This window comes from Mauremys reevesii, linkage group 1 (genome assembly GCF_016161935.1).
Source record: "Mauremys reevesii isolate NIE-2019 linkage group 1, ASM1616193v1, whole genome shotgun sequence".
Taxonomy (NCBI): Eukaryota; Metazoa; Chordata; order Testudines; family Geoemydidae; genus Mauremys; species Mauremys reevesii.
Genome location: NC_052623.1, coordinates 265,639,484 through 265,761,379, shown reverse-complemented (window position 1 = coordinate 265,761,379; position 121,896 = coordinate 265,639,484). Strand labels below are relative to the sequence as shown.

At 48.1% G+C, this 121,896-nt stretch overlaps 2 protein-coding genes across 14 annotated transcripts; both read right to left on the bottom strand.

The window, feature by feature from the left end:
- Positions 1-20,265: 20,265 nt before the first annotated feature.
- On the bottom strand, positions 20,266-47,926 carry TOM1 (target of myb1 membrane trafficking protein). The gene is made up of 15 exons (XM_039502286.1): positions 47,773-47,926; positions 36,719-36,803; positions 34,758-34,836; positions 33,842-33,991; positions 33,366-33,500; positions 32,856-33,002; positions 31,724-31,840; positions 31,058-31,191; positions 30,167-30,200; positions 29,400-29,508; positions 28,832-28,952; positions 24,524-24,599; positions 22,171-22,230; positions 21,590-21,629; positions 20,266-21,493 (listed from the first exon to the last, which is right to left on the bottom strand). Exons 1-15 carry the CDS (start codon positions 47,822-47,824, stop codon positions 21,354-21,356), a joined length of 1,479 nt encoding a protein of 492 aa, XP_039358220.1. The 5' UTR covers positions 47,825-47,926; the 3' UTR covers positions 20,266-21,353.
- A 4,300-nt stretch (positions 47,927-52,226) lies between these two features.
- Positions 52,227-86,940, bottom strand: HMGXB4 (HMG-box containing 4). Of its 13 annotated transcripts, none has more exons than XM_039499402.1 (11): positions 86,534-86,940; positions 65,802-65,907; positions 65,000-65,148; positions 63,698-63,776; positions 61,398-62,389; positions 59,878-59,959; positions 59,281-59,345; positions 58,882-58,987; positions 58,167-58,336; positions 57,304-57,426; positions 52,227-54,059 (listed from the first exon to the last, which is right to left on the bottom strand). In XM_039499402.1, the coding sequence occupies exons 2-11, from the start codon at positions 65,830-65,832 to the stop codon at positions 53,991-53,993; spliced, it is 1,866 nt and encodes a 621-aa protein (XP_039355336.1). In that variant the 5' UTR covers positions 65,833-65,907; positions 86,534-86,940; the 3' UTR covers positions 52,227-53,990. The 13 variants fall into 13 exon arrangements, with proteins under 13 accessions (XP_039355336.1, XP_039355301.1, XP_039355312.1 ...); XM_039499367.1 differs by lacking the exon at positions 86,534-86,940 and adding an exon at positions 71,943-71,994; XM_039499378.1 differs by lacking the exon at positions 86,534-86,940 and adding an exon at positions 71,943-71,992 and having other exon boundaries at positions 52,227-54,686.
- Between the last annotated feature and the right edge of the window lie 34,956 nt (positions 86,941-121,896).

Below are 121,896 nucleotides of genomic sequence, written 5' to 3'. Positions count from 1 at the left end.
ACAAATCTGTCACCACCTGCCTTCCCTACCCTCTTGACCAGGGGTTCTCAACCTTTTTCTTTCTGAGTCACCCCCATCCCAACATCCTATTAAAACTCTATGGCCCACCTGTGTCACAACAGCTGTAAGTCTGCATATAAAAGCCAGGTCCAGTGTTAAGGGGTAGCAAGCAGGGCACTTGCCCCATGCCACAGGCACCCCCCATGAAGCTACACTACTTAGGGCAGAAACCCACCACTTGGGGCTGAAGCCGAAGCCTAAGCCCCAGTGAGTCTAATGCTGGTAGGGTGACCAGATGCCCCAATTTTATAGGGACAGTCCTGACTTTGGGGTCTTTTTCTTTTATAGGTCCTATTACCCCCCACCCCATCTCGATTTTTCACATTTGCTGTCTGGTCACCCTAAATTCTGCCCCTGCTTGATGGACCCCCTGAAATCTGCTTGCAGCCCCCAAGGGGGCCCCAGACCTTCTATTCCTGGCTCTATTACTGCCCTGCTGGGTGACTTGACAAATCACTTCACTGCTCCCCGTGCCTCGGTTTCCCCATCTGAGAAATGAGAATGATACCACCCTTGTTTGTAAAGCACTTTGAGATTCATGGTAGAGAAGCACACAGAATTATTATTACTGGGTTCAGTGCTGTATAAATGCATAGTAAATGCAGTCTGTGCCCTTGAGGCAAAGGAAGTCTTATTTTAGACATGGGAACTGAGGCACAACAAGATTAAGTGACTTGCCTAAGGCCACTGAGGAAGTGTGTGGTAGAGGCCAGAAATTTTATTTTACTTGTGTATTAAAAATATTTGCCCATGGGCAAGCAGACAGGAGTCATGTAGCCAGGCTGAGTTCATATCTGTAAAGTGCTTTGTTGATTAAATACTAATAACTAATTAACAATAATCGCGCCTCGGATTAACCTCATATTACTACAGACTAGAAAGGCAGAAAGCCATCAAGAACATACTATATTATTCAGTGATCAGCCAGAGGAAGATCTCAGAGATCTTTGAATTTGCCCCAGCTTCCCCCAAAAGACTTACTAGAGTGTCTCACTGTTAAACAGAGTTTAAGGCCTAAAAATTCCAGGGACAGCAGCGCTTAGATACTGCACTTATTGGTGCTACAGATAAATCTAAGATACAGTTGCCTCCATTCTCTGGATGGCAAAACTCTCTCACCATGTTCTCCAGCATCACACAATGATCACTGTCTACTATACTCTCAACAACTCCCACACTAGCATCAACTTCCTGGACACCACAAATCAGCTTCAACAATGGAACCCTACAGACAACCATATATTAGAAACCCACAGATCACTACACCTACCTTTATGGATCCCATAACCACCCCCAACACACCAAGAAATCAGTTATCTACAGCCAGACACTTACATACCATAGAACAGGCTTTGAGGAGAAAGTCCAGGATATATACCTTAATAAAAACTACCTTCAAACAAGGACATTCTGCCAGAGAAGTAGATTGCATCATAGAATGGGCCACCCAATTACCCTGAGAGAACCTGCTTCAATACAGAAATAAAATCCCCTCTGACCAAACACCCCTGGTTGTCAGATACTACCCTACACTGGAACCCACACAGGGTATCAAACAACTACAACCCATACTCGATGGGAACCCCATTCTGAAACGACAGCCCCATAACCCTCACTTCTAGCCTTCAAACACCCCTCCAACCTTTTGAAGCTCATAATCAGAAGCAAGCTCCCCACAAACCAAGACACACCAACTCAAACCAGCACCAGAACAATACATGCAATACCTGCCACTGCTACAATGACCAACACCCACCACAACACACCTTTCAAGATCCATGGATTCTACACATGCCTATCACAACATGTGGTGTACCTCAGCCAGTGCATCAAATGCCCCAAGAACAAATGTGGGTGATGAAAATTACTGAACTTTCAAATGAACTCATGCAGAAAAATGATAAGACAAAACCATCCTATCACTTGTGGGTAAACACTTTCCACAAAACCATCTCTATATCTCACCAGCAGTCCTCATCCTCGAAGGAAACCTGCACAACACTTTCAAAAGATGAGCCCGGGAGTGTAAATTTATAACTCTGCTAGACACTAAAAATCATGGACTGAACAAACACAGTGGATTTATAGCTTATTACAATAATCTGTAATCTACTAACCCCCCTTTTTGTCCTATGACTGCAGAGGTATTAACGGGCCACTATCTTAAATGGTCCCTTATGACGTGTGCTAACTACGTATGCTAAACTATCTGTACCAATGCTAATTGGGGACTGGAGGGAGTGACTCAGGTGGAAAGAATAATAGACATAAATATAACTAGTTCAGCTGAGCAATGACTAAGAGGAGGGCATGACAATAGCTTATAATTACTTGATGGTTGTTAATTCCAATTATTTAAATTCTTATTTGGGGTGGTGGATAGACTACAAACAATAGGAGAAGATTAAGAAAAGGAAAATTGAGACCAATAGGGGGAAAAAAATCCTGGGCATTGAGTGTGTCAGTGAGGCTGTGGAATAGTTTCCAAAGGAAAGCCCTCTTGCTTGGGACTTGTAAAGCTAGTCTAGATCAAGCACTAGAAAATGCTCTGTAGGGAACGGCCCTGCACTAGCAGGGGATGGACTGACTAATCTAACAAGGGGTTCCATTATGATACTACTGGAATAGCAAGAGTGCAGTGTAAGCTGTGAATAGTTGACTCCTCTCCCTGGACCCTCATCAGTGCAAGACCCAGCACAGTTCTATACCAGTTGGAGCTGAGGCAGAGGTCTTGGAAAGACAGCGCTACCAGGATATGTGTGCTCACAAACGTGAAGTAAAGGTGACAGGTGGTTCTAGAAGCAAAAGCAGTCCTTGGAATCGGAGCCTCTGGAATGTGTGAGAGCTGGAGCTGCTACTCTTAGAAGGCCCTGGCTTTATTTACTTGGACTGGGATTGTCACAGGGGCCTAAGGGATGTTCAAATCCTGTTGAATTGAGATAGCACTTTACTCCCCTTGTTCCCTTATACATAAAGGCTGGGAGTTTCATAGTGCCTCTCTTAAAGTCTAGCTCAGGTTCTCAAACTGGGGGTTGGGACCCCTCAGGGGGTCAGGAGGTTATTACATGGGAGGGGGTCACGAGCTGTCAGCCTCTACCCCAAACCCCACTTTGCCTCCAGCATTTATAATGGTGTTAAATATATATCTATAAATATAGAAGTGTTTAATTTATGGGGGGGGGGGTCACATTCAGAGGCTTGTGATGTGAAAGCGGTCACCAGTACAAAAGTTTGAGAACCACTGCTCTAGCTGCCTCACAATCTTTACAAACTTGACCTGAAGAAGAGCTCTGTGCTGCTCGAAAGTTTGTTTCGGTCACCAGCAGAAGTTGGTCCAATAACAGATATTACCTCCCCCACCTTGTCTCTCCAATCTCCTGGGATTGACATGTCTACAGCATCCCCACAAGTTTTTACAAACACAGATAGATATTCCATGTGGATAGTACCCAAGAAAAGGAGCTCACCCCAACACACTGCCAAACAGTATCCTCCTCCTCAAGTCACCTCATACCCCAATCAAAGCTTCCCTGCTGGGATAGCCTGGGAAAACAAACAGGTCTTGTAGATGCAAATCTGGGTTCTTTTAGATCAAGGCTGGGAAATGAGTTGCAGAGTCAAAGATCATTCCCTGGGACAGCCCTGCCATCAGAAGGTTATCTACCAGTAAAAGCAGCAAAGAGTTCTGTGGCACTTTATACACTAACAGATGTATTGGAGCATGAGCTTTCGGGGGTGAATACTCACTTCGTCAGATGCATGTCTCTAACTTGCATCTACTAGTGTCTCCATACCAAACCCCAGGCCTAAAACTGGATTGACTTTGGTCTCAGAAATCTTAAGAGACTCTTAATATAGCCAGAATTGCTTCCCAACACTTCTCTCAATAAAATTTCCCTCTTCCCCTTCCTGAAAAAAGAAAAAAAAGGGGTGGGGGGGAAAGAGAGTCAAGATGGGCAGCCTCACCAATCATCAACATATGTCAAGAGAGATTTTACTCTTAGCACCTTGCCCTCTCCCAATCTCCAATAATAGGCCAGCTGTGAGAAGTCATCACAACTTACCCCAATGTCTGTACCACCCCCCCAAATCTCCATGCTGGACAAAATTCTAGTTGGAATAAGGGCAAAAAGCATGGAGCATGACCACCTACTCTTAAAAGTGGGGCTTTCATAATCTCAAACAAGATGTCCAAAAACCAGCACCATGAATATCCAATGTCAGAAAAGCTGGTGGGTGTGGAGAGCTCAAGGGTAGAATCTCTAACTTGCATTTACAACTAAGAGAAATCTCTGTATCTGAAATACCACCCGATTCTGTGCCTACTGGAAAGAACCAAAGGCAGAGCGAGGTAATGCACCCCTTGCTATTGAACAGGCCTGATGGATCCCTACACAAAAGCAGGAGCTCTACCCTCAAAGAAAGAATTTCTTTAGCTGTGACTAGCATTAACATGGACTTCCAGACCTTTAGATACTAACAGCCTGATTTTCAAAGGTGCTGAACACCAGCAGCTCCTGTTGATTTCCATGGGCTTTGTGAGGGCTCAGCACTTCTAAAAATCAGGCCATAATGAGCTGGACTGTCAAGCAGAGACAGAAGGAACTTTAAAGAGCTGGAGAGAAAGAGGAGAGACACAGAAAGAGCAACCCTTCAGAAATGGAGCAGAAGAGGGATTACTCCCAAAGACACCAGTGTAGGAAGAACTTTTTGACTGAAATAAACAGATCCTCTCCCTCTCTTTTCTGGCTCTGTGACTCTGAATAACCTAGGAGTCAGAAAAAGGAAGTGAATCCAATCAGATGCTCGCAGAGAGAAGCAGAATCAGAAGTTGCCTCCTGTTTACAAGATTTTGTAAAGCAAAGGACAGATGGTAAAGAGGAAGTGCTGGGATGGGAATGCAGGGCCCCTTGCTCCTTACCCCAGATTTCCTAAGTCAGAGCAGTATAATACCCAGGTGTCTAATGGACAGGCTATGGTGCAAGGATTTTTTTTTGAAGTACCCTCAAAGTCCAAAGGTCCTTTGTAGTACCTTCAAAGTCTTCCTCCTACCAACCTCCACTCAAAAGCAATGTCTACAGATGTCAGCCCGTGGTCTGCGGAGACTCCCTCATGGGGCTGCTACTATTCTAGGCAGATCATTCCAACCTGACATGGCACAGATTAGCTTTTCCTCACAATATTTCAGCCATCATTGGTGAAGCTTCAGCAGGGGGATACATGGCTAAGCAACAAGTGCTCTTTCCCAGTAGCTCAGAACAGTCACTTAACCCAGAATTCTATTTCAGCAGACAGTCTAGAGCTGTGATTCAGGCATCTGCTGAATGAACAACCTACAACCAAAAAGGGACCAACTTGGAAAAGGTGAAAAAAAACCAACAAAAACCAAAGACATGCAGGTTATCAAAACTCAACTGGGATTTAGGCTGAGGCATATCCCCTTTTCATAGGTTACCCAAATGATTGCAATCGTAGTCTTACCTTTTTCAATCCAAAGAGACCAAATACTTCACCTGCACAGTGTTTGGTCAGAAGCTAGTGCCTCCTGCGAAAGGTGGTCATGATCGAATTTTTGTCTTGTTCTTTTATCAGGAATAGCGAGGGCCTATTGGAATTTATTTTTGGTGGAAGGAGTTATGTTGATCATCCAATCCTCCATCCATTCCTGCAATCTGTGAAGCACTTAGTAGATGGGCCTGTCTTTCCTCCCAGTTACAATAGGGGCTTCCAACCCCCATTTTTTTGCTAGAGTACCCCCTTGTGGTCAATTGGCCTGTGTGCTCCTTGAATCTTCTTGGACCAAGCCTCAGTGCAGTTACAATCCTCTCCCATTTTCGGTATATTTTCCTCACTCTTCCTTTTCAGTGTCTTTTCTCCCTTCCTGTTATACTTTTGGCTTTCCCTCTCTGCCTCTCCCCTACAATTTTCCCATTCTGCCTTCCTCCTTTTACAGCTAGGCCACTGTAGTTCATATGATCTTCTATGCACACAGCTCACCGATATCCCTCATTTTAATTCGAAAGTCCCCTACACTCCACACAGATTTGGTGCTCCCATCACTTATTTACATCAGAAATAAACCATCCTGGAGCTGAGGCTATGGATAGCATCACTGACATTAAAGGAACTGAAACCATAGCAGCTTCTGTTTCCTTCAGGAGTAATATTGTAAATAACCCAGTGCAGAAATTCACTACAAGTACTGACACACACCTGCCCCCTAGAGGCTTGGTAGTGTGCAGGTCTGCTTGGAGCAAGTCCCTTAGGCACTCAGAGCAATAGACCCTTTGGGCTGTAGCCCTCAGTGGGTTCAGAAGAAAGATAAAGGGTTGCTTTACTAGGGCTCCCAGAAACCAGGTAGGTACCCTAGGCACAACTGCTTTAAAGTTGCTTACAAAAGGGAATAAGACATCACACACAGCAGGTGCCCCCCATAGCTCCTAGGGTCAGTCAAGTCCAGGGCTATGAAAATAAGGCTCCTCACATAGAGTGCCAGGGATTCTTGCCCCAGGCCACCCATTTGACAGCACTCATGGACTGGCTAGCAAATCCCTTGGCCAGAGTCCAGTCCTTTTGTCCAGCACCTGTTAGTCTCCTTCAGGCCCATCCACACAGCTCCTTGTTTGCAGACAGCTCCCAGTTACTGTCATGACTAGTGCTAATAAGGTTGCCAGGCATCTGGTTTTTGACTGGAACGCCCAGTCAAAAAGGGACCCTGGCGGTTCTTAACAGCCTGGTTGGCAATGACCAAAGTCTGGTTGGCAGTGCTGCAGGTCTAAGGGACTAGCCTCCCTCCTGGGCCAGGTACCCTCTGACCTCTGGTTTGGGGGCAGTAGCAGCTGTTAGGATTGCCAGCTATTCAGTTTTCAACCAGAACTTCCAGTTGAAAAGGGAAACTGGCAGCATATCGTCAGCACAGCTGACTGGATGCTAGAAGTCCAGTTACCTGCACTAACCAGCTTCTGCCACCAGGGGGTGGGAGGAGGAGCAGCTGCTGCTGCTGCAGCCGCCTGGGGGAGCTGTTCTGCTTAGCAGCTGCTTCTTTTCCTGCCCCCCAGCCTGATGGAGAGAACTTGGAGGTACCAGTGCCATCTTGGGGGGGTTGGGGGAGAGTGTCACCTGTCTGCCCCACCTACCCTGATTTCCCCAGCCCCTCACTCCAAGGACCCCTCCCACCCTCTGTGCCCAAATTTCCCCACTCCAGCCCCTTGCTCCAGGGACACCCCCCCCCCCGCACTCTGCTGTGCCCTGATTTCCTCACACCAGCCCCTCACTCTGGGGACTGCCCCCTGCCATGTCCTGCTGTGCCCTGATTGGGCAAGAAGGTGGGCTTTGTGTCAGCTCCTCCCATCCCAGCTCTGCAGGTGACATGCGAGTCCCGGGGGATGGGGGAAAATGAGTGAGCAACAGGTGGGGAGGGGGAGAAAAAAACAGGTGGGGCAGAGGGCAGGGCCTCAGAGGAAAAAGTGGGGCAAGGGGTGTTCGGTTTTCAGGGATTAGAAAGTTGGCAACCCTAGCAGCTGGTGACTTTTTAAGCTGGACGAGCACAAGTCCGTGGGGCGGGATGTGCTGCATCCGATGGTGCTAAAGGAGTTGGCGGATGTGATTGCAGAGCCATTGGCCATTATCTTTGAAAACTCATGGCGATCAGGGAAGGTCCCAGATGACTGGAAAAAGGCTAATGTAGTGCCCATCGTTACAAAAGGGAAGGAGGAGGATCTGGGGAACTACAGGCCAGTAAGCTGCACCTCAGCTTAGAAAAATCATGGAGCAGGTCCTCAAGGAATCAATTCTGAAGCACTTAGAGGAAAGTGATCAGGAATAGTCAGCATGGATTCACCAAGGGCAAGTCATGCCTGACTAACCTAATTGCCTTCTATGACGAGATAACTGGCTCTGTGGATGAGGGGAAAGTAGTGGACGTGTTATTCCTTGACTTTAGCAAAGCTTTTGATATGGTCTCCCACAATATTATTGCTGGCAAGTTAAAGAAGTATGGGCTGGATGAATGGACTATAAGGTGGATAGAAAGCTGGCTAGATTGTCGGGCTCAATGGGTAGTGATCAATGGCTCCATGTCTAGTTGGCAGCCGGTATCAAGTGGAGTGCCCCAAGGGTCGGTCCTGGGGCCGGTTTTGTTCAATATCTTCATTAATGATCTGGAGGATGGTGTGGACTGCACCCTCAGCAAGTTTTCAGATAAGACTAAACTGGGAGGAGTGGTAGATATGCTGGAGCATAGGGATAGGATACAGAGGGACCTAGAGAAATTAGAGGATTGGGCCAAAAGAAATCTGATGAGGTTCAACAAGGACAAGTGCAGAGTCCTGCACTTAGAACAGAAGAATCCCATGCACTGCTACAGACTAGGGACCGAATGGCTAGGCAGCAGTTCTGCAGAAAAGGACCTAGGGGTTACAGTGGACGAGAAGCTGGATATGAGTCGACAGTGTGCCCTTGTTGCCAAGAAGGCTAATGGCATTTTGGGCTGTATAAGTAGGGGCATTGCCAGCAGAACGAGGGATGTGATCATTCCCCTCTATTCAACATTGAGGAGGCCTCATCTGGAGTACTGTGTCCAGTTTTGGACCCCACACTACAAGAAGGATGTGGAAAAATTGGAAAGAGTCCAGCGGAGGGCAACAAAAATGATTAGGGGGCTGAAGCACATGACTTATGAGGAGAGGCCAAGGGAAACTGGAATTGTTTAGTTTGCAGAAGAGAAGAATGAGGGGGGATTTGATAGCTGCTTTCAACTACCTGAAGGGGGGTTCCAAAGAGGATGGCTCTAGACTGTTCTCAGTGGTAGCAGATAACAGAACAAGGACTAATGGTCTCAAGTTGCAGTGGAGGTGGTTTAGGTTGGATATTAGGAAAAACTTTCACTAGGAGGGTGGTGAAACACTGGCATGAGTTACCTAGGGAGGTGGTGGAATCTCCTTCCTTAGAGGTTTTTAAGGCCTGGCTTGACAAAGCCCTGGCTGGGATGATTTAGTTGGGGATTGGTCCTGCTTTGAGCAGGGAGTTGGACTAGATGACCTCCTGAGGTCCCTTCCAACCCTGATATTCTATGATTTTTGGAAGGTGAGGCACATATCACACAGTCTCACAAGTTCCAATATAGGTCCTCCTCTTTGCAGTCCTGGCTCAGGGTCTCTGCTCTGCTAGGCCAGGATGACTGCAGCCTCTTGTGCAATTTATGCCCTGGTGCCTTGGGCCCCTCAGATGTGCAGGGAGCACCCTGCAGCCCTGCTGTCAGAACTGGCCTTAACTGCTGCAATTCTGCCCCAGCTTCACCAAGCCATTGTTACCACAGCAACACCCTCATAAGCTGACTCCAGGGTGTGGTAAGTTGCCATGGTAACAAGTCAGCTTCCTGAGGCACTATTCTCTGTATCCTGATTTGAGCTTGCACACACACAAATGTAGCTTTGGGGAATTAGCTTCTGAATTCTTTGGTTAGGCTGGGCCTCACTTTCTTAGGCTGATGAGCCATCGCTGTTGGAAAGTGGAATTATGGCGCCTGGCTGGATGTTGCCCTGTGCCCAATGAGGAGCCAGGAGGTTAATTACAGTATGTGTGTCCCATGTTCTGGGCCTTTGTCACACATTGTGTCCCACACTCGTGCCTTGGCAGGTGGAGAGGTACATCTCCATTTCCCTTGGCTGGTGGTAATATACAGCTTTTCTTCTAGCCTTGTTGCCTGTTACCATAGCAAGGCAGCCACCTGTGCTTCCGGGAGCAGCACCGTGTAGCACCTGCTGCAGGATACGAGGTTGAGAGCAGGGGATTCCCAGGTACTGGAAAAAGGTCTATAGGCTGGATACTCTCCCAGAAAAGACTCTGCCCACTGGCACACTCTGCAGGTTGGCAATGGGTACTACAGAAATAAAAATTCTCTTCTCTTCTGCCTTGTACTGTCACTTGGATCTTATCTGGTTAATAGCAATGAAGCTCCCCAGCGAATAAATGGATATAGTCGGTGGAAGCAAGTAAAATATGAAAAATGAACAATTCTGCTAATGTAGTTTATCCTTCTAACTTAATACAGTTTTTACTAAATCAACAAGCAGCATGGTTTGCTCCCACAGAGGTTAATACCTTGGGTCAACAAGGTCATAGGTTAAATCCAAGACTATTGAAAACACAAGGTAAATTCCCATTCAAATGACACATGGCACAAACTTGCAATGTGAATAGTCTAGAAGGAATTCAAGTTCAGTTGTTAATTTATACAAGTTGAACTTTAACTCTTGGGGGAATTCTGCACAACTGTGCATGTGCAGAATTTATGTCCCCTGCAGATTTCTTTGCTTTTCTGCAGAAAAATGACTCTGAAAGGGCAGCCACAAGAGCTGTCATATGACCCTTTCCAACAGTATGTTTTGGGTGCCCAGGGCAGCTTGCAGAAAGGTAAATCACTGTGGGGCAGGAAGCAGAGCTGGGAAAAACCCTGCTGATGGCTCCTACCCTGCACCAGGCTCAGCAGCTAGTCCGGGCTGGGGAGGATGGGACTTCCCCTGAACAGCATCCGGGGCTGGGTCAGACCCACCCCCAGAATTCCCCCTTCCCCCCCGGTTCCTGCACCACAGCTGCAGGGGGAGGAATCCCTGTACAGGGAGCTGCTCCCCCATCTGCCCAACCCCCATGCATCCAGACCCCCTCATACCCAGACCCTCCCGCCAAGCCTCATCCTGCACCTGGACCACCCTGACGAGCCACCCACACACAGATCTCCACCCAGCCAAGCCCCACTTCCCCAGCATCTGGACCCCCCGCTAAGCCTCCCACATCCAGACCCCCATGCCAAGCTCTATCCCCTCTACACATAGACCCCCTCCTGCTGAGCCCCAACCACCTTCACCTGGACCCCCATGCAGAGTCCCATTACCATCGCACCCAGAACCCCCCAACAAGCCTCTGTGCATCCAGATCCCCTCTTCACCCAGATCCCCCACTGAGCTGCCTGCACCCAGATTGCCCCACAGAACCTTCTCAACCCACACCTGGATCACCCCACATTAAGTCCCTCCACACTTGGATCCTGCCTTGCTGAGCCTGCCTGCCCACACCTAATACACCTGGCATGGAGGAGCAGGGCCCTGGGGTGTTTCACAGTCCTTGCACTGTGTCAGGATTGGATGCAGCCTTACCATTGAGTCCATGTCCTGGCTGTGTGGGGGGAGCTGCACAGTGATTTCCCACTTCTGTGCAGCCAGTGACCTATGCTCCCCAATGCCATGCTCAAGCCTCCACATTTATTTGTCAAATAAAATTTATAGACTTTTGCAGAATTTTAAAATAGTGTGTGCAGAATTTTAATTTTTTGGGGGGCAGAATGCCCTCAGGAGTAAAGCTGGACGTTATACAATATATAAGCCAACAAGGTGTGTAAGAGCTCACCAGTAAAATGTCAGCCTTTTACAAGGCATCAAGTATTTAACACAGGATACTGCCTTGGAGGAAATCAGAACTGATTTTAATTTCACATCAGAAAACAATGTCCCTTATTTTTCCAAAGTGAGCATGTTGCAGAGAAGTATACCCCATCCCCCTTTGGGGTGGGGAGAAGGGCAGTATAGCCCCACAGCTGAGTGTGACCACCCTTACTCTCAGGGCAGAACTCTCAGGAGCCAGAGTCAATACAGCTGCCTTCCCTCACAGGGCTGGGTGTCCCAATGGCTAGTGGGGGATGGGCCACCACATGGGGTGTGGTGGGCAGAGTAGGGGAACCAGGCTTTCCCTACTCCACCAGGTCCCTGTCCAGGGCCCTATCAGCAGTGAGTGTACTTACCACCAGATCAGCAGGGATCCAACCAAAACATGCTGATTTAGTTCCTGGTCCTACAACTGGATCAAGGGCTAGTCCCTCTGGGCTACTTCCTACCCTGTCTTCTGGCAGCGTGGTCTCTGTTTCTCCAGGGTGTCCAGCCTGTGAAGCTCCAGACAGTTCTGACATCTCCTGGGTGTCCACAGGTAGGTGAATGTCTATCCAGATCTCAGCAGGCTTGGCCTTTGCAGACTTGGGCTCCAGCAGCCCCCAGGCAGGAGGGAGCGAGCGAGCGAGCAAGCAAGCCTGCCTGCAGCATGCATGGATTCCCCCCTCTTTAGTGGTAGTCAGCCCTCACTGAGCTGGGTTGCTCCCTTTTATACTGTCTGTCACTCCAGTTAGAGCATGCCCAACAGGGGCAAGGGGGCATGGCTTCCTCTGCCCAAAGTATGGGATTAACCTCTCCTTGTCTAGTGCAGGACAAGCACACCCCATCACAAAGCACTTGTAGGAAAATATTTGGATGGCAAATCACCTGAATGCCATATTGAACTGAGATAGGAGCATGCATGGAAAGGGTTACCTTTGAATACATTCTCAAGACTACAGTGCAGTCACTGGGGAATTAGGATGCATTTTAGTTAAGAGTCCTTAAAATCCAAAGAGTTTTAGGCTTTTTTTCATCCTCAGATACAAAATGGCCCTCATTTTTCATGCTTCTAGGAGTGTTATATTTGATATTTTAACAGCCACACACATACAAATGAGAATAAAATTCTTGTGAACATAATGCAGAATAGTATGTGCTTTATAGCGTAACTCTCTACAGACATAGGCCAAATTCAGATCTGGTGTAAATATGTTATGGCCATTTACAGCCTGGCTAAATAGTGCCCAGACAGTACAATTTGGTCAAAAGATCAGTGTAAGTAAATTCTATAGTAGTCACCCTAGGACTCTGTGTAAGAGTTTATGGTAGGAGTGTAATACATGGAATATAGTAAAATTTTGTACTCAGTTTTCATAAGGTTGCACAGCTTGGTAACCAGGTCTTTGGCAACTAAAACCCTGAAAGATTTTCAGACTGATTTTAGACAGCATGTTTTGAGCACAGTAGCTTGCTGCTAACCTGACCTCTAGTGGTCACCATGTTTTACAAAATAATCAAGTTACTTGGGGAAAGAAAGCAAAAAAGAAAAAAAGAAAAAAAAAGAAAGCTCAATATTAGAAAATGCAAGTGTATGGTTTATTTTTAATTAATTTAAATGTGGTCTAATTTTGTCTTTTTTATAGCCATAATGTTGAAATCATGCATTTTAAGTTGTTTTATGGGTAACCTCACAATTTTGGGGAGGAATCTGAAAAAAACCCAGACCTTGTACAGTTCCATCTGAATTCAGAGGTATTTCTGGATCAGCGGAGTAAAGCAACATTTCACACTAGCCTAGGAGCATTTTCTCTGTCTACCTTTTACTTTGGGGAACACAACGATACTTATACAAGTTATTCAGCACTGTGGGGGAAAAAAAACCCCCAAACACATGATAAAATCTACTACCCATTCATTCTTTAAGTCACAAATTAAACCAACATTGATCTGCACTGGTGGTTTAATTTTTGAGCCTAAACAGAACACTGTTTAGACCAGAGGTGGGCAAACTACGGTCCACGGGGCCACATCCGGCCTGTGGGACCGTCCTGCCCAGCCCCCAAGCTCCTGGCCCGGGAGGCTAGCTCCTGGCCCCTCCCCTGCTGTCTGCCCTCCCCCGCAGCCTCAGTTCGCTTGCTCTGCCGCCGGCGCAATGCTTTGGGCTGCGGGGCTGTGAACTCCTGGGGCAGTGCAACTGCAGAGCCCGGCCTGACCCAGTGCTCTGTGCTGCACGGTGCCGTCGTCGTGGTGGCCCAGCTCCAGCCGGGTGGCGCGGCTGTAGCACCGCCAGCCACCGGTGCTCCAGGCAGCGCGGTAAGGGGGCATGGAGCAGGGAGTGTTGGATAGAGGACAGAGGAGTTTGGGGTGGTGGTCAGGGGGTGTGGATAGGGGTCAGGGAGGTTGGGGGGAACAGGGGGTTGAATGGGGGCAGGGGTCCCAGAAGGAGGGGGGGTTGGATGGGGCTGCAGGGGGCAGTCCGGAGAAGGGGTGGTTGGATGGGGCGGGGTCCCGGGGAGGGCCATCAGGAATGAGAGGAGGGGTGGGATGGGGTAGCGGGGGTCTGGGGGCCGTCAGGGGCCAGGGGGGTTGGATGGGGCAGGAGTCCTGGGGGGGTAAGATGGGAGGTGGGGGCTGGGCCACAACCCCCTCCCCTAACCGGCCCTCCATACAATTTACGAAACCCGATGCGGCCCTCAGGCCAAAATGTTTGCCCACCCCTAGTTTAGACAGAACCAAAACTTTGAGGGACTTGCCTGACTCAGGGGGTTGGTAACATGATGCAGAACCTTTCACTTATAGGTCATTGCTTCCAACAGACTCCAGCTTTACAGTGCTAATACATTATTACTAGGGCTGTCGATTAATCGCACTTAACTCATGCGATTAAAAATGAATCACGATTAATCGCAGTTTTAATTGCACTATTAAACAATAGAATACCAATTGAAATTTATTAATTATTTTTGGATTTTTTTCTACATTTTAAAATATATTGATTTCAATTACAACACAGAATACAAAGTGTACAGTGCTCACTTTATATTTATTTTTTATTACAAATATTTGCATTGTAAAAACGATAAACAAAAGAAATGGTATTTTTCAATTCACCTCATACAAGTACTGTAGTGCAATCTGTTTATTGTGAAAGTGCAACTTACAAATGTAGATTTTTTTTGTTACATAACAGCACTCAAAAACAAACAATGTAAAACTATAGAGCCTACAAGTCCACTCAGTCCTACTTCTTATTCAGCCAATCACTAAGGCAGACAGGTTTGTTTACGCATATGGGAGATAATGCTGCCGGCTTCTTATTTAGAATGTCAGCTGAAAGTGAGAACAGGCGTTTGGCATGGCACTTTTGTAGCTGGCATTGCAAGGTATTTATGTGCCAGATATGCTAAACACTTGTATGCCGCTTCATGCTTTGGCTACCATTCCAGAGGACATGCTTCCATGCTGATGACGCTCGTTAAAAAATAATGCATTAATTAAATTTTGACTGAACTCCTTGGGGGAGAATGGTATGTCTCCAGCTCTGTTTTATCCACATTCTGCCATGTATTTCATATTATAGCTGTCTCGGATGATGACCCAGCAGATGATGTTCGTTTTAAGAAGGTACCAATGTGAGATTTCTAAAGATAGCTACAGCACTCAACCCAAGGTTTAAGAATCTGAAGTGCCTTCCAAAATATGAAAGGGATGAGGTGTAGAGCATGCTCAGAAGTCTTAAAAGAGCAACCCTCCAATGCAGAAACTACAGGACCCAAACCACAAAAAAAGAAAATCGACCTTCTGCTGGTGGTATCTGACTCAGATGATGAAAGTGAACATGCATTGGTCTGCAGTGCTTTGGATCATTATCAAGCAGAACCCGTCATCAGCATGGACGCATGTCCTCTGGAATGATGGTTGAAGATGAAGGGACATATGAATCTTTAGCGCATCTGGCACGTAAATATCTTGCAATGCCGACTACAACAGTGCAATGCAAACGTCTGTTCTCAATTTCAGGTGACATTGTAAACAAGAAGCAGGCAACATTATCTCCTGCAAATGTAAACTAACTGGTTTGTCTGAGTGACTGGCTGAACAAGTAGGACTGAGTGGACTTGTAGGCTCTAGAGTTTCAATTTTGAATGAAGTTATGTTTTGTACAGAATTCTACATTTGTAAGGTCAACTTTCATGATAAAGAGACTGATCAACAGTACTTGTATGAGGTGAATTGAAAAATACTATTTATTTTGTTTTTTACAATGCAAACACTTGTAATAAAAAATAAATGTAAAGTGAGCACTGTGCACTTTATCAGAGGGGTAACCATGTTAGTCTGTATTCACAAAAACAACGAGGAGTTTGGTGGCACCTTAAAGACTAACAGATTTATTTGGGCATAAGCTTTCATGGGTAAAAAACCCACTTCTTCAGATGCATCTGTACACTTTGTATTCTGTGTTGTAATTAAAATCAATATATTTGAAAATGTAGAAAACATCCAAAAATATTTAAATAAATGGTATTCTATTATTATTTAACAGTGCGATTAATCACAATTATTTTTTTTTAATTAACAGCCCTAATTATTACCACCTGTTGGGCTTTGTTAAATTAGAAAGATAGCATTCAGCCCAGTTCCCAGTGGACAGGTGTCTTCATAAAAAAATCGCTGCTCGAATTTTACAATTGTGGTAGTCTCAACAGAGAGACCAGGAACGAACAGGCCAAAGGTGGGACCTGCAGCTCAGACTTAAGGCACGTTGGTAGGGTAGTGTGAACCTTGCACCACTTCTGCCAGGATGGCACATATTCTTTGGACAAATAAAACATCTTAACTCTTCAGGGCTAACAGTTGATGCCTGGGCTCTGTGGCCCCTCCCTCAATTGAGGGGGCTGGGCCTTGTGTTGCTTTAGTGGCTGGACTCTACTCACCGTTTTCAGTCATCTGATAGCCTGGCACCTTTCAAAAGCTCTACGTTCACAGCAGAAAGTATTCTGAAGAAGAAACTCTTCTTAACCCGATCAGCTGGTGAGCACCAGGACAGCAAGGAGACACAGAGCCCTGCATAAGGGCCAATTCTACCTATAGTATTCTGGGTCTGCAGCTTCTGGGTCTGTATCTCCCAGGGCGTCCAAATTCTTTTATTCTGGCCTTCTATCTTGCAGGCTCTGGCTATTCTTGGTAGGGAGCTCAGATAGAGTGCCGATCTTTGATCGTTTCTGGCAAGGGTACAGGTGCCTTTCCATTATACTGCCTTCTTCAGTCAGTCAGTCCTGGATGGGGGCAGCAAGGGCCTGCAGATGCTCCGTCCCAGATTCTGAGCTGCATCTCTCAGGAAGTACAGCTTGGTGGTTGGTGAAAGTAGCTTTACGCCACCTCTGCACTTCTGGAATTCTGGGCCCAGCCCCTTCTGACAGACTGGACAAACTTTACGGAATTAAGATAAACCTTACTGAATTAGGGTTAATACCTTTGAAGTCCATTGTGTTAAAAATGCAATTGTGTATGTGTTATTGTGGCATTGTACGTACCTTCTCTAGGGGCAGGGATGCTAGTGTACGCCTCTGTTGTCAGCCCTTTGAAGCCACCCTCCCCAGAGACAGACACATGCACTAGGTCAAACTGAATTCTCCAGGGACCAAGAGACACAAAAAGGGGTTTTGGACAAACAGCCTAGTTTTAAACTGGCTCAGGGCCTTCTTTCTGATCCAGCAAACAGGACCCCTGGTCTACGGAGGGCCCCAATCCTTAGGGTAGGGTTGGAAGGACTGGGTCTACTGAGGCCCCATAAGATTATGTGCATGCTTTGAGCTGCTGCTGTGATGAGCTTGTGATCACAAAGGAAACCACATGGATGGGGTATTGAAGGCCTGCTCCTGCCAGAGTCCGGGTGATCACTGGTAAGCTTATTAACATGCATGCAGGTTCTTTTATTGTTTTTAATGTTTTTGCTGCAGTGCTTTTTACTGTAAGATAAAGTAGGAAGTTCTGTGTGGGTTACATAACTGTGGCAACTACACCTGTTAATCGTCTCTAAAGAGAAAGCAAGCAGGTATCCATGGGCAGCCTGCCTCTGCTGGGAATAACATAGTGAAGGCAGGGAACTGTGCAGCCTGGAAACACCCGGTCAGAAGGGAGGGAGATGCAGGCCTCATCCCAAGAGAGGCAACAGCTGGAGAGCTGGAAGCATGACACGGGTGCCCTTGCTGGACCACAATGGGGAAATACAGGTGCTGTTGCCCTGAATTTGTGACATCCCCTGTGTATGTTAGAGCAATCCATGGGGTTGCTCTATCAGCCCAGAATAACAGAGTGTGGAGTACTCCAGCCACACCCGTGCCTCCTTTTCTTACCCCTACACCAGGGGTTGCATGGGGAGGGGAGGGCAGTATTCATGGTTAAGTTGGCTTTGAGGCTTTTTGATGGTGGCTGAGGTGTCATAAAAGGGGCTTCAGCAGAGGCTAGAATTAGGGCTCTTCTAACAACTTAATCCCTGCAAGAAACAGCGTCCTCCCGTTTTAGTTGTTGCCCCTCAAGCCTGGGTTCAGTCCCAAAGGGAGAACGCTTGAGCAAACCACGAGCATGTGAAAATGGGTCCTAACAGAAATCTGCCCTTAAACTGCCTTTTCTTCAACAATCACTACCTGCAACCCCCGCGGCCACCCCTTTTCCAGCTTCCCCCAGAGCCTCCTGCTGAGGTTGCTGAGCATCAGCCTGCTAAATCCAGGGTTGTGAGTTCAATCCTTGAGGAGGCCACTTAGGGATCTGGGGCAAAAATTGGTCCTGCTAGTGAAGGCAGGGGGCTGGACTCGATGACCTATCAAGGTCCCTTCCAGTTCTAGGAGATTGGTATATCTCCAATTATTACCACTGTTCCCCACAGCTCCTTGGGTTTGCACATGCCAGCTGTGGCTCCACAAAGTCACAAGAGCTCTTCGTCAGCCTGCTCCTGGCAACGGCCAAGATGGCCATCCATCAGACCAGGAGGAGGAGGTTTGATGTCGCAGTACTCTGCGACTGAGGGGCCTGTTTCTGCTCCCTTGATGGTTCACATATCTGGGCGGAGTTCCTCTGGGTGGCGCCCACCGGTTCCTTGGACTCCTTTGAAGAGTTGTGGGCACAGAATGCTCTGCTCAGTGTCCCCTATGGGATCCCTGGTTCTGACCCTGTGACCTGCACTCCCATCCTTGTTTTTGCATTTGATTCCCCTAGAATCAGTTGCTTTCTGGGCTCTGTGGCTCCTTCCCCTCAGTTGAGGCGTAGGCCTTTAGTCTTGGGGGGACTTTGACCGGCTCTTCCTGGGATTCAATAGGCACCCATAAGCCCTCTAGTAATAAGCATAATGGAGACACAAAGCACTTAGATATCGCTTTTCAACACCAACCGAATACTTTACAAACCGTACCTGATGAACCCTTACAGTGCCCTAGGTACATAATGTACATTTTTGTGATGTGGACACCTGTCCCACTCAGGGACTTGACTGAGACACCCAAAATCATTACACCCAGAGGGAGTTAGTAATGACAAATAAACTTCCTCCTTGCTTCCGGACATCAGTAAGGCACCAAACTAAGACATCATCAGGTAACCGGGAGAACTGGGACAGAAGGTGATTGGCAGTTCCTTCCCACCCTCTGCTGGGCCCACCTGTGCTCCAAGGGACGGTAACTTGTCAGAGATGAAAGTGCATTGAGAGAATGGAAGGCTGGATCTGTTGCACAACCTGAACCTTTCTGTCTAATCCCACTCTACAGCAGCTGGAGGTGGAGTTCCCACCCACGGTCCTTTACTCCTTCTTCCTCCAAAATCACTCGCACGTCACCATTGCAGCTGCGGGCACTGGAATGAGGCATCCTGCTTCATAGGCTTAAGGGACAACCCAGTTGGGATGCTCCCATCATCTTGGAAAGCTAGAGAGGCTACGTAATAGACCCTAAGCCCAGCTGCTCTGCAAAGGGGGAGGGTAGCTTGAACTGCCACCCGACTTGTTCCAGCACAGGTACATACAAGCACATACCAGCTCTGCTCACACAGCTCTGCTCCCAGCTCTTGTACTCTCTGTCCCTGAGGTGTGCAGTTGAGGCTCCAGGTTAGTGGAGAAAGGCTTTCAGGTTCAAACACCTTCCACTGATCTAACCCTTTCCGACAGAGTGGGACAAAAGGAAAGTGTCCAGTTTATTTAGTTGCCCTTTAAGTGACCCCCAGCCCTGCGCTGCTTCCAAGCGAACCAGTCGTCTAGCAGCTTGCAGTGTGCGGCACAAGAGGGAACACCCATCCCCAGCACTTCAGCAGAGTTTTATTTAGTGGAAATCTTTAAATGAACGAAGAGCAGATCCATCAGCAGCTACCAGATGGAGACGGGAGGAGTTAGCTCCTGCTGACACTTCCCACAGGTTCAAGACATTGATCAGGGTGATCACAATAAGACGGATCAGATGGTGCCTGCTCTCAGCAGCCATGGCCTCCCCGCTCCCCTCCCACCCCGAGCCGGTGCCCGCTCTCAGCAGCCATGGCCCCCAGTTCCTCTCTCACCCTGAGCCGGTGCCTGCTCTCAGCAGCCATGGCCCCCCCACTGCCCTCCCACCCCGAGCCGGTGCCCGCTCTCAGCAGCCATGGCCCCCCGCTTCCCTCCCACCCCGAGCCGGTGCCCGCTCCTGCTCTCAGCAGCCATGGCCCCCCGCTTCCCTCCCACCATGAGCCAGTGCCCACTCCTGCTTTCAGCAGCCTGGCTCCCCAGGTTTCTCCGCCCACAAATGCGCCAGCACACACTCTCCAAGGGGGTGAGGACGTTGCTTGTTTAATGTGCGATACAAAAGGCAAGTCTCCCAGTTTACATGGAATAATCAGCATGAGCCCTGGGCCTAGCACGCTCCTCCCCTGCCACGTCTGCACAGGGCCGCATGCACTGTTTGTTTAAAGTGTTCTCCCCTTTCTCTCAGAGACACTCTCCTCTCCCCCCTCCCCCCAATCCACAGCAGGAACAAGGGGAGCCTTAGTTGGACATCATGGGGGGAGTTAAGTCAGGGGGAGGGGGAGGACAGGGACTAAAGGAGATCAAAGAATCAAAGCAATTCACCTCAAAGCATTTGCTGAAGGCACATTCGCCCCTTTGCCCCCCTTTCCAGAGCTGGATTGCACGCACCCCTCCACCCTCGGATTTGGTACCGTTTGCAGCCCAATCCCCATCTCCAGCCATGAGATTCGGTACCTGGACTACCTATGACAAAAATCACATCGCCCCTGGGTGGGGTTCTGGGGCCACAAGGGGCGTGTTGCATATATGTGCTTGTGCGATAGGGAAACGAATACTAGAGGCCTCCCTGCTGTCAGTGCTCTCCCCATAAGAATCACTCCCCACCCCTGCACCTTCCACTGCAGCAGAGGATGGGCAGCGCTCAGCTTTGAGAGCAGCATGGAGGGAGGGGACCCACTCTGGAGAGCAGCCTAGAACAGAGCGCCCCAGCTGGACGTGGGAGAGACAGCCCGTCAAAGGGAGCAGCCGAGCAGGAAAGACCCCAGACCCAGACAGCTCCCGGTTCTCAGGAGGGGTTACAGTGATTTCACTGGAAAGAAGGGTGGGGAGAGCCCTCCGCTTGCCCCCATCACAATAAGATACCCCAGGGCCCCCAGACTCATCTGGCGACATCTCCAGCAGCTTCACCAGCACCCTTCACAGGCCTACTCCGTGATGTCCCCAAAACACAGCAATGATTAACTTAACCCCAAAGCAGCCTAAAATTGGTAAGGGGGGGGAGCAGTGAGAGGAGAGCAATGGGGGTGTAGAGCCCTTCCTCTCCCAGCCCCTGGCAGGAATGGAGCACCACAGTGTGTCCGCTTGCTCCACAGCACACCAGTCCATAGGGCTCATAAGGCAAACATAGTGTCATCTTCCTTCTCCTGCTTCCGGTGTGGACTGGAGGCGGCAGGTGGCCCTGCTCGGGGGCTGGGGAGCGCGGGCAGCTGGTCCGCCACCTTCGCTCGCTCTTCCAGGAACTTGTCGAACTCTGGGGTGGGAAGAGAGAGTTAGAGACGAGGAGGGGGAGGAGGGAGCTGGCTCTGAGAAGGGTTCAGGAGGAAGGAGAGGGGCTGGTGGCTCTTACCTTCGCTGGTGACGCCCTTTGCCTCTTCCGTCTCTTCCCCCTGGGAAAGGAGAAAAAAGGCACATTGGGAAGCAGGCCTGCGCACCCCAGGTGGACATAGTCAGGAGAGCCTTGGTGTCCCCTCCCAGCAGTGTGCCGGGGGCACACTGCACAGCCTTTCCCGGTCCTGTTACCCACCCTCTCCCCTCAGTCAGGAAGTCCTGCTCCAAGGCCCTGGCTGACTTCACCGGGCCAAAGCACACATGTCGAGCTAAGCACGTGCCTCAGTGTTCACAGGATCAGGCTCTAGGAGGTGGTTGGGCACAGTGGCAATCAGGAGAGGTGGGGAGGAGGATGGCAGTGTGGAATGAAAGAGCAGGGGAAGGTCAGTGGGGTGCGTTCTGAGGAAGGGAACATGAGTGAAACCCTTGCCCACATCGACCAGGCCCGCACTGCCACCTGCAAGAGCCTTGGACAGTCATCGCCAACACACAGGGAATTTTGAGCCTTTCCAGGGGCCAAAGGGGAGACACAGTTCATTGCCAGCCCTGAGCAGCAAGTGAAATGCCAAAGGAACCGCCCCTGTTCTGCCCCTCACTTACCACATCAGTGGAGAGCCACTGCTCAATATCCTCCATGAAGCCGGCCTGGGGGACTGGGATCTGGAGAGGAAGGAAGAGAGAGGAATGAAGCAGAGAAAGAAGGATGTTTCTCCAACCTATCCCAGCAGAAACTCTCCCCCTCCCACAAGGTTCAGAGCCCAGCCCCTTGGTGCACTGGCCAATCCCACCACAGCTCTCCCAGACAACATTTTATGTCTTCTCCCTACCCACTGACCTGTCTTCTAGCACGCAGGCCTTTCTGAGGGAGCTGGAGGTTTGAGACTGGTGCCGGGGCACTGGCCCCGACCTATCCCCTTTACAGGGCTCATTCCCCTCTCCAGCACGGCTCGGTCTAGAAGGGCAGCACTGGCTCAAACTCAGCCAGGCTGCTATGTCCATAGCGGTACTTTCCTGGATACCCCTTGCTATCGCTGCAGATTCTGACCCAAAGAGCCTGAGATTTTATCTCCCGTCTGACGCCGTTCCACAGCGTGTGACATCACAGCCCACCGCACTGCAGACAAGGGGACTGCCGCAGGTTTGGCTTCACATCCTTGCTGTAGGGTCAGATATGAGGAAGAGGTGAGCCTGGCAAGGAGGAAGGCCCAGGCCTAACTGTGGCTCGCTGTGGTACATGATGTACCAAGCCAAGCTGTGGAAATGCGTACAGGAGGGGAAACTCCTCAACAGTTAAAGTGGAGATATTTGACTGCTGCCTCCCCCACAGAAGTGGCTCTTTCAGATGTGCTTTTGCCATTGGCCAATTCCACTATGGAAGGGGAGAGGGGCCCTTCTTGCGGCTGGAGGTAACTAGTCACCCAACACCAGCCCAAAGCCTCAGATCCTTATCCCAAGAGCAAGCCCCAGGACCAGCTGAGAGAGAAGCAACAGCAGCAGCGGGTTCACCGAGTAGAAACAGGAGGTGGTCATTTGGAGGCCATTGTCCCTTCGTTTCCCAAATTCATGGAAACCTCCACAAGGAACAGCAAAGCCAAGCACAGCGGCATCCTTCTCTTCCCAAGAACAGGTTCCTTCAAACCAGTCCCCAGCCTCTGGACAGATACTGCCGCAGCCCCCCTGGTGTCAAGATGAAGCTCCTTGGGGAGGAGCCATCAGGTAGTTACCACGGTTGGCTGCGATTATGGAGGTTTCAATCTGTCCTGAGTGGGATCCCCAAGGCCAGAGAGAGTAGAGATTTATACAAGCAAACTGGACAGCGTGTGGGGACTCCCCAGACCAGAGGTTTCTATGGGCTAGGCCCTGCTAGGAAGCCTGAAGCCTCAGCCTGAAAGGAGAAGTCCTGGGAGTGTATTGCTGCCCCAGGGACTGAACCTGAGACCTCTGGGTCTAAAAGCACAAGCACAAGCCCTGCTGCTTGAGCTAAAGGAGCAGGCTCAGTAGCTTCAAGGCAGTAGCAGCCTCAAACCAAATGACACGGTCCAGCCACTAGAGGGGGACAACACCACACACTGGGTTAATGTGCACTCCCCAGTCCTGAGAATCAGAGGTCAGCAGCTGTTCAAATCCCAGTGCTCATCATGATGCCCTTTCTTAGGCTGACAGAGATGGAACACCGGACCGGCACACCTATCCAGACCTGGCCCTTTAGCTCAAGCTATAGATGCTCATGCTTTTTGGATCCACAGGTCCTGGGTTCAATCCCTACAGACTTCTCCTGGGGCATGATTACACCAGGTGAGGAGGCACAGCCTCTGGCTTCTTTCCTCTTAGTCTCTACTACCTGCCCAGACCAGGGTCCCCTTCATGAACGCTGGGGTTTGGCCAGGCTCCTCATAGCTCAGCCATTCTCCCATTGCCTGCTGTGCGTGCCCAGACGCTGTGCCAGTTTCACACCCTAGCCCGGCAGCCCCGGCTCTCTTTGCTCTCTGCTGGCTACGCGCCTCCTCACCATTCCTTGCTGCACCATCCAGTTAGTTAGTGGGGCTTCATCAGTGGAAGTGCTAGGTTCCATCTGGTTAAGAGAGAGTCTGCACTGAGAGCTGCTTCCAAGGCGGGAGGTTGAGGAGAGGATGGGAGCAGAGCAAGTCAACCCCTGACCTTCTAGAACTCCAGAAAAGTGGGGAGGGGGAGTCTACAGGACAAAGAAGGAGTCCACCCGGCTTGGGGGCTTGGAGGAGGGGATATGGAGCCTCACACCACTCCAGGACCAAATCCAATCCGACCCCAGGTTAGCAACGCCTGGAAATTACCACCATCATACTGTTTAAGGATTGGCTTGCATGAAATACCTTGGGAGGCTCTGCCCTAATGGACCTCATTGATTGGCACTCCTGTTGGGCAGGGATGATGCGCCCATTACTGGTGGGGTGTGGAAAGCCCCACGGCCACTTACCGCTCCTGTGCTCTGCTGCCGGGCATCTAGGGCTCCAGCCAGCCCTTTGTTTGCTTGGGGGTCTTCGTACTTTACCCTGAAAGAGAGTAGCAGGTAAACATGAACGCATAGAAGCGGCAGGAATATGCAAGGGGGCAAGCTGTGGAGGACTGGTCTCCTAGCGGAATTCATACATATAAATATTCAGGGCTGCTGACCACACCACAGCTTGCTTGCTGCAACCCTTAAGATCTCCCTGAGAGATTTAGAAGATCTCAGATGTGTATAAACCCTGGCTTGTTAGAAACACTACAGGTCCAACCCAAACACTGCAGCAAGATTGTGAGGTACCACAAGAAGGTACTGGGACATTACTGTGTGATGGCTGTGCCACCATCTTGGCCAACACCAAGGATGAAACCAGGGACCTCCAGAGTTAGAAGCTAGAGCTGGAGCTGAAGAGCCAGCCCGAGATCTGGAACAGACTGACATCCTCTCTGGACTGGGCACAGAGGGGAACACAATGCACACCGACCAGTGGGTTACAATGGCTGTACAAGGGCCCACAGCCAAACAAAAACCTTCACCGACACAAGCACACTTCACCCACCTCACCCCTCCCCACGCAAACACGTCCCCTAAAAAGACCCCACCCATCACACCCTCACTGAACCCACTGGCGGCTGAGATTCCACAGCCTGTGTAATGCATCATGTCAGACCCGATGAGCAGAACGGTCCCTTCTGGCCTTAACACCTATGAATGTCCAAATACAATGACCTCTCCACACACAAACACATTTCACCCGAGATCTCTCTCTCTCTCTCTCGCTCACAGACACATACCACCTATCTGCCTCCTCCTCTATGTTGCTCTCTCTCAAGCTGCTTGCAGTCCCCATCGGATCAGTGCAGGCCAGGGACACTAGCTCCTATGCCAGGAGAATGCAGCTACCTTGGATGACCTCCCAGCGCTGGATGCCTGCGAACTGGGGCGCTCCTGTCATTTAGCCGCTCTCATTGGAGGGCAGGGGCTTGGGCCACTTGCGCTCAAACTTTTCGAAGAAGTTCTTGTCGGTGAAGGGCCCGCTGTGGACGATGGCGTTGAGGATGAAGTAGAGCGCCGCCACCATGCCACTGATGAGGAAGAAGGGCAGGAAGGGCTTGAGGTGCTTCCAGAACTGCTGCACCCAGGTACTCATGAGTCACGGGGCTGGGGGAGATGCCCCGGCCCCGTTGCTGGGATCTCCTGCAGAGGCGCCCTGGTCCGACAGCAGCGGGGGAGCAGCTCAGCACAGAGAGAGGGAGATGCAGGGCTGGTGGCATAGGAAGCCTGAGTCAGCGAGTGCAGAGGCTGGCTGGCAGGAGAGCAAGCGCAGGAGCGGCGAGGGCCGGCTGAAGGGGGTGGCAAGGAATAAATAGAAGATGCCTCGTTTTTGGAACGATCACAAGTCCCTGTCCCTGAAGGATCGGGTTATGCTGGCGAGGGTACGCTTCCATTCCTGCCCAGCCCCTAGACGGCCGCCCAGCACAGTGGGGGAAGGGAGCGCACTGAGCACGCGCCAAGAGGTCAGGTTTCATTACAAAATCAGGTGCTGTTGGCTACGATGCTCCTGCCCCATCCTGCCTCTGTCCATGCAGCTCCACTGCATCCCAGCTCTCAGCAGATGGCCCATCGAAGGCACCCTGCCCACAGCACATCATGTGTACAACCTGTGCACCCTTGTCCTCACATGGTTGCTTTCAGGTTATAGCCCAACCACTGCTTGGCACAAGTGACAGGGATTCAGATCCCAGGGTTAAACCTGTCAGTGCTAAGCGCCGTGCCAGGTACGTCCAGGAAACATCCAGGGACCCAGCTGAGTTTGCATGGGTGTCTGTATTCAAGCACAGCCCCCACAGTAACACGCGTCCCAGCAGCAGCAGAGAGAGCTAGTTACCAAGCCGAATTGCTTCCTGGATAGACCCAGGAACCAGGCTTTCTGTGACAGAACTGCACATTTTCATGTCCACTTGCTAAGCTCTGCAGGTGGAACTGGCTTAGCAGAAGAGGCCGTTGGTGTTTGGACTCCAGTCCAGTCAGCACTGGCCACCAGTAGAAACAGGCAGGGAGTTGAACCGAACCCGAAAACCGGTTCAAAGAAGTGTTTTGAGTGAACTGCAACGAACCCTGACCTGAAACCCGCTCAGTCACATTGAACCCGAACTGGAATTGAAACCCAAAAACCAAAACCTGGTAACTGGTTCAAAATAACAGGTTCAATAATCAGAGGGAGCATTGGGGAGGGGAATGGGGGAGAAGGGTACTGAGCAAGGGTTTGTCTTGGCTGCACTCTTAAAGGGAGGGGGAGAGACTACACTTCCCAGGAAGCCATAGGAAGAGATCAGCCGAGAGGGAGGATGGGGAGAGAGAGTTGGGATTGGTAGTTCTCTTGGCTGTTGTGCCCAGGTAGAGGACTGCCCATGGAAGGGAACTACAACTCCCAAAACACCTCCCTCCCCTCTCTGTCTTCTCCTTCTTCCTTCTTGTTCTTGCTACAGGAGGCAGTGTAGATAGGGCATTTTCTGGGCTGACATTCAGTTTGTCACCTCAGCGGTGAAATAAGACCGAGTTCTGGAGGATGTTGTACTAGTGCGTGCAAATAACTTCTTTAAAAAAAATCAATCATTTTTCTACAGAGAAAGAAATATGTATCATTGTATTCTTTTGCTAGGCGCTACAAAGCCAACATAAGAGTGCGTGACCTTAATCCGCAGGAATGTATTTGAATCGGTTCAAACAGGTTCAATGTGGTTGAACCGGTTACTGAATCATCATTCTAAGTTGGTGCCTGAACTGGAGCCAAACTGGACCAGGGGTGCCAGAATCGCGGCAGGGGCCATGCCCCTCCCCCCCTTTTTACCATCTGTAAGGATGAACGAGGGAGGAGGGTGGAGAGGAACGAGGGGGGGCAGGGTCTTGGAGGGAAGAGGTGGTGCAAGGGCGGGGCCTTGGGAAGAAGGGGCAGGTCCTTGAGGGTGGCATGGGGGCGGCGTCATGGTTCAGGCACCTGAGGCCTCCCACTTTTAGGGTGCTTCCGCCACGCCTGAACTGGAGAGTTAGGAAATATTGATGAACATGAACCAGAAACGAACCAGAATTTTTAACGGTTTGACTCCCTGGAAACAGGACACCAGGCTAGATGGATCAAGGCTCTAAACCTGTACAGCAGGGTGTGAGATTCCACAGAGTATTGCCCACCTAGTGGGGTGATTTGTATTCCCAACCCAGAGCTCTGCTCCTCATCAGCAACACTCCTATATCGACCAGCTCCACTCAAGGGGTTAATAAACTCCACCTCACTTGGCTAAAGCTGCTAAGAATCAATCAGCTAAAGCTGTAAGTTATATTCCCAGAAGCCGTGTGAGAGGCAGACTGGGCAGGGGAAGGATCAATCCCAAAGACAACCTGGGTCTGTTGCAAGGAACACAGGATGGTACAATGCGCTCCTGTGGGTTAAGGCCTGGGAGCTCATGGTTTTAAAACTTGAAGCACAGGCACCAGAACCAAGATGAACCAAAGAGCGTGGCTCTTTGTCCCCCTCTAGTGGCTAGTCCGAGACAGACACTGAGACACAGAAGCTGGGCTCTTTAGCTGAAGTTGCAATAGTGTACCTAGTGCTTACACAGCGCTTTTCATCAGCAGATCTCAAAGCACTTGACAAAGGAGGGCAGTGAAATCATCCCTTCCTCTTTTACAGCTGGGGAAACTGAGGCACAGAAAGGGGAAGTGACTTATCCAAGGCCATCAAGCAGGCCAGTGGCAGAGCTAGGAATAAAACCCAAGTCTCCTGAGTCCCAGTCCAATACTCTATCTATTAGGTCACATTGCCACCCACTAAGTGCTCATGGTTTGGGATCTAGAGGTCCCAAGTTCAATCCCCATTGCTGCCAGCCCACCCAGGGCATTGTGTTACACAAAAATTCGGACAGCACCAAGGAGGCACAACCACTCCAGTCCTATATATCCATCCCTTATTGCCCAGCCCAGCAACCCTCTCTGTGACCAAAAGGCAAGTGACATACAGACAGTCCTTCTCCCATCCCCGGGCAGGGCGTAGCAAAGACCTTAGGGGAAACAGCTAAGAGCAAAGTGATGAGAGCAGAAACCCTGCCCCACAATAGTACATGGAAAGAGCTAGCTCCCTCCTCAGCCTCAGGACTCTCAGGAATGATTAGCAGCTGGGAACCCAGGACCCCCAGCTCAGGTGATCCTTCTCCTCCCCGTACCCTGCAATCAAACACCCTCAGAGAACACGAAGGGGAGCAGAAAACAGGTGCCGCCACTCACTCTTTGCGCTGCTCAGCCAGCGAGCTGCCCCGTGTCAATGCGAACATGTCAAACTCTTCCTCCAGTTTGCCGGAGCTGTTTAGGGACTGCAGCCCTGCACTGACGCTGCCGGAGCCCAGATCTGCGGGGGCAACAGGGGGGCAAGGTATATACACAGCACAAGGGAAACACCACAAGACAGAGAGTGGGGGCTTGTGCAGCTGGTTTGAAAGCCTGACGCTAATTAAAAGAGGTCCAACGTCTGCTTCGGGGCCCCCTTCCTCTCCTTCTGGGCAGTGGCTGCAGGGGAAAATCCATCTCTATGGCTATTCAGTGGATGCATTGGCAGTTCAGACAAGGACCCCTCAAGAGCACCAGGTTCACCAGCTTATTGCATTGATTCCCGGGCAATGCCCCTTTAAGACAGCGAGGACAAGGTGAGTCACACCCTAATAATTACAAACAATGCATCTGATTTCCCTCACGCCTCCTGTCTCCAGAGCACTGTACAAACATTAGCCAATTGATGACCCCGCGGCCCTCCCTGAGGAGCTCCACACCCAGGAGGGGTCACTGCTTGGATACTTACTTATTCCAGCCAGCTGAGAGGAGAGGCTGTTGGCAGCTTCAGGCGGCTTGTCTATCAGAGGAGCACTGGGCCCCGTATTGATCCAACTGTTTTCCACCTCAATTGGGACCTTCGGGGAAAGAGGAGAGTTATTTTCTACTCCTGCAGCCTGGGTTTAGCCCTCACTGATCCCTGCCCATTCCGCTTACCACATGCATCTGAGAGGGAGGCCCTCCTCAGCAAGAGAGGTAGGCCACAGGGCCTCCTCACTGCTCCTTGCAGGGAGTGGGCTCTGAATGGTGTCAAAGCAAATTTTCCCTAGATCAACATCCTCCCGTCTCTCCTAGATGCCAGCAGGTCAGGTGCTAGCTCAGAGGCCATAACAGTGCTGATACTGGCGCGTCTTATCCTTTTCTATCTGGGGACCTGCCCCTTGCTGAGCAATACATGACGAGTGCGGTGGTTGCTACCCCGACACCCGTCTGCCGTCGGTCCAGGGGTCACAACCTCCAGGTTGAGAGACCACACTGGATACCCACATCACTGCCCGCTCTCGATGAGACGTTGGGATTGGGAATGAAACGTTCTCCCACATGCCAGTGCAGGCCAAGCCAATGCAGCAGACCAGCTGGGTTTCAGAGCAGTGCTTACAGCTTGTGAGGAAGGCACAGCAATTCTCCCTCCACCCAACCCAAAACAGCAGGGCGTGGAGGATGCAAACCAGACTTCAGTACATTCCTATCTGCAAGATGCCCAGAAACCTGCATGGGAAGGGAGTTCAGAGTTACCTTAATGGGCTGGCCAGCCCGGAGCCGCTCGAACCTGCAAGGGAGGGGTGAAATGAGACGACTTTCTATGGCAAGAGCTTTCATGGCTGCCAAGCATTTCAAGTAATTATTCACCCTGATCCTTCTGGCTTAACCCCTCACCCCAAGGGCTGGCTCGGCCTGCCCCATCACACCTGGAGGAAGGAGGGACCCCCGTTTGGGGCCGGAGTCTGACCCAAGGTAACAGACCCTGGAGGAAATCCAAAGGGGGCGTGTCCTGGGGGATGGCACAGGGAAGTGTCTAATGCCCCCCTGGAAGTATTCCCACCCCAGTTGACCCAGGAGTAGCTTTTTTTTTTTTTTTCCCCTGCTGGGAGGGGGGGGGGGAATCCCCTTGCTTCCTCCCAGGATTCATTCAATTCTCCTACTAGAATTACAGGAGGGGCTGGTGGAATGTCGGAGTGCGGCCAATGCCTCTGCACATGTTAGAGATCTGGGTATCTACCCTCTCTGTTCTGCTCAGCAGCCTCGTGACTTGGGGGCCTGCTCTGAAGCCTTCCTATGTAGCCTGAAGGCAGCTCCTTCCTCCTGTCTGCCCCTTCAGGGCTGGGCTGCAGAGATCTCTTTATGTCTCATCAATAACTACACAAAGGCCGGCATCAGAAAGGGCCAGAGATGAACCAGCACGAGTTGGAGCAGAGAGACCCTGCATTTTCTTGAGTAGAGGGAAGATGGTGGACCCGAGTTGATAGGCCTTGCCGGTTACATTCACGGAAAGACGGAGACAGTACATGGGGCAGAATGGGAGCTGCCATGGGAGAACGAGCCGGTGGCTTGTTCCTTGGGAAAGAGCTGGGCTGCTGTGTGAGAGGCAGGGAGGGAGAGGACGATGGTGCGGGGCTTCAGGGGTACCGTTCGTAGCGCAGGAACACGTTGTTAAGGTTGTCGTTGACGATGAGCAGCTCCTCCGTTAGCTGTTCGTGGAGGATGCGGGGGATCAGCTCCAGCACACGCTGCTGCATTGCTTTACACGTTCGGTTCAGTTCCTGCCCACGGTAAGAAGAAGGCACCACAACGATCAGGCCAAGGACACGGGGTAGCCTGAGAGTTCCCAGCGTTGGGGGGTCTGGGTTTAATAGTCAAAGACTAATGAAAGCCAAGCCCATGGATACTAGCGTGAGGGGCTCTTACGGTTACTGGCCTGGTTGGGTCTCCCAGCTGGGGAAAGCTAAACCTGGGCTCCTGGATAAGTAGAAACACTCATTTTCCCAGTCAGAAATAGACAGTCAACCCCCTTGGGAGACTATTCCGTGGCCTAACAGCTCCCACTGGTGGGCAACTTTTCCTTACAGTTCAGACTAAATTTTCCCCTTTCTTAATTTCATTCTGTCACTCCTCACTATACTCCATGAGAGCCCACCCTAAATAATTCTCTCTGTAACATGCCCAGCCCCCTCGCAGCTAAGTGCAATTTCTCTCCCTGCAGGGCACGAACATCACTGAGTTCGCTGAGCCATCACTTCGCCGAGCTCTCCGTATTTCTCTCTCCTCCCCTGACATCTGCTGGACATTCCTTACCTGAAGGAGTTCAAGGTCAGAGGGCTCAGCCTGTCCAGGCACCAGCTCTGTCAGCATCTCGGACATCACCTTCACGTTCCCGTTCACCACTTCCAGCTCGCTGCGCAGCTTCCCAATCTGCCAAGGCAAGAGGAAAGTGCTGACCAGGATCTGACTGCCCACAGCCTGGGCTAAGGAAGGCTACAGGGTTAAGGGCTAAGAGAACTGCTACTGCTGCAGACTCGACTCTGACTCTTTGGTTACAGTCTCAGGAGCTCTACCAGCTGGGAATTTTCTAGGCCCTCTAGTTACCATCTCACGGGGCTCCATTTGCTGGAGATAGAACTCAGGCCACCACCAATACCTTCCACCAGGCCGTGTTCCTGCATTTTATGGGTTGGCACAAGCTGCTATTATGATCCAGGTCCCCCTTCACAGCCACTCAGAGAGTCTCACTTGCAAAATGAACAGCGCAGGAGAACAAAATAAACCTCAGTCTGAGCCTGTGCTGAGTGCCAGAGGCAGCTAATGAGCCTCAGAAGAGTAGTTCGTTCACCTCCCATTAGTGCAAGGGCACTAAGTCCGCTAGAAGCTGGAGAATTCCTTCCTTCTAGGGAAAGGGGGTGAGAATCTGATGTCATGTTGAGTCCGTGGGAGTGTGGAGGGAGCAGGGACAGGGAAAGGGGTGGAATCACTGGCTTCCAGACACTTCCTCCCCGGGCCAGAGCTGACAGCCAGGAGAGTCATTCATACACGTGGAGGAAAATCAGCTGGGAGTGGGGCAAAGAGAGATGAAAATGAGGTACTGGTTGAGCAAACTGTTGCCATGATGAGACGTTGAGGAAATGGAAGCCAGGAACCTGTTCTTGTAAAATCTGTGTGTCTCAGCACCACTCCTCATCTGCATGGTTGTGCATCAGCAGACTCCATCTCCATTCTATGCTCATCCTGGGTGGATTGCTTTGGGATGTCACTGCTCTGTGTTGGTGACATCATGGCTTGGCACCAGGGAGTGACTGAGTCCCTAGGGCGTTCTAGAGTGGCAGCACTGTCCGGAGGAAGAGGGAGCCTAGGGGCAGCAGTGATGAAACAAAGAGCTTCAAAGCGAGGGGAAGTGGCAGCAGCAGCAACACTGGGCCTGCGTTCTGCTTACCTGCTCTGGTGTGGGTGTGATGGGGGTGTCGCTGGAGGCACCTGGCCCCCCTGGCAAGGAGACAGGGTGCAGGATGGAGTCTACTCCCTGAGGGGAGTCGCCAGCAGGCGAGTTCTGTTCGGACGGAGAGTCGGAGCCATACACAGTCTAGAGAGAGAGAAAACCAAGCACAGTGCAAGAGAGAGAGGAATCAGACAGCTCACAGGCGAGAGGACACAGCCACTAAGGAATGTTTATACCAACTCACTGTCTGTTTCCGACAGCTCTGTCTGCTTCTCCTTGCCATACCTTCCACAGCCCCTGTGTGCCCCTCACCACTCCACTCCCATGGCTTGTGGGCTCCGGGCACAGCCCCTTCCCACCCCCACAGGGCCCCACAAGTAGGCTGCAATCAGAGACTCTTACTCCTAAGGTGAGCTCTGTGGGGTGGCTGCAGTCACAGCCCCATGCCCCAGCCCCGCCCCCATATGGCAGCAGCCATATCCCCTCCCCTCAGAGGCCCCCGCTTACCCTCTGTGGTGTGTGGATGGGTGACAGCATATCCAGATCAGTCATGGGGAACTCCAGGCCTTTCCTCCTCAGGTCTTCGTAGACAGCTACGACGCCTGTCAGGTCTGGTGAGCTGCGGAATGCGTCTGCCCAGGACTGGGGAGAGAAGCAGACGCGCATCCCATGACCAGTTAAAGCATGCACCCTTCTACACAAGCACCTAAGGAAAACATAACCCAGGTCGGGGCCTATGCTCTGGAGATGAGTGCTTGGCACTGCCATGCCAGAGATCCACATCCCATTCTCGGCTCCAGGGGCTGGAAGTGCTGCGGGGGTAAGGCCTGGTGTCCTAGAAGCTGTTATTCAGCACAGCATTGTGGGATAGCCTGGTTCCTCGCTCCCCTACTGACCAGCATCTTGCCAAGTGCTTTGGAGGGAGGAGAGAGAGGGGCCCTGCCAGCACTCAGACTTGCCGACTCCTTCCATCCCTCACTTACCTGTATGAGAGTCAGCACCTTGTCGTGCACTATGGTGGGTGGGTTGTTCTTGGGGAGGATGATTCTCACCAGGACGCTTTCCACAAAATCTTGGCTGGCCACGAGAACGTGGAAGCGGTGGCCACAGTTTTTAACGCATGTCTCCAGAACCTGCGGAGTCACAGGGGTTAGGTTAGAGGCCCCTCCATCCTGACCGGTTTGCCTCGCTCCTCCAACCAGAGGGATTTGAGTCCCCACCTTTCAGTCTGAAGGGAGGGGTTAGCGCTTCCACGACATGGCCTCCAGGTGTCTGGAGATGGAATGTCCATAGGGTAGAGGTGTGAGAAATGGCAGGGAGGTGGCGGGGGGAGGGAGGGACCCTTCAGCCTGGTGGGATCCTCATAACTGCTGGCTAGCTCAGCTTCCTAGCTGAAGAGTGTGGAGTGGCTTTACCTGAGCCGATTCGGGATCAGCTGGCACACAGGGCTCTAAAAGGGAAACCCCACATGATGGTATCCCTCATCGCACTTGAAGTAAAGCCTATCAGATTTGCCACATGCCCGTGTGTTGGGAGCCCTGGCTCATACAGGAACCCCAGCCTTCCCTACACAGACAGCAGGAATCACATGGTGCCACTCACTCTGCAGCTCCCAAGATGCAAGCGTCCCTGCTGTACCATTCTCTTGACTCCACATCCCAGACTCCCTTTACAGTGCCATCCCACACCTTAGTTCAAGCCTCCTTGTCCCCACTCCCCGACCGTGAATACCACTCCCCTAGACAACTCCATATCCTCCGTCTTATTTGGTTCCAACCATGACCAATGGAGCTGTACTGTGGTAACCCCTGGAGATGGCAAGGGCCAGAGGCAGAGCAACCCAAGGACCTAGCCTCACAGCAGGGTTCATGGAGCTGAGAAAGGGATCACACCACTCACTGTCAAAGCCAGCATGACCTCATGGAAGTTCTTATTTCCTACGATCCTCTTCTTTATGGCTCGGAAGGCATCTTTGGGCCTGGAGAAAGATTACACAGAGGGCTGGACTGGCTGAAGATACACAAAACAACATGGCTGACAGTTTCCAGGGACTTGCAGCGAGGGTTGCAATCAGCTGACGATTTGCCCCCAGGCTTTTGGGGTGGCCCAAAGCAACAACAAGTGAGTTGGCTCCCTGTGGTGGCTCTGCCTTGGGAGTAGTCATCAACACTAGCAAGTTCCATTTCCTGGAACCACGGGCACTTGTGCTGACACCATCGACAATCCACTGTGTGCAGTACGAGGCAGAAAGAGCGAGAAAGAGCAGACAAAAGGAGCTGCACTAGGAATGTGTCATTCCTGGATTCACCAGCTGGGACTGAGCAAAATCCTGTGCCAGAAGGGGGAAGTTCCACTTCTACCCAGAAATGTTATCCCGAAACCTTAGGAAACGGGCCACTGATGGAACGAACTTCCAGCTGCAATGCAGGGAAGATGCAGTGGCAGTGTCATTTCGGAGGGGGAAGAGAGACAAGCGGTAACTGAGCTGGTGCCTTTCAAACTTTCTCGGTCAGGATGAAAGCGCTGTGGCACAAGTGCACTGTAATACTGCATGAGGACAGGGTGATGGACTGACGTACGCTGGCAGAGCCTACCGAGACTGGAGTCAAGGCTGTAATAGCAGCTGGTGCCGAAGGGTCGGAATAAAGTGCATTGGCAGGGCTGTGGGGGAGTCTCCCAGGATGGGAGTAAAAGGGTGTGCTGCAGATCAGAACTGAGGTGCATTGGCTGAGCTGTCTGGGCCCAGAGCTGGAACAGCAAGGGGACTGCAGGTTAGGCCTCAGGGAGAACAGACCAGGGAGTGTGTGTGAGTGAGTCAAGTATCAGAGGGGTAGCCGTGTTAGTCTGGATCTGTAAAAAGCGACAGAGTCCTGTGGCACCTTATAGACTAACAGAAGTATTGGAGCATGAGCTTTTGTGGGTGAATACCCACTTCATCCCATGCATCTGACCAAGTGGGTATTCACCCACAAAAGCTTATGCTCCAATACTTCTGTTAGTCTATAAGATGCCACAGGACTCTTTGTCGCTGTGTGCAGTGAGGACACCAGGACTGGGACAGAAGAGGTACTGCAGGTCGCTGCTGAGATGCGCTGGCAAAGATGGGTGATTCAGAGAATAAAAAGCTTTGTAACTGGAGACTGGGCCATCCTAGGAGCTCTCACTCCAGTCCCACTCTGCTGTGGGCGGGACAGAGGAAGCAGTGAAGCCCCCGTTTTGGATTTCATGTAGCATCATTCCCATTACATACTGTTCTTAACATCTCTGCAGCCAGAGGGAATGGCCCCTTTGGAGCTCACCAGCAAACCCACTGCGGGTTATTTATAGGGTCCCGAGTTAACATGTCTGGCATTCCCCGGATTTCTGAATGTCTTGCCTCAGGGCTGCTCAGGGGGAGGGGACCTTGGACCTCCCACCCCCTTGCATGGGTCTGACTTACTGTGTGTGAAAATACCTGAGAGCATAACTCCCAGGGATAGAAACAGAGGGCTATAAAGAAGGAATACAACAGAATAAAAGAATTTCAAACTTCGCTGCATCAGAGGGGATGAGAACTGGCTTGAATGGGGTGAAAGTGGGGAACCTGATGGCCCATTTGATAAACTGATCCCCATGCTGGAATTCTGGGGCATAACGAATGAGGCCTTTGGCAGCTGACATTAGCTGGGCTGCCCCTCTAAATCCCTCTACCAAAGCCCAGGGGTGTCCAGTGACCCAGCTTTTTAATCCTACCAACCCATGCTGCCAGGAGATCTGACTGTACAGGGTGTGTGTCTGTGTCTTTTTGGAGGCGCATACACAGCCGACTCTGGGGTTGCATCATGTACACGCACACCGCTTAGTGGGGCCAGCTCCCTTACCCTTCCTCCGTCTCGTTAATGATGTCACAAATCTCCATGTTGAGGGCCCAGTTCTCGCTCTGGAGGGATCCATCGGTAGCTTTCTCTGGGGAAAGGAGAAACAGGACAAGGATAATAAGAATGGCCCTGGTTTGCCTCTGACTATTGCTCAGTAGTCAACTGTGAGGAGTGCGGACACCCAGGAGTGAAAAGCTGCTCTCAAATGGTGGTGGGAGCCAGGCTGCCAAAACGATGCCCCTCCAGGAATCTTAACCAAAAGGAATGTGGCCAGAATAACCCTGTAAAATCCCAACCCAGCCTGGTGAAGGGAGACTGCTGCCCAGTAGGTGGCACTATTGCAAATAGCAATGTTTTTGCTCCAAGTCAGCGTTGCCCCTCCACTTTGTTCACTACCTCGCTGAGCTTCACACTAGGCGGTATCAAGGGCTTGGCTACACTGGAGAGTTGCAGCGCTAGTAGTGGCTTTACAGCGCTGCAACTCACTCACCGTCCACACTTGCAAGGCACATCCAGCGCTGTATCTCCCTGGCTACAGCGCTGGCTGTACTCCACGTCTGCCTGGGGAATAACGACTGCAGCTCTGGTGCTGCAGTGCCAGTGTAAACAGTGATTAATCTTACTACGCTGTAACTGACCTCCAGAATTTTCCCATAATGCTTTTAACTAAAGAACTCTCTTTGTTTTGTTATGATGCCTCTCTGTGTTTTGTTGTGAACTCGGGGCTCCCAGAGCTGCTTATCTAAAAAACAAACACAGCTCCTGTTTGCTGTGAATGAGGCAGGCAGGGGGATGAATGTCCACAGCTAGTGTTTGCTTGAGGAGAGAAACAGCACGGCGGAGGGAGGGGAGGGATGGGGGGAAGGGAGTCCATCGGAGCAGCTGCTTATCTGGTCTGCAGGCTATTTGCATTTAAGAGTGAATGAGGGGTCAGGGAAGTGGTCAGAATTTGCAAGGCAGGGAGCTGACACAGTGTCGGCTCCAAAAATCCACTCTCTCTCTCTCCCCCACACTCCCTGTCATACTCCACCCCACCCCCCTCTTTTGAAAAGCACGTTGCAGCCACTTGAACACTGGGATAGCTGCCCATAATGCACCACTCCCAACACCGCTGCAAATGCTGCAAATGTGGCCACACTGCAGCGCTGGTAGCTGTCAGTGTGGCCACACTCCAGCGCTTTCCCTACACAGCTGTACGAAGACAGCTTTAACTCTCAGCACTGCACACTGCAAGTGTAGCCAAACCCTTAGGGGAAGAGGCTCAGATGGGAAGGCATGGCCAGTGAACTCCAAAATACAGTGACACCGTACTGGGAACACTGCTTGTTCATTTTGAAGCTGCTGCACATCCAGCAAGGGGTAGGGTGACCAGACAGCAAGTGTGAAAAATCGGGGGGGAGGGGGGTGTAATAGGAGCCTATATAAGAAAAAGCCTCAAATATCGGGACTGTCCCTATAAAATCGGAACATCTGGTCACCCTAGCAAGGGGAGTAACACCACGCTGGGCCAGATCCTTCTCTCAATTACTCTGGTTTAACTCTTGCTGTAAGTGAGAGCAGAATCACGGCCCTTGTTTTTATGTAGGCCCGACAAAAAACAAAAGCTGCTTAGTTTTTAAGTTTCTCTTCCTATGAGACCAAAACATCTGGCCCTTTAGAATGTGAGGAGCATGAAGGGAAGTGGGTTCCAGCACCACGTTGGGGCAATTTCAGGCCCACTCTGACTATGACTCCTTTAACTAGGAGTTCCTGAATTTGCCATGATGTTATTCATGGCTAAATCCTGAGCAACAAGCTGCTATTACTCAGAGTTACCAGTGCCTCCACCCTGTAATCAGTCAAGCCTCAGTCCCACCCTGCACCCATTGGTGAGAGGACTCGATAGGCTAGGAACACTGCCAGCCTGCAGAGGGAAAATAAGCACTAACCAGGCAGCTGGGACTCTCTATATAGCGAAATTGAGGGATGGGCATGGGGAGACAAGTAAACACAATATAACTGACGGGCATGCACACACACAGAAGTGCTAGGGACCAGAGAGGATCCTTCCCAACCCCCCCTCCCATCTTTCAGAAGAGCTCAGGGACAGAGTTTCAAATGCTCAGCAGTCACAAGCTGGGCCTGGTTTTTCAAAAGAGCTCAGCCCCATTTAGGCACCTAATTAAAGGCCAGATATTCAAAAGTGCTGAGCACTCAGCATTGTGAGCTCTCCGAAATATTGGGCCCTTTGAATCATGTGGATTCCCCTCTCCCTCCCCTTCAGAAACGGCCCTCTGCAGATCTGTCTTCTCTCCCCATTTCTGACCCAACCATTCTACTATCTTCGGAGCAACAGCTAAAGGTCTTGCTGAAGACTGTAATCCCTTACAATGCATCCCTCCCTACTGCTGGCATTGGAAAGGGGGCAGGGACAAGAAAGAGAAGGTAGGATTAGAGAAGGTCTTTGCTTATCTGAAGCTACTCCTAGATTAAAAAAAAAAAATCCCTGCATTTCCAGATATGATGCCACTAATGCAGGAGTGGGCACACACTCTGCAATGCAGCCCATGGCTACCTTCATTGTGTATATGGCTGTGCATCCCCCAGAGATTACAAATATAGGCAGGCGATTGCCCAGCATAATCTGAACAGGAGTGCAGCTGCAATCTGCTCCATTTAATGCAGCCCTGGAGCACCTGGAAAGGTCTGGCTAGTCTGGTTCCTCCTGCCCCACTGCTATACCCTGAAGGCTCCGAGGCAGATCAGGCGACCCTTTGCTACTTCAAGAATTAATTTAAAAAATGCTGGTCTTTGAGATATCCCCTTTGCCCCCTTCCCCAGTACTCCAGTGGGTACATCCTACCCATTATAAACCTCAGCACAAAATCCAAGACAGCTGCATACTCTGCCACACTGCCTACCAGTCCACCTGAATCGAAGGGCACAAGTAACACCACGCGCACTCTACTGAAAAGGGCGTGTACACAAGCACACCATTCTCCCCCCTCACCAAAAAAACCCAATCACACATTGATGGAGAAAGGGGCCACCTCCCTTGGCACAGGAGGAAGGGCGACCAGATGTTCTATTTTTAAAGGGGCAGTCCCATTTTTGGGGACTTTTTCTTATATAGGCGCCTATTACCCCCCATCCCCTGTCCCGTTTTTTCACAGTTGCTATCTGCTAACCCTAACAGGAGGAGAGGCAGCAGTGGATGGTGCTGCTGGACAATCTTCAGCAGCAGGAGAAACTGGAGGGTGGGGGTGGAAAGAAAGCTGCTCACAATCATCCTGGCTTCCTTTGGATGCAAGAGTCCCTCAACCCTCCTCCCCCCAACCCTGAACAGCTTCTGCAGGCACCTTTCCCCCACTTTCCTAGCCTGATTTCACACAGTGAGCTGTATCACCCCCATGCAAAGAGATCCTTTCAAGGTCTGGAAGGGTATTTACTTTTCAGAAAGGAATGCAAACAAGCCACACAAACTCCTCTGGCTGGCTGTTCCCCTACCCGAAAGAGAGGATTCCAAATAGGTGACATATGTACACAAATGGCCACAACAGAATGCACCAATGGCTCACTAACTCAGGCATCCTATCTGACTGTGGCCAATGACAGGTGGCGCACCTGCTAAAAATGCAGTGCACACACTCAAAAAATCAGAGTAGAGAGCAGTATTTGGGTTAGGGTTGCCTAGTGTCCGGTTTTTGACTGGAAGGCCCGGTTGAAAAGGGAACCTGGCGGCTCCGGTCAGTTAAAAATCCAGTTGGTGGGGCTGGCAGATTCCCTACCTGGTTCTGCACACATCCCGGAAGCAGCAACATGTCCCTCGGCTCCTAGATGCAGGGATGGCTAGGGAGGCTATGCACGCTGCCCCCGCCCAGAGCGCCAGCTCCGCAGCTCCTGTTGGCCAGGAACTGTGGCCAACAGGAGCAGTGGGGGCAGCGCCTATGAGCGGAGGCAGTGTGCATCACGCAGAGCCGCCTGGCCCCTCTACCTAGGAGGCGAGGGACATGTCACAGCTTCTGGAGAGCCCCCTAAGGTAAAGTGTCACCGAGAGCCCAATTCCTGCACCCGCTCCCAAACCCCAATCTTCTGCCCCAGCTCGGAGCCCCCTCCAGAATTCAAACTCCATCACGGAGCCCACCCCCACTCCCTTCCACCCCAACCCCCTGCCTCAGCCCGGAGTCCCCTCTCACATCCTGATTTCTGGCCCCACCCCGGAGCCTGCACCCCCAATCGGAGACCTCACCCCCTCCCGAACCCCAACGCCCTGCCCCGGCCTGGTGAAAATGAGCAAGTGAGTGAGGGTGTGGGAGACCAAGTGACAGAGAGACTGGGGGGATGGAGTGAGTGGGGGGACGACCTTGGAGAGGGGGCGGGGCCTCAGGGCAGGGCAAGGGTAAGGGTGTTCGTTTTTTTGGGATTAGAAAGTTGTCAACCCTAATTCAGGTGCATGGAAAAATATGAGTATGATTGTGAAACAGATCCAAAAACAAAGCACCAGGAACAACCCTATACAGTGTAGGGGCTGGACTAGTTGATCTAACAGGCCTTTTCTGTCTCTAACTTCTATTATCCCATGATGGACTCTTTTAAAACACCTGTTCTCAGCACTGCACATCCAGGCTGCTCCTTGAGACAGCTGGAGTTATTTCCCTTCTCATCCTTCTGGCTCCTATGCAGTAATGGACTGTCTGAGCTCAATAAGAGACTATGGAGTTTTCTCCAAGACAGGAAATCCTCGACTTTACTGCTTTATTGAAGCTTTGGGGGAGAACAAAGTCTGTTTGTTGATCCAGGGCTGGCTCCAGGTTTCCTGCCGCCCCAAGCGGCACGAAAGAAAAAAGCAGCTGCGGCAGCGTGATCGCGCCGCTCCACTCTTCAGCAGCAATTCGGTGGCGGGTCCTTCGCTCCAAGAGGGAGTGAGGGACCCGCTGCCAAATTGCTGCCGAAGACCCGGCCAAAGGTATTGGCCGCCCCAAGCATTTGCTTCTTTAGCTGGTGCCTGGAGCCGGCCCTGTGTTGATCACATGAAGGATCAGAAAGCAGGGCCCTGTTTCATGAGCTGAAATTAGGACATGAGCTGTCTGCACCTCATGAAATCTGACACCTGTGAGCCGGAGTACTGCACAGAACAGTGATAGATTCCTAAGGCAGGAGGCCCAAGAGCCTGAATCTGATTGGCCACTCAACATTCCAAATTGCAGGGGTCATCAGAGAACATCCTATGGCATTCCCAAGAGCCGGAATCTGATGGGCAATAGCACATTCCAAGCTGACTGCATGTCTGCCCCATAGAAACTTCCGAGCCATTTTATTGTGGCAGTTAAGTCTAGCTCCAGATGTTGGGGTTTGTCTTTACCCACTGAACCTTGTGGAACCATATTGCTCTATGGGCTGGTCAAGTTAATCCAGGGTGCCAGGAATTCTGGCATGCTTCAAACCCAAATCATCTACTCTTTGCCCTCAAACAGCAGCTCCAATGCCCAGGCATATATGAGCCAAGAACTGAATCTCATTTTCCTTTTGCCAGCCCTTTAAAATGTTCCTGCTTATTGTGGCTAAGTTATCAAAGCTATTTGTGTTCTAAAGATGGGAGGCAATTCCAGACCTGGCATAAGTAGTACAGTGGAGGTGCACCCGCTCATTCCAAGACTGAATTTGACCTAGGCACTTTATTAATTTGCCAGTCTCTCTCCTCTTCCTTCCCAATCCTGCTGGGGAGAGCATGGTGCTAGATTTGTGATCTCATACAACCATTCCTGTGGCAGCAAAATGTCATGTGGCAAACAAGTCAGAGTACTGGAGAAACTAGAGACAGAAGAGATCAATAAGCCTCCAAGACCTCTGTCTCCTTCCTCCCTCTCTTCAGAATTGAAGAACCTCTCACAAGCCAGCCAGCCAGGACCCAGGAACTCCTCTCCTCACCTCAAAGGCTCCCCAGTAACAACTCAGAGTCTATAATCCCCTCCAGAGCCTCCTCCAATTCATCCTTATGCCTTTTGCCAACATTCCCTATAGTGCTTTGTTCAGTCTAGTTTTAAATGGTTCTGCAAAGTGCTGAGCACTCACAACTCCCACTGACTTCAATTTGAGTGGAGGGTGCTCAGCATTTCATGGGATCATGACCATGGAGATCCAGCAGGTGACATCAGAGACAATGCACCCTCCGTCCGAGTTCTCCCTGACTTCCTGTCCAACTCAGAATCCTGTACAAAATCTCCCTATCAAGACCTGTGCTCTCCCCTCCTGTTAAGAAACCTATGGAATGTGGTACAAGCTCAGGAAAGGCTCCACAATTCAAACTCTATCTGCATTCTTCCCTCAAAGGGAAGGGTTTCCACTTTAGAGAGAGGGGAGGGAGTGCGGTTCAATACCATGTCCAGGCTGAGGATCCACAGAGACACGCTGCTCCAAGCCTGTGGGCAGCTAGGCCTTTACACTTCTCTCCATGCTCCCCTTCCATCAGGCAGCATGGTTTCCTAAGCTGTACTCAGGGGCGGCTCTAGGGATTTTGCCGCCCCAAGCATGGGAGGCAGGCTGCCTCCGGCGGTTTGCCTGTGGAGGGTCCGCCAAAGCCGCAGGACCAGCGGACCCTCCGCAGGCAAGCCGCCAAGGGCAGCCTACCTGCTGCCCCCCCGCGGCTTGCCGCCCCAAGCATGTGCTTGGCGTGCTGGGGCCTGGAGCCGCCCCTGGCTGTACTGCAAATACCTGTTCTGTGCTGGGCTCTTCCATGGGGTGCAGGCCCTGAAGAGGTGTTAACACTTATCTGAGCATTAGCTTTCAGGTACCTGTGTGGTTCTGAGGGGGGCTGCTCTCCAATTCTCTCATCTCTCACCCCCTGAAAGTGCAAGCCCCAAGCCCATGGAGCTGGGATGGAGGGACCTCTAGGAGGTGGGGTGGCTTCACTTCTCTCCTTTCAATGCTTGGAGGGAGCATTTTTCTGGTGTATTATATTTTATTCACCTCTGTACATCACAACAGAGGGCCCCATATCTCCCTGGCCGTTGCCACCCGCTCCCCTCTCTAAAATAAGCTCTTCCTAGTTCTCATCTTTCTTAAATGCTACACTCCTCTATGCCTCCCCACAGGAAGTGGCAGACCTCTCTCCCCAAGCTTCCTCCACCCCCTGGTACAACCAAGCTCTGTTTGTTCTGCATTGTGTTGCAATTTTCTCTAAACTCCAGGTGTCAAGGTCTGGGAGTGTGAGGTATGGGTGATTCCCTGCCCTTTTCTCTAGGGTCTCTGGGGCCTTGTTACACATGGAGAGCTTCCTTGTACTGTTGTGTTTCTCAGGGATTTTCTTGTAGCTCTTAGGGATCACAGAAACCCTCACGTGCAGAAAATCCACAAACTCTGCAGACGGAGTGTTTTTCTGTGGATTGGGAGGTTTCTTTCCTTGGTTAAAGCTCTTATTTTAAAAGGAAGTTTCTGGCCCCCTGGACTGGGAAGGGCCTTCAGGGTATAACAACGTGATAGAGCCTGATCTTGTGGTTAAATCCCAGGATTGGGAGTCAAGAACTGGAGAAACTATTCCTGGCCTGCAACTGACTTACTGCGCAAGTCACCAAGGTTCTCTGACCCTCAGTTTCCCCCAATGAAAAATAACAGGGATATACTGTAAAGTACTGAGATCCTCAGATGGAAGGCACCACAGAAGTGCAAAGTATTTTTATTACTGTGTTCAGTGTTTTTCATTGCAAAGTGTTTTATAGGCTTTACAAACTGGACACCGAGTTGCTTCACTCCCCTAGTCATTTCAGCTGTTGCATTATTATCCTTCTGAGTCTGCAGACTGCCTGAAATAGTAGCACTATTCTGGTCTAGTGCTCAAGACTCATGGGTTCTATACCCAACTTAGCCATTGTCCAGCTGCATGACACTGGGCAAGTCATTGTCTTATGTCTCAGGTTTACTGGTCTGTAAAATGAGGATAATAGCAGGGCTTTGGAGTCGAGCCCGGAGCAGCTCCAGAGCAGTGGAGCTGCAGGTTTTTGCCTGGAGCTAGAGCGGAGCCGGAGCACAGCTCCAAAGCCCTGGATAATAGAACATCACAGGGGCATTGTGAGGCAGTGCTCAAAGGGAAAGAACGTGTTCCCAGTTATAGATGCCAGCTCTTTCCCCATCACCTTTGTAAAACGGTGACCCTCTCCATGCTGGCTTCTTCATCACTGGCTACAACACTCTCACCCCTTTGGGCTCTCCTCACCCCTACGTCTCAAGTACTGCAGACACGAGGCTCTCCTCTGCCATGTCCCCCTCCATCAACAGCCCTGGATACTCTGGCCTCCTCCCTTTGCTGCTGACTTGTTGCCTGGAAACCCCCACTACATCAGAAACAGGAACCCAGGAGAAGTTGGTCATCATCTGGTTACCATTTCAACCAGAACACGAGGCAGGGAAAGAAGTGGAGGCCTGTAGTGTCTAAGGGTGGGTACAGGCAAACCTTACCAAATGTAACATGCAGGATCCATTCACTTCAGGAACCAAGGGTCACTTATTCTAGAGGGGTCCAGGAAAATGCTCCTCCAGAAAATAATTGACAATGCATCTGCCTGCATCTGTCTGTTACAGATTACATGGAATCATCGTAGAAGCGACCCCTTCCCCCACACTGCTGTACCACATACTGTGGACCTGGCTGCTGCCCTCCACTCCAGAGTGTGCCACACTTCAGTAGTGCTCTATTTATATATAGTTTGCACAGTGTTTTGGGCTCTTTGGAATGAACAGCATTTATAGCAACATAAATATGGGACAAATGTTTCAAGATGAAAGACCACAGCACCCTGTCTTTGTGCCTGATGCTAGCTAGCAACATGGGTGTGTGCATGTGTAAATTCCACAACAGACACTCCATTGCACATGCTTCTCTTCCTGAAGAGAGGATGAGAGAACAAGCATATGACAGATGTTAGTCACATTGCTTAAAGCACTACTGGAAGGTGTTCAGATACCACACTGATGAGTGCACCGTAAGAACCCAAACAGAATGGAATGTCATGGGAAATCCAATGGATGATTTTGATAGGCATCAGGGAGAGGGTTTTAGTATGTGTGTGGCTTGTGTGTGTGTGTGTGGGTGGGTGGGTGGGGGGCAGGGAAAAGAAGCGAGAAAAAGATATCCACTCCTTTGCTTTTCAGCTAAGCAAATTTCCCGCCCTCCTCTCCTATGACACCCTGTAGACCCAGCTCTGTGAGAGAGGAAGGGCCAGTTAGGGTGGAAGGAACTAGAAGGCCCCATGGGTGAGAGGAATGTAGGTCTCTGCATGACAGAGGCTTGGTGGTGGTGACGGTTGCCACAGGGATTCCTGTGGTGAATATGTGCTTAAACTGCCCGTCATCAGTATCACAGGTTCAATTAGTGAGTGACTTCTTCAGGCTGTCAAAGAAAGTCTGCAGAAGGTTACGAAGTCTGAAACAAAACATTTTTGAACTGACAGGCAAACAAGGAAAGGACCAGAAACCAAAGACAGGCCTAATTCCCAGGGACACAAGGTTTCCCTGAAATTTTTTTTTTTTAAAATATTACACCACGCAAGCAGGCAGAGTCTGTATACACATTTTTTAAGGAAACTTTGTTAAATGCTTCTTTAAAACTTACGGTGTATCCCTCCCTGCTTTTTTTCCTTGGTCCTTTCTTGTACTTTCTCTCAATTTTCCAATTTCTTGTTCTATCTTTAGTTTCTTATCTTTATATTAGTTTCCTCTCTTTCTTTAGTTAAGCTCAACCAAAAGACTAAGAAGAATGCTGTTCTTCCTAGATTTGCAAGGTCTTGGATTGGACCCTATTCATTCTGAAATTCTTAGAGGTGATGTATGTCTTTGATATCCTGCCTTCCTAAAAACTTGATAGGGCAGGGAATGTGTATTCATTGGGGGGTAAATCCATGGTGCCACAGAAAAGGCCCCAATCCTACAAAAAAACCCAGCTAATCACTAACTCAATTAGTAGAAATCAATACTGTACTAAAACATAATGTGTTTACACTGAATGAGCCTATTCTTCAGCTAGGGAAGATGCCCTAATTAAGAGAGCTCAGTTAAACAGATTAGCAAATACAAACAAAACTTCCTTGTTAGAAATTCCACAGATTTTGCCAAAGCTTCCCGCAGATTTCTATCAATACTGATTACGGGTCTTGTGTGGCAGGGGTGAGAATGATAACTCCATGAGGAGATGGAGGGGAGGTAGGGTGACCAGACAGCAAGTGTGAAAAATCGGGGAGGGGAGAATGGAAGGGAAGAAATAGGAGTATATATAAGAAAAAGACCCAAAAATCGGGACATCTGGTCACCCTAGTGCAAGGAGCCAAGTAAGGAATTAGCCCACAGTGGGGCCAGGTGCATGTAGTTATTACAGGGCCATAAACTTAGAGAAGCATGCACAACCCTTACCCTATTGAGCTGGCTGTGAAGCTGCCATGAGCATGTGTCCTCCCCCCGCAAACTAGCAGGGGCACCACCCCAGGAATTGAACGGGTGAGGGGGGGGGCTTCAAGGGCAGGGAGCAGACATTACAGCTCCCCTCCCGACAACGGGCACCCATGGGCTGTTGCCCAGGTTCCCTTCCGCTACAGACACCTACCCCCCCCCATACCGAAGCGGGGGCGCCCGACTCCGGTGAGCTCCTTCTAGGCCCCACCCAGCACCGCCCACCAGGCAGGCAGCGAGAAGCACCAGGTTTGTTATTGTAGGGTCGCCTGGCCGGCCAGCGGGAGGCCCCACCGAAGCGTGACGCTAGAGACTCGCTCCCAGCCCCTCGCAGGAGCCCTGGCTCTCGCCACCGGGGCCCTTTAAATAAGAAAAATTCCAAGACCCCCGCGCACGGGGATTGGCTGGAAGGAAAACACCGGGGCCCGCCTCCCCGCCCACTTCCTATTGGTCGCTTGTCCAGTCAAACAAATCAGCCTCGCCTCCTTATTGGCCGGAGCCGTGTCAATCCCGCCTTGAGGCCATACGATCCGCCCGGCCGCTCGCGCCTACCAGTGCCCAGCCGCTGTCGCGGCTTCCCAGGGGAGGGGGCTGGGTTGGCGGCGGAGTCCGAGCGGTGGGGCGAAGGGGGCTGAGGGACTCACCGATGCGCTGCCCCACGGGGGAGCTGAAGGGGCTGCCCAGGAGAAACTCCATCGCCGCCGCCGCCGCACTGCCCGGGAATCAGCTGACAGCGCGGGCACCCGTCACGTGACCCCATCTCCCCCCCTCACTCGGGACGGGGTGTGTCTCGCAGCCCCGCCCACGCGTGACGAAAGCAAGCGACGTTCTGTTTTCGAGGGCGTGGCCGCGGGGGGGGGGGCGGGCTGAGTGAGGGGAGGGCCTGTAGCGCTAGCCTCCACAGTGACGTCACACAGCCATGCCCGTGACCTCACATTATGACGTCACAGAGCATGTCATTGTGCTGCAAGGTCACAAGGGGGCTGCAGGCGAAGGTCCGCATCGTGGCCCGCTCCTCCCGTGTCCCAGCCCCCCACCTGTCCCTCTGCCCCCCCCTTATCTGCCCCAGTCCTTCTACTGACCCACCCACATGACCTGTCCTTCCTCAGACCTGAGCGCCATCTACCCCCGAGACCTGATCCTTCACCCCCACCCACAAAAACCTCACTCCCCCATTCTCCCTGCATCCAAAGGAGTAGACTAGGCATCTGTCCCCATCTCTGTGTGGTATACGGATTAAACTACGCAACAGTCTCCTATGCAAGGGATGCACTTACTCTCTCCCCCATGTTTCTGCAGCCAGACAAGGGCTCTCGCTCATTTTCCAGATAAGGCATAATATGGGGCAACAATGAACCCAAGGCCATGTTATCACATTACAATGCCCCCAAAGAATTCAGGTTCCTGCAAAAGTAAATTGCCTATTAAATTCATGGCTGGCATATTACCCCTGCCTGGGGTATCTCAGTGCTGTCCACCCCCTGCCTAAGCAGGTGCTCTCTTGAGTGAACAAAAATCCTCTCCTACATCTTGACCTGATATGCTGATTGTTTTTCATCTCAGAAATTCTCCTCGCTTCAGGCAATGGGGAATATGGTCTGGTGGTTTGAGCAGTATGGGAGTCAGGAGTTATGGGTGCTAGTGTGAGCTTTGCCACTGACTGTCCATTTAATCTTGGTCAGATCAGTTCAAGTCTGCCCCCTGGATTTTCCTATCTACCAAATGGAATAGTCCCCACGTTTGCCTAATATTTTGAAATCTGAAGATGAAAGGGGTGCTGGTAGAGGAAAATAGAGTTCTGTCAGCATATTAAAGGGTTAACCTGCACCAACCTACAACTAAAGGCTTCCAGGAAAAGTTTTTAAGTGGTACAGTTAAATATTTTCAAATTGTGTTTACTTTCATAAGTTTGGGGACTTCAGTGACTCCACAATCGCACAAAGGCCTGATCTACATAAAAGGTATACTGGTTTATCTACAGGTCTAATTTTATACTGAGTCAGTGAAACTGGTGCAACTTTGTGTGTGGACTCTATCAGATTAAACCTGGTGTATAGCATTTTGGCTTGCCAATAAATTTACAAATGCACGCTAAACCAATATAACCAGTTGAAACCTATACAAGGGAGTTCACATAGAAAAGCTGCACCAGTTTAACTGAACTGATTTAAATTAAACCAGTGCAATTTGTGTGGATACATAGATCTAAGGCTGATTTTGCCTCTGGGAGTATCAGTGTGGGAAGAAGGGAAAAGGGTGTGAATTCCCTAACAGGAATTGATCCACCCCTAATGACCTAAAATGGAACATTTCAGGCAAGAGGGCCTAGTCTTCCTACTGAGTCCAGCACACTGGTGGTACTCAACCAAAAAATAAGACTTTAATAGATTTACCAATCAAAATACCAGCCTCATTTGTTATTCCTGAAAATGAGGGCACTGGATACTAAAGAATATGTCTCTCTAGTAATTATTCTATACAAGGGAACCATTTGAAAGTCACCAATAAGTATTTTTGGACCAAATCCATCCATTAAATGGCTCAGCATCAAAAAACCTTTTTGGACAGTAATCAAATACAATTTATTGTTTTAACAGAGGCTGTTCCTCCAAAAGCCTGAATGTACTGATTTATTGATCTATGCACATTATGAACTCATGATAGCACCCTGTGTATGTGTCATATCTATTTTTAAAACAGACCTAGTAGTTTGGGTTCTACCGCCTCTGAATCAAGCCAGGTTTATTACTTCTGTGGGCTCTGGTGACATGGGAGAAGGCTGCTGAAGAGTGACAGACGGAACTGCTTCTTTTGCTATGGGGCTTGTGCTGGGGAGTTTAGGACCCCTGTCTCTACATGAGAGGTCTTTTAAACTAGCTAACCCCAGCTCCAAAGTTTACATTTGCCGTGTTGTGAGTGCAAGCGGCAGGCTAGAATGTAGCCTGCAGCACTTAACATACGCAGAATAGTTCTAAGTGCTTCATCTTTTAGTTTTACTGTTTGTTTCTGTTTTATGCATGATAGTAGGAAGAACTGACAACCACCTTCAGTACGTAAGTCTTTTTCCACCAACGTATTAAATAGTTCTCTTAATGTGGTTTTCCTGGAATGTTGAAATATGTGAGGGTTATGTACTTTAAAATTCATCTAATCAACTTGTGTTGAAATACAAAATACAATTTGGCGTGGTGAAGTGTCATATTCTGCAACATCATCATGGGTTGAGACATCTCAACACACAAGTTCTGAGGCTGCAACTGGCCCATGAATTTCTCAACTCCTGAAAACAGAATTTTTGAAGATCCTACTATTCCTGTAACTACTGGTTTACCATACTGATCCTGAACCACCAGTACTATTTTGCTTGCAACACATGAATTGAGCTGCAGGGAAGGTCACAGGGCCAGGAACATGGCTCAATAGTGGGACCTTTGCAATGCTAGATGACAGCTCTCAGGCATGTCTCTCATGGATGCCTCTAAGAAGTATGGAGAAGGGTTCTAAATTATCAGTAATCTTCAAGAGATGTATCAAGCAGATTGTACTGTTAGAAAGGTGTTGGAACACACTGCCCCTAGAACAGGAGAGGCTAATAAAACAGACTACTATGCACTATTTAGTAATACCAAACCAGGGGTAAGCAACCTTTCAGAAGTACTGTGCTGAGTCTTCATTTATTCACTCTAATTTAAGGTTTCGCGTGCCAGTAATACATTTTAACGTTTTTAGGTCTCTCTCTCTAAGTCTATAAAGTAAAGTAAACAAGTTTTTAAAAATGTTTAAGAAGCTTCATTTAAAATTAAATTAAAATGCAGATCTTACCAGTTTAGTGCAGGGGTTCTTAACCTGGGGTGCAGGCACCCCCTGGGGCAGGGTCGGTGCAAGGATATTTTGCGCCCTAGGCGAAACTTCCACCTTGCGCTCCCACCCCACACATCGGTTCATTGAGGGGAAAATCCCAACGAGCCTTTATAGACCCCAGGGCCCAGCCGTGCCCAGGGGCTACTCTCCAGACCAGGTTCTCCCCACTCCACCCCCTAAACTCCCCTGGAGTGCACAGCCCCCCCGCAAGCCCTCCCCTCCCCACCCCACCCTGGTGGCCCCTGCCCCAAGTCCTGGTGGCCCCTTTGCCAGGCTTGGGCTGCTGCAGCAGCTCAGCAGGGAGGAGCCGCCTTCCGGAGGCACTGGAGAGCCAGAGCAACCCGCTTGCAGCAGTGGCGAGCCCCAGCCATGGAAGAGCCAGTGTGGTGCAGGGCACCGTGCCGCTAAGGGGAGAAGCCGCGCCCCCCCACCCAGTCTGTGGTCCGGCATCCCCCCCGGGGGCTTCTGCAGGCTGCAGTGGATGTATGTGGGTGCCAGCCCCCATGTGCCCCCCGGATCCCTCCTTGCTAGGGTTACCATATTTCAACAATCAAAAGAGAGGAGAGCCCTGCCTTAGCCCCACCCCCATCCACTCCCTCCCACTTCCCACCCCAACTGCTCCTGTCAGAACCCTCAACCCCACCCCCACTTATCCCTCCTGGGACCCCTGCCTGTCCCGACTGCCCCAACCCTTATCCACACCCCCACCCCCAGACAGACCCCTGGGACTCGCACGCCCCATCCAACCACTCCCCGCCCCCTGACAGGACCCCCAGAACTCCTGACCCCTCCAACCCTCTCCCTGATTGCCCCCCGGGACTCCCCTTACCATGCCCATGCCGGTCAGACGCTGGCTCCATGTGGAGGCAAAACACACTGCCGGGCTGCTGCACACACAGACTGCTGAGGCAGCGGGGGGTGGGGGAGTGGCAGCTCACACTTCCGGGAGCCGCAGAACCCGAGCATGGTGAGGGGGGAGCCGCGGGGACACGCCTGCCGCCAGTCTGAGGTCCCGGCCGCCAGCCCTGCTCAGCCTCCTGCCAGCCTGCGGTTCTGTTCACTCAGCGGGCTGAGCGGGGCTGGCGGCCAGGACCCGGCTGCCAGCTGCATGCCAGCAAAATCAGCTCGTGTGCCAAGTGCCGTAGGTTGCCGACCCCTGTACTAAACACTAGTAGCCAGCGTTATTGGGGAAAAGATGCAGAGCACGTTATACATACAAAATAATGACACAAACACCAAATGTTAAAAAAATTATATGTAAGTACAGTACAAAAAAGTTTCTTTATACAACTGTAATGCAATCTGGACCAAATGGCAAGAAAAATAACAAAAATATAAAAACTGTTAGGTCTCAGTCCAAAGTTTTCCCTCTAGTACCAAATACCACAAGATACAGATTATACAAATGTTTACAAATTTTAAATAAAAATACAATACATTAGGGTTTGTGTGTGTGGTTGGTTTTTAAACTCTTCAAGAGTTTATCGTTATACAGATGGCAAAGCTATAGCTAACTGATCCCCTTCCGTTCCTTAGATAGAGATCTGACTACAGGCCTGTCGCATCTTACGTGCATTTAACATGCGCGATTTCAGCTTTACGCAGTCGACAAAAACAAGAGAGAAAAATAACAATTTAAATACTGTTTCTGTAGTGCGGGCGATTCCACCCACCATTCAACTCAATGTAATTTTGACTATATGCAGTTTTCACTTTACGCGCTAACAGCGGAATGGAACCCTCGCGTAAGATGAGACTCGCCTGTATATATCATTCACTACAGTGCTCTCCATTGTGGACAGTTGGAAACACAGGCAGGTGTTTTATGCCATTTCTTAGAATAGAGGCTTTGGTGAGGGTCCAGAAGCCCACTGTGATCTCTCTGCCCACCCCCACCTCCCTCAAATGCTGCTTGGGATTAGCCACATATTTTTGAGAGGTGTATACCTAGGTCTGAGGCCTGGGCCCAAATCTTCTATATGCTCTATAAGAGCCTTCTGTTTCACCCACCAACCCAGCCCTACTGACTGACCAACAAAGCAGAACTGAACTGGGAAGAGAGGAAGCCCTGCAAGACAACATTTACCATGTATGTGCAGCTGGGGATTACACAGTAGAGAGACTGGGTGGAAGCTTCCCTCCACACATCTGAGGATTTGCTTAATCATGACAGATTTAGAGCTCAGCCATACTGAGGTACAGCTCACTTCCAGCTGCCATGGAAAAGAGAGAATCCAGAATTCAAAACAGAAGCGCCCTTCTTCTGCTACTTTAAAACCTATAAATGATAAGGGATGGGGAGGCTGGGCCCAGAATAAATGGGTCTCCATTTCAGCTTCCACCCAACATCCCTGGACACACTGTTCTTCACAAGGGCTTACCACCCTGTTGTCGCTATTCCCTTTTGCAAAGTCTATGCAGGCTACAACAGTAGCAGCTAATTCCTGTAGGGTGGGGGGTGAGCACAGCTGATTCATATTTTCCACACACGATTGGTGGAGGGAAGGCTTTTTTGTTTTTAAATTATATATATACACACACATATATATACAGAAATATACAGGATAAATTAAAATCCATTACAGATATTGGTAAAAGTTAAATACACCACGCATACACACGCATACCTACATGAGAATCAAATGCTTTCCTGCAGCTCACTTTGGAGAAGAAGGAGCTCAGCTGGGATCTGTCCACTCAACCCATGTTCCGCTCAGCAAGAACCTCTTCAATCTTTAACAACCATTAAATAAAATCTAATAAGCACTGTCTCTAGATAATTCAGCAGCACCAGGAGGGTTCCATAAATCTTTTTCAATACTGCTGGTGAAAGGGATGATGGGATCAACGCTCTTAGAAACAAAGTCCTCTACCCACAAAACAGGTACAGATGGGCAAAGGCAGTGCAAGTTTCTCCTACATATTGCCCTCTCCTTCCCACCAGGGTGGTACAGCCCTGATCTGGAGAAATTAAGAGGGTGGTTCATTCTCCTCAGTCCATTCAATCTTTGGCCCTCTTCTGAGGTTGGCATCTAGTGATGATGATGATGATGATGTAGGTGCAAGTCCACTAGAAGAGAACAGATTATTCACCATCTCCACAACTATTTTAACACAAGCTACCAGCCAGTCAGCAGACAGTAACACCAATGACCTGGGGGTTGGAAGAAATGACCTAGAGGTCAAAGCCTTTATCTTCCATCAGCCATCCAGTCCTCCCGCAAAGCAGTGCATTTCAATAGAAGTTAGAAACAGGGCTGGTGATGAGTCCAGCACTATTGCTTGGTCCAAAACAAACAAGCCTGTGCACCTGTCCATCAACAGATAGTCTGTGCTCGGGCCAATTCCCCAAAAAGGCTTCTTTGAATTTAAGGCTGATATATCAAAAGTTTTATGACTCAACCACGCAAAAACCTTCTGACTGGAGAATACATTGAGTAGGTCTCTCCCACCAACAGGAAAGGATTCGCTCAGCTTACGTCACAACTTTTCATAAAATTAATAAAAGTAAAATAGTTACAATCCTATGTATATACTATACAGATATAAAACTTTAAAACCCTACACACGGAGCCCTTAGAGAGTGCCGATATAGCGCCTATGTACACAAGTCAGTAACGTGGAAGCAGGTACATCCCAGGGTCCTTTCTTGTCAGAGTCCAGGCATGATGTAGGCGATGTTGTCTAGTGTGTTTGACTGGAAAGAGAACATTTAATATTTTTAAAAAGAATCCGTTATGATCCCAAATCCTACAGAAACAATGCTTCAGTGTAACAGAGCTGTGGGATGTGGAGATATCCATCTTGTCAGACAATTTTCTACAGGGTGGGATCAACCCCATTCTCTTGGAAGTTACCAGTATTGTTAGCTAACCTTCGGCGTTTTGGAAATAAAAGGAGACCTAGCTGAAAGATAGCCTCAGGCACTGAGAGCACAGTGGGGGCGCCTGGAGGTAAGGGAAACACTCATAGTGCCTTATAGTGCTTCCTCATCTCACCTGGCCAGTGCTAAGAGCAGTGTAGATGAATTGGGAAGCAATCAATTCATACCCAGTCCACATCCACCTGAGGGAAGCTCAGTGAGGAAGGACCCAACCCAGGGTGATGGAAGTAATAGGGGAATCCAGGAGAAATGCCCTGTGTACAGAAACTCATGAAAAACTCTGCTAGAATTTGTTATGTGAAAGTGTGAAAAAGGGAAAATATCTCAGAAGTGAGGTGAGAGTGAAAGAAAGTTTGTCTGGGCTCCTGGATTTTCTTTGCAAATGCTATTGGCAGCCTAAAGGACATTGTTGTGGTCCCCAGTATCTCAGCAAACATGTTCCAGGGACTCCACCTGTAGGTCTATGACTGCAGCACACCAGTAATCCCAGAGGTGTGGCTGGCTACCCAAAAGAAGCCTCAGATTAGAGTTGTGCGAATAATGGATTTTTCAGTTCTCTGGCAATTCCGGTAAAAAAAATTGAAAAGAAACTTATTTGGGATGGACCCAAAACAAGCTTTTTTGGCATTTTTAGCATATTGAAAAAATTTCATTTTCGGTCAAACAAAACGCTTCATTCAATCCAAAACAAAATGCTTCATTTCAAATGTCAATCATTTTTTAATGTTTGGGATTCTTTTTTTAAATATAAAATTGAAGGATATTTGGAAAAAAGTCAATTCAAACTGAAAAATCAAAGCATTTAGTTTTGAAAATGTCAAAATGAAACATTTTGCCACCTTCTGATTTAAAAAAAAAAAGAATAATTCAATAAATGTGCAGATTGTTTTAGTGTTGCCAAATCTGCATCCTTTGCTGAAAAAGTTTTGGCTGATAAATTTCAGGTAGCAATATCTTCGATACACACTCCTCTTAATGCTTGAAGGAGGAGGAACTGGAATCTTGGCAGTCTCTTGATCGGTTCTATAATTTAGCAGTGCCACCTACTGACTGAAGAAATAAACAGCACCTTACATGACACACAAGCCCTGCCAACTCTAGTTTACCGTGAAGAAAGCAAGTTTACTTATGTGGACAACTGTCTAGCTAGGAAACTAGCCTGGAACTACCAAACTAATTGCACTTGTGACCAGGTCTGAGCTCACATCTCCAGAAGTGAAAGATTAGTGCCTTAACCTACCTACAGCTCCCTAGTTCTTAACAGAAATAAAAAGAGGTTCCAGTTTCCAGGCCTATCGATGATGTGATGAGGGAGTGCCAGTGCTCAGAATGCTTTTGGCAAAAGGGAGAGACTGAAGTGTAGGCTGCATTGTCCAATAGTTATATAGCCATAGCTTGAACTGGCAGCACCTGGCTGACATACTAGGGAATGTGCCCAGAAGCTGCCACATCTTTTTTTGTTTTTTTGTTAGAGACCCCTTTCTGTGATGAATCAATGTCTGGGCCACCCCCTCAACCAAGATCATTCAAATCATGCCCTGGAACATTTGCCTTATCTCCCATTTTCTTCCTAAATATTTTTTTCCCTCTTCCTTGTCAGATTTGCTTTTCATCTAGTGTTTTCTGTGTACTTTACTGGGCATGTTTTCTCTTTTTGATTCCAGTTTTTGCCCTCTCTCTCTTTTTCTCTGCCTTAGTCTTCTCCCCTGCTTGGTGCTGTGACTTCTGTCTCTCTCTCTGCTTTCATGTTGTCACTTTGAGTTTGCCACCGTACTACACTGATGCTGCAAGCTGCCCGCTGCCAAATGAGGGTTCACTATGAAGGGTTGTTTAGGAATGAAGGAGAAAATATGTAGCTGTGAACCCAACAGCTGTAAGGAACAGACCACATGCCTCCCTTGCCTGGAGGAGTTTACGGACATCTTTTGAGGTGGCCACCCCCCATACAGGGAATCCTGGTCTTAAGAGTTAACTGCAGGTTACTGGAATGATGTTTACACAATTACAGAAAAACTGAGTGTGTGTATATATACCAGTTGGAGAGGGCTTTTAATTCTTATGCAAACTTGGAGCTTATTAAGACATCTGCCATGCACACAGTTGTTTTATTTTGCTCCAGATTTACTGTTTTAGTCACTGAGAAACAGGAACTGCAAAGTACTGCAATAAATGGAATAAAGGTTAAGTTCTCTTGAACGGTTAGCATCTTTCACTGAAAATCTAGCGCACAATATTCTACAGCAGATATTATCAGTGAATTCCCCACATATAAATCCTTCCCATAGTAACAGTGCACTAGCAGAACTATTTATCCATCTGTGTAGCAGTAGACGCTCACCAATGTCACAAAGACACGCTAGTCAGGACTCCAGCTCTCTTTCCATGGAGACTAATAGGTCTAGAACTGAAATAAGAACCACAAGAAACTCACCAGAACTTGCTTAGGGCAGCCATTCAGCTCAGGTAGTTGTGTGGTCAGGCATGCTAAAGGGCCCAGGGCACAGATAATAGAATCTAGAAGTACTGACAAACTTCCTGATACAGCCACCATCCCCTGGAAGTAAGGAAGGAGAAAGTAATTGAATGGGTATAAGTAGTGGAGACTGCAATTCCATCACCACAAAAATCTACCACAAGTTCTCTCTTGGGCTAATCCACCAACCCCACTTCTCTATCTATTGTTTGTATCATAACAAAGCCATGTGAGACACTTCATACACATATATCACTGATTCAAAGAGTTTATAACAGGATCTCAATAGGCAATGTACAAATACAGGAAAAGGGTGGGAAACAACAGAAAACAAAGGCAGAGTACTGGAGCGAGTGTGTCTTATTAGGTTCACAATTTTTATGATTTAAAAAATAATAATTTTTTATAATCTATTGCAATAATACTTATTTAAATCCCAACCCGAATCCAGAAATAGGAAGCATAGTGAAGAATATTGCTTCTCTGGGTTCAAGGCGCTAAGACTGTAGCTAGGCTTGCCCTAAGGTAACATAATGTTTGGAGTGGGGAATTACTTTTCCACATCTTACTGTGAAGGAAGAGCTTTTCATCTTTACAATGGCAGGAGCTACCCCCCTGTACAAAAATCCCAACTGGGACACTGGGGAAAAGCAGTTCAAATGTTTGTTTTATTGGTGATAAAGCATGCAGCGCGCAGGACAGTGGGAATGAGACTATACTGTTACCCATTAAACCCAATGCAGTTTAGAGTCCACATTACACACATGCTATGTTGGGATTACACGTGAGATTCCCTGATTTGGTACTGGCTCTGTACACACCTCTGTCTCTTGCAGCCGGTGTCCAATGAGGCTCAGAGATTCACCCAGTAACTGTAGATGTGCAGCTACATCAATGGGATCTGTATCAGGGGCTTTGGCTGGTGAGGAGGATAACACCATAGTGCTGGAGGGGGACTTCTTATGAGGTGAAAGCATACCTGCGGGGGAAGCTTAAAACAGATGGGTAAAAAAAAAAAAAAAAAATCTTGTTATGTCCTCTTTCTTACTTCTTTACCGACAAGTCTGTTTGGACTGTAAGCTCTTTGGGGTTGGGGTCTCTCTCATACTTACACAAAGCACCAATCCCACTTCTTGACACTGTATTAATAACTAATATTAATATAGAAGTGGTGGGAGATTCTCTCATTAAACAGATGCTAAACTAACCATACCCTTTGTTTTTGCTAACTTCAGCCTCTAGCACGTACCCAAACTTCTCTCCTGTTCCTTCTTGCTTTATATACTCCATCATCAATGTGCTGTATGAATGGTACCATCTTTATAGCTTAAGGCTCAACAGGATGCCCCTTTGAAACCTACTAACACCATTCCTCAGTCCTCTAGTGGGATCATTTTTGAGTAAGAGAATAATCAGACACTAAACTCATGGGGAAGGAGGAGGGAAAGAGCAGAAGGTGCTCGCTCTATTCCCTAATGCACACGTAATACTCTCCGCTTTCCCTAAAGACTTGAATAAACAGGGTGTGGCTATTACCTTTCACTTTTGGGGCACCCTCTGATGAGGATGCCTTCCTCTTCACTGTTGTGGCCTCTGCTTTATTCTGCTTATGCTGCAGATATTGAGCTTTCTGCTTCCAAACCTACACAGAAAGAAAAGCAGGAAACAAACCATTAGGCAAATAATTTGGGAGATGGGGTGACTTCATGGATAGTTGACTGGCTATACAATTCTTACAAGCAGAAACCAGACATTTTTGTTACTATGGGGCTGAGAGCACCCAATTCCCTTATTGCAGGGGATTGCACATTTATTTGCCATACTGTAACACCCAGTGGCCCTACACCGCAAAAGCAATGCTGGCCGCATGAGAGGATCCAGGCAGATAATTTAGATAATTTATTCTACAAAAAATATATCCATGGGCATACGTACCAGTTTATCCTTTTCAGGCAGCTGCTTCCACACTTCTGCCAGTTTTTTGCTCAACTCCCCAAAATCTAGGTGGAAAAGGGGAGGTAACAATAAAAGGGGAAAGGTTAATAAGAAAATCAAATATAAAAATCAACCAAGAGAAGGCAGTGGAAAGTCTGTATAAATACTGAGAGTTCAGGAAACTGGCCCATGCATATGCTGTTAGTGAAGAGCCTGTACCGCTCTTGAACTACCCATGCTTGGAGACGATTTCCTATAGTCTCAACCTAAAAGGAACAGGTGGATGATGGGCACATGCACCTGCACTGAGGAACATGTGTATATGGGAGGCTGCACAACATACTATCGGAAACAGTTTCGCAGTAAAAGGAAGTTATCCAAATTCACAGTTGGATTGAAACACCATGATATTAGATCATGGGAGCCTCTCCTTTCCACTTTGCTGCCTCTTATTTAAAGCATCCTGGCAGACTCTTTGCACTCCAGCACCAATAGTGGATGTTGGGACAAAACAAGGATTTGCCCTGGTAACCAATCTGACTGGACTATCCCAGTGACAGCTGTATATGAACAGAAGAAGCTAGGTTATTCTCTTACCTATCCCTGGATGCTCAGCCACAATGGTCACTCGATATTCCTTACAGAACACTTGGTAGGCAGACATGTTCTTCTTCTTTGGCTAATCACAAGGAGAAAAGAAAACATGGAAGATTTTTAATTATACTGAGATCTATTTAAATTTAAGGATAATCTGTGTTACTCCTGCAAGATCTCTGCCAATGTATTTCATTCCTGACCTGAGGCAACCCCTGCTATTCTGGTTCAGGATCAACATCCAGTTCTGCTGATATACCTCAATTTTGACATGCAGCACCACTTCTTATTCCATTCCTAGAGCAATGTCTACCACATGAGCGAGGGGTGCAATTCCCCTGCTAGAGTACACATACTTGCGCTAGCCATCATTGGGTTAGTGTGAGTATAAATAGTAGCATGGCCTTGGTAGCACAGATAGCAGCAGCGGAGGCACAGCTGAACTGCGCCAAGCTCGTGGTGTAGATGACGCCTAGGACATCATATAGATCTTTCAATTCAACTCAATCCTGACAAATACTTCCCTCTTATTCCAGTCCTAGGATTTCTATGAGAGTAAGACACTAGCAGTACATCAACTGTGGTGGCAGAGGTAGTTGCCAATCTGTGCTCAGAGAAATCCTGCATGTAATCTTAGAGCCTATTTTACTGAGTGAGGGTGGTTATGGGCTGGTTCACTTGGGTTATTCCTGCTTAATTCTTGACACAATCCAGCTCACTCTATGTCCAGTCTGTCATCTTTCCCATCTGTATAATGCAAGATGACATTGCTCTAATTACTGCCACAGCACACATACTGTGTCAAAAGTTTTCCCCACTTGCAGTTTTATAAATTAGCCATGGACACCTGATGTTCTAGATTCTCAGCATAGGATGGAACTGGGAATGTGGTCCCTCTACAAGATTAATAGCTTTTTTTTCCTTTCATTTAGGAGATAATGGACAAATACTTCAACTTCAGCACAGAGTTGTTTTCCCTTGCCATATTTTACCAAATCAGTGGCCACTCTAGTCCAGTAGCCTGCCTGAGAGTAGCCAGAATCAGATGCTTCAGAAAAAGGTGTGAGAAATCGCAAAATGGGCAATTATGATATAACTTGTTAAAAGAAGTTTCTTACTTCTCCTTTTAGATAAAGTTAGAGGATGGTTTATGCCCTGAAGCATGGTTGTGTATATCGCATGAGAACTGATGTTCCGCAAAAATGTTTCAACAGTGAAACAATTAATGTTGATACTTAATTTTTCTTCTTTAGGTTTCAGGGTTAACAACCATTTGACATGGACAGGATGACTCATGCCTCTAAGACTTACTGTTTCAGTTTTTACTTGATTCACATTTTGAAGATTATTTTCATAAGAATGAGAGCTAGAAATATTTTTTTTTTAAACAAAAGCTCAGGTTCTGGAACAATGGCAATGGTTCTGTGGCCAAAATACAGGGTGTCTTATCCAGTATTACCCAATGTCACAGACTCTTAGACATCACAATTTCTGCTACCTATTTATCTGCTACTGCTCTTTACCTTTTCTTTATCCTTTTCTGCTTTCTCAGCTTTTTCCTTCTCCTTCTCTTCTTTTTTCTTTTTCTTCTCACTTTGTCCATCTGTGTGGAAAACAGGAGGTGGGGGGGGAGGCACAGGAAGGACAAATGGAGTGCTGGGTGGAGGGGGTGGCGGTGGTGTCACCATAACTTCTGCTACTGCTACAGAGGCAGAGAGTCCAGAACTCTTCTTAGACTTGGAGTGCTTCTTCTCCTTGTGTTTCTCCTTGTCCTTTTTTTTCTTGCTTTTCTTTGACTTCTTCTTCTTCTTGATCTCCCGGTAGGAGTCATCTATCACCAGCTCTCCGGCCTCCAGCTCCCCACCAGATGATGAACCTGATTCCAAGGGTGGCTCCATACTTGAAAGGTCATATTCACTCCCATGACCTTCTGAGAACAGAGAGGTGTCAGGGCCAAATCCCTCCGGGACTGGCAGTGGATGTGAGTCTGGCAGTGGCTTGTGCTTCTTCCGAGCTGATTTCAGGAAGCTTTGAAGCTCATGACCCAGGAGGAAAGAGCCTTGTTCATCTCGACCTGATTTTTTGGAGGATTTTTTTGCTGCTGTTGGTGGTGAAGAGTATGGGAATGACTCCTCGTCTACTGTGCTGCCCCCCTTCTCTTTAGGTGAAAGGATGAGCTTCATCTTCAAGCCATCAGGCTCACGCAGGGTCAGTGTCTCTGTGTTTACATAGAGCGGCTTCATCTTTTTGGATTTGTGGAAGCTGCCATCATCCAGTGACAGCTCTCCACTGCTACCACTCAGTTTCTTCTTATGGTGCTCCTTCTTGCTCTCTGAATAGCCAGTGGCAGCAAAGGAAGAGAAGGATGATTTTTCAGATGTCTTTTTTGAGGGCTTGGAGCCCGTGGCAAGAGGTGAGGTGATAGCCTTAAGAAGATCCATGGCTGTGTCAGAAGAGGTTGGGCTTGAGACTGTTTTTTTCTTCTTCTTTGATGGCAACTCCAAAGGTGAAAGGTCTGAAAAAGACCAAAATAAATCAAACTGAGGGGAGACTGTATGTGACATATCTCCTCCTATGCCGCCTTGAAGAAGAGGGGTTCAGAGTCCCCCAGTATTCCTGGTGCTCACGGCTAAATAGTCACCTTTCTGGCTTAGAGAAGTCCTCTGAATCTTGTTGCAAAAGAAGACTGGCACTAGGCTGGTCACAAGAAACAAGGCTACAGAGAAACAGAAGCTGTGGGCTTCTGGTTAGTTACGAGTATGAACTTTAGGATAATTCTGTGTTCATATTAAACTCAGAGAGCCTGGTTTGACATCCATGACATGAATATACTGTGACTGAAAATTCAGAGGAGCCAGTATTATCTTGAGTATTATTAATATTGTTATTATTTATTATTGTACTATGGTAGCACCAAGGAGCACCAGTCCAGGACCAGGATCCCATTGTGCTAGACACTGCATAACCAGAACAAAAAGAAAGTCCCTGTCCCAAAGAGCTTACGATCTAAGAAAATCCATAGCTTGATCTTTCAGAGAGAAAAAACAAGCACAAAGGCCACATAGAGAGATGTGCAGTATTGCCAGCTTCGAGAGATCAAAAATCATGAGTCGGACCTCCAAAAATCATGAGATTGGCCCCCAAATCACGAGATTTAAAAAAAAAAAAGATTATACTGAGTTTTTAGGTCAGTCTCTTGATTTTTGCACTCCTCCCCATCCCCAGAGTGTGTTCATGTGACAATTAGTGTTGCCCACTCTCCCACATGTACTGGATAAGAGGATTTTGGCCCCTGCTGCAGGAACTCTCATCCCCACATCTGCTCGTCTCCTGCCCAGCAATTAATCCTGTCCTCCAGTCCCCATCAACACCCCATCACTTCAGCCCTCTTACCCCATGTAACACCGTACTCAGTTCACCCTCCCAGCACTCACCCCATCTGCTCAGAGCCAACCATCAATACAGACCGACCCCCATCGCATCAGGCCCCAAACTCCTCACTTCAGCTCACTCGCAGCCCCCAGGCCATAGTTAGCCCTCTCAGTCTCACCTCTGCTCCCAGTCAGCAGCTGCTGCTCTCCAGCCGCCCAGCTCTGAAGGCAGCACCACCGTCAGCAGAGCCCACCCCATTTCCCTTTGGGTCAGTACCCCTACAGTTACAACACTGTGAAATTTCAGATTTAAATATCTGAAATAATGAAATTTACAATTTTTAAAATCCTACGACCGTGAAATTGACCAAAATGGACAGTAAATTTAGTAGGGCCCTACCGATCAGCCTTCCTGCCCCATAGCATCAATCCTGAATGCTTCCTATCCTCACCTCCGTAGAAGAACTCATCAGAGGAATGCTTCCTCTTCTTCTTATGAGATTCTGTCCCCAAGAAGAAGAGGTCGCTGTCCTGGAATCAGAGAAGAAATGGAGCTGAAAAACCAGTAGGAAACAAAAACAAATTCATACTGGCTCTTGATACAGATAATTCTGGAAGCCACTCATGTCACTAAATACATCAGTGGTGGGCAACCTACGGGCCTGTCAGGGTAATCTGCTGGCGGGCCACAAGACAGTTTGTTTACACTGACCGTCCACAGGCATGGCCACCTGCAGCTCCCAGTGGCCATGGTTCACCATTCCGGGCCAATGGGAGCTGCGGGAAGGGCCGCAGGTTGCTCACCACTGAAATACATTCTCTGTGTATTGACCATTCTGAAGTTTGAAAATGAAGTTTGGGAATTCCATTTGAGTAGTGGAAAATAAAAAAAAAGAGTGGAAAACAATTTTTTTCACACTAGCAAAGATCTTAACCCTCCCAATCTTAAATTAGTCAGCTTTGGACTGGCAAAAGACAGCAGAAATTTCAGCTCAAAGTGGTTACTATGAGGTTTCAGTATTAACACCTCTAGGTGATAACTAGGGCAGTTCACACCTCTCAGCGCTACCATTTCAGGCTGCCTGCAGAATCAGGAGGACAACAGTGCATCACTTTATATTCTGTTCATATTCTGTAGATTATCTATGCAACCATAAGGTCTAGAATTTTGTTTTTTTATATGAAAGTTTACGATTCCTGCTCTCCCATGCCTCTGAGGGCTGTGGGAGGATCTCCCCACTCATCCATGCTGAGGCCACAAATCACAGATAATAACTGGGCCTGACTACCTCTCAGAATTAATCAATACCACTTTTTGAAGGACTGCATGCTGCCAATGAGTGATGTGACGCACTTCCTCTGCTTTCCATAGTCTGTCATTGGCCATTTTTACAAAAGGAAAACAGCAAATTCACCCACACCAATCCCACCAGAAGATTTTAAGTCAGCATTTCTCAAATTGGGTTCCGTGGGCCCCGCTGATCAACTCCTCCCTCTCCCTCCCAGCGCCTCCTGCATGCCGGGGAACAACTGTTCCCCAGCGTGCAGGAGGTGCTGGGAGGGAGGGGGAGGAGCAGGGATGGGGCGCACGGGGGGGAGGGGGCAGAGACAGGGAAGAGGAGGGGCAGGGGCGGAGTGGGGGTGGGGCCCGGGGCTAAATGAGGGTTTGGGGGGTCTGCGAAAATTTTTTAATCAAAATGGGGGTCCTCAGGTTGCTAAAGTTTGAGAACCGCAGTTTTAAGTGCATTTCTCACCTTCAACCTTTTCTTTGAGGTTTTTCTGACCTGAGCTGCTATTTCCTCCTCTTCCCGCAGCAGATCCTTGTAAGAGCGTTTTTTCTCTCGCTGGGTTCTACCTGCTGCCAGCCCCACGTCATCAATGCTTCGGTCACCCTCTAAGCATTCTAGCATTTGTGAGTGTGGTGAGAAAGGGAAGGATTGAGATACCCAATTAAGGAACAATGGAAGCAAATTCATTCCGCATAAAATGCAACACAATCACAGAGGTCAAAGTTGAAGCAGACCGATGTACAAAAAACAAAAACAAAAAAAGAATACTGGGGACTAGGAATTAGTGTGCTGTGCTGCCCCAACTGCAGGGAAAAGGCTCAGTGCCGTACAGTACCCTACAAGAGATCAAGGTTCAATTCCTAGTCTTGGTTTCTCCAGAGACAGGAGCTGGGGATGCTGCTGAGACTAAAACCAGAGTCTAGAGATTACTATGTTGTTGTGAAGGAGATTTAAATTCTATTCCCATTCCTGTTCTATGGAGTTGACAGGGACAATAAATGCTGCAAGGGCAGAGTTCAGTAATGAAGGTGTTCGCAGTCTGAAATGCCACCTGTGAAACCCATTTTCTAGTCCCAGTATCTCACTTCCTGACACCACGAGAGACTTGGAATGCTGCAGAAACCCAGCCTGATGCCCTAAGTCTTCGCATTCTGTACTGCCATGCAGGAGACCGGCTTCCTTTCCCACTCTCTCAACTCCACGGGCTTGCAGGGGCTGCAGAGGGTACCCTTTTTGAACACCCTCTCAGATTATGAAGCAGTCATACCTTCTTTTTTCTTGGAGTCATCATAAGCCATGGCGGTCCTGCAGGAGCCTGAGAATGTGTTGCCACGTCTGGGCTCCTTCCCCCGTTCCCGTCTACAGGACAAGGTCTAAGAAACAGAGAATGAGAATAACCCTCCCATAAAGTGGAATTATAATGGAGAAAAGGGAACTTCCCATTGGGAACTGAATGGAGACTCACAGGAAGAAAGTGGCAGAGGGAAAGCAAGGAAGTGTGCCTCCTTGTCTGCTCATGCTCACACTTAAGGGATGGGACGACTGGTAGAGAAAGATCAAACTTCAGGGTAGTTTGCTTTAGCTGATTCATATGTTAAAAGTTTGGAGGGGTCGCTTAATTTTACACGGAGATAACAAGGATCTCCTCTTCCTCGTGAAACCTCAAATTGGTAACATCATGTCATTTATTTCAATAAAATGTAAAATGAGTGATCAAATGGCTTGTTTTAGCTTCCATGTTGACACAAACAATTAAAAACAGAGTTGGTGTTATGATCCTTTCTTGTCAGCATTGTTGCAGAGTGGGGTCTTTGGAGACAAATGCTAAACCCCTGAATCTTGGATGAAGAATTTGGGGTGGAGAGAGAGAAGACCCCAGCTGGATACCAGTCCTGTGCAATGTCCAATGACCTTAGATCTACTACATTAATTGGAGATTTTGGGGCAGAGGTGTGCATCTTTTCTGAAATTCTTGCAGTCCCCCACCCTGCTACTTTAGCAATTCTGATGGCCAATTTGGGAGATGGGAGAGGAAGTAGAAGTAAAAAAGCACTCCCTTTTCCTAGGCATTCTGCAGCACTCCCAGCCTCTGGTAGCTCAGGAAGTTCCATGTCTCTCCTGATTGAGTCAGTCTATCTTAGGAATCCTTGTGCAGGTAAGAGGTTGCACCTTTTGTCATTGTGGAATAGGTGGATTCAGATTATCTCACAGAAAATAACTTGTGTTCTTCAGTCAGAGACCAGCTTCTTGGCAGAAGTGCAACTTTTAAAACCAAGTAATCCTTCCAGGGATTATCCAGTTCTCACCTGGCTGAAGTTACTTTTTTTTCCCCCCATCTGTGAATAAGAGACCAAGCAGTCGGTTTTCTGACTGGCTGAGACACAAACATGACACCATGCTGGCGTTAAGAGTTTAAACTCTTTGGGGTAGGGAACTTGTTTGTGTGTGTGTTTTGTAAAGCTCTCCATATACCTACAGGCTTTAGAAACAATTGGTTGACACTATAATATAAATATGTATGTATTCATGCTTTACTGGTTTCTAAAAAAAACAACAACAAAAAACAAAAAAACCCCACAAACCTACCACCACTCTACACCCACCACTACCACCCCCACTAAGTAGGAAACATTTTTGCTACAATTCGCATGGGGTAGAGGTTAATCTGCATTCATTTTAATATTTTAGGGAAATCATCCACCTCAGAAATTTAAAAAAAACCCCAGTATTACAAAAATGTATACAATGCCATTGGCAGACATGGCATAAGAACTTAAGAACAGCCATACTGGGTCAGACCAATAGTCCACCTAGCCCAGTGTCCTGTCTTCCAAAAGTGGCCAATGCCAGGTGCCTCAGAGGGAATGAATAGAACAGGTAATCATCAAGTGATCCTTTCCTTGTCGCTCATTCCCAGCTTCTAGCAAACAAAGGCTAGGGACACCATCCCTGCCCATCCTGGCTAACAGCCATTGATGGAACTATCCTCCACAAATTTATCTAGTTCTTTCTTGAACCCTGTTATAGTCTTGGGCTTCAAAACATCCTCTGGCAAAGAGTTCCACAGGTTGACTGTGCATTGCGTGAAGAAACACTTCCTTTTGTTTGTTTTAAACCTGCTGCCTATTCATTTCATTTGGTGACCCCTAGTTCTTGTGTTATGAGGAGTAAATAACACATCCTTATTTACTTTCTCCACACTGGTCATGATTTTATAGACCTCAATCATATCCCCCCCTTAATCATCATTTCCAAACTGAATAGTTCCAGTCTTATTAATCTTTCCTCATACGGAAGCTGTTCCATACCCCTAATAATTTTTGTTGCCCTTTTCTGTACCTTTTCCAATTCTAATGTATCTTTTTTGAGATGGGGTGACCAGATCTGCATGCAGTATTTGAGATGTGGGCATACCATGGATTTATATAGAGGCAATATGATTTTTTTGTCTTATTACCGGCCTGTAATTGTTGGAATCACCTCTGGAGCCCTTTTTAAAAACATCACATTAGCTTTCCTCCAGTCATTTGGTACAGAAGCTGATTTAAATGATAGGTTACAGACTACAGTTAGTAGTTCTGCAATTTCACATTTGAGTTCCTTTAGAACTCTTGAGTGAATGCCATCTGGTCCCGGTGACTTATTACTGTTTAGTGTATCAATTTGTTCCAAAACCTCCTCTGATGACACCTCGCTCAGGGACCGTTCCTCAGATTTGTCACCTAAAAAGAATGGCTCAGGTTTGGGAATCTCCCTCACATCCTCAGCTGTGAAGACCGATGGAAAGAATTAATTTTGTTTCTCTGCAATGGCCTTATCGTCCTTGAGTGCTCCTTTAGCATCATGATTGCCCAGAAGCCCCACTGGTTTAGCAGGCTTCCTTCTTCTGACATACTTTAAAAAAAAAAAAATTGTTGCTGTTATTTTTGTCTTTGGCTAGCTAGTCTTCAAATCCTTTTTTGGCTTTCTTAATTATATTTTTACACTTCATAGGCCAGAGTTTATGCTCCTTTCTATTTTCCTCACTAGGATTTAACTTCCACTTTTTAAAGGAAGTCTTTTTGCCTCTCACTGCTTCTTCTACTTTGTTGTTTAGCCAGGGTGCCACTTTTTTGGTTCTCTTACTATGTTTTTTAATGTGGGGTATACATTTAAGTTGAGCTTCTATTATGATGCTTTTAAAAAGTTTCCATGCAGCTTGCAGGGATTTCACTTTTTGCGCTGTACCTTTTAATTTCTGTTTCACTCACTTCCTCTTTTTTTGTGCAGTCCCCCTTTCTGAAATTAAATGCTAGTGTTGGGCTGCTGTGCTGTTTTCCCAACCACAGCGATGTTACATTTAATTATATTATGGTCACTATTACCACGCGGTCCAGTTATAGTCACCGCTTGGACCAGATCCTGTGTTTCACTTAGGCCTAAATCAAGAATTGCCTCTCCTCTTGTGGGTTCCAGGAGTAGCTGCTCCAAGAAGCAGTCCTTTTAAGGTGTCAAGAAACTTTATCTCTGCATCCCATCCTGAGGTGACATGTACCCAGCCAATATGGGGATGGTTGAAATCCCCCATTATTATTAAGTTTTTTATTTTTATAGCCTCTCTAATCTCCGTGAGCATTTCAGTCACTATCACCATCCTGGTTACGTGGTGGGTAATATATCCCTACTGCTACGTTTTTGTCATTTCACACACAGAATTTATTTAACACCATAGCACAGCCCTTTACAGAAAAATAAAAATAAGACAGATCCCTTCCCCGCAATGAGATTACGTTAAGGGCCACATCTTGCAAACACTACAAGGCACAATGTTTATTTCTGTGATCTGTTCCATTGACTTCAGTGGGACCACTCACGATAGTAGGCACTATACTTGATTGTAAATGTTTATAGGATCAGCACCTAACATAGATACAGCTTATCAACAGACAACAGAGATAGTGGGGTGTGATGGGAAAGATGAGGGTAACACCAAGAGGAAACAGAATTGTGTATGGTTATGTGCATACCTTATTAGTCCCATTAAAAAAAATTAGGGAAAGGAAGAGACAACAGTAGAGGTTAGAAGACAAGGTCCCTGCCCAGAAGGACTCACAAACTAAGCCCCTGACCCCGCAAAGCATGTGCTTAACTTTATGTACAAGCAGTCCTATGGACTTCGATGGGTCACACACACACGTAGTGCTGAAGGTGTGTTAGCAGGATGGGGGCCGTGGGTCCCTATTCTCCAAACCTCTGTCATGCAAAGAGTCCAGCTGAAGCCCACCTGTGCGACTGAGGACCTCTTATGCACCTAACGGCTGCAGCATCACTCAGACAACACAATGAATTCACAGTAGCCCACGGGGCGGAGGGGAAAGGTATAAGGAACCAGGAACCAACAGAAGCCTCCAGGGCAGCACCCTGCCCCAGGCAGAGCCCAGCGCCTTCTCTCCCTTCCTGGGCAACTGTGTGTGCTGCGCCCCCGTGGCTGGCACAGCAGCGATGGGTGCTCCAGGGCGCAGGGAGGCGACTGCCCTGCAGGACTATTGCCATTAGCGCTGTGCCAGTGGCCGCGTGCACAGACCCAGCGCGGGCACCGCAGCAGCCCAGCAGCGCCCCCTGCAGGTCCGAGGGGCAACACAGTTACCCAGCGCGCGCCCTGCCGGCGACCCTCGCACCTGCCCCCAGCGCTGTCGGAGCGTAACCCACTGCGCATGCGCACTGCCCTCCCCGCCGGGGCTTCGCGCGCCCCCTCGCTTTCCCGCCTCCTTGATTTGAACCAGCCCGGCCGCTTCACCGCCCCTTGCCCGCGTCTCCTCTCACCCCGGCGGGCTCCAGCCTCGCTCCAGCCCGCGGCTCTGCCCCTGGAGCAGGCCCCGGGGTCCCCCGCGGCGGCGGCCCAGGCCGGAGGCGGGAGCAGCCTGCCACGCGGCGGCCCCGCTCAGGGAGAGGGGGCTCCGCGGAGGCTTCACTCTGGTCCGCCGCTTCCCGCCTCGCCTCCGCCGGTGCCTCCGGCCGCCATCTTGGAATGGGAAAAGAGACGCCCGCCCGGCGCCCAGGGAGAGCCAGCCGAGCGCCGAGCGCCTCCAACGCAGGAGGCAGGCAGGGCACTCGGCCTGTAGCAGAACGCCGAGCCGATCGATCGATCGCCAGGCCCGCTACTAGCATCCTCGGGCCCAGTATAACAGGGCGGAGCGCAGCTGGGGCCCCGTCTTGTGCGCACCCCGCCCCGGGCTGGTGCTTCCCCTGGTTTACTTGCACCCCTTCCCGCAGCTCCTGGTTCTTTATCGAGTGCATGTGTGCACATACCCCTCCTCTCTCTCTCACACACACCCCAGCTCCTGCCCAGGGCTGGTGCATCACCTGGTGTACTTACACCCCCACCAGCTCCTGGTTCATCATCTCGACCAGGGGGTCTCAACCTTTTTCTTTCTGAGCACCCCCATGCTATAAAAACTTCACAGCCCAGCTGTGCTACAACTGGTTTTTTTTTTTTTCATATAAAAGGCAGGGCCAGCATTGGGAGGTAGCAAGCAAGGCAATTGCCTGGGGCCCCATGCTGCAGTGGACCCTGTGAAGCTAAGTTGCTTCAGACCTGGGTGGTGGGGCTTAGAACCCCAGGCTTCAGCCCCATGCAGTAGGGCTTCAGCTTTCTGCCCTGGGCCACAGCAAGTTCCTTGGTGGACCCCTGGCTGAGAACCACTGACCTAGTGTACATGCCCTGCCCATATCACCTAATCCATTAGCTAGTGTACACACACCCTGTCCCCAATACCTCCTGGTCCATCACCTAGTGTACACACACTGCTTCCCCCCCACCCCCCCAAATCACCTCATCCATTCTCTAGTGTACACACCGCTCCCACCCCCAGGTCCTGGTGTGTGTGTGTGTGTACCTCTCTCTCTCACACACACACACACACCCTACCTACCGGTTCATCACCCAGTGTACATGCACCACTTCTGCTCTGTTTGCTGTTATATCCCTCCTTTTCTCCAAACTCAAGACTGCAAGGACATGGCCTCCACCCACCTCTCATCCCTCTTTTGAGGCAGGTGAGTGTCCACGGAGTTGTTCCTGTGTGCAGTGCAGATTAGTTGCTGGCCAGGCAGGGTTCCTGCTACATTAACACTGCCTTAGGATGTTGATCAGAAGCCAACACTACTTAAAGATGGTTCTAACCACAGCAGAGAGGCAGTCCCACACACAGCTCTTCCAGGATTCCATCACTACTGGTGCATGATGGAGCTGGGACTCATTCCCCCCTTATAAAGCTACAAGCACTTGACCGAGCTTCACATTCAAAACCTCTGCATGAGAGAGCATGATACTAGTCACCTCCTACTCAAAACACTTGTCCTAGCAGGAAAAGCATACCCATTCCAGCTCTCTTACCAGAGCCCCATATGAGTTTCCTCTAACTCTTACCTCCACCCTCATTTTCTCTAAGTAGTCTGCCACAGCCTTCCTTTATATAGCTTCCAGCAGGCAGTCACATGATGATACTTACTCAGAGGCCTACTTGATCATGTGCCTTGTCCAGAGACTACAATTCCCAGCAACCCTTGGGCTTAAAGAGGCTATGTCCTATATAGACATGCTGGATGCCCCTGCATTTACAGAGCAGAACTGTGTTAGTCACCTTTTCCCTATTAGGTTCTAATCTAATCCAAGCACATTACTATTTATTTGTGTTATGATAGTGTCTAGAGATCAGGGTTCTCACTGTACTACACTATTCAAACACATAGTAAGAGCTAATCCTTGCCCTGAAGACATTTAAGCATTACTCCTAGGGGAATTCTGTGCCAAAAAAATTAAAATTCTGCACACAATATTTTAAAATACTGCATATTTTGTTTGTCAAAATAACACAATATAATCATGCCAGTTTCAATTATTTTGGTAATTTATTTCAAAATACCTGTCAGACAACAAAAAAGATTCAGGAAATGCCACTCTTACTTCTGTGCTGCTGCTGGTGGTGGTGCTACCTTCAGAGCTGGGCACCTGGCCAGCAGCTGCCACTCTCCACTCTGTCTTCAGAGCTGGGCAACTGGAGACCAGGTTTCATGGGGGAAACCAGGTTTTACGGTCTGTGGCACAACTTTCACGACCGCAAATTTGATGGATCCCTAAATATAAGAGGGAGGACGGTGCCACTAGGGTCAGATGAGGAAAAACTGGAAAAAGGAAGCATTTTGATGGACATCACAAATTCTGTGTGATTCTGTGCAAACTCTGCATTGTGCAGTGGCGCAGAATTCTAGCAGGAGTAAAGCATGTACATAACGTTCCTCATCTGAGCCTGAGTAGTCCCACTGAAATGGTTGCAGAATTGGGGCCTTAATTTGTATTAATTCAGATGTTCTCATACACATGAGTATCCTGACCTGAGCCCCACTGTAAGTGAAGGCCTCTCTCGAAAAATGCTGCTATCCCTCCAATCCCCATCACAGAGAGGGGTGAAAACCTGTTTTGATTTTGCTCATTGACATCTCCTAATGTGGTGAAAGCACCTTCAGTGGTGTTCCTGTCCATCCATGCATGACCATAATAGTGTCTTCCTCATGGACTGAATTCCAACACCCATTACCATCCTTGTAGACACCCAGGGATGAGTTGGTCCGGTGCAGTATTTTACCAATGAGCAAACCTGTGTCAAGGTAAATGCTTTATTATGAACAGAACTCTGTATTACTACCTTGTGTAATTGCAGTCTACGGCTGCCCTGTCCTGCAGTTCTTTATTTCTGCCTCAGCAGGAAGTGTCATAGGAAACCAAAAACTGCAACTAGAGATTACAGGAATTGTGGCATCTCTACACTTCCTGAAGGACTCATTGTATAGCACTTCCCCACTTTCTTTTAAGATTCCCCTTTTAAAATTTCCATATTGAACTAAAATGCCAATAAATTAAACTATAGGAAATACAATAACTGTCAACTCTTCAGGTTGCTTAAAAACACAACCCTACCATGTCTTGATCAGTCTCTTAGGTCATTTCAGCAATCTTCCCGATCTGCTGTATTGCAAAACATCTCCAGTCAAATCATTGTCTGCAACAGACTGTTCAGCCTCATGGTCAATTACAGGGTCCAAGCTGTCAGGTGTCTTGAGCAGATGCTTATGATTCCTTCATAAGATTTTGCCTTTGTCACAGTTTTAGGGTTACTGCACCTGTATTCTCCCTCTCTGTTCCTCTCCAGGAGTGCCCAGTCATGCCTCAGAATTCCAGCCTCACCTGTCTCTGGGCAGGGACACTTGTCACACCCTCTTCTGACTAGGGGTTTTAAGGCTGCACGGCTCCTGCCATGTACTGTGAAATCCTCAGCAAACCAGTCTGCCTAAAAGCCAGCACCTAGGTTGTGCTTTCTGTCCAAGGGCTACTCCTGGGGGAATTCTGCACCACTGTGCGTGTACAGAATTCATGTCCCCTGCAGATTTCTTGGCTTTCCCACAGAAAAATGACTTTCTGACAGGAAAGCAAAGGGAAACTGCAAGAGCAGTCACACACCTCTCCTTAGCAGTGCAGGTACATTGTTTCAGGCATCCAGAGCAGCTGGCAGAGAGGTAAATCACTGCAGGGCTGGGGACACCCCAGCCAGTGGCTTCTACCCTGAGCCAGGATCAGCTGCTAGTCCCAGCTGGGCTGGAGGCAGGAGAGGACGGGACTTCTTCTTCCACTGCAAGGAGTGGCTGGGGCTGTGTCAGACCCACCCCAAGAAACCTCCTCCAGCTGCAAGAAGCTCGGCATCCTCCCCTGCTTCCTGCCACATCACGCCTCAGCTGCAGGGAGGAGGGGTCACTGTAGCTGCTCCCCCGTCCTCCCAACCCTTGTGCATCCGGGCCTTCCATACCCAGACACGCTTGCCAAGCCTCACCCCGTACACCCAGAACCCCCCTAGCACTCTGTAATGTTACATCCCATAGGCTTTATGGAAATATGCTTATGATAGGATGGGTAAGAATGGTGTCCCTAGCCTCTGTTTGTCAGAGGATGGAGATGGATGGCAGGAGAGAGATCATTTGATCATTGCCTGTTAGGTTCACTCCCTCTGGGGCACCTGGCATTGGCCACTGTCGGTAGACAGATACTGGGCTAGATGGACCTTTGGTCTGACCCAATACGGCCGTTCTTATGTTCTTATGTTATGGCATAACTGAGATATATTTTATGCAAGTTGGGTCTTGTAAGGTATCATTGGAAAGGTTATGATTTACTGAATGCGATTATCCAGTTTTTTATGCATGTATCATTTCTGTATCTAAAGTTAGGAATATTGACTATGTAACAATTACAACTGTGTGTGTGTTTGGGAGGCACCCATCAGACAACAGGCCATCAGCCTTGATGGGCCATTAGGAAGAAACAATAAGACTTTGAAGATACTAATCTCTCTCCTTGCTGAGAGGTGTCTTGGGATGTACCTGTGACACTATTAGGTCAGGTGGTCCTGTCACCTGGTACAAAACACTATCTTGGGCTTCTAATAATTTTCCACTAAAAGGAGGGGGAGGCCAAGACTGAGAAACAGAAGATTCCTGCTTTATGTAAATCTTACTTAAAGCTGGGGAGTAGGGCGAACAGGACTCTTCTCCATTGCCTCCCTGCCCAAGAAGAAGACTGCTGAGACTATCTGAAGAGACAAAGGAACTGATATGTGGGAAAGGCATGGGCTCAGTTCAGACTAAGGGCTTGTCTACACTGGCAAGTTTTGTTGATAAAACTGTCAACAAGGGGGAAAAAATAATTGACAAAAGCAAAGTCGTCAAAGCCTGTCTACATTTGCTCCCTCTGTCGACAGATTGTGTCCATATTCGGGGCACCCCATTGTCAACAGCCAGAGCAATGGACTGTGGGTATGTATCCCACAGTGCCTGGTGACACCATTTGTCGCTAGGTGTGGGAATGCAGAAATGGAGCGCAGCGCATCCTGGAATGTGCAAAATGTACTATCATGCACCGCTTTGTGTCCCAGCCTTCCAATGGTTTCTGGCTTCCTTTTGTGTCGTTTTTCAAACTGTCATTCTTTTGTAGTGCGCGCCAGCATCTGCAGTGAGAGAGGCTGGATCCCGCACTTCTCTCCTAGGCACTGCTAGCTGTCGTGAGGACATCGCGCATGGCAGCACAGTTACTTGCAAAGTTACTGACAGAGCATGAATCGCAGGCACCCGAGTGTGATATGGACAGCAGCTACTTATCAGTGCTTTGTGCATTCACAGAGCAGCTGCATACGTAGACCGTCGCTTTTGGGTGAGGGAAACAAGCACTGATTGGTGGGATCACATTGTCATGCAGGTGTGCAATGAAGACCAGTGGGTACCTTCCTGGAGCTATGTGCTGAGCTGGCCCCCGACCTGTGGCGCAAGGACACCAGATTGAGAGCTGCCCTTTTGGTAGAGAAGCGTGTTGCAATCGCAGTGTGGAAGCTGACGAATCCAGACTGCTACCGGTCAGTTGTAAATCAGTTTGGAGTAGGGAAGTCCACTATTGGAGCTGTATTACTCTGAGTGTGCAGGGCAATAAATTGCATCCTGCTGTGGAGGACCGTGACTCTGGGAAATGTGCACGAAATAGTGGACAGCTTTGCAGAGATGGGTTTCCCAACTGTGACAGGGCGACTGATGGCACACACATTCCAATTTTAGCAGCAGACCACCTTGCCTCTGAATACATCAATAGGAAAGGATACTTCTCCATGGTCTTGCAGGCACTTGTGGATCACCAGGAGCATTTCATGGACATCAGTGCAGGCTGGCCTGGAAACCTGCATGACACACGCATCTTGAGGAACAATGGCCTGTACAGAAAGCTGCAGGTGGGGACTTTCTTTCCAGACCACAAGATCACAGTGGGAGATGTGGAAATGCCCCTTAGTAATCCTGGGAGACCTGGCTTAGCCCTTACAGCCCTGGCTCATGAAACCCTTACATAGGGCACCTGGGCAGCAGCAAGGAGCATTTTAACAACAGGCTGAGCAGGTGCTGCATGGTAGTCGAATATGCATTTGGCCGTTTGAAAGCTCACTGGAGGTGTCTCAATGGCAGGCTAGACCTTACCGAGGATAATATTCCCATGGTCATGGCTGCGTGCTGCACTTTGTATAATCTGTGTGAAACTAAGGATGAAATGTTTGCTCAGGTGTGGAGCATGGAGGCAGAGCGCTTGGCTGCACAGTTTGAACAGCCAGATGCTAGGGCTGTCAGAGGAGCCCAGAGGGCTCCTCTTAACATCAGAGAGGCTTTGAGAAACCACTTTGACAATGAGGGGCAGTAACTCATGTCTGCTCTGGAGTTGCTTCCCTGGTGCATCCATATACAATTTTTGGGCCCAAGATCCATGCAACAAAATGCTTTAAAAGCCTGTTCCCGAGAGTGAATTGATTGCTATACACTTTTGTAGAACACAGAATAAAAATGCTGTACCATTAAATACCTTAGCATTTATTTCTTGTTAAAAAGGGTAAAACCTCACAACTGTGTGTAGCTCCAGCTATCATTGTGCAAGCTGTGAGAGAGGGTGGAGTGCTGGGGAAATTCAGGAGTGATAGGAATGTGTGGGCATAGAGCGGGCTGGGGTTGGCAAAGAATTGTGCATCTGCATGTGCTGGAGTGGAGATTGACCACGGATCTGCTCAGTCTGCAGCTGTATCAAAGACTTGAGCATCTCCGTCTGATCCTCCATAACGTTTATCATCCGCTCTGTCATTTTCCTAGCAAATGCAGCATTCTCTTTTCTGTCCTGCTTTTCAGCTTCCTAGCACTCTGCATTCCCTGGTCTGTCTCTCATCACGCTGCAGCACCTCCTGGAACATATCTTCTTTGCTGCGCCTAGGGTTCTTCCTTATCTGCCGAAGCCAGTCTGCATGGTGTGTTCCTCAAGGTCTGTGCTGAACAGAAGAGGGATTGTTACATTCCAGCAAACAATTGAAACCTTTTAGTAACAAGGGACTTTTGCTAGTAGCAATCACTTTCTCTCTGACACTCTAGGCAGGCACACAGCTCCGCAAGCACCCCAAACAAGGTGAGTGTCAGGAGTGTGGGGAAGGCGGTTGTGTGTATGGACAAAACAGTCATAGCTTGCAGGGCAGCTTTGCAGGGAACTCATTCTAAAATTATCACACACTTTTTTACAGGGTGGTGGCTGACATCTCGCTGCTGCGGGCAACCAGGGAAACCATGGCACAACTGCTGCGTGCTTTCACCCCAGTCTATATGCAGCTCAGCTATGTGCCACTTTGGTCCCAGCTCCAGTGATTGCAAAATGGCATGGTACAGTTTCTTACAATGGGGGAACTAACAAGGCTGAAATCCCTTGGAATCTGCAGCAGAGGATTAACAAGTGCCTCTTGGAAACTTTCCAGAGCCTCTCTCTGGAGGATTCCCTGCAGGTCTCGATGTCCATTGACACCCTGCTTGGCCATGCAGATTAGCTACACAGGGCAATGTCCAGCTCACAGAAAACACTACCTGCCTCCCACTTTTCAATTCCCTTCACAAGCCACAGCAACTTACCCAGCGTCTCATCTTCTTCCTGCTCCCCGTTGAGCACTTCTGGAGTGGAGAAAAGTTCCTGGCTGCCTGCCCCACCGGGCGGACCCTGCTGGGAGCTCCACATCCTCTTCTAGCTCCACTTCTTCATCCAGAATTTCAGTCTCTGGGTTACCCCCTCTTTCTGTTGCCTCCGAATTATCCACAGGGCTATCGGTGATGGAGGTGGGGTTACCACCGAGGATAGCATTCAGCTCCTTATAGAAGCGGCAGGTCTTAGGTGCACCACCAGAGTGATGGTTCGCCTCCCACGCCTTATGGTACTCCTGCCTCATCTCCTTTATCTTTGCTCTGCACTGCTGCGTGTCCCAATCATAGCCCTTTTCGCACAAGCCTCGAGAAATTTGCCCATATGTGTCCTGATTCCTACGGGTCACTCACAGCTGGGACTGAACAGGCTCCTCTCCCCATATACTGATTAGATCCAACAGCTCAGCAGTGGTCCAAGTGGGAGAGCATTTGGTGTGATAGCCAGCCATGCTCACCTGGGAAGTCACCTGGGAAGCCAGCAAGCAGGAAATGAGATTTAAAATTCCCAGGGCTTGCAAGAGGGAGGAGTGGGTTGGTTGCAGGACAGTGAAGTTCAAACCGCTGACCAGAGGGCAGCATGGGAATTGTGGGATACTTTCTGGAGGCCAATAAAAAAAAAATTGAAAAAAAAAAAAGCTGTGGTATCTACACTGGCTGTTTGTCAACAATAAAGGGAGGGGAAAAGACAAAAGTCTCTTGCAGGGGCGGAAGTTTTTTATTGCCAAATCTGGGCATTTTTGTAAAAAACAAACAGTCACATTGCAGCCAAAATTTGCCATGTAGACAAGCCCTAAGCAGGAGTCTAGTCTGCAAAGAGAAATAACTGGAACTCTAAGCTACAGAAACTCTGAAACTTGCCTAGAACATCATTTAGGGTGAGAAATTACTTCTTGAAACCAGTCTCTAAGATCTTAAGCTTAGTTTGTGTGTTTTGTGTTATTTGCTTGGTAATCTGCTTTGTTCTGTTTGCTGGCCCTTATAACCACTTCAAATCTGCCTTTTATAGTTAATAAACTTGTTTTAGTTTATTATTAAACCAAGTTTGTGCAATTTCTAACTGGGAGGGGAGCAAGAAGTTGTGCATATCTTCCTCCACATCGAGAGAGGGGGCGAATTTATGAGCTTACTTTGTATAGATTTCTCTACACCGCAAGACTATTATTTTGAGTGTACTTTCTAGAGGGGAGCTGCACTTGAGTGCTGGGCAATTTCCTAGCTGAGTCTTCTCAGAGAGAGCTGTTTGCAGACTGTATCATTCTACAGCTGGTGCATCCTTACCTGTGTGTGTGCTGCCAGAGGCTGGAGAGCCTAATTCAACAAAACAGGGAGAGAGAGTCCAGGCTAGTGGAGCAGGCAGGCTCAGAGAAATCCCAGTACATCAGGTGGCGTCCCAGGAGGGGGCGGGGTGTCCAACCCAGCACACATTCCTATACCTGTACCCCACCCCACTGAACCTCAGCTCCTGCAACTGGAGCCACCCTGACTCCAGACCTCTTGCCTCCAGACACCTACCCCTGCACTCCAGACCACCCCCCACTGAGGTCCCTGCACTCAAACCCCCACCCCCTGCATCACTGAGCTGCCACATCAAGACACCCACGCCACTGATCCCCAAGTAGCTGCACCCAGATGCCCACCCCACCAAGTCCCACTCCCCCTGCACCCACACTGCCCTGTTGAGACTCCCACATGCAGACCCCTCCACTGAGCCCCAACCACCTTCATCTGGAAGCTCCTGCAGAGTCCCATTGCCCCTGCACCTGGAGCCGCCCCTCAATGAGCCTCTTTGTATCCAGATCCCCCCACACCTAGACCCTCACTGAGCTGCCTGCACCCAGATTGCCCCACACAGAACCTTCTCAGCCCACACCTGGATCCCCCCACACTGAGTCCTTCACACTTGGATCCTACCCGGTTGAACCTGCCTGCCCCACACCTACTGCACCTGGCACAGAGGGGCAGGGCCCCAAGGTGTTTCTGGGGCAGGCCCAGGCATTGTGCTCTGTCAGGGTCGGGTGCAGCCTCACCACTGAGTCCATGTTTCAGGGGTGCAGCGACTGCAGGGTGATCTCCCACCTTTGTGCAGCCAGTGGCCTATGCTCCCCACTGCCATGCTGGAGCCTCTGCATTTATTTATTGACAAATAAAACTTGCAGAATTTTAAAATATTTGGTACAGAATTTTTTGGCACAGAATTTCCTCAGGAATAAAGGGCTATAAACAATGTATTGCCAGCAGTTACAAGTTGCCACCCACACAGCTCTTCCAAAATAAGCAATATTTATTCTTAGGGCAGAAGCATTACAGAGAAAACATGTGACGTTCCCCTGGTGTTTTCTGGACCAGTGATCTGCCAGGTCACTCCAATCCTTGACTCTGGGAGCCAGCCTTACCCTGCTCTGCTGTGAGAACTCCCACTCCTGGGCTGTTCACACACAGCCTCTAGCATGTAAGCTGCTCCCAGCTACATAAGTGAGCACTTTTGGCCAGCCACTGCTTGGATTGTGCAACCGAATGACACTAGCCAATATCTCTGGTTCCAGACACAACCCTAGGAACCTCCATCTTGCAGTGTCCAGTTATGCCCGCTGGATGCTGCAAGTTTATATGAGTTTGTCAATTTAACAAATAAATTGATATGTACCAGGCTTGTTATCCCAAGGGAAGTCTCTGATATGGTCCAAACCAAACGCACTGCTTCAGGTAGAATAAACAGATTTATAATCTAGCTTTTGTAAATTAGTAAATCAAAGCGCAACATGTCAGATTTGGTCAAAGGAAATAAAAGCAAAACGCATTCTAAGCTGATCTTAACACTTTCAATCCCCTTACAAATTTAGGTACTTCTCACCACAGGCTGGCTGGTTGCCCTTCAGGCTCTCACCTTTGATCAGCGCTTCAGCCACTTGGTGGTGGTGTCTGTAGATGGAGGTGGGAGAGAGAGAGAGAGAGTGTGCGCGCGAGCGCACGCATGGCAAATGTCTCTCCCTTTTTTCATGTTCTTTTTTCCCCCTCTTGGCTTTGTCCCCCACTTCAGAGTCAGGTGAGCATCTGAGTCCCAAACTGAGCAAGGGAAGGGGCGTGACTCACTCGAGAGTCCAACAGATCCTTTGTTGCTGCCTAGACCAGCGTCCTCTGTTCCTATGAGGCTGGGCTGGGTTTGTCCCATACATGCCCTGATGAGGTGTGAACTGCCCCTCTGCTCCTGGAGAGTTTTGCCTGCACTTGTTTTAAGCCATGAGGACACATTTTCAGCCTCATAACTATATACATGAAATTACAACCTACAACAACAATTCTCAGTGCATCATGAGCCTTCCAAAGACACCTGACATGACAAACTTTGCATTGCATACCACACAATCAAATTATAAGGATGAACATGGTGGTGCAGGGTGTTCCCATGAGGTACGGAGTGTCACAATATGAAAAGTAATAAAAATTCCTACCTGTTTACTTAAAGCTTACCAGAGGTCACCCCCAACTCCAGCATAGGTAGGTGTCAGCCTTTCCAACCCTTCAGCAAGGGTTGGGGGTATCCCTAGGGCCCATAGTTCCGTCACTTTGTTGAATCAACAGGAAGAATCACAAGTCAGTTTTGAGCTGATTCCTTTATACCAAAAGCCCTTTCTTTGTTTCCTAGTCTGGAAAATCTGGTTTGAATCAGTATATGCAAAGCATTTTAGGGGGTGGTGCTTCTCTGCAATTGTTTGCAATCCCACGGGTAATCACTCACCCCCCCCACCCCCTCCGCCCCACACAAACTCTTTTTAGTTCCTGGAGGAGATGTGGTAAACCTCTCTCATTAAACAGACCACAACCATACCTAAACCAGTCATACATTTAATATAATGGTCCCCAAAGATGGTGGTTGCAATATTTGTCACAGCCTTCATCTGTGATCACTGAGTATGAACACCTTCATCTTTGATCACTGTAGCTTTGACTGGCCAGTGCCCATCTTACCAAATCTTTGTTTTTCAATGGTGGCAGAGGTCTTGCTCCTTTATTATAATATTTTGTCTGATTGTATTTTCCCAGTCTTTTCCTCACTATCACCGACTCCTTAGTCACCCTTTGTTTTTGTCTCATATGTGAAAATTGAGTATTTATATGTTTGTGGTAGAGGAGTTCAGGGGGTGACTTTCCATATTGCAGCATTGTAGCTTTATAGTTAAATAGTGCTACATATGCATCTTCTCTTCCATTCATTACTTTGAGAAAGTTCTTGGCTATACATACTCCACATTCAGCTAATCCGTTGTTTTGAGAATATCTGGGATTATGTCTGATGATGAAAGTTGTATATTTTAGCTAAGTCCAAGAATTCCCTATTCTTGAACTGAGGCCAAGGGATGTACTGGCCACTGCTTCCAGCAGCTCCCCTTGGCCTGGAGCAGTGAACCGTTGCCACTGGGAACCGCAATCGGCCAAACCTGCGGACGCAGCAGGCAAACAAACCGGCCCGGCCCACCAAGGGCTTTCCCTGCACAAGCGGCAGAGCAAGTTTGGGAACCACTGGTCTATGGTATACATCCTCTTAACAAGACCAAGCACCTCACATGTCTATAGGCCCAAGACTGTGGCAGTACACTGAGGTATGTGACCAAACTCTTGTTTTATTATTTCCCGCATTATTTTTAAGTCTCAGTGTGCACTTCCCCAACACCGGGATTATTCTTCCATTACAGTATTTCACAGACTTTATTCTTTTATATGCTCTACTCTATTTCAGATTTTGTTATTACATTTACTTGTAATGAATGTCAGTGTCAGTCTTGTATGTCACACAGATGGCATTTTTGCACCTTTTAATTAACTAGTCTGAGTTTTCAGCCTCCTCCATTGTTGTGCTTAAGAACAGCTCTTCCTTTTCATTTCAGGAATCCCTTTCTGCATTTAATACATGCACTTTCCTGCTTTTGCTACACATTGGTTGGGTTTATTATAGTTTCTACATATCTGCCTGAATGCTGGGAATTTACTATACTCATGCTCGTTGCCATGTCGCTGGCATGGTTTCCTGTTTTCCATGTTTCTGTCCTTGGCTAATTTAATTTCGGTGCACTTTTCCCTTGCCGGTTTAGCTATAGCACTCACAGTCATGAGCAGTGTGCCTTTTTGCTTGTGTTAAGTTTGTTCTGCTGCTTGACAGATACATATTGCCCTTTCTAGTTTCAGATCCATCTCCCTTAATAACTGTTCACAGACTTTATTGCTAAATCCCAGGGCAATCTGATTTTTAATGAGCCTTTTAATATTCCACGTTCACAGGACTGACTTTTTAGTTTTAAGTCTGTGACAAACTCCTCTGTTGTTTCCCCTTCATTTTGTTTTCTCATCCAGAACACACCCCTCTAATAAGTATCTTTTTTTCTAGAAACACAATGATCCTCAAACCTTTTCATTATTTCTGCAAAGCTTTCTTCTCCCTCTCCACCACCCATCTGTATGCAATGCACTGTATACGTCTAGGGCTTCTGTGCCTAGCACTGTTAAGAGCAGAGCAATCTTTTGTTCATCCTCCAGTTTATTTGCCCCAGAGGGATTCATATACAGCTCAAATTGTTATTTGCACCGTTTCCAGGCATACTCAGCATTTCCCCTGATTCTCAGGGCTGGTGGCGGAGTTACTTAGCTTTGCACAGACTCTGTGGCATCCACTGCAATATGAGCACTCTCATGGGGCCGAAGCTGCGGGACCAGCGGACCCTCCGCAGGCAAGCCGCCGAAGGCAGCCTGCCTGCCGTGCTTGGGGCGGCAAAATGCCTAGTGCCGCCCCTGCCTATGACTGCCCTGTCTTGGGCATCTTCATTTCTGCCCCAGCAGGAAGTGTCCCAGGATTGAAACCAAAGATTGCATCTAGAGTGTACAGGAAGTTTGGCATCACTGCACATCCCAGAGGACTTGCTCTATGGCACACCCAGAACCTTGACATGTTTGATCAGTTAGAGCACAATACTGTGGGGCAAGCCTTACCTTTGCCACACTTTATTATTTGTATTATAGCCCCTAGGGGCCTCAGTCATGGATCACTTCCCCATTCTGCTAGGCACTGTGCAAACATTTGGCCCCATCCCAAATGAGCTTACAAGCTAAGCAAGCACTTTTCCCAGCTGCAACTACACGTTGTGCAGAAACATCCACTTATTTCACAAGCACATGCTGTAAACTCATGGACATAAGATCAGAGAGGCAGGATGCTGATGGAATGTGTGGGGAGGAGGCAGTTATGACACAAGAAAGGGTCAGTGTTTTTAAAATTAGAATGATTGTTTAGAATAGGATTTGAAGGTGGCAAGGAAGCCTTTAGGACAGCTAATGAATAGAATAGGTAGAGAGGGTGAGTTTGATCTTGTTTTGTTCCCTGGAATGCGACATGATACAGGGTCCCCTGCAGTTTAATGATTTTAGCAGCTGATAGTTTAGAGGTATTAGATTGCATCTGTGATTGCATGGGGGGGAATGGGGGAAATATATGTTTTCTATTCAGTCAATCACAGAAACAAGCAGCTTTTTTGAGGCAAATCACTTTATTTATTAGTATTCAAGTCACTAAAGCATGATATTTATACATAAAACCACTGAAGCACTAACAGCATTCAAATCTCTCTTGGTGACATCCATCCACGTTTCTCTCCATAAAAGTGTTCTGAAAAAAACCTCATTTAAATCACTCCCTCTTTTCAGAGCCAATATGTGAAGCTAGTTGGCACAGCCCATCACCATTTATTGCCTCAATTCAAACAATTCAAACAACATAGCATTACCCGCTTTTGGTAAATCACATGATCCCATTAGGATACACATCTGAGCATACAAATCATGAGTAGAAACAGCACGACAGTAGGAACTGCTGCTGTAGAAAGTTGAGGCCACTCTAGGCTAGATCCACAAAGGGATTTAGAGGCCTGACACTTGAGGTTCTAAATTTTGGATGGGTACCTAAAATCCCTGCTCAGCTATCGCCTAACTCCTTAGGCACCTAAGACCATAGGGCCCAGATCCTAAAAGTTATTTAGGTGCCTAAGTCCCACTGATTTCAATGTGAGTTAGGTGCCTAAATACCTTTGAGGATCTGGGCTTAGGTGCCTGAGTCCCCTAGGTGCCTGAATTTCTACAACTGGGCATGCACACACTTGGCTAAGTCCTGACACCCAGCTTATGCCTAAACCCAAATGGCATAATCAAAGTAGGCCTTATCCCACCTATCTTGCCCACAGGGCCCTATCTGGTTGGCCTTCTCAGGGTACACCTACCAGATCAGGCCTTGCCCAAGACATCAGAGAAAGAGGAGGAGGAGGTGGTAGTGGTGGGATTCAGAGCCGTACACCTCAGAATAGCCCCATTGTTCCATATTGGGACGGGGGATTTAAACCTGGGTCTTTCATGTGCTGGGTGACTGCTCTAACAACTGGGCTAAAGGAGGGCACCTCCCACCCCACGCCTTTCCTCTTGTGAGAAACCAGCTGTGAATCCTAAGCAGAGGGAGGCACCTCCCTCCAGCCTGGACTTTGGTGCCTATATCCCTTTGAGAGGTGAGGCTTAGGTCATGCCTCTCTTCTTGGCATTTCCTATTGGCTATTTTACGTGACTCCTTGCTCACTATGCTGGCTTTTGTGGATCCTATTATTAGGCGAATCTCTTCATGCAATTTATAGGCAGCCTGGGCATCTAACTTGGGGCTGTGGATTTCATTAGGAGGGTGCCTACAAGTAAGGCATTGCAATGTTGAGACTATGTCCCCTTTATGGATCTGGCCCTCGGCACCTCTCAGAAAATACTCAGCACCTGGCAGAATCAGACCATTGTATTGGAGAACTTGTGAAAGATCACAGAGATGCAGGAGGAAAAACCAGCTGCAGCAAACCTTTCTCACCGCTTTGACTGCTTCCTTACCTGAACCTCAGCATCAGTTGATTAAGGACGTTTGGGTGACATTGCCTACTGAGAATATATGACTTGTTTCCTTGGGGCCTCCATGACAATGAGATGCATGTTGCCTAAAGTTAGCCTACTGATCTGTAACATTTTGAGATGCGAGTAAATAATTTCTACTGTTGATGCAAGAAATGCACAAATCCATAACAATGTCAAATGCAATATTAAAGACAGCATAAAGAGCTCTGTGGACATTTTATTAGTTCCCTCTTCCTTGCTTGCAAATTAGAAACCTCGTTTCTTTTCTGAGCCAATTTGGTTTTTCTAGTCAGCAAACAAATAATTTCTCTCTCCCTCTTCCTAAATTCCAAAAAGACTTGTATTAATTAGACATGGGCCTGAACCAACACCTCTGATCTCTGGATCTATCTCCAGATCCCAACAGCTTTTGTTGTTGTTGTTGCTATTTTGTTTGTTTGTTTTTATTTTAGACAATGCCACTCTTCTCTATGCATACTAGCATGGTTATTAGTTAATGTAACAGGGTTCACTCACCACTGTGGCACATCCTGCTGGCTGTCCTGGGGATTAGCTCAGTTCGCCAGTGCGCCCTCCTTTGGTGGTGCCTCACCGCCATCACTCCTACTCTAGGACCCATGTCTCTCCAAGGACCGTGGCATCCTCTTCAGCAACACAGCCCTCCAGCTGTGCCACACACTGTGCTCCCCCGTTCAGCCACTTCCCTTAGTGGCTACTGCAGCAAATTGTCTGGCCACTTCCTTGTGGCCCCAGCACCTCTTGCCCTTGCCTCAGGGCCTTAGCCCTGCAAACCCCAGCAGCCAGCCAGAAGCTGTCTCTTGCTCCCCCAGTCCCTGCTCGCAGCACTGCTCTGTCCAGGGTGCTGGCAGTTCTCTCAGCCTTCCAGAAACACAATCCTTCCTCCCCGGGCTCCCAGCAGAGAACTGCCCTCCTCTGCTCTGCAGTTCCCTTTTCATATGGGCCTGCTTGGCCCTGATTGGCTGCTCCCTTCAGCCCTTTCCTGATTGGCTGCCACTCTGCAGCCACCCTAGGGCTCTATTAACCCCTTAGAGGCCAGAGTGGTGCAGGCACCCCATCACAGTTAACTTCTACCATACAATCTTTAGGGGGCAAACTAATATCTTACATTTCTGTAGGTCCTACAAGAAATAAAATTATTTTAAAATTTCTCAGCAAAAGGATTTAGGATATGAAGGACATTTGCCATGAGGGAACAACAACCTTAGTTAGGTTAGATTTTGGGAGCAAGATGACTTGATAGCACCCTCTTTAATTTCATCAGCATTAGTAAGGTAGCAATTCCAGTTTGAATCCCAAAGCAGGAGTTGGTTAGAGGACAGGTGCATCAAGAGAAGAAGAGAGGGAGAGAGAGAGAATGGGATGAAGAAAATCTCCTGCATATCACGTTGATTACAAAATGAAACGGTTTGTCTGATGAACTGGGTGGAGCAGTAAGAGGTTGATGAATCTTTTCTTCCTGCTCAGGAAGGCTATAGGTCATCAGGAGGGCAGCTGGGAAGGAGTGAGTCAGAGGCAAGATGTCTGGGTGACACTAGGAGGAGTGTGGTGGTAGTAGAAGAGAAGTTGGGAGTTCTATCTGCCTTAGCAACCGAAGCACTTACAGCCAGGTATCCCAAACACTCCATGGCCACACAAGGGGATTATGACACAAGACTCCCCGGCTGGAGTCAAGTATTAACTTTCAAAGCAACATCCCCAGCTAGAATGCCAGAGAGCTAGCCCCTCCCTATTCGGACAACCCTCACCTGGCTAAGTCAGCTCCCTTATTTCTAGAGTGCTGGGGGAAATCAGATCTCCTCTCTGGCACTACAGGGATATGTGCATATTAGAGACAAAAGGTAAACCAATCATTGCAAGAATTTGTCTATGCTCCTCACGTTGCAAAGGTCCAGTAAGTCTCCCTACAATTATCAGGATTCAGTAAGAGTATTAACCACTAAACAGCTCTCCTCTGTAACACTATAGCTAGGCTTTGAAAGTTGTATTGAAATGTCGATTTCACCATATACACACAAACGGATGAAAAAATATTTCCATTGATAATCATCCAGATTTGCAGATAGGCAAATTAAGAAAAATGCTGCTTAAGAATTTATATGCTTTTGATTTAAAGAGAATGACTTTGTATAGTTTGATGTGATGTTGACAATTTGTGTTTTAACCATCATAAAGCTTGAACTTTTTGAATCTCAATGTCTGTTTTCATTAAATAATTATTGTCTGACCCACTGTTGTTGGACCCCACTATAATTTCCCCCCAATTCTGTAAATGTAAATGGATGAAAATAATTTTAAAAATAATGCTTAAAACCCATTTTGTTGCATAGTTGTGAACATTTAAATTGATAAAAATAGAAAAAATGCTTAAAAACAAACATCAACATTATGTCAAAACTATAAAAAATTAAAATGGAATTCTGCCAAGCCTACATCTAAGAAACACAAGGTGGTGAGGTAATATCTTTTGTCGGACCATCTTCTGTTGGTGAGAGAGATGAGCTTTCGAGCTTCCACAGACCTGAAGAAGAGCTCTGTGTAAGCTCAAAAGCTTGTCTCTCTCACCAAACAAAAGTTGGTCCCATAAAAGACAGTACCTTGTCTCTCCAATATCCTGGGACCAACATGGCTACAACAACACTGTGTAAGCCTGCCTATAGCTCATTATGAGCCCAAACTGGCAGAAACTGGGCACTGAAAGAGAAAGACACTCCAAAACACATGTGTGGTCCCTTTGGGTCCAGGCTCCACAGTATATCCAGAACCCAACACCCCGCATTTATCTGGACCCCTTCCCTTTTGCTTTTACCTCCTGTTCTAGATTTGGTGTGAATCTGTGGCTGGCAAAAGGTACCAGCCTGACAACCCGTGAGAGGGAGTGGGTGGGTCCTCTATTTATCCCCATGACTGTCTATCTAAGGTACTTATATGGCCCCCATTAGTATAGTATCTGAGTGCCATACCTGCATCCCAAGGAGGCCTGAAGATTATAATTTAAAACTTCCTCGGGCTCCTCATTACCCTAGTGACATCAGTAGAGTAGGGGTTAGTCTGAGGATGCCAGACATACTTATTGTTTCTGAATTTGGCCCAGTGGGTAACGATTAACTTCAGTGGAGGTACCTCAGGTCTTATTAGCCCTCACAGACATTTCAATAAGTCACCTCCTTCCTCCCTCACCACAGCTTGCAGCACACATTTGATCTGACTGCCACTTCCCTGCTAATATCCTCTCTAAGACATTCTTTGAGCTGGTGAAAGTAATAGCATGGCTCACCTCCCCTGTGTCTGGTGCGGTGCTGCCTCAGGCTAGGTGAAATCACACACCACTGTGTGACAACAGGAAGTCTCTCCTTCAGGAGTCCGCTTTATTACCATTCAAAGCATATCCCAGTACATTTACCTATTGTCCCTCCCTCTGTGTCTTGTCCTTTGAAGGCTTGCAGATTCCTCTCTGCTATCCACTAATACCCTTCACGAGCCAAGTCCCACAGAAATCCAGGCAGTCACTGTCCCTTTCCCGGGTTCTTGCCTGGCAAGCCCTCCTGCCTTGGATCCCAGGCTTCACATTTCCCCTTCTGTCAGCACGCACCGTCAGAGCCCTTGTCTCAGGGACCCATATAGTCTTTTCCTTCTCCCCTCTGCTGAGAGAGAGTACACAGCCCTTCCTCTCTAAATGTGCATGCCCATTTCCACTGCAGGACTTTCCTTTCCTAGGACCTTCTCCTAGCTCTCTCGCTCAGTACAGAACCACTGCCCCAGCCAGCTACTGCTCTCACCAGGACCCCTCCTGTACTGAGCACTAGGAGGTATTATATCCTCCTTCTCCCCAACAGACCTTGCTTGTTCCCAGCCAGGTGCTCCCTCTGGATACTACAACTGCCCAGGATGCCTGGTCTTAAGGGGCCCAAGATCCCGTAACAGTTGTACTGGACCACATCTGCGTTTACAGGGCCCACACACAGCATTACAGAGATATTGTTAAAATTTTTACGCTTCAAACTTGATGCAAAGTTAAGATTTATAATCCAAAGGTCACACATGAGTCAGTGGCCAAACTAGGAATAGAACCTAAATTCCCCGACTCCCTGAGATTCTATCTAAGGAATCCTTATGGTCCCCATCTCTGTAGTATCTGAGTGCTCACATATTATGGTGGATCTCTCTTCCTGCTAGCATATGCACAGTGTTCTTCTTAAAAAACTCTGCACGTAGGTGTGGCTGTCCTACTGAATCAATGGACGTGGTCTGCGCACACAGAGGACCTGCAGCACAAATCAAGGGTGAATGTCTGATGATATATTCAGCAGTTCAGCAACAGAGTAGGAGGTTCTTTAGGGTCAAATTTGGATGAGCCACAGACATGGCTTGATTCTTGGTGTGACCTCGAGCAAGTCACTTGACTTCTTTGTGCCTCAGGCATCTAGAAAGAATAACAGGTTAAAAAGCAGGGAACTCACTGAAAACTAATCCTTGTGTAGGATCATAGGGCCAGATTCCATCACCCTTACTACTCTCAATGAGTAATGCCTTACTCCATGAGTAGACCTATCAATTTCAATGTGAGGAAGGGTAGCAAAGTCTAGTCCATAGAGATTGCAAAAGGCTCTTATGTCATCTAGCCCATTCCCCTGCCACTTTGGGATTGTTCCATGCACCATTGTTAAACTGAAAGCTGCTAAGGACTGCCAGCAGGCATATCTTGGCTCCAAGACAATCACAGACCTAGTTAGAGTCAATGGGTGTGCCAGGCACTCTTTCAGACTCAATGGAAGGCACAATTAAGCCCCTTTATGTACAAGAGACAGTTACAAGCAATGGAGGGACTACCCAGGACAAATCAGAGCTAAACCGTGTGGGATGAGGGGTTTCCCTGATTACAAACACAGAGGCTGGGACACTTGTTTTGTAGTCTGTGTGTGTTAGAGGAAGAAAGACAGCAGAAGCAGATATAAGTGTGGCTCTGACAGCAAGCGGGGGCAGGGCTTTTCGGGCAGAGAGCTCCCTGGAGTGGCAGACGTGGGGATTTCTGAGCAAGGAAACAGCCTGTTGTTCATTTCTACAGTGATCAGGGAAACAGGACTTTGTGTACAGTTTTTGTAAATCAACACGATTACACTGAAGAATATACACATATTGATTTCTCCTTTTAATGGAGATAACCTGCAAGATCCTGAATACTGGCTAGCTGCTTGGGCCAAATAGGCAGATTTCCTAGTGTTTGGTACACTGTACATTTACATGTCTCAAGTAGTGGGGACTTCTACCGCTTTGCTTGGGAGACTGTGAGTCTATAGACTTGTCTACATTGGCAGGCTTTGTCACCAAAAGCTGCCTTTTGACAACAAAAGAGCGATAGCGTACACACTGCAATGGGACTTTTGTAAAAAAAACCCAGCCAAACAAAAAAAGCCCAGTGTTGGCGACAAAAAACTTCCACCCCTGCCTTCCATTCCTTATCACTTCACAGCACTCCTGAGTTTCCCCATCACTTCACCCCCTCTCACAGCTTGTACAATGATACCTGTACACACAGTTGTGAGGGTTTTACCCTTTTTAACAAGAAATAAATGCTAAGGTGTTTAATGGTACAGCGTTTTTATTCTGTGTTCTACAAAAGTGTATAGCAATCAATTCACTCTTGGGAACAGGCTTTTAAAGCATTTTGTTGCATGGATATTGGACCCCCAAATTGTACATGGCTGCACCAGGGAAGCAACTCCAGAGCAGACATGAGTTACTGCCCCTCATTGTCAAAGTGGTTTCTCAAAGCCTCTCTGATGTTAAGAAGAGCCCTCTGGGCTCCTCTGACAGCCCTAGCATCTGGCTGTTCAAACTGTGCAGCCAAGCGCTCTGCCTCCATGCTCCACACCTGAGCAAACATTTCATCCTTAGTTTCACACAGATTATGCAAAGTCCGGCACACAGCTATGACCACGGGAATATTATCCTCGGTAAGGTCTAGCCTGCCATTGAGACACCTCCAGTGAGCTTTCAAACGGCCAAAGGCATATTCGACTATCATGCGGCACCTGCTCAGCCTGTTGTTAAAATGCTCCTCGCTGCTGCCCAGGTGCCCTATGTAAGGGTTTCATGAGCCAGGTGCTGTAAAGGGTAAGCCGGGTCTTCCAGAATTACTATGGGCATTTCCACCTCTCCCACTGTGATCTTGTGGTCTAGAAAGAAAGTCCCCACCTGCAGCTTTCTGTACAGGCCGCTGTTCCTCTAGATGCGTGTGTCATGCAGGTTTCCAGGGCAGCCTGCATTGATGTCCATGAAATGCCCCCAGTGATCCACAAGTCAGGGCCGCCCAGAGGGGGGGGGCAATTTGCCCCGGGCCCCGGACTCCGCAGGGGCCCCCAAGAGAACAGCTGAGGCTCCCGCCTCCGTCCCGCTCCTGGAGCCCTAGCACATCAAGCGCCGTCCTCAGACAGCGCCGCACTGTGTCTCCGCCGGGGCCCCTGAGTCCCGCCCCCTCAGAGCCGCGTGGGGAGGGGGCGGGGCTGCGAGCTCCGGGCTGAGCTCAGCTCCCTCCGCTCGGCGTGGAGCTTGCAGCCCCGCCCCCTCACCACGCGGCTCGGAGCGGGACGGAGCTCAGGCCCCGCTGGAGACACGATGCGGCTGTTCAGCGAGGCGCTGAGACTCCGGGCGAGGAGGGAGCCGGGGGTAAGAGGCTGGGGCCGGGGGGGTTGGCTAAGGAGCAGGGAGTCCTGGGGACAGTCAGGGCACAGGGAGGGGGCAGAGGTTGGGGGAGCGGTCAGGGGGCAGGGAATGGGGGGGTTGGATTGTGGGTGTTCTGGGGGGGGTGGATAGGATCAGGGCCACCCAGAGGGGGGGCGGCAAGAGGGGCAATTTGCCCCGGGCCCCACAGGGGCCCCCACGAGAGTTTTTCGGGGCCCCTGGAGCGGGGTCCTTCACTCGCTCCGGGGGGCCCGGAAAACTCTCGCCGGGCCGGGTGCAGGAGCTTCTTTGCTCCCGGTCTTCGCTGGCCGGGGGTCCTTCCGCTCCGGGGCGGAAGGACCCCCCACTGGCGAATTACCGCCGAAGTGGGACCCGCCGCCGACGTGCAGCCCGGTCTTCGGCGGTAATTCGGCAGTGGGGGGCCCTTCCGTTCCGGGACCCGCCGCCGAAGTGCCCCGCAGACCCACGGCGGGGACCCCCCTGCCGCCGAATTACCGCCGAAGACCGGGCTGCACTTCGGCAGCGGTTCCCGCTTTGGCGGTAATTCGGCGGCGTGGGGTCCCGCCGCGGGTCTTCGGGGCACTTCGGCGGCGGGTCCCGGAACGGAAGGGCCCCCCGCCGCCGAAGACCCTGGGCCCCCGGAATCCTCTGGGCGGCCCTGCCACAAGTGCCTGCAACACCATGGAGAAGTATCCCTTCCTATTGATGTATTTTGAGGCAAGGCAGTCTGGCGCTAAAATTGGAATGTGTGTGCCATCAATCGCCCTGCCATGGTTAGGGAATCCCGTCTCTGCAAAGCCATCCACTGTCAGGGAGTTTCTTTTTATTCAGCTGATCTGCTAGTTTTTTCCAGAGGAAATAAATTGACCAAATAAAAAACAAATCAGAAAATCTCCCCCACTGAGATTATTTCAGTTCTTGCTGTTTTCTTCAGATCTATTTTTTTTCTGTGCTACATTTAGTTTCCCATTGAAGGAACCTGAAGAAAAGATCATTATTACCGAGAAATGCGCAAATTAGCAAAACTCAAATACCCCTATAAAACCGTTTCAGCAAAATTAGCAGGGATGGGCCAAAAACTATTAGATTTCTATTCAGATTATACCAGATTGGGAGGTCCTATTACTCAGACAAAATTTGGGACTATTTGGATACATTTATACTGGAATAACAGGAGTAAAATATGAGCTCTGATGGGAGGGAGAATGAGGACAGCATTAGATCCAAAGAGTGGGCAGAAAGCAATGGGAGAGGAAAACAGATTTTCTTTTATTATGGATGTTTATATAGCCTTCATGAGATGCATGCAACAACCAAGAATAGCTCTAAGAACAGGCGGCAGCAGCAGTTCAAGAAAGCAAACAAAATGTTAAGATGCATAAGGAATGGAACGAAGGATAATGTGTAAACATAGTTTAATGCCATTACATAAAATCAATGGTATGCCCTCCTTTTGAACACTGGGTGTGACGGGTCGGACCACCCTATCTGGGATGCCACCTGATGTGCTGGTGTCTCACTGAACCCGCCCTTTCCACCAGCCTGGTTTCCTCACCCTGTTCCACTGTGCCAGACCCTCAAGCCTTCTCCAGCACACACACACACACAGGTAGGGACACACTCAGCTGCAAATGGACACAGAGACACTGAGATCAGCTCTGTGTGGGCAGAATCAACTCGGGGATTGCCCAGAGCTCAGGTGCACACCTCCTTTGGAGTATAAACCCAAAACAATATCATCTTGCGCTGTATAGAAAAATCAGCACAGCACAAGCTCATAAAAATTTACCCTCTCCCTCGATGTGGAGAGAGATATACATGGCTGTTTGCCCCCTCTCCCCCCGATATGAATTGCACAAACTGGTTTTTGAAATAAACAAGAAATAAGTTTATTAACTACAAAAGGTAAATTTTAAGTGATTATAAGGGATAGCAAACAGAACAAAGCAGATTACTGAGCAACTAAAACAAAACACACAAACTAAGCTTAATACACTCAAGAAACAGGTTACAAAATGTAATTTCTCACCCTAAATGTTGTTTTAGGCAGGCTGCAGAGTTTCTGTAGCTTAGAGGTCCAGTTATTTCTCTTTACAGACTGGACCCCTGTCTCAATCTGGACTCAGCCCTTGCCTTTCCCTTCAGGTGTTTTTAGCAATCTTTCTTCTTGGGCAGGGAGGCAATGGAGAAGAGTCCTGTGTGCCTTACTCCCCTTAAATAGAATTTACATAAGGTGGGAACCCTTTGTTTTCAGTGGAAAAATACCAGCAGTGTCCAAGGTGGTACTCCATACAGGGTGACATCATCAGATGATTCTGCAGTGTCAAAGCAATATCCCAGGAAGCTCCTCAGGATGGTGGGAGATTAGTATCTCCAAAGTTCTACTGTCCTTCTTAAATGGCTCATTCAGGCAGATTGCCTACTGTCTGGTGGGCGTTCCGCCAAGTACACACACAGTTGTAATTGTGACATAGTCCATATTCCTAACTTCAGATACAGAAATTATAAATGAATACAAATTCGATAAACACATTGAGTAGATTATAACCTTTTCAATGATACCTCACATGACCCATCTTGCATAAAACATATCTTAGTTATGCCATATTCATATCATAACAATATTTATATGAAGAATATGGAGTGTAACGTCACACTGGGTTCAGTTTGGATCACCTAATCTCAAAAATATATAGCAGACAGTGTGTGTGTGTGTGTGGGTATGAAGGGAGACACACAGGAGGGTTCAGAGACAGGCAACTAAAATGATTACAATCATGGATAAACTTCCATACCAGGGGAGATCGAAAAGACTGGGATTGTTTGACCTAAAGAGGAGACATATCAGAGGGAGTATGCCAAAGGTACATAAAATAAAGAATGGCATAGAAAAGGTAGATCAGGCATTGTTAGTTACTGTTTTTCATAAAACAAGAACAAAAGGGACATTTACTACAAATGAAAGGCAAAATATTTAAAACTGATAAAGGAAACATTTTCATCCAATGCACAAATAGCCAGTGGAATTCACTGCCACAATAGATCATTGAGTCCAAAATCTTAGTGAGGTACCAAAAGGGACTGCCATTTTTATAGCTAATATGAATATCCAGAATAATTGTAATTTAAAAACAAAAACACAAGTGATAGAAACCCTCACATTTCAGGACATAAGCCAAAATCTAATTCTTAGGGGGTTGGGAAGAAATGTTGCCTGGGAGCAGGCTATCCCATCACTGTCTATGGTGTTATTTATTTATTGCACTTTCCTCTGAAATAGCTGGTACTGGCCACTGTCAGTGACAAAATACTGGGCTAGGTGGACCACTAGTCTGATCCAGTATGTCAATTTCTGTGTTCCATTGCACTGTGAATGGATGCAGAAGACCTACTAAAATAAGACCACCATGTGTGTCTATTTTCTTTGGCCGAAGGTGATTCCGGTATAGAACTCATCATAGGCCTATAGCCTAATCACTACTGTATGTTTTCTAAACAAGTTAAAGATCTGGTCTATGCAACACAATGATTGCAAACCCACCCCCTTCATGATAGTGGATTCCTCTTGTAACAAAGATATTAATTTCACAGAACAGTTTTCACTGGAATTGCAATAATCACCTTGCTGGGCACACTGGACTTTGTTTCCACTTCACTATCAACAAAAGGTCAGTGTATTCTAGAGGTGAGGCCATCTGTAGATTTGGGGGAAGTCTGGATCTCAACTTTGTGTTTCAACTACATCAGAGTTCACTATCATTGCTGTTTGTGTATTATACACAGTGCCACCAGCTGGTGCTATCTACCAACATTTACATTTTTGTTGTTTCTTACCCTGTAGTTGCCATTAAAGTCACCAGATGGCAGAATAGTATCTCTCTTCCAAGATTACCTAACCTTTCATCACAGCTAAATGCTCTGAGTCATCTATGGCTGCCACAGTTTGAAATTCTGCATTGCATACAAGCCAGCCATCCCTATTGAGGAGGTGCAGCTTTTATTTTCCAGCAAGTTATTTATCATATTTTCCATTTGGTGATTCCAAAAAGGCTAGAATTGTCTGAACATATCCCTACTTTTCTCCCTGTCCCTACTTATAGCTTCCAAATACTGCCAAACATGCACCCCCTATGTTCTTCTATGTTATAGTCTGACAGTTTTGAAGGTGGTAGCATAACTAATCTGGCTTGGGCCATCAGCAGTGATTGACCCTAGGACCATCAGCACTGAAAGCATGAGATTCTACTGCTTGAGCATGAGGACTTACTTTCGTAGCTGGAAGCTGTAGCAGACCCATTCATTTACATTACAGTGGTGCCAAAAAATCAGCCCATTGTTGTACAAATGTGGTAAGAAGTCGAGCTGGTTGGAGACAGGTAATTCTGTTTCATGGAAGATTTAGAGGAGATATTTTGGAACTGAGTTTCATGCTGATTTGAAACAACCTCCCTGCCTACAACATTTTTGAATTCTCCATGAAAGGGGATGGAGCCCCAACCCCAAGGCAGTCCAGATGGCAGACTGCCCCAGAGCTGCAGACCCTGGAAGCCTACGGTGCTGAGCTAGCAGGGCACCAGGCAGCTTTCTGGCAGAACTCTGCCTTGCAGGGACAGAACGTTGCCTGGTTTCTGGAGGAAATATGTTGAAACGGAACCATCTCCTTGAAACATTTCAAATTCAATGAATTGCCAATTTCTGACCAATCCCCTTTCCCCCCCACCCCAATGTTGTTGGAATTTTTCTGACCAGCTCTAGTAAAGAGACAACCCTTTTGCACAAAGACCTTCTTCACATACTGCCTTAGTTCTGGGGATAGCCCAAGGGACCCACATCCAAACCTACTTGTGGAAAAGCACCCCAGCAGCCCGCACACAGTCCAGAAGCATCCCTGGCAGACATTGGGAGAAGGAAAACCCTCCCGACACACCATCACCGAAAAGCAAACAAACAGAGACCCTCATCCTCCTGGTAACTGAACACACCCTGCGTTATAGAAGGAATGAGCCAGGTGGCTACTAACTTAGGGCCTGATCCAAAGCCTTGTGAAGTCAATGGAAAGATTCTCATTGACTACTCTGGGTTTGGATCAGCTGCTTAGCTGGGAACCTCTACAAGATTCGGGGCCCGATTCTTATTTGCACAGAGGTACCCTTACCAGTGCTAGGGTGACCACCTTTTCAAAATGCAAAAACGGGACACATACTATTTAAATAAAATCAGGGGATGGACATTGTATATGTTCACATTTTATATTCTATAATGGTAATTAAGAATTAAATATCAACCTACCAATGTGTCTTGTCCTTCATTGGACTTTACTCTGTGGGATTGTTTTTTAAAAGTTTGTATTTTTTGCAGTAAAAAAGATACAGTTCTCTGGCAAATGTAAAAAATAAACTAAAAAATAAAACCAGCAGAGTTCATTTTGATTTAAATGTGTACTTTCTATCAGAACTTGCAGATTCCAAGAGTTTGGCATTTGATCCGACAAAGTAGAACTCAAGGCAAGTGAACCGGTAGTTTAGTTTTACTTGCAGTTCAGCTTTTACCAGATCCACAGGACACCTGCTTCTTTGATCCATCTATATCATATTCAACAAGCTGAATACCCTCTCAATGTAGGCATTAGAGCAAGGTATGCTGAGTACAAATGAAACTATTTTAAAAAGATGTTTCAAATTCCGCTCAGCTGCAGGGCCTGCCTTGTCAAAGGTATTCTTTCATTTTTGATCAGTGGTCATACTGGTTTCTGTAATACAGCTAAGTATTGGTTCAATACTTGAAATTTCTTTGCAAAGTTCATCCAAATCAATCTTTAAGAAATCTGCCAAATTCAGGGTCTCTGCAACTTTGCACAAGTTTTCTCAGGTCAACGGGCAGTCTTTTTCTAGTGACAGTACTTCACATTTTTAAAAGAGATTTGCATTTGACAAGTCCATCCCCTTTTCAAGCTATCTTAGCGCTCTGTTGTAAAAACCAAGCAGATCATGTTCCATCTTTTTTGCATCATTGTCTGTCGTTTTTTTCAGACCTGTATTCACCAAATGGCAGAATAATTTGTCTTCTTTCCTTCTCTGTAGTTTGTTTCTTAGTGACAGCATTGCATGGTACAAACTAGTGATGGGCCCATCCTGTTTTTCAAGTTTAAGAATGTTTTTTTGGAAAATTTGTAACACATTCTGCAGAAACAGCATGGAGAGCTCTGGAATGGATGTAGCAGTTTGCTCACCAGTTTTATTTGCTATGAACTTCCAGATAGCATTGAGGTACTCTTCCTTTCCCAGTGACTGGAAATAAGAGTTGATCGCTGGCCAGGACTTCAAAATCTTGCCTACTGCAAAATTTTGATCCCAAAATCAAAATCCCTGCCACTGCAAGCCAAGGAGCAGCCCGTCCTCTACAGCCGGGGCAGGGCCGCACTTACTGGCTCCCGCTTGGGAGGGTGGGGGGGTGGCTGCTGACCGCGGGAGAGCGCTGTGAACAAGCTGAGGGGAGCGGCCCATCCTCTGCAGATGGGGCAGGGCCGCGCTACCGGCTCCACTTAGGGTGTGTGTGGTCCCTGACTGCAGAAGAGTGGTGGGAGCCAGTAGCATGGCCCTGCCTGGCTGCAGAGGATGGGCTGCTCCTCGGCTTGTTTGCACCGCTGCAAGCTGAGGAGCGGCCCGTCCTCTGCAGCCGGGCCGGGCCGCGCTACTGGCTCCCGCCTGGGAGGGTGGGGCGGGGAGGTGGCCACTGACCGCAGGAGAGTGGTGCAAATAAGTTGAGGAGCGGCCTGTCCTTTGCAGCTGGAGCAAGGGCATGCTACCAGCTCCCGCCTGGGGGGTGGCCGCTGACTGTGGAAGAGCGGCGGGAGCCGGTAGCGTGGCCCTGCCCCAGCTGCAGAGGATGGGTCACTCCTCCTCGGCTTGTCCCCGCCGCGGTCAGCGGCCACCCCCATGTGAGAGCCGGTAGCGCGGCCTTGCTCCAGCTGCAGAGGACGGGGGGAACATGGCGCCTGGGCGGGCTGCTCCTCCTCGGCTTGTCCCCGCCTCTGACTCCTCCTCCTCCCCTCTGCGCTGCCTTCTGCCAGCGGAGGGGACAGGGGAGCAGAGCAGCAGCCCGGGCTGAGCCCAGCTCGTGACAGGGCCAAGGCGAAGACCAAGGATGAGCTTGGCTGGGATCCAGCAGCAGCCCCAACCCCTAGCCCTGGGAGCGGTGGTGATGGGATCTGAATCCGCCTCGGGCCAGATCTGCAGCAAGGTAAGAGTTGGGCCAGGCAGGAGGGTTTTGTTAAAATTAAATGTTAAAATTACACTAGTAGGAAATTGTTTTATTTCACTAACTACAAATTCTCTGTTTTCATTTTTTAAAAAATTTAAAGAGTCAAAACAAAACTGCAAAGTGCAAACATGTGTAAAAGCAAAAAAAAAAAAAAGCCGGAGGGGGGGCAGCCAAAATTTTTTTTGCTTTGGGCAGCAAAAAACCTAGAGCCGGCCCTGGGTATGTGTCTTAGTAACTCGACCCACTCTACCTCAAGAAGTTCAAAACTCTCCCCTAAGTTCTCTACTCTCTTTGTTGAAACTGAAAAGTGGCTGGAAATTTGAATGATCAGAAGCTCCACATCATATTCCAGTTGATCAGCAGCAAATTTTGCACAGTTATGGGTTGTGTGTCTTGGGTAGTTGGCAGTTATGAGCCTGCTGTTTTTGTTTTTTAAGCAACTGATTTACTAAATGGTGTTTTCCGTAATTCATGCTGGCATTGTCAGCACAATAGGCAGACAGGAGGGATAAGGCAAGCCCGTTAGAATCTAGCACATGTTTTATCATCTCTGAAATTGCAATTGTTGTCTCATGGTGCTCACTGTAAAAATCCAACAGACCTGTCTGAATACGCTGTGATGGTACAAAATATCTCAGCGCAATGGGGAAGAACTTTGTGTTTCCTTTATTTGATGCATCAGATAATACACTATAAAACATGTAGCACTTCTTTAATTCATTTAGCATAAGCCCTATGCTGTATGGAGCAAGTGCATTTTCGGTTATGGCCACAGTTTTTGTGCATCCACATGATATTTTCGTTGCCACTTCTGAATGGTGAAACATACTGCCAGCTATCTTATCTGTGCTGTTTAAAGATCTATAAGAATGGTGATGTTGGTACACTGCTGAACATTTCTTTATCCAGTCTACATCATTTGCTTTCACAGCAAATGCAGTCATCAGTCTCTGCCTAGTATCAGAAACAATGTTCGCTTTGTGTCCATCTGACTTTGAATTATTCTTAATATCGTTTTCACCTCCATGTCAACTCCAAACTCTTTTCTACATAAAGCACAAAAAGCTGTAGTTGAATCTTTTGGATTTTTCCAAATCTATGTGTATGACCTAATCCACTCCTTTCTGAATTTACATAGACACTTGCTTTTTTATTTTTTATTTTGGTGGAGTTGTGGAGGCTAAGGGTCCTTCTTTCTCTGAGTTTGATGTATCACTTTCAGGGCCTCTTCCACTTTTGGAGTTGGCCATTTCACATAAAAAAAGAAAACAATGGGAGCTGGCCAATGGGAGCTGAGAAGTCAGCGCAGGCTCCCTGCAGCCCTTGGGAGGGCAGGGGGTCTCCGCATGCTGCTCCTGCCTGCAGGATCCGCCCCCACAGATCCCATTGGCTGCAGTTCCCGCCCAATGGGAGCTGCGGAGTCGGCTTGTGATGAGGGCACTGCGTGGAGACCCTCTGTCGACCCCAGAGGCCGCAGGAACATGCCAGCCGCTTCCAGGAATGGTGCGGGACCAGGGCAGGCAAGAAGCCTGCCTTAGTCCTGCTGCCTTGCTGGACTTTAGCACCTAAAATCTCCTGGTTTGGCGTCAGTGGCCTCCAGGAGCTAGAGCCTGATTCTGGGAGACTCCCGGTGAAACCGGACGGGTTAGCAACCCTACCTAAGTGTAAACTAGAATCAGACCCTCTACATAAAAACACTCATGACATGCCCACTTTAAACATGCTCTTTCCCATGGTCCCCTCCCTCCATCCTTTTCCACTACTTTTCTATTCTTAGCCAGACTGTCTGCCACCAGGGTTGAAAATTTGCAATGGCTTTAGAACAGCAGATGTTCCATTTTATGACTACTGTATTTCATGAGGAAAGTGGATTGTACTTTTACTGGACTGAATATATTCCATAGCAGCAATTTTGTTTTCCCAAATAAAGTTATTAAAACATAGAGGAAAGAGCTGCCCAGTATGCCACCTCCTGAGCTATCTTCCTATAGCTCTTTTTTAAAACAGCCGTTAGGACTCAGGTGACTAAATCAAAGCTCAGCACGACGAATCTTGTGGGGAAAATTCACTGCACTTGAGGCAATAAAATGGGGGAGGGGTAGAAATGAAAGATGAACATCAGAGCAAACTCATCAGCATCAGAATAAATTCAGAAATAGACATTCAACATTTACATAATGCTGTCAGCTGCCACTACAGAGACAGGGATCTATTGCCTCTGTTTATACTGCTGCTAACTTAATTTATAGCAATTTACTCTGTAAAAATAGACAGTAGCTCAACTGGCTGGAAAAAAAATCCCTTTTGCTGCACTGAAAATAAAATTGATAATGTGCATAATACAGTTCTGAAAGTAATTTGAATGGCCAGCTAATACACAAGCCGAGTTAAATACATTTTTAGTAAATCTCAGCCCGAGTTGGCAACTCGCACAGGAGCACTTATCAATAGAGAGACACATGGCGCATACAATTAATACAACTGGCTGGGCTAAAGTTTGCTCACAGTTACAGCTGTGGAGCCCTGTTGAATTCAGTGGGGTTGCACTGGTGTGAGAGAGCGCAGACATTGGCTTGATGTACTCAAAGGTTGAAATTGGGCCACGTTTTCACTGTCCAGCATGCAAGCGAGGGAAGGTAAATTTGGTTTTGAACAGAAGGAAGTTAGCAGATAACATTTCTGGGCAGATGAATGAGGGGATGACGTGTGTAAGGTTTTCTCTGCATATATTTTAAATCTCTGGACCACAACCCTTTGAACAGCATTTTATTCCTTTTGTTAGGAAATCTGGTCCTCGTTCAGCAAAACATGTTTCACTTTAAAGAAGTCAGTGGGATTTAACCACGTGCCTACTGGTAAGTGCATGCTTAAGAGCTTTGCTGCATAGGAATGGACTGCTGAATTGGTTTGTGACTAAAAAGGGTTCCCATTACAACAAAGAGTTGGGTTTTGGAATAAGGCAGAACATTTTCATGCTGCCGCAAAACTTTTTTTTGGCAGAGGGAAAAGATGCTAAGTAGCACAGTGGGATACCTCAGCGACAATCTCTGCTCAGGAGAGGCCCTGAATGAGAATAGCAGAGAGTGAAGCAGTCAGGATTGGCAGTGCATTGACAGAACAGTGTGGGAGCATCAGATGTGAACAGAATGGGAGATGCTGCAGCTCAGGACTGAGCTGCATGAACAGAGCCAGAGAAGTATATAACAGGAATTGCAGGGGTACTGCATATCAGGACTGAGGCACTTCGGCTGAGACTGGTCGGAGATGACTTGTCACAATGACTACCTGCTCTTTGCCTGCCTCTAGCTAGCGCTATTTCACGATCACTTAAAGCTCCCAATATCTAAATGCATAAGAAATCCCTAGTACATTTTGTGCCACAAGCATAATTTGACTGGCCCAGCAGTACTTCCTTCTTAAGCAAGGATTATTGACGTTTTCTCCACATGATACACAGGCTCTTCATTCATAACTGACACGAAACTAAAGTCACCCATGCCAGGGTTGGCAGCTACATTTTCCTTTTCCCTCAACAGCTGGAGGCTTCCTGTCCAATCTCCCACTGAGAAACTGCCTGTTTTTTTGCATCTCATCCCTCATTGGCCCTGATTGGCTGGTGATTATATATAAAACTCCCTGCTTCCCTTTTGACCTTGTCTGAGCAACAAGCCATCGCCCACCACTGCTACTCAGACTCACCGGAGCCTGCCTTGTCTAACCCTGCTAGCCACCTCGCTGTACCTTCCCTTTGGATTGGATCTCCCGGTGAGCAGACTGCTTGTGTGAACTCTGATCACTGACCCAGGGCTGCCCAGAGGATTCAGGGGGCCTGGGGCAAAGCGAGGAAACAGCGGCAGTCCAGGTCTTCGGCGGCATTTCGGCATTGGGGAGCCCTTCAGTTGCTCCGTGTCTTCGGCAGCACTGAAGGGTCCCCCACTGCCGAAATGCCAGCCGAAGACCCAGACCGCTGCCGGTCCAGGGCTCGCGGGGCCCCTGAAGGGCCCGGGGCAAATTGCCCCACTTGCTCCCCCCCCTGCCCCCGGGTAGCCCTGCACTGTCCATGACTGCCCTTTGACACCCTTATTCCTGGGCATTACAGAGACATCATGTATGACAAACAGAGGGATTCTCAAGGCACCACATACATGTATAACATTTATAGACTGGAAAGAATCATTGGCTAATATTTGCAACCCCCCAGAAATCCCTGCTGTTCCAGTTCTACTTGGATTTATCAAGGATAAAAGGGCTAGAAATTACTTGGAAACCAAGTTAAACAAAGTCTTAAACTCTGGAAGGTTTTATTACAAGACAAATTTTTCTACAGTTAAACCCAAAATAATAAGCATCTGATATAACTATAACTCAAGACAGGACCCTGGACATAGATTTTACTTTTTATTACCACCCTTCAGAGAGCCAGAAATCAAAAGAGTCAATCAGCAATCTAGTACAACACATTCAAATGCTACGTGTATTGCAAAGTCAACCATACTGCAGGTTATGAGAACATCCACACACTGCATTCAAATAGCTGTATTATCAAGTCTGTTACAACTGTATGACGTTTCCCTTCAAGTGCTGTTCTGCTCTGACAAGCAACTCCAAGACGAGCATTGTGGGGTTCCATGTTTATTGCATCTCACTGATTCCATATAAAATGTGCTCTGTTTACAAGTAAAAAGAGGTCTTTCTTAACTGCTAGTCCTGCTAACTCAACCTAGGATCTGAGCGTCAAGCTGAGTTCTTCCTCTCCCACTTCAACACATGCCAGACAAATGACACCTTCAATTACATCTATGCAATCCCACTGTCTTTCCTTTATGCTTTCCTTTACTTGTGCCACCCTACGTTTTTTAGCAAATGTCTTTGCTGGAGAAGCATCCAGCCACGTTTTGTAGCAACAATCTTTGCCTTTGATCCCCACCAATCCAGGGGTAGCTTCATGCCATTGCTCCTACAAGGATCTGTGACACTCTGCACCCTCAAAGTGATACTCTGCACCCCATATTCACCATGGTGGCATAACTATGATATGGTTTATACAAACTATGCCTTGTGAGGTATCTTTTTAAAAGTCTTAATCTGTTAAACATTAATATCCTGTTAAATTGTATGTGTAATCATTTTATATGAAGTTATGAAGTTTTGCTATGTATGTGCTACTGAAACATGTAGCCTTTCAGGTACAACAATAAAAAAGCCAGACAACACTGATGGCTCATTGAGGAGAATACAAACACTCACAAGGATTACCTCGGGAATGGTGATGAAGCCAAACTGCTTTGAGAGACAGGATGATTTCACAGGAAAGGCCATTATGACGTGCTGTTTGCTGCTAAAAACAAGGGGCACAGGTTGGACTTTACTGTGCTGGAGCCTAACTTAGACTTTAACATTGGCATCAAATTGGGAGGAAATAGCTGCCTGAGCGGGGCTTATGCTGAGGGAATCTTTCTAATGATGGGACTTGTAGACTCCTCAGGACCGTGGCCAGTAGACCTTTTGTCTGCTGGGATGGCCTCAAAGGCAGGCAACCCTTCTTTAGTCTTGTGCTGGGTCTTTGTCTGGCATAGGAGCCCCCTCTTCTCCCTGGCATTGGCCTCTAGAAAGTTCAAGAGGCTCTTTCTCTTCCATATCATACGACTCAGGTGTAGGGGACTCTGCTTGTGGCTTATCACGGGTGTGAGGTTCTTTCCCCACTTGTTGTGGGCAAAGGGTAATGACAGAGGTCCTTCCCTTTCATGCCCTTGGTTCTGCATCATGCCCAGAGTCCCTTGGTGGGGAGATAGCTGTGGGGCCCTATATTGGCTCTACACGGGGCAAGATGCTGGTCCTCTATTTCTGACCAGAAGATCCCCCTCCTCCTGGGACAGTATCTGAGGACTCAGTCTTCTCCTCCCTCTGTGTGTAGCGTAGGGTGACCAGATGTCCCGATTTTATAGGGACAGTCCCGATTTTGGGTTTTTTTTCATATATAGGCTCCTATTACTCCCCAGCCCCTGTCCTGATTTTTCACATTTGCTGTCTGGTCATCCTAGGTAGCATGAACAAAAAATCCTTCTGCATTCAAGTCAGGAAAAGTCGTGTCTCATTTCCATGGGTCCTGTTGATAAGAGAACAGTTTCCATTCTATGGCTAGGGAGACTCTCGCACTCACTCCCCATGAACACACAACCCATTTGACAACAAAAACCAATCAAAACTCTTTCCTTAAATACAAAAACTGCATTAAACTAACAACATCAAGGGCAGGACTTAAACACACTGTCACCCTTACACAGCTAGCTGCATCTCTGTCCCCTTCCTGGTTTCTGAGTGCACCCTCAGGTTTCAGGCCTTGTTTCTTTACCTCTCCTGGGACAGGACCCCACAGTTATCCCTCTCGCAGACCAGGCTTTGGGCTACAATATCCTGTGTCTCAACTATGCTTACCCAGCCAGTCTGACTGAGTTCTGACACCTGTGGGTCTTCTCTTCGGGAGTGGTGTATATATAGTGACCGAACAGTCTGCTTTCTGAAACCAAAGTATTGTTTGTTTTGCAATAGGAAGAGAGCAGGTAGAAAAAAGGATTTCAAAACAGTCTACATGCACATCTATTTTACCCAAAGGCTTGCTATCCACTGACGGTAACCTCGGCAGGCCTAACTTCTTCAGACACCCCAGTGGGTGCCTGTGTCAGTCTGGTTCCCCTCAGCAACCCACCCTGTCTCTAGAGAGAGTGTTTCTTTTTACACTGGCTAGAGTACTTCTGATATCCTGTGTGGGTGTGCCTTGTTCTGTCCTGGCATTGTCTCTTAACAGCCCTCAAGTGTTTGTGGAGAAGTGGCTTATCTTGAGTCATTCTTTTTCCTGCCTGCTTGCTTTTCCTTGCACTCCCCTATTAAATTAAACCAATATATTCAGACAGTAAATGTCTGATTCTGCCCACAAAGGTGAGCATGTCTGATCTGCACACACAGATGGCTCCTCACACAGGCAAATCACTGTTATGGAATCGAGCTGAAAATCAGGTCCTTAATGTCATTTCAATAGCTTGTGCAGGGATGTTTGTGGAGGGGCACTGAAGATATTAATTCATTATTATTATTCCTGTAGCAGCTGGAAGTTAAAATTAGGGATCGGGATGACGCGTAAGACACTGTGCTCACAAATAATAATAAAAAGATAATACTCCTTTTAAGAATGGAGTTTAAATAAGGCCTCGGAAATAAGACAATACGCTTCGGTCCTTTCATAACTGATCCTACCATTACACAGGTATCAAACTCCAAGAGCCAGTTAAAAGATGCCCATCTCTAACTCTAATCTATGGCTTGTGCCATAAAGGACGAAGTCCCCCTCCTTCTTCCACTGTTGCTTGGTGTTTTGTTTGTCTATGGACTAGTTATAGATCAAGTTTCATTTTGCTTCAGAAATTCTTCATATTCACTCTCTCATTGTTTTTCTTTTGAAATGCCTGACTGATTGAATTCTCTGCCCTCCAGACAGTTATCCTGTATATTTAGATGAAGGGCATCATTTAGCCTGCCCGTAAAGAACTGAAATTATATAAATACCCTGGGCTGGATCCTCAGCCTCCTGCTCAGGTATGGAGTCCCAGAGCACAGTCTGGTACTGGCCTGCTGTGCCTGAGAACCTAACCCTTTATCTCAAGGAATAAAATTCAGAATGTTAAGGGACTCATTAGCGATATTAATTATTAAAAATAGAGGTGTCTGAGGAAGCAGCCGCTTCTGTGACTTGATGCAGGATTTTAGCATCCCTGGATTTTAACCATTGAAATAGAAAGAGCCTGAAAGTCTGTAAAGTTTCCTTTGTCTTGATAAGAACAGAAGAGTTTTAATCCACCACTCTGGAGTGAAATACCATCCACCACTCCAGAGTGACTCCCAGGTGAGTCCTACATGTCAAGATCAGGGAAGGCAATACCTAGCTCTAGACATGCTCATTTCTAACAGGATGCCAGGATGCAGCCTCTCCATCAGTGAAGCAGATCATTGGATTCTTCTCTGCTCTGCTGAACTGAGACAACCTCCTTTTTATCATCTCTGTCTTATTGTTTAATAGTGGCTGCATGTCTTTCCCTGTCATCTTTCAGTGACTCCCGCAACTGCTTCCTCAGGCAGTGGGAACTATACATTCTAACAGGTGCTCAAGGAGATCTACTGAGGAAAAAAATCTGTCCAAGGGAGGGTGATCTTCCCTCAGTCCTTCAGAAAAGCAGCTTTCATTTCTGCCAGATAATACAGTTGGGTTTCTTTCTATTTTCCATATAATAGCCTCATTTTGAAATTAAACTAACCTGATCCAGAATCTACTTGTCTGAATCTGGGTGGCCCTGCCTTCCTGTAGCTCAGTAATCAGTTCACCTTACTTTTGAGGTGGTTCATTTGGCTGCTGGGCCATGACCTCCCTCTGATGTCAGCTTCACAGTTTTGGAACTCAGATGTAAATTCAAAGGCACTGTTAATCAGTAAAAAAAAATCTACCATCTCTCATCTTGCTAAACACATAGCAACTCAGCACTTGGCATCAAGTGGGCAGTATAGATACGTGAGGCAAGTTAAATAACAATCAGCATATGTCACTATACAAGCAAACCAGGCAATTGGTATCAAGAGATTACCTTGCCAAGTCACAATATATATTTCCTCCAAAACGGTTTTGCTCAGAGGTCTAGCGTTTCCCCGATTAGCTCCACTGTAGGATTCCTTTGCATGAGGATTTCCTGAAACTGATGGCTAATGTACCTCAGTCCTCTCTTGTCAAAGAAATTCTAAAGTTTACCTGGTCTCTAGAGATCAACCCTTTGATATTGTTTTATCTATGGATTAAAAGAACCCAACAAACTAATTGTTATTGTGGTTGGTGACTGATTCTTCTGACAAATCTGTAGCATGGAATAGGACCTTTGAAACATTGATATTGCCTTCTGAAAAACTGATGGACTGGGAGCTGTTGGGTTCTATTATCTGCTACTGTGTATGCTCACACACCTGGCTCTTTATCATCCACAGCAGTGAAATTTTGTTGGTTGCCATGTCTTTGCCACTGAAGATTTCTTGTTTGACTCTTGTGATGTGAAGAATCTTCTTCTGCTGAATATGGCCATCAGTTTTGTCTGGCTGAAAAGTAATACATCATCTTCAACTAGGCCTGTTTTCTTTTGTGAACAACAGGAAGCATGAGAGTCAACAAACAGCTTACCTGCATTCCTGAAGTTCAGTACATTCACTTCAAAGGAAGTAATGGACAACTTACAGGAGTTTTGACCCAAGATCTGTGAATCTGAACAATGCCCTTCCTGGCTAGTGAAAGAGAATCATAACCAACTGCTGTCTCTTATGATCTACATAGCCAATACCTTACTCAGGGAAGGAATCTTTCCTTCCCCCTTCAAATATGCAATACCTCAACAACTACTGAAGAAATCCACTCTAGATACATCAGTTCTAGCTAACTACTGCCCAGTATCAAACCTCTGTTCCTGAGTATAAAAAAACTAGCCGAAGGCCAACTAAAAAATAATCTAATTGAAGCCTATGCCAGTTCTGAGACATACTGTGGTTTCAGAGCAGAACATGGCCTGAAATAGGGTTAGTCATTGACAGATGATATCTTGCTGTAAATGGAAGGAGGACAAACATCCCTTTTCATCCTTCTGGATCTTTATGCAACATTTGACTCTGTTAGCCATGAGTTACTGCTGTCCCACTTGAGAGAGGTGGCAGGGGACCAGGGGCATGCACTAAAATTATTCAAAACCTTCTTGGAGCAACACACCCAACAAACAGTGATGGGAAACTTCACCGCCACTACTATATCCATCACTTTGCAGAGTCCCACAAGGATCAGTTTTCCCTCCTGGCATATTCGGCATATAATGGGGGAAGAAGAACAATTAGTTACAGAGCATTGAATGGCTGCACAAAGGCAGTGTTGTCTAATAGATAGGGCGACTGGACTGGGAGACAGGAGACCTGGGTTGTATTCCTGCCTCTGCCACTGACCTGCTCTGTGACACTGGGCAAGTCACCTCATTTCCATTTCCTCATGCACTCTTTGTCTGCCCTATTTATTTAGAAGATAAGCACTTTAGTTAGCGGTTAACACTTAAAGAAACAGTGTCCAGCACAATGGGGGCCTCATTCTCACTTGGAGTCTTCATGCACCACCATAATACTTCTTTCTGTAGCGCACCTGGAGCACACCCTCTTTGATGCTCTATTTTCCAGAGCTGAGCTGCACGGCTCCTGCTGATTTCAATCTGAGTTACATGTGTGGTGGGGGCACCGCAGTTCATTACGTGGATCCCAAACACCAAGCCTGAGAGAACTCAGGCTGAGAGAACTCTGCTTGCCCCCCTCCTGGGCCTAAATCACTTAACTCCCTTGAAGGAGGCAGGAATTAATCCACAAATAAATGCTGCCCTTAGATGTAAGCCAACACTGTCATCTGGCCAGAGACACAACCTGAGTTAGTACAAGGGACCGTTCAGAGGCCCCTAGAAGGAGCCAGAAGTACCCCGCTCCACAGCAATAATCCATTATACTGAGCCCCCATAGCTAAACTTACAGGCTAACATTCTCTAACCCAGTCGTGAGTCCAAACAGCCCAAATCTCTTAGTCCCAAACAAGGTACCATCTGCTCCTTGTGCTAGTCTCTGGTGCTTGGGCACAGCACAAGCTCTGAGGGTGAATCCCAGCCTCTGCTATATCACTTTGTGTCCATCACCATGATGGTCAGGGCTCTTCTGCTTGCTCTAAGCTGCTTCATCTGTTGGGCTGCAACCATGCTCCCAGCCTGCTCCATAGGCTGATCCCTCAGACCTGGACTATTCCCCTTGCCCCACCTGATGCCAGCCAATTGGTCCAGAGCCAACCAGATGGCCTGAAATCAATCCTCTGTCCCCATTTGGGCAGGGCTGAGCTTCAACAGGGTGGCAGGCTGGTGGCGGGGAGTGTGACATTACCCAGGGTACAATCTAGACTGTTGAACAGCTGTGTCCCTTCAATTCTCCAGCCTGGGATGCCTTTTACAGTGCTTTGCTTTGAGAGCAACCACTCCTGGCCCATTCACGCACAGCCTCCAGCACGTAAATTACTGTATGAGTGCTATGGCCAGCCACTCTTGAATTACACTGCCCAGCAATGCCACCAAACTCCCAGTCGCAGGCTTGCCCCCAGAAATCTATGTCTTGTACTGACCAGCCCTCTCCTGGACAACACAAGCTCAGAAAAAAGTCCGTCATCTTATTAATAGAAAATCATAGGCACAAATCCTATTATCTCAAAATGAAGTTTCCCAAACACTTCAATCCAAGATAAAGCAAATTTATTATCTACAGAAAGATTTTAAGTGATTACAAGTAATGATGCATAAAAGTCAGAATTGGTTACAAGCAAATAAAAGGTGAAATGCAATTAATATTGAATTTAGCAAGCAAAATTAATTCAAAGCAAATATCTCTTTCACCACATGCTTCAGCCAGGACCCCTCCCCCAGGTTAGTGTTACTTTCCTTGTCCTTCAGGTATTGTTGCCATGGGCAGAGAGACAAGGAGGAGTAACTTGGGACATCTGTTCCCCTTTCTTATCCCTTTTCCTCTTTCTTGAGAATCTTCTCCAGCTGGGGCTCAGGAGACTGAAACTCTGTGGGGATGGGAACCTCCATCTGTTTCTTTGCCAAGATGTAAATTTCTTGCTCACACCCTTTTTCCTGCCAAAGAATGGCCACTTAATGAGGTGATGGTCAATTTGATTTCATTGACACCTAGTTGAGGTATCAGTTTGCCTTTTATCTCTGAGGAACTGGTTGGTGGCTGCTTCCCCATATTTGGAATATGTCTTATAGAATCAGAATAATAGAATATCAGGGTTGGAAGGGCCCTCAGGAGGTCATCTAGTCCAACCCCCTGCTCAAAGTAGGACCAATCCCCAACTAAATCATCCCAGCCAGGGCTTTGTCAAGCCTGACCTTAAAAACCGCTAAGGAAGAAGATTCCACCATTTCCCTAGGTAACTCATTCCAGTGTTTCACCACCCTCCTAATGAAAAAGTTTCCTAATATCCAACCTAAACCTCCCCTGCTGCAACTTGAGACCATTACTCCTTGTTCTGTCATCTGCTACCTCTGAGAACAGTGTAGATCCATCCTCTTTGGAACCCCTTTTCAGGTAGTGGAAAGCAGCTATCAAATCCCCCCTCATTCTTCTCTTCTGCAGATTAAACAATACCAGTTTCCTCGGCCTCTCCTCATAAATCATGTGCTCCAGCCCCCTAATAATTTTTGTTCCCTCTGCTGGACTCTTTCCAATTTTTCCACATCCTTCTTGTAATGTGGGGCCCAAAACTGGACACAGTACTCCAGATGAAGTCTCACCAATGTCAAATAGAGGGGAATGATCACGTCTCTCAAACTGCTGGCAATGCCCCTACTTATACAGCCCAAAATGCCGTTAGCCTTCTTGGCAACAAGGGCACACTGTTGACTCATATCCACTTCTTATCCACTGTAACCCCTAGGTCCTTTTCTGCAGTCTTAGTAACATCATACTGAATAATCTTATAATTTTACATACAATGTGGCCACACATATTTTACCAGGACAATAATGATCATCAAATTATGAGCTTTCAAATGATACCTCACAAGGCATAATTTGTACAAAATTTATCATAGTCTTGAAAAAGAGGTGAACACAGGGTTACAGACTGTCACAGGGAATCAGGTCAGTGATGGGATTTCCTAGTAGTCTGGAGCCAGTTCCCCTGTCTGTCCTCCAGCTAGTCAATCAGGGTCTGTGTGGGTAGGGATGGCCCTTTCCCACTCTAGCCACGAGCATAATGCGGTGTGGGGCACCACCCCGGCTGAAACTGCACACAGTGCTCTGGAAATGCAGAGGTTAACATTTGTTGCCATTACTGCAATTCTCCTTCATTTGCACAATCTTCACTTTAAATTCCTGTTTGCTAGAGCTGAAAGGACAAAGCATTAATTTGCTTCATCACTCATTCTTCACCTTCCCTTCAAAAAACGGCTGTGTTGTTTTGCTGGTGCTGAATGGCTGACCTGTTCAACCCCAGAGCTGGCTACAATTTAGCAGTGGGTAGAGTGGTCCCTAAATAATCAAAAGCCACTGCTCTCTGCCTGCGGGCCACATTCCTCAGCTGTTTTGAGAGAAACAACTGCATGGATTACCCTCAGCCCAGTGATCAGGGGCAGGGCTGGAAATATTCCCTCCAAGGATTAAGGAGGATGAGGCCCAGAAGCTCAGAGAGGGATAGGAAGAGAGTGGGATCTCTGTCCTCTGTGTACCTAGAGGGGAGAGAGGAGAGAGGGGAAAATGGAGCCTCCACCACACCCAGCAGCCAGAAGGGCGTGGGGAAGAGAAAGTGGAGCTCCCTGACTCTCAGCAATCCAGAGGGAAAGAGTAGAGCTGATGTGAGACAACAAGGGGCACAAAGGATTCTGGGATGTTGTGGGGGAGTGGTGGTCACAGGAGAAAAAAACGACTGATGAGGGGAATTGGAAGCCGATGATTGAGAACCACTGGACTAAAATACATTGACATCCTTTTGGGGGTGAAAAACACAGTATAAATGTAAGGTACAGTTTCCTTATTGCCCAAATCCCTTTATTGTTAATGCGAGTTGTGAGCAGAAATGTCAAACATGATGCTGAAAATCTCCTGTCAGCATCTATCTCCAGCTGCCCCCCTGTAGTTACCTTTTAAATGGGAGAAAATTGTTTTCTGCACTTTCTCTCTCTTGCCTTCCCCCCTGCCCCAAGATATCATGAAAACATCACTGGAAAGAGGGAGAGATTAATTAAGAAGCTTGTAATCCAGTGTCAGGGTTCCATGGCTGGAAAGGGGCTTTGACCTGGTCTTGGGGTTTTCCCACTCTTTGGCACACCTCACAAGACTGGACATAAGTAGAAACATCCTTGCCCATTCCCTCCCAGTGGAATGACCTCCCCGAATGGTCTTTGATCCTGTTCACCACAGCATGGCCACTAGGATGATCATGGGCTAAGCTCAAGAGCTTTACCCGGTACTTAGTTGGAACTACCAACTGTCTCTGAGGATGCCAGGCTTCCTGGTGCCCATCAGAAAGAGTTTCCTTGTATAAAAGTCCTCTTTCTACAACAAACCAGGATCGATTAGAAGAGCTGAGAGGCTGTGGGTTGCTCTGTGCCACCGTCCAAGCTCTCTGGAGGCTGTCATCTGCTTCCTGATTGGCCTGGAACTGTTCCCTTGATGCTGGAGACATCAGTTCCTCACTGGATTGTGGACTTGGGCTTGGTCCCTCTGGAAGCAATGCAGGTGACGGGGCTGTTTCCATTGACTGTGAACTGCTCTCTGCTGGTGCACTATGTGGTATTTCAGACTCTGGCTGAGCTTCTTGTGTAGGGTTATCTGCTGCTGCTGCCAGTGCAGGCTTGATGGTGCCCTTTGGTGTTGAAGTTGTAGATGGGTTTGCAAGCGCTGGACTCAGTGCTGGCAATGGTTCTGGTGTTGGTTGCTTCGCTAGTTCCGGTTCTGGGACTTGCTTTGGCTGGGTCTCTGGGACTGGCTCCACTACCGTCTATTGCAGTCATTGGCAGGGAATCCGGTTCCACCATCTCAGTGTGGGTCTCTGGTAACACAGATGGGGCCCTGGTGGAAGGCTCAGGAACAGGGATAGTTGTGAAAGCTTGCTTAGCCTGGCTGCGGGTGACCATTCCCACCCTCTTGGCTAGCTTCACATGGTTGGCCAAATCTTCCCCCAGCAGCATGGGAATGGGAGAATCATCACAGACTGCAAAAGTCCACATTCCTGACCAGTCCTTATACTGGACAGGCAACTCAGCTGTAGGCAAGTTTACAGATTTTGACATGAATGGTTGACTTGTCACTTGGGCCTCTGGGATGACGAATTTGGGGTCCACTAAGGATTGGTGGATAGCTGACACCTGTGCTCCAGTGTCCCTCCATGCTGTTACCTTCTTCCCACCCACCCTCACAGTTTCCCTTCGCTCTGAAGGTACCTGGGAGGCATCTGGGCCTGAGGACCTTGGGTGTGACTCTGGCGTAATGAACTGCAGTCTGTTGGGGTTCTTGGGGCAGTTGGCCTTCACGTGCCCCAGCTCATTACATTTAAAACATTGCCCAGCTGACTGGTCACTGGGGCGAAGTGGGTTGCTGGAGACTGGTGTGGTGGGATGATAAGGTGTTTGGGGTTTTCCTTGGGATGTAGGTGGGGCCTTGGGTTGCCCCCAGTGATAGGGTTTTGTTTCGGGTTGCCCCTTCTGATATTCGCTCCAACTGCTACTAGGTTTTTTTCTTTTCTGCCGCCTCCACCCATTTGGCTCCAATCTCCCATGCCTCGATTACAGTTTTGGGCTCCCCATCTAGGATGTACCTTTCTATTTCCTCAGGAACACCCTCTAAGAACTGCTCCACTTGCTCCTAATATCCAGGCATCCCAATTTTTCCCAATGTGGTAGGCATGTCGAGTAAATGACATGTCTGGTTTCCACCTTAGGGCTCCAAACCGCCAATGGGCATGCTCGGATGTTGCCCCATTCTGATTCTGGCCTTGTTTTTAAAAAGTTCATAACTGTTCATAGCGACAAAGAGTCCTGTGGCACCTTATAGACTAACAGAAGTATTGGAGCATGAGCTTTTGTGGATGAATACCCACTTTGTCAGAGGCATGTGGTGGAAATTTCCAGAGGCAGGTATAAATAAGCAGGCAAGAATCAGTCTAGAGATAACGAGGTTAGTTCAATTAGGGGGAGGGATAGCTCAGTGGTTTGAGCATTGGCCTGCTAAATCTAGGGTTGTGAGCTCAATCCTTGAGAGGGCTACTTAGGGATCTGGGGAAAAAATCAGTACTTGGTCCTGCTAGTGAAGAGAAGGGGCTGGACTTGATGACCTTTCAGGGTCCCTTCCAGTTCTATGAGATAGGTATATCTCTATTTATAAGGGAGGATGAGGCCCTCTTCTAGCAGTTGAGGTGTGAACACCAAGGGAGGAGAAACTGCTTTTGTAGTTGGCTAGCCATTCACAGTCTTTGTTTAATCCTGAGCTGATGGTGTCAAATTTGCAAATGAACTGAAGTTCAGCAGTTTCTCTTTGGAATCTGGTCCTGAAGTTTTTTTTGCTGCAGGATGGCTACCTTCAAATCTGCTATTGTGTGTCCAGGGAGATTGAAGTGTTCTCCTACAGGTTTTTGTATATTGCCATTCCTAATATCTGACTTGTGTCCATTTATCCTTTTACATAGGCATTGTCCAGTTTGGCCAATGTACATAGCAGAGGGGCATTGCTGGCACATAATGGCATATATTACATTGGTGGACGTGCAGGTGAATGAATCGGTGATGTTGTGGCTGATCTGGTTAGGTCCTGTGATGGTGTCGCTGGTGTAAATATGTGGGCAGAGTTGGCATTGAGGTTTGTTGTATGGATTGGTTCCTGAGTTAGTTACTATGGTGCAGTGTGTGGTTGCTGGTGAGAATATGCTTAAGGTTGGCGGGTTGTCTGTGGGCGAGGACTGGCCTGCCACCCAAGGCCTGTGAAAGCAAGGGATCATTGTCCAGGATGGGTTGTAGATCACTGATAATGCGTTGGAGAGGTTTTAGCTGAGGACTGTAGGTGATGGCCAGTGGAGTTCTGTTGGTTTCTTTCTTGGGCTTGTCTTGCAGCAGGAGACTTCTGGGTACATGTCTGGCTCTGTTGATTAGTTTCCTTATTTCCTCATGGGGGTATTGTAGTTTTGAGAATGCTTGGTGAAGATCTTGTAGGTGTTGGTCTCTGAGGGGTTGGAGCAAATGGAGTTATACCTCAGCACTTGGCTGTAGACAACGGATCGTGTGGTGTGTCCGAGGTGGAAGCTGGAGGCATGAAGGTAGGCATAGCGGTCAGTGGGTTTTCGATATAGGGTGGTGTTAATGTGACCATCACTTATTTGTACTGTGGTGTCTAGAAAGTGATAAAAGGACATATAATGACATCTCCAGTAACATGAGAACAAGAGACCACTTGCTGAAATTAAAGGGCAGTCACTTTAGAACAATAAAAATAAACAGTTCTGTATGCGGCGTACAGTTAACCTATGGAATGTATAACCCCAGGAGGTCCTCAAGGCAAATGCTGTGGCTGGGTTTTAAAGAGGGATAGCTAATTTTATTGTTGCTTATAGCTTTTGTGGCTGAGCCAGCTAAAATAATGAGGAGGATAATCAAATCACATGCTTCAAGGCATAAACTGATTGCCCGTGGGGTAGGGAGGAGTTCCCTATGCAGAGCACTGCATGATTGGCTCACTGCACTCTGAGCGTCTGGGGTTATTTTCTCTTCCTTGGCAGTATCAGGGACAGGCCACTGCAGGATATGGAATACCACTGGTTGGTTCCACTATGGCAAATCCTATGTCCTTCTATGTTATCACATCTGTGTTTGGCCCCAGGCGTTGCTGCAGGGCAGGAAGATTGAGCTTCACTAGAGAGAGCTGCCTAGGAGATCAGGTGCAGGTCGGCAGGGAGAGCCATTAAGAAGCGTGTGGGGAAGTTTGCAGAGCAGTTGCCTGCACCTAATGCTGTCACTTCCTGATGTTCACGAGAAACAAATGAAACAGACAATAAAATAAATAAAAGCAAAATCGGGAACATGGTGTTGAATGAGCCAGAGAGTTCCTGGAATATGGGCTCAGAATTAAAGGGGAGATTGAGCTCTCACTACAGTCTGGGTCTGGTCCTTTCGGAAGTAGGAAAAAAGTGGCAACAAATGTAATGATGTTTTTGCCCTTTGGAAAGTGATTGTTTTATTATTCACTGGCCATGAAGCGCCTGCTGTGCAGGGAAATGGGGAATATGGGACGAGGAACGCAGTAAAGCTGCTGTGACATGGGTCCCTGGACGATTCTGCCAAGGATGAAGTGCTAGCCATTTAGACAGCAGCACCCTAGGGATGAAATTACAGCCTTTTAATGTGCCACAGCTATCGCACACCACACAGGAATGCAGTCTGTTCTGGGCTTTCACTTCTGGGGGCCTGGGGCCAAGTCTCCCTTGCAATTTGAAATAAAAAGGAATAGGGAGATGGAGTGAATCTGGCTATTTTAAAGTGAATCACAGTATGCATTAGAGCCTGGAATCTTTGCCCAGGAGGTGCTTAAGTCATGAGGATAAATATGGAGATCCTCGGGCTATAAAGGTGATCAGTGGTGACCTGTTGTGCTGTAGGGGCACCAACAAAAATGCTGGGATTATACAATACTTGGGGCCTTTCCTATAATGCTCTGGCTCATGTGTTTTTCTGAGGTAGCGGTTATCCATCAGGATACCTTATGGTTTTTGCACCAGCATCACATGTACCAGTCTGTGTTTTTTCTACAGCATCAGTCATCCATAGTTATTTCCCTTGTTGCAGGGCTCAACCACAGAATTTATATTTCCCCCAGTGATCAGATCAACTGAATAACATCATCCTACCAGCACGCGTTGTCACCTCACTGATGGGCCTCGGGATATCACTGAGGGTGTGTCTGCACTGGAGCTGAAGATGTAATTTCCAGCTCGGGAAGAAATACCTGCACTAGTGCCTAAAAAAAGTAAGGTAACCACAGTAGCATGGGCAGTGGAATGGGCCTAGGGTGACCAGACAGCAAGTGTGAAAAATCAGGATGGGGCTGGGGGGTAATAGGATCCTATATAAGAAAAAGACCCCAAAATTGGGACTGTCCCTATAAAATCAGGACATCTGATCACCCTAAATGGGCCCGCCATCTGGTGTCTGACAGGATCATGCTCGGGGCACCTAGCCCCTCCCCCCACCCATGCAGTCATGGCTGCACTCTATTTTTAGAGCCCTACCTTGACCAGATCTAGTGTGGGCATGTCTGCCTGAGCTGCAGATTACACCTCCAGCTCCAGCGCAGGCATACCCAGTGCCTTCTCCATGACCAGTCGGACAGTGCAAAGCTGTTATCTCTCTCGACCCAAGTGGAGCCTTGCCGATAAAATCCCTGCATGGCAGCATGCTGCTTACCGAGCTTCTTAGGACTGTCTCCTGCCTCCTGCTCAAACAGATTTATTTTTCCAGACCTCCCTTTCCCTTCCCTGCCACTTGCAGTGCCACCTCCTTTGTGCATTGGGTGTGCTGCTGAGTAGCCATGGCAGTTTACATAGGTGTGGATCATTACTTCTGTTGACGCAGCAAGGAGACAGGCTTGTTACGCATATTCCCCAAGTCCCAAGACACAGCCCCTATCCAGACACTACTCCCCATGTCTGACTGTGCCCTTTTCAGGCAGCGCTCCTTGCTCGCTTTCTCTCTGTCTCTCACACACACACACGGGACTATTAATAATGCATCAGTGACTGGGATGATTAGTGATAGGTGGTGACAGAAAGTGGGAGCTGAGTAAATTCAAATCAATCGACTTGGCAGGTAGATAAAATATTACTGTGCGTAAGATGGGAGATTTAACACAGCAGCTCTACAAACCCCAGGCTAGTGACCTGGCACTAATGCAGTTAATCAAATTCTTTTCTGTTTGGGTTCTTATGCCACACCTATCACTGTGGTATCGGCGCTCCTTACAGCAGTGCATTAAGTCATATGCCTAGCATCTGTCACATGTGGCTCTTTCCTCTTTTCTCCCTTCTTTGTCCCAGGAGAGAAGAAATGGGACAGTCTGGGGCTGCTTCCTTAGCTGCTGGGACGGAGTCTACATAAGTGATGGTACTAAACTGCTGTTCCTTAAACCTCCATGGGCAGCTAAAGCAATTAATCAAATGTGAAAGACAGGGAGAAGGAGGGATGTGACTGCACCCTTCACAAATAGGACTGCGCTCCTGCATGCAAGCACAATTACGTATGAGACTATGCCAAGAGAAAACTGAATGTAAAGTCTGCTAAACAGCCAGTAAATCAGGCTTATGTCTTCCTCCCTCAATCAGAAAGGAACCAAGCTATTTTAAAATCCGCGTTCCGCATACATAGTCAAATAGAATGCTGTTTCTTGTGGACAAGACAAGGTTTAAAAATGTTCCTAGGCCTGCTTCTCTCCAGGCTACTTCTCCCTCCCGAAAGTATTCCTGCCTCACCCTTGCCCTGAAAGAATCAAAGCCTGAACGGGCTCCGACATCAGCATGCAAACACTGAACACTGCATGCCCACAGTGATCCGTTTGTGGGCCAGCCACACAGGGCTAAACTTGTTTGCACAAAAATATTCCTCAGATAATTTTGAGTAACAAACACCTCTTGATACAGTCAAGCTCTGTCTGTAGGCATTTCACAATCAGAGACAATCGCCTATCGTGCTGACCAATATTGTCTCCTTGTTTACTTGTACTCCCCCATCTGTCTCTCAGCCTGTCGTCTCTTGTCTTATGCTTAGACTGTAAGCCCCTTAGCTTATCTCCCACCTGGTGAGCCTTCCTGAGAACACTACAGACAGCCTCTGAGCAATGGCTGCTATGACTCTACAAGGACATGTGACCAGGCCACATGATTCTGGACTCCATCTTGGGATGTCAGTATTTTTACACAAACCGGTCTGGGAACCAAGTTTTGAAACAAAGGGTTCCCGCCATATGCTAAAGCTATATAAGGCAGGGAGTGACATCATCTTTTTGGTCCTGTGTTTGTACATTGTACTAGGACAATGAGGTCCTTGCCCATGACCAGGACTCATAGGTACTAATTAACTGGTCAGATAATTTGTCCACAACAGAATAATCCACATGCTCTACTCCATCATTCTGTGCCTGAACTACAGATATAGGAGATCTCTTCACGCAGCTAGAAGGACCCATCTGTACATTTTAACAAGCTGCTATCTTCAGTCTGCCAAGCAAGTTATCTCACAAACAGACTCGGCGTGACGCAGGGCAATTTAGGGAACTGGCAGCAAGATACAGAGCCTTTCACCTGTAGTTTGCTAGTTCAAGTTCAGACCGGATCAGAGGTCACTAAACGTTAGTACCAAACAATGGACGGGCGGTGGCCTCAGTACAGCTTCCTGGTGAAGAAACGCCCACACGCCAAAAACCACAACTGGCTTCTTTGCTGGACGTTTGTGCAGCAAGGCCAAGAGCTGAATGCGCCTGGAGACTGAACTGTCCTCTCACCCCATAGGGCCTCCTGCACACTAAAAAATCTGCTACCTGTTTTTTAGCACTAGTGCTGCCTATCACGTAAATGCTAGAGTAGACAGAGCGCAGGGTTAGATAACATGGTGATCAAAGCACTTATGGCTGGGCTTGCACTTGCACCCAGGAGAAAAATAGCTGCAAAATGTCCTAGAATAGGAGGATCCGTCAGTGGTCCTTTGAGGACAGGCTTGAGGCTCACAGGTAGGGGAACATGGGACAGCCTGTTGTCGGTACTGAACTTGTTTTGTGTAGAAGCCGAGGACTGCAGTCTATAGAGCTGTCAATCTGGCACCTTGCAGGGGCACAAAATGCAGACGTAATTATTTAGGGAGGAAAAAACCACTCAGAAAATCTGAATAATTTTGGAAATTGGCTCAGAGACTAAGCTGTTATTTTGTTTGCAGTGTATCTGTCAAGTTGGCTGTGACATTTAAATTACCATTACATCCATTCTGTGCCACTAAGGTGAAATCATTTCCACTGATTAACATGAGGAACCAACAGAGTTGCTCATTCCTTTTGTTCTCTTCTTTCAAAACTGAACGTAATGCTAGCGAACAGTGCCAAAATGACAGCTCTGGAGCCTGAAGTGTTTTGTTAATCTGCAGAACCAGTACCAGTGCACTCTGAGCAGTGCATACCTCCCCATCAGGGGCGGCTCTAGACCCCAGCGCGCAAGCGCAGCGCGCGGGCGGCCGCCCGTTCGGGGGGGCGGCATTTGGCTCGGTGAGGAGCTCCGCCCGGCCACGGCAAGTCACGAGCCGGGGG

What these genes read in the sequence shown, in the direction of transcription:
- TOM1 (XM_039502286.1), bottom strand. Translation starts at nt 47,824, where the DNA reads ATGGAGTTTCTCCTGGGCAGCCCCTTCAGCTCCCCCGTGGGGCAGCGC. An exon ending in CTGACCTTGAACTCCTTCAG is followed by an intron (nt 31,192 to 31,723) that starts GTAAGGAATGTC and finishes TACCGTGGGCAG; the next exon opens with GAACTGAACCGAACGTGTAA. An exon ending in GGGCTGGCCAGCCCATTAAG is followed by an intron (nt 29,509 to 30,166) that starts GTAACTCTGAAC and finishes CTTTCCCCGAAG; the next exon opens with GTCCCAATTGAGGTGGAAAA.
- HMGXB4 (XM_039499349.1), bottom strand. Translation starts at nt 66,125, where the DNA reads ATGAATCAGCTAAAGCAAACTACCCTGAAGTTTGATCTTTCTCTACCA. An exon ending in ACCGGCTGCAAGAGACAGAG is followed by an intron (nt 57,427 to 58,166) that starts GTGTGTACAGAG and finishes CCTTACTTCCAG; the next exon opens with GGGATGGTGGCTGTATCAGG. An exon ending in GCTGCCCTAAGCAAGTTCTG is followed by an intron (nt 54,060 to 57,303) that starts GTGAGTTTCTTG and finishes GTTCTCTTCTAG; the next exon opens with TGGACTTGCACCTACATCAT.